The 128,921-nt window shown below is 54.3% G+C and overlaps 3 protein-coding genes across 44 annotated transcripts; 1 reads left to right on the top strand and 2 right to left on the bottom strand.

Annotated features, from left to right (window-relative positions):
• Positions 1–17,173: 17,173 nt before the first annotated feature.
• On the top strand, positions 17,174–26,089 carry TMEM200B (transmembrane protein 200B). 3 transcript variants are annotated; one of them, XM_065857451.2, is made up of 2 exons: positions 17,174–17,356; positions 24,353–26,089. In XM_065857451.2, the coding sequence occupies exon 2, from the start codon at positions 24,376–24,378 to the stop codon at positions 25,645–25,647; it is 1,272 nt and encodes a 423-aa protein (XP_065713523.1). In that variant the 5' UTR covers positions 17,174–17,356; positions 24,353–24,375; the 3' UTR covers positions 25,648–26,089. The 3 variants fall into 3 exon arrangements, with proteins under 3 accessions (XP_065713523.1, XP_071655091.1, XP_065713525.1); XM_071798990.1 differs by lacking the exon at positions 17,174–17,356 and adding an exon at positions 17,409–17,927; XM_065857453.2 differs by lacking the exon at positions 17,174–17,356 and adding an exon at positions 23,602–23,850.
• A 6,041-nt stretch (positions 26,090–32,130) lies between these two features.
• On the bottom strand, positions 32,131–102,069 carry EPB41 (erythrocyte membrane protein band 4.1). 38 transcript variants are annotated; one of them, XM_071799242.1, is made up of 24 exons: positions 101,994–102,069; positions 70,712–71,166; positions 67,879–68,103; positions 65,639–65,743; positions 64,262–64,304; positions 62,494–62,569; positions 61,819–62,037; positions 59,721–59,808; positions 59,000–59,152; positions 58,357–58,454; positions 57,868–58,040; positions 56,842–56,958; positions 55,478–55,600; positions 52,908–53,119; positions 51,385–51,441; positions 51,225–51,269; positions 50,370–50,432; positions 47,279–47,458; positions 37,562–38,005; positions 36,260–36,388; positions 34,966–35,067; positions 34,446–34,526; positions 33,606–33,713; positions 32,131–32,940 (listed from the first exon to the last, which is right to left on the bottom strand). In XM_071799242.1, the coding sequence occupies exons 3-23, from the start codon at positions 67,930–67,932 to the stop codon at positions 33,615–33,617; spliced, it is 2,661 nt and encodes an 886-aa protein (XP_071655343.1). In that variant the 5' UTR covers positions 67,933–68,103; positions 70,712–71,166; positions 101,994–102,069; the 3' UTR covers positions 32,131–32,940; positions 33,606–33,614. The 38 variants fall into 38 exon arrangements, with proteins under 38 accessions (XP_071655343.1, XP_071655330.1, XP_071655329.1 ...); XM_071799229.1 differs by lacking the exon at positions 101,994–102,069 and adding an exon at positions 94,196–94,329 and having other exon boundaries at positions 70,712–71,183; XM_071799228.1 differs by lacking the exon at positions 101,994–102,069 and adding an exon at positions 87,042–87,200 and having other exon boundaries at positions 70,712–71,183.
• A 1,288-nt stretch (positions 102,070–103,357) lies between these two features.
• On the bottom strand, positions 103,358–118,926 carry LOC136112443 (CCN family member 2-like). 3 transcript variants are annotated; one of them, XM_071799021.1, is made up of 10 exons: positions 118,787–118,926; positions 116,780–116,851; positions 116,606–116,678; positions 115,748–115,815; positions 114,375–114,538; positions 113,921–114,145; positions 109,909–110,122; positions 106,046–106,297; positions 105,066–105,274; positions 103,358–104,583 (listed from the first exon to the last, which is right to left on the bottom strand). In XM_071799021.1, exons 5-10 carry the CDS (start codon positions 114,378–114,380, stop codon positions 104,272–104,274), a joined length of 1,218 nt encoding a protein of 405 aa, XP_071655122.1. In that variant the 5' UTR covers positions 114,381–114,538; positions 115,748–115,815; positions 116,606–116,678; positions 116,780–116,851; positions 118,787–118,926; the 3' UTR covers positions 103,358–104,271. The 3 variants fall into 3 exon arrangements, with proteins under 3 accessions (XP_071655122.1, XP_065713190.2, XP_071655123.1); XM_065857118.2 differs by lacking the exon at positions 116,780–116,851 and having other exon boundaries at positions 116,606–116,751; XM_071799022.1 differs by lacking the exons at positions 113,921–114,145; positions 114,375–114,538; positions 115,748–115,815; ... (1 more) ...; positions 116,780–116,851; positions 118,787–118,926 and adding an exon at positions 110,795–113,646.
• Between the last annotated feature and the right edge of the window lie 9,995 nt (positions 118,927–128,921).

The raw sequence follows: 128,921 nt of genomic DNA, 5'->3' as shown, positions 1-128,921 counted from the left end.
AAATCTGAGCGTTTAACGAAAACTGGCAAGGACTTGTTATCAGTGTGAATCTGTGTTAAAGCTCTGCATTCAGAGCCTCTGCGTCTGTTCTGCCTTCCCCGGTGCCATGTTGGGCTTCTTCACTGTGTCAGCTGTAACAACTTTAATTAACTCACCTGGGCATTTGTTTCTGCTCTAATTGCAATCAGCTGAGAAATTGCAAACCACTCTGCAACACTCGGTTGGTTTTCCCCAGGACCAGGTGGCAGGAGCTTTTGGCCTGATTTTCACAAAGGTGTTTCTGATAAAGCCAGAGGCTGAAGCCCAGGGCGGGAGGGACCAGGGTGGCTGAGATCAGCAAACCCTTCAGAACTAAAAATACCGGAGAGCTGGCACGCAGCCACTGTTTCTAAACTGTCCCATCATCAGGGTAAACATTTGCTCTCATAGGTTTTTCCCTTCCAAGATTTTTTTACTTCTATTTAAACCTCGCCTTGTTTGCTTTTGTTACCGTGATTGGATTCCTGGTCGGGTTAACTTGGATGCTTGTTGCGTGCTCAGTAACATCAAATTTGGCTTTTCCGCGCTCTGTTCGCCCCCCGGGGTTCCGCTGGGATGCCTCCCTGTGTCCTGGCGCTTGTGAGATCTGAGTTGCACTGCAGAAGGGATGTTTTTTAACCAAGGTTTTGACGGAGAACTCTTACCAGAACAGGGTGCATTAGTCACCTGCATGTCTGATTATATTTGCAGAATATTCTGCTCAGGCAGACATGGAATGTTTTGTCCCAAGTCGCATTTCTCCTTGGGCAGGAAGAACCCGTTGTTTGTTTGTTGCCTGCTTGGATGCTCCAGTCGTTCTGTGGTCGGTCCTGTGTTCCTCAGGCCTGGTTTTCCCCTCGTGCCGAGGCCCTGGCACAATTCCTGTGGGGTTTGCACGCCCACCCAAGGGGGCTCTGGTTTAAGGTGAAGATGAAGGATGATGGCGGGGATGTGCCACCTGCATCGCTTTTTTGCATCGATGTTTGGTGATTCAGGCTGGACATGGGGAAGGAATTGTGGCCCTGGGGGTGGTGAGAGCCTGGCCCAGGTACCCAGAGAGGTGGTGGATGAACCATCCCTGAGACATCCCAGGCCAGGCTGGACGGGGCTCTGAGCTGGTGATGATGTCCCTGCTCATGACAGGGGGGCACTGGGGGGCTGGGAAGGTCCCTCAACACAAACCGTTCTACAGTTCAGTGGTCGCTGCCCTCATGTCCCTGGTTCCAGCCCTTCAGACCAGCTGAGCCACCTCTGCCCATCCCGAGTGCTCGTCAAGCCCCTGTAATTACACTGAGCGTTGGCAGCTGTGGCTCAAGGGCTGCGTTTGCTCCAGTGAAGCAGGTGAGCACACACGAGCCTGCACCTCCAGAAGAGACGTCATCCTCCTCCTCTTCCTCCTCTTCCTCCTCCCTGTGGAGGCCAGCGGTTCCCAGCTGTGCCGTGAGGTACGTGCACAAGGCTCCCCTTGTTGCCTTTCTTTGCAGGGCTGTGCTTTCCCGCCGGGGAAGGTGGGACCTGCTTTGCTCGCGGGGAGCTGTGTGATTTTTGTCGCTTGCACAGAGCTTCGAGCAGCGCCCTCGTTCCTGTTAACACTGCTGTGAAAATTTGCCGAAGGGGGGAATGTGGCCGGTGGGGTGAAGCCAACACTGGGGAAAAGGAGTCTTAGCAGCACCCCCTGCAGCGCCGGGAGTGCCCGGCCATCCTCTTCCTCTTCTTCCTCCCCCTTGGAGGATGCGGTAGAGCGGTGTCGGTGTCCCCGCGGTGTCCGTGTCCCCGCACCAGCATCCTGTGCCTTTACAGCCGGGGTGGCAGGAGGCTGCTGGCCTTTGCTTTTGGAGTTTAAGAGCTGGTATTTGCAGACATGCTGGTCCTGCCCTCAAATAATGCGCTTGCTCCGCTGTTCACGGGCTTTGCGTGTCGCTTCCCCCAGTATTTCCTTACATCCTTGCCACCAAGCTCAGCCTCAGCTTATTAATTGCCCTGCGATGCTTTGTCCTCTACATTATTCACCATCCAGACACTGTTAATGTAAGCAGGATATTTTTTCCCTTTTGGAGACGGATACATTTGCTGCTGGAACGTTTCCAGCCGTTTCTCTGAGAAATGCACGGGAAGGGTATCGGTGCCGCAGCCCCGAGGGGCTGGCGTGGGGGCTCCGGTGTCCCCTCCACAAACCCCTTCCCCACCAGCTCCCGTCCCGGGCCGCGGTACCGGCGCCTTCGGTTGTGTGGGTGCTGTGCTTCCCCCAGGGCTTGTCCTCAAACACAAGGTGATGGTTTCACCAGGGCTGCCAATCCGCCTCCGCTTCGGGCACCGTCCTGGAGCTCGGACGGAGCTTTTCCGCCGGGGCTCGGGCACCAGCGCGCGGCTCCGGGCTTTGCCGTCCCTGGCAGACGTGGGCGCCGGGGAGCTGCGGTGTGTCTGTGCGTTACGGAGCGGGACCGCACGGCTGCTCCGTGAGGCTCTAGGTGGTGTTTGCACCATCTTGAACTCGTCTGTCTTGGGAATGGAATTGAAAAGGGCCAGAGAATGGATCGAATATAAATGTCCCTTTTCCGGAGCGCGTCGCTGCTGTTGGTCACTGGCTGGGAAGGTCTTGCTCTTTGGTTTCAGTGAAGAACTTTTCGAGCGTCTTCAGAACAAACAGCGTAGTTGAAACATTGATTTTTTTTTTTTTTTTAATTTTTTTATTTCTTCTTCCCATGAAATGAGTTCTTTTCCTCCTCCTTGCGCTGCACCAGAGCACCATGGGCTGAAAGAACTAACCTGATTAGTCTTTAGAGCTCAGGAGCGCCTGCCCGGTTTTCCTTCCTGGGTTGTTTTTCCCCAGTCCTGCCTGCCCGGCTCCGCCGCCCTGTGCGGCCCCTTCCCGCCGATCAATTCTCCATGCGCTCGGTTCGTTCTGCCGCTGTCCCACGGTCGATGCTCTTCTCATCCGTGAACGCTGCACACACGTGGGTGACCCCGCGGGCTTCTCCTGCTCTTTACCCCCATGCTGGAGAACAGGAGCTGAGGGGAGACCTTCTGATCTCTGAGCTGCCTGAAAGGAGCTTGGAGCCAGGGGGGTCGGGCTCTGCTCCCCAGGAACAAGCGCCAGGAGCAGAGGAAACGGCCTCAAGTTGCGCCAGGGGAGGTTGAGGTTGGATCTGGGAACAATTTCTCCCCAAAGGGCTGTGGGGCATTGGAACATTATCAGTTTGGGTTCTGCAGAGCTTGTGGCAATAGCCAAGAGGAGTATAACATGCTAATGTCCCCCCAAAACCAGTATCGCCCAGCTGGAGACTCTTGACACGGCTCAACAAACCTTGGCTCTCGTTCCAGGTGTTGTGCTTCTTGAGCACCAAACCATCAGGGTATCGCAGCCTTACCACAGAGCTGGGAACGTGTGTTTGAGTCCTTCTGGGTGGTGGAGATCGGGAGCGCTGGCTCTGCAGAGGAAGGCGATGTAGTGAATTGAATTCTCAGGGCGCCGTTTGATGGTGCGGAGCCCTCAGCCAGAGCAGTAGCAAGTGCATCCCTTTAACAAAACATGTCTGGTTAGGATCATTTACAGCTTCCTCTGGAACAAGATTTACAATAGGAGACCTCCCCTTCAAAGCGGCGGCTTTGTTTAGCAGTAAAATTGATAAATTACTGGAAGGGATAAAGAAAACAAAGTCTTATTTTGATCCCATGGGGCAAGACCTGCTATGGCAGAGATACTTTGCAAATAATGGTAGTTTTACCTTCCGTTATCCCATCGCAGAAGCCGAACAGCTTTGGACCTTGAGGGACCTTGTGTTGGTCTTGCCCGGTTTCATAGGAAACCATCACCCAGCTGGATGGAGACCCATCTGCCGGCAGCTGCAACACGGAGCGCCCCGCGCTGCGCTGGAGGGCACGCGAGGACAAGAGCTGCAGCCCGAGCCGCTCCAGCACGCGCGAGCGCTGCCTGCTCAGCCCGCTCCGCGGCTCGGGGGGGACAGCGGGAGTGGGACGGGATCGTGTGATCCGCTCCAGAGGTACACGGGGCGATGGCCAAAGTGCGATTGGTCTCAACTGGCGTCGCTGAGTGTCTGAGGCTGCTCAGCTCCTGTGCTGGCCGAGGGAGAAGAAACCAGCGTCTGTGGCAAGGCAGGGATCCCCCTTCTCTCGCCCGGCTGTTTTGGGGTCGGACGTGTGGAAACGCCGACTTTGCGCTCGCTCTCGGGAGAGCCTGGCGGACCCGGAGGTGGTGAACCCGTCAGACGTGGTGGGTCCCGCAGGCAAGGCGCGCAGGATGCGTCCGCTAGCGTTTATTGCACGGGTCGTTACAATAACAGGCGGATTTTCTCCCGCAGGATGCGACGAACCTCGAAAGGCCCCTGGCGTTCAGCGGGGTTGGCTCCTGGTAAACCCCAGCCGGGCCGCGTCGGCAGCGGGTCGGGGATGGGGCGCCTGGCTCGAGGGGTCCCGAGGCGAGCCGGTTGAGCTCTTTCCTCGTGGGGCAGCAGGGTTAATAAATGTTAATAGATGTGCTGCTGCTCGGGCAGCTCGGCGTAAATCCATAGATGGGAAAATTCAATAGTTGCACATGAGATCATGAAATAATCCCAAAAGAATGAAAAACCCCTGCTCCAATACCCCTGTGGGAGCTCGGTTTCAGCAGGACTCATAAAATCACCACTTGAGCCCTTGGCAGAGTGTTAATTATTTTCCTGCCTATTAGAGCCACGTGTGCGATTGCTCCAGCGCCTGTTAGCAGGGTTAGCGAATTACTCTCCAAATGGCTCCTTTTTTCCCTGGTTTTCATCTGGAGGTCACATCCGAGTCTTCTGCTCAGCCTGGCGTCAAAAGTCTCTGCTCAACCCCTGATCCCTTCCCCGGAGCACTGAGTCGAACCCACCGTGGAGCCTTCAGATGCCAAAGGAGTTTGCGCTGGGAGAACTCCGAGGTTTGTGAGCCTATTTGTTCCCTCTTCTCCAGAAAATCATCCCAAATTTCGCATAATTTCTAGGAAGATTAATCAGCACGTTATGGGGGAAAGCGGCACCGACAGCTGAGTTCCCTCTCGCCGTGGGGTTGTTTCTTCCCGGGAATTGCTTCTCTCTGGACGGGAGCCGAGGCCAGGCTGTTCTGCGGTTGCTGTTTAATTAGCTCTGAGTTCTTCCAGCACAAGTGTGGATCTACATAAATTAACAATAGTGATCTCTGTAAGCACCTTTGTAAGGAGCAAAGCTTTGTAAGGCACAGGTTCCCCACCTTCCCTTCGCACCTGCGCGTTGTTTCCTCTTCACCCTGTTTCTTGCCCTTTTTTTGTTTTCAATTCCTAGTCCTTGCTTTCTGTGTCTGGGTCAGGATCCGCAGCCAAGCACCACGTAGGGATTGGGAATAAACGGCTCGGGGGTGGCTCCGCTGACCAACACGTGCCCGTGAAAAGGAAAGATGCCGCTTTTGGTTCTCGCCTTGAGCCCCAGAGATGCTCCAGCAGCTGAGCTCGACTCCCCGGCAGGTTTCAGCTGCCGCTCGCACCCGCTGTGCCTGCAAACGCCATCGGTGCCGAACGCAGGTACAGTCACGCCGGTGAGGAGAAGAGGTGCATGTAGCAGCTCAAGAAAAGCCTGCAAAGAACCAGCTTTCTTCAGACTGTCGGTCCTGGGGAGCAATCGTGCATGCAATATTCAGCGGGACACGGAAAGCAACGCGGAAAGAGCCATAAATATCTCCAGGAAAAGTATCTCTGATGGAGATGATGGAGCTGCAGAGGATCAGAGCTCTGGAGAGGCTCCTCCACGAGACCCTTACTGATTCCCCTCTTGTCCGTGCTTGTGGTGGGAGAAACCCACGGTGTTCACCCACAACGCGGTGGTGCTTCGGGCACCAGGGAGGTCTCTGAGCCCCCAAACCTTTGTGGGGAGCAGAGAGGCCGGAGGGAGCGGGGCAGCCCCTGCACGCAGCTGCGCTGCCCCCGGCACAGCCCTCATCTCATTACAGCGTCTTCCATAACATTACAACACTGACATAATTATTACAGGATTTTCCATTAGCCAGACCGTAATTGAAAACTTGCTGTGGAAAACAGTGTCAGGTTGCTGAAGTGAAAGTTACCCCTTTGGCTCCCGAAAAGCCCTCTGGTTTTTGGTTATCCCTGCTCAGTCCCTCCCGGGTCCCTTTGCTGGTGCTTGGTCCTTGGCTGGCCATGAAACGCCTTCATTCTGGAATCAGCACAGATTAATCCTCTCCAGAGGGATTATAGCCAGACTTTGTCACGGTTGCTGATGCCTTTGCACTGGTGGCCGGTCAGCTGTGACCGTCTGGGACTCGTGCTGGGCTGCAATGACCCACTGGGGTTACAAATATATATATATATATATATGTATATAGATATATATAAATATATATAGGCAGGCATGGACTGGGACGGGTTGTACGAGGTGTCTGTTGTTTTCTGGGTAAAACGTCTCAGCGAAGCGCAGTAACTGGTGTTCACCTTCACCTGAATGTCGGTGAATCCACCCCCCCAGCCCAGGCAGCCCCATCCTTTCCAGGGAGGGAAAACTCCTGGTGCCAGGAAGCTCCAGCCGGGGGCTCTGGACCTCGCCGAGGGCTGGCGGGAGGAGCCAGACCTTGCAACGGAAAGGGCCGGGCTGTTTTAATTGCAAGCAGCGCTGCTGGCTCTGCCTGGGGAAGGGCTGCGCACCGTGACCGAACCCGTCCCAGGCCAGCGGGAGCTCGCGGCGGCTGCTCCCGCCTCTGGAGAAGCAGCTTTTGGACGTTTCTCCCCAAAAGCCGAAGTTTGTGATGGAGCAGGACAAGGAGCCACCAGCGAGTTGTGCGGCCAACCCTGCGCCGGCAAACGCTGGGGCAGGCAGGCTGGCTTTGCACGCCTGCTCGTTAACATGTGGGGTTAATTACACATGTGAAGGGCAGGAGGCTGGCAGCGGAGGGAGCGTGTCTGTCTGTGTGTGTCTGTGTGTGTGTCTGTGTGTGTGTCTGTGTGCGTGTCTGTGTGCGTGTCTGTGTGCGTGTCTGTCTGTGCGTGTCTGTGTGTGTGTCTGTGTGCGTGTGTCTGTGTGCGTGTGTCTGTGTGCGTGTGTCTGTGTGCGTGTCTGTGTGCGTGTCTGTGTGCGTGTCTGTCTGTGTGTGTCTGTGTGCGTGTCTGTGTGTGCGTGTCTGTGTGCGTCTGCCTGTGCGTGTCTGTGTGCGTGTCTGTGTGCGTGTCTGTGTGCGTGTCTGTCTGTGTGTGTCTGTGTGCGTGTCTGTGTGCGTCTGCCTGTGTGTGTCTGTGTGCGTGTCTGTCTGTGTGTGTCTGTGTGCGTGTCTGTCTGTGTGTGTCTGTGTGTGTGTCTGTGTGCGTCTGCCTGTGTGTGTCTGTGTGCGTGTCTGTGTGTGCGTGTCTGTGTGTGCGTGTCTGTGTGCGTGTCTGTGTGCGTGTCTGTGTGCGTGTCTGCCTGTGTGTGTCTGTGTGCGTGTCTGTGTGTGCGTGTCTGTGTGTGCGTGTCTGTGTGCGTGTCTGTGTGCGTGTCTGCCTGTGTGTGTCTGTGTGCGTGTCTGTGTGCGTGTCTGTGTGCGTGTCTGTCTGTGTGCGTGTCTGTGTGCGTGTCTGTCTGTGTGTGTCTGTGTGCGTGTCTGTGTGCGTGTCTGTCTGTGTGTGTCCGTGTGCGTGTCTGTGTGCGTGTCTGTCTGTGTGTGTCTGTGTGCGTGTCTGCGCGTGTGCCTGTGCGTGTGTCAGCAGGGCGGTTGCCGTGTGGAGCCCGGGGTGCTGCGCTGGGAGCCGGCAGAGCCCGGTTCTCACAAAGGGTTTAGGCTGCAAAACGTGGTTTTTGTGGGCACCTTTTCCCTGGAGACCGCGAGCCTGGGCGCTGGCGGAGCAGCTCGGACAGGGATGTTCGTAGCAGCTCGGACAGGGATGTTCGTAGCAGCTCGGACAGGGATGTTCGTAGCAGCTCGGACAGGGATGTTCGTAGCAGCTCGTACAGGGATGTTCGTAGCAGCTCGGACAGGGATGTTCGTAGCAGCTCGGACAGGGATGTTCGTAGCAGCCCGGACAGGGATGTTCGTAGCAGCTCGGACAGGGATGTTCGTAGCAGCTCGGACAGGGATGTTCGTAGCAGCTCGGACAGGGATGTTCGTAGCAGCTCGGACAGGGATGTTCGTAGCAGCTCGGACAGGGATGTTCGTAGCAGCTCGTACAGGGATGTTCGTAGCAGCCCGGACAGGGATGTTCGTAGCAGCTCGTACAGGGATGTTCGTAGCAGCCCGGACAGGGATGTTCGTAGCAGCCCGGACAGGGATGTTCGTAGCAGCTCGGACAGGGATGTTCGTAGCAGCTCGGACAGGGATGTTTGTGCGCTGCCGCTGTAAGAAGTTGGAGGAGTGTGGTTCACACAGCCCGGCCCAGCAGGCAGCGCCGGCTCCTGGTGCGGCCGGTGGGGGATCCAGGAGCCACCACCTCTCCATCCTGCGCCGTGCCCAGAGCCGTAACTCCCTCTGCACACCCGCACAGGGAAAGACCTCACAGATTTGGGTCCAAAAGCGCCTTATTTACCCCCAGCCTGGTTGCCTGTCCTCAGAGCCCTCTGGTTCTGGCGGTTTCACCTGGGTAGGCTCCAGCTGGCAGTTCCGCTTATCTGGGCTGCACGAAGCGCCTGGCAGGTTGCGCTGTTCAGTGCGCGTAGCTCTTCCAACCGTCGTTTCCTCCCTGGTGCGACGCGGGGTCCCCCGGGCTGGCAGCCGCCGCCTCCTGCGGCATCCCGGGACCTTCCCAGCAGCTGCTGGTCACAGCCCAGCCTGCTGAGCTCCCACGGCTGCTTCTCCTGGGGCGTGTGGAGGAGCAGGATTGCAGATTGATCATCTGGGCTTTTTCTTGCATCCCGTCAGCTGCAGATCTGCTTATTTTTGTTTAGAAAATAGTGTATTGAAGGTATATACCTGTTGCTAATAGATACTTCAGCTGAGGTCAAAGTATGTTACGTCTTGGGGGGGGAAATGCAGTTAAAAGGTCTTCATTCTGCCAGTAATAACTTTAAAAGTGCATTTATTAGCCAGGGCAGCTCCATTTCTGATGAGCATTGGTGGGACCTGGGGGTGACGGGTGGGATGGCATTGATGGTGACGTGTCCTGCGTGGGGGTTTCTGCTCTGGAGTGAACAACGAGGCGTCCAGCGGGTGCGCAGCAGCCGGGGGGGACGGAAACTGAGGTTTTATACCCCAGGACTCCTGCTTTCCTGCAAGCGGGAGATGGCATCAAATGCATCAAGCCCTGACTCGCCCGCATCCCGCATTGGCCCCTCTCTCCCTGCCAGCTTTACATCGTGGAACACAGTGAAATGGTGCCCTTGGGCCTCGGCCCCGCAGCCGCTCGGCTCCTCCTGCGGAGGCTGTGAGCACAGGTTCCTCCTGCGGAGGCTGTGGGCACAGGTTCCTCCTGCGGAGGCTGTGAGCACAGGTTCCTCCTGCCGAGGCTGTGAGCACAGGTTCCTCCTGCGGAGGCTGTGAGCACAGGTTCCTCCTGCGGAGGCTGTGAGCACAGGTTCCTCCTGCGGAGGCTGTGAGCACAGGTTCCTCCTGCGGAGGCTGTGGGCACAGGTTCCTCCTGCGGAGGCTGTGAGCACAGGTTCCTCCTGCCGAGGCTGTGAGCACAGGTTCGTCCTGCCGAGGCTGTGAGCACAGGTTCCTCCTGCGGAGGCTGTGAGCACAGGTTCCTCCTGCGGAGGCTGTGGGCACAGGTTCCTCCTGCCGAGGCTGTGAGCACAGGTTCCTCCTGCCGAGGCTGTGAGCACAGGTTCCTCCTGCCGAGGCTGTGAGCACAGGTTCCTCCTGCGGAGGCTGTGAGCACAGGTTCCTCCTGCGGAGGCTGTGAGCACAGGTTCCTCCTGCGGAGGCTGTGGGCACAGGTTCCTCCTGCGGAGGCTGTGGGCACAGGTTCCTCCTGCCTGGGCTGTGAGCACAGGTTCCTCCTGCCGAGGCTGTGAGCACAGGTTCCTCCTGCCGAGGCTGTGAGCACAGGTTCCTCCTGCCGAGGCTGTGAGCACAGGTTCCTCCTGCCGAGGCTGTGGGCACAGGTTCCTCCTGCGGAGGCTGTGGGCACAGGTTCCTCCTGCCGAGGCTGTGAGCACAGGTTCCTCCTGCCGAGGCTGTGAGCACAGGTTCCTCCTGCGGAGGCTGTGGGCACAGGTTCCTCCTGCGGAGGCTGTGAGCACAGGTTCCTCCTGCGGAGGCTGTGAGCACAGGTTCCTCCTGCCGAGGCTGTGAGCACAGGTTCCTCCTGCCGAGGCTGTGAGCACAGGTTCCTCCTGCCGAGGCTGTGGGCACAGGTTCCTCCTGCGGAGGCTGTGAGCACAGGTTCCTCCTGCGGAGGCTGTGAGCACAGGTTCCTCCTGCGGAGGCTGTGGGCACAGGTTCCTCCTGCGGAGGCTGTGAGCACAGGTTCCTCCTGCGGAGGCTGTGAGCACAGGTTCCTCCTGCGGAGGCTGTGAGCACAGGTTCCTCCTGCGGAGGCTGTGAGCACAGGTTCCTCCTGCAGAGGCTGTGGGCACAGGTTCCCCCTGCCCGGGCTGTGGGCAGAGGTTCCTCCTTTGCCCGGGAAGGGGGAAGATTTTCCCCTCCTCCTCTGATGCTGCATCTCTTCCCCTCTGGGAATAGTTACAGCTGCTCAGGAAACGCCAAGGAACAGCAGCAAAAGAAACCGCTACCTTTTCCTTCTTCCTTCCTTCTTCTGCACCAGCCAGAACCAATTAAACCCGCGGAAGCTCCTTCCTGCTTCCCTTTTAATTTCAGACCCTCCGGTAAGAGCAGACACGATAAAATGCAAGATTAAATGCCTAATACTGAGGATCTGGGATTAGCGAGGCCAGGCTGGACGGCTGCAGGATGAATGTGCTTGAAGAGAGGGTTGAAGCAGTGGTGCCTGCCCGCACCTTCCCTCCCGTCCGCAGCGTCCGAAGGGGAGGGCGAGCGTGAAACCGGCGCAGACCAACCGGGGCCCGTTGGAAATGAGGAGCTTTGCTCACCGATGTTCAGGGCCGGACTTGAGGGGTTTGTGCATGGGGCTGGGGGCTGAGGTCCAGAATTCTGACCCATAGCAGGGTGGGGGGGCCAGGGGTCTTAAATTTGTAGGGCGTTGAATAGCCCCCGTCATCAAGCAACCGCAGGTGGTGGTGACATCCCGTCCGCTTCTCTCTCCACAGGGCAGGGTTTCAGGCTCTGATGGCTGGAAGGATGCTGCTGATTTATTCATGGCCACTTCCCGCCCATTAGCTTTAATAGCTCTCACTGCTCTCCTGTTTTGGAGCCCGTCCTGTCCCTGCCCGGCCTTTGCTGGGAAGGCCGAGCACCGGGAGGTGCTGGAGCACAAACAGTTTCTTGGAATCTCCGTTGTGCCGGGTTTGCACCCTCAGCACCCGACCTTTCCGGCGTGGAAGGGGGGGTGCCAGCAAATGTCCCCTCTCGGCTGCTGCTTCCTCTTGATCTTCTCACTCCAGAGAAGAAAACTGCGGAGATGAAACCGTGGAGAAGCTGCTCTGCCTTCCTCCCAGCTGCTCGCCGGCAGTGCCATATGGCAAATGAGCTCTGCTCTGGCTCTTCTGGGGTGGAAATGGGCCCTATGGGTGAATCCCAGCCTTGTGCAAACCCCATGGCCGTTAATCTTACTGAGACCACCCCATCCCATCTTGCTGAGCAGCCGAGGGGCCCCAGGACCTTCCCAGGGAGGGAAAAATCAAGTGTTTGGGATAAAGCTGCCGTGTCTGAGCTGGTCCGAGGGCAGCCAGAGGTGCCACTGAGTGCCTGGGTGCTGCTGCCCTTCGCCCTCTTGGCTCCCAGCCCATCGCCCCGCTCTGCCCCACCTGCCCCACGGCTCTTTGATTTCACCCCCGTGGCCTCAGAGGTGACCGGGGCAGCTCCAGCCCTGCTCCCCGAGCGTCCAGGCGTTTGGGAGAGGGACGTTCAGCACAATTCCGTGTCCTGCTTGGGGGGACGTGGCCAGATCCCATCAGTGCCACCTCTGCGAACAGGGGACAGCAAGCTGCTAATGAAGGGCTGGTGCTAACGAGGGCATGGTTTAACAAGGGAGGGTCGGGAGGCGCAGAAGAGTTGGAGATTTCTCCTGCGGGACAAGGTGCTGTGTCCCTGCCTGTCCCTGCCTGTCCCTGCCTGTCCCTGCCTGTGCCCGCAGAGCTGGAGTGGGCTGAAGGTACAGATTGCTCCCCCAAGAGCCACCTGGAGCTGGAGTTGTTATGGCTCATTTTGAAATGAAAAGGCAATCTCAGAATATTGCATTTCTGCGAAATATCCCATCCCAGCTTCAGCTGAAGCACTTCATTCCAGCTTTTATTTTTGTTACTTCAACATTAGCAAGCACTAATGCTTAGTAATTTAGAACAGAACCGAAATGACAAACCAAAATATTTTGATGCGGGAACCTCTCCGAAATCTGGGAAAGAGCTAGAAGGGTGAGTCTTTTGGTGCATTTCGGGATAATCCTTCCTAGATGGTCTCCTCTTCCCGTCAGGAGTCGGATCTTGGTCCCTCGTGTGACCAAGCAAACGAAGTTATGGGCAGATGCAGCAATTTCAGAGGAAACCCCCCTGTCCTGAATGCTTCTGGATGCTTAAAATTAGGGCGCGGACCCCCAGCCTGAGCCGTGCACCGGGGTGGTGGGGACGCACGCGACGGCAGCGAGCACCTCCAGCTCTGCTCTGTCCGCGACGCGCGTTGCGTGTTCTGCTTTAGAGAGGCACCGGGTGAAATTAAAACCACCTCCAGCACAGATGTCCCCCCAGCTCGTGCTAACGCTGCATCCTTGGAGCTGGAAATGCGATGGCCAAGTGGCTCCTGGCTGACGCGGGTCCCGGGGCTGCAGCCTCTGGTCACCGCTCCCCCTGCTGCCCCTGCTCCTCCTCCCCCCGGCTGCTGAGCATCAGGAATGTAAATGCAGCAGGCAATGTTATCTTCCCAAATATTTTCTGTCAAGCGTGGATACGTTTCTGTGGCCTTTCAGTCGCATGAAACTTGACAGAGCTGCGATTTGGCCTGAAGTTATCGGCTTGATGTTCCCTTCAACTGGAAAATGTTCCTTTTTGGTTGTTCGTACAGAAGGAATGATTCTGTACGCGGGGCTGTGTGACCCGGGAGCTGGTCAGGCGAGGAGGAATCGCTGTACATGGCGGCGGAGGAGAGATCCCATAAATCAGATCCCACCTTCCCTCCTGGACAAGAACCGCTGGGTGAAGAATGAAATACAGCAGCATCCAGTACAGCGTGACACGCGCAAGGCAGGAAGGGTTTGCAAAACAGGATTATAAATCAGTGGGAAGAGAAGAGGCATTTAGCTGAGAGCTTTGGAAATATATTAAAACTCTTTTTTTTTAATTGGGTTAACTCATATTAATCTGTGAAAATATGCAGGTTTTCTTCTACATGGAGACGGGTGACATTTCCAGAACTCAAGTCTTTAGGCTTTTCCAGGTTCTTAGTGAAAAGCTGGAGATAATTACTTTTCCAGGGACATAAAGATAATGACTCCACATTTACAGAACATGATTAATAACAAGGCTGTTTATATTTACGGTCACTTACCACTGAAACGGGGCCACGTCCGAGGCGCCCGTGGAGCCTTTTACCCCGGGTGCTGGGAATCTGGCGCTGTGGTTATTCCAGGTGTGATACCAAAGAAATCCCTCGGAAAGGGCCTGGGGGCGATGCCGGCTCGTGTCCCCGCTCCTGAGGCCCTGCTCGAGCTCCTGCCCTGGCGTCAGTGGATGCGGGGAATGGCTTTTCCCCCTTTCCTCCGCAGCGACCTCGTGAATACCGGGGGAGCTGCTGCAGCATCTCCTGCCGGCCGGATGTTGGTGGAGATCGGATGGAATCCCCCGTGCCCTGCAAGCGCCGGCTGCCCGCGGGGAGGGGGTGGATGGAGGTCGGACTCCTCAGCTGGATGGTGATTTCAGCCACACAGTTTTCTGTCTCTTCCCAGTGCCCCATGACCATGGGCCGAGGATGCGGCAGCGAGGAAAAGCCATCAGGAGGCTTTTTTTAACCTCCAGAGCTGACCTGGTTGTGCGAATACATCACGTCCCGGCGCTGTGCATCCGTTTCCCCATTAGTAGGGAAATGTTGGTTGTGTAGCTTGTGCTTTTTCACGGCCACAGCTCCAGGGCTGAGCAGAGCGGGTGACCCATCCAAGGCCTCCCTGACTCCCTGGGACAGCATCACCCATCCAACGCCACCCGACCCCCTGGGCAGCATCACCCATCCAATGCCACCCGACCCCCTGGGCAGCATCACCCATCCAACGCCTCCCCGACCCCCTGGGGCAGCATCACCCATCCAACGCCACCCAACCCCCCGGGGCAGCATCACCCACCCCACCCTGGGGGTCCCTGAGCCAGCCGGGACCCAACCAACAAGAAATGTCACTGCCAAGCCTGCTGCCCAAAATACCTCTGTGGGCGGTGACCCTGCCCTAGCGCAGGTTGGCTGATGCCTCTGCCAGATCGGGGACACCGCGGGGGTTCCTCTCCCCCCGCTATGCTGATGGGGACGGATCCGCAGCCCTGGGGAGCCGATGCCAAACCCCGCTCCAACAGCTGTATGTTCTCCAGCATGAGTCATCCCCACCCCGAGCTGCAGCCTCTCCATAATAACATTCCTCCTCTCTGATCTCAGCTCCTGGCTGGGGTTGCTCGCTCTCTAGTTCTCCTTCCTCCCTCCACACGGTTCCTCCTGCCCAGGCCCCAGCGCAGAGCAGAGGAGGCTTTGCCAGGGCTTGGAACGAGGTGGAATCAGATCCCTTTCGTCCCTCAAAATCAAGAGAATGTGCCCAATTACCATGAGATTTGTTTTTCCTCTCTCTGAAGAGCGACAGTGACATCGATTCTTTTCCATATCGTCTTTTGTTTTTCCTCCCCATCCAAGACGTGTGTGTAAGGGCAACCACTGCCCACCCTTTCCCAGAGCATCAGGGCAGAGGCTCTGAGCTTTCAGCCCTGCACATCTCTGGTCCACCCCCCTGAGCCCCTTCCTCCCCTCCCTGCTGTCACTTCTGTCCACAGCGGGTTCTTTTCTCCCCTTTCCCTCTCTGCTCCTCCAGAAGTGGTTTGTCCGCCTCTCCCTGTGTGAGCTGGCCGGAAGAGCCAACCTGAGCTTCTCCCCTGCGCCGTCCTGCTTTAACCCCCGGAGAACCGCTGGCACCTGCCCTCTCCCCTGTTCCTGCCTCTGACAATGTTTTCTCACATTAATGGCAAAGCCAGGGGAGACCGACCACCTCTGAGCATCGCTGGGTGAGCTGCAGTTGGGAAATGGCTTTGGGCAGGCTCCAGAGCGGGGATGGGCAGCGCCTGTGCCAGCTCCGCGCTGCCAGGTCCCTCCCTGCCCGCGCTGCCCTGACCCTGCTGCCGAAGCTGCCGGTGCTGGGCGCTCGCCGCCTCCCCCCCGGCTGCTTGGCCAGCTCCGCCTGGCACAGGTACAGCTTCTGAATGGAAATCAAATTTTGCTCAAAAGCATTCATTTCTTCTGGGCTGTGGAGTGCCCAGATGGTCTCCAGCAGTAACAGAGACCTTGAACGTGTCACTTGAACAGCGTGAAAAGCTGGAGTCAAATATCTGGGCAGTAGTGTTTGTTGGCTTGTCAGGATGAGATGAGGATGACTGAGGCATCGCTCCGGTCTAGCGATGCAGCTGGCACCTTGAACCCGCAGCTGTAATCCCTCATTGCTCAAGAAGCTCCAAAGTTTCCCAAATGATGCTTTAACAGAGCCTGGCAGGGGAAGGTGACACTGTGCAGCATCTCTGCAGCATAACCCAGAACTGGGGATGTTCTCTCGTCATTCACTCACCGGACGACGCTCCCCTGCCAAAGACGGGCGAGGAACCCGGTGTCCTGTGCCCCATTTCTGAGCGTTACCCCTAGAACCCTCCCCTGGGCGCTGCTCCCGGCCGCAGAGCCGGCCGGCTGGACTCTGCACCGGCCTGCGGGCCGGGGGCACTGGGGGCAAAGACATGTGGGGCGCTGCAGGGTTTTCTTGTGGCTCCCTGGGGAGAGCGGGGTCTTGTTTGGTGCTCTGAGATTTACCACAGCTATGGGGGAGAGGGGGAACGCAAGCTCGGTACATTTATAGTTAAAGGCTGATAAACAGCCTCTGTGCCTGCAGAATGTCAGTGGTTTGAGAGTGTAATGGGGCCGAAACTACTCAGCATTTACCAGAGCGTTGTGTTCCGGTGTTGGTGTGTGAATATGTTGGTGAGATCGGTTGTTTCAGTGCACTGTGATGTGCCACCAGCACTTACAGCCATGGGACACTGCTCTCTGCCCCGTGAGGACGGTGATGTGGGGATGAAGGTGGAGATTCAGGGATGAGGATGGGGATGTGGGACGGGGATATAGGGATGAGGATGGGTATGCAGGGATGAGGATACAGGGATGAGGGTGAGAATGGGGATGCGATGATTAGGATGGGGATGTGGGGATGAGGGTGCAGGCATTCAGCGCCAAAATCCTTGGGGTTGACAGAGAGATCTGTGTGTATCTTTTGGAGGAAGAAAAGCAGAGTGCTGTGCTCAGAGCCGGCTCCTTGCAGGAGCTCCCTCCCCTGTGTGCCCGCCCGGAGGAGCGAGCGCCTGAGGGGACCGCTCCGAGCGCGGCCTGGTGCGGGGGCTGCAGCAAACGCCTCGGCTGCCGAAGTTAACTTGGGGTAATGTTTTTATCCCAACTGCTGAACTCTCCTGTGCTCTCGCAGCTGGAAGGGGGAAAATTCCGCAAGCCCAGGCTGGCCTGGCTGGGATGAGTGGGGTCTGAGGGGTCTGTGCCGCGGGAGAGGGAGAAGAGACCCCGGCCCGGGGCTCTGAGCATCCCGCGGGCAGTGGGGGGTCCCGTCCTGCGCGGGGTGCCGGGCTGGGGGTCCCTGCAGGGAAAGGCGAAGAAGGGACCCGGGGGAGGCGGGGAAGGGATCCCGGCCCGGCTCCTCCCGCCGCTCCCCGGCCCGGTTTGGCTCAGCCGCGCTCGGAGCCCGGAAAATCCCCGCGAAGCGATCGCAACTTTCCCACGGCCGCGAACCGGCCCCGCCGGAGCCCGCACCCCGGAGGGGGCTGGGGGGTCCCGTCCTGTGTCCCCCCGGCCCCTCCCCGCCAGCCCCGCGCTCCGCCCCCCGCGGGGCCGCGGCCGGGGCGGGAACCCGGGGCCGGGCGGAACCCGCCGCCCCCCCGCCCGCGCACAGGCGTCCCGGCGGCGGCGAGCGGGGAGCCGGGAACCGGGAGCTGAGAACCGGCTGCCCGCTGCCTCCCGCCGCTCCATGGCCCCGGCCGCGGCGGCGGAGCCCAGCGCCCGCCGCCCCCGGGGGAGCGGCCCCGGCCCCGGCGGGAGGCGAACGGCTCGGCGGCCGCCGGTGAGTGCGGGATGGGGGGTGGTCGGGATCCCGGGGTGGGGGGACCCACGCGGATCCACGGGCACGGCACCGGCCGTACACGCGCACATGAACCCCGGCACAGCGATCCCGCGGCGGGATGCACAACGGGCACCCACGGACACGGGGCACCCGCGGACACGAACACGCTCCCACAGACACCAGAAACACGCACAGACACAGCACATGGACACGCACATGCAGCCTGCAGACGCACACTCGCGTGCACACTCTGACACAGATGTGCACGGAGACTCGTGTGGGAGCCCACGCACGGGCACACGCACCCTTGCGCGGCCAGAATCCGGCTCAGCATTTAGTGCAGTTCCCCGAGGCTCCTCGCAGGGGGTGAGGCAAGGAGCGGAGCTCTCACGCAGCCGATCCCTGTGCAGGATTTGGTGTAGACACTCGAGAGAGGAGAAGTGGGTGGAAATGATCCCGGTAGCTCTCGGAGTTGGGGATCGGGAGGGTCTTTTTGCACAAGGGCTCAGCTCTGCAGCTTGGAGGGAGGGAACAACCGCAGCCAGACCCACAGCTCCCGTCTCGCTTCCAGGTGGGTTTTAATTCTGATTCACAAAATCGGGGAGACGAGGCTTTTGCAGGGTAGAGATTAGAAGAGATGAAAGGTTTAAAACGCTGGAGGCAAGAGTAATCCCAGCTGGGAATAGAGCTGGGAACTTCATCGCTTGCAGGCAGAGTGGGATGTGGGTCCCTGGGGTGGGAGGAGATGGGCTTTATGTGTTTGACCCGCTGGAGAACTTGGGCCATGCCTGGGAGCAGGGAGGACTTGGCGGCCCCCGCCTCCCTCCCTCCACACTGGCAGGGATTCTTCAGAGGAGCAGCAGCGGAGGTGCCAAATTCAGAAGGAGTTTGGTCCTAATTCCCTGGAAATCCCAACCTACAGCTTTTTTATTTCTCTCTTTCCTTTTCTCGTGGCCGTGAGGATTTCAGGGTGCTCTGGTGCGGGCGGCATGCCTGGGGCGCCCGGGGGCAGGAGTTCTAGGAAATCCCCCCGAGCTCCCCCCTCCTCCTCCTCCTCCAAGCAAGAAAAAAGCTGCCAGTAGAAATCTACTTTCTGTTTAAATTTAGATGCCTGCATTATCTTGAATTTGGATTTATTAATTATTTGCATCTGGTTCATATCAAAAAAAGTTGAGCAATGCAGATGTCCTGATTTCAGCATCAGCTTGGAGGAGAAACATGAAATTTGTTGGCGTTTCTATTGTCTCCTTAAACAATGGCCCGTCATAGGGGCTGGGAATGACGATCCCCTTCGCGGGGGTCTGACATGAGTCGAGCATCCACCCAACTTGTGTGATCTCGCAATGGGTGACTGCGGCTCGTTTCCCAGCCATGGAGATTAGTCTAATTAGCAGAGCAAATCTGGGTAAGGCGAGCTCTTGTAATTAGTAATCGGTTGGATGTTTCCACGCACTTTCTTTGCCTGAGGGGTAGAGAGTTGTTGAGCGGTTGGCCCCGTTTTGGGAGCAGGGAGGACTTTGGAGATGTCAAGGTGAATAGGACTGGTGTTACTGGTGGCACTGGGGACTCCCTGCTCCTGGGCACTGCTGCATCCCGTTCACTGGTTGGGACCATCTCTCCTGGGGAAGCCCATCAAGCACAGGGTGGAAAGCAAAGGGACAGACCCGTCTGTGTCCCCAAACCACCCCAGCACCGTCTGTCCCCATAGCCTGCTGTCCTGGGTCATGTTCCAAGTGACAGCGGTGGCCCCGGTGGCTCCTGGCTGCTGCCTGGGGTGTGTGACCTGAAGCTGGGAAGGGGCTTCTCCGCAGCTCAACCAGGCGTGGAGGTGACATCTCCATCAGTGCGTGCTGTGGGGAGGTGGCTGTGTGTTAACATCTCCTCTGTCCTGTCCTTCGCGTGGGGAAACTGAGGTCTCGGCTGCTGCGGAGAGAGAGACGAGGGCTGTTTGAGACCTTCGGGCCACAAGCAGAGGGTACATGGTCACACCCGGGTGTCCTGTGCGGCTGCAGAGGTGAAAATGGATCACAACCTCCGTTAAACAGCCGATGCAGGACCCCCAGCCCAGGGCCAGAAGGTGGGTCCTGCTGGGGAGATTAATCCTTCCCACACCCTGATAATTAGAGTTACTGGGTTTATGTAAAAGCTTCTATGAGGTAACTTAATTAATTATGATTGATTAACGAGTGTCACCAGCCAAAGCTGAAGCTGGAGGGACAGATTTTGTCACCATGTTGGGAACACGCTTGCGCTGGGGTCACGGCAGGGAGGTTCACCCCTCAGGATGGAGCTCAGACGAGGCTTTGCCCGTGGGTGCTGGGATGGTGACAGAGCTCTCTTCTGCTGGGACAGACCCAGGAAGATGCCTGGTGGCTTTTTATCTCATTTCTTCTATCTGGTCACCTTTAATATGCAGCCAAAGGGAGAAATTTGAAGTGGACTGAGAAAAATAGAGATGGAGGAGGCACCACGTGGGCCTCAAAGCACCCCGAGCATCCGAGATGACGGGTGCTCCGCATGCCAGGACCGATGCTGCTCCCCCGCCGGCTTCACCCCTCCTGCAGCCGGGGTGGGAGGTGAGACGGGGGGGCCGGCACTGGGTGCTGCTCCGTGCGATCCCTCCCTGCCCCGTGCTGGGGTGGTGTGGAGGTTGGGCTGAAAAGGGAGTTATTTTTAAGTGTCTCCTCTCGGCACAGGCCGTTGTTGCCATTCTCTGCACTGTGCCTGGTGGGTGGGGAAGCCGGGGAGGGCTCTCGCAGCTCCCCATGTCCTCGCACCCACAGTGTCTCATCTGCCTGGGTCCCTTTCCCCGCAGAGAGGGGATCTGGGGAGCTCAGCCACCACGGGCTTTGGCATCTCAGGAGTTGAAAAGCGATCTAAACCGGATTTAATTTTTTGCTGGTGTGTGCCTGTTGGACGAGCTGCGGGGGAGGAGGGCGCTTTGGGGGAGACCTGTCCCCACCACGGCCACTCTGAGCCCTGGGAATGTCCCTGTGTGGTGACAGGGGCTCCCTGGGGTTTGGACGAGGCGGGGGCGTCTGTGCTGCACCTTGGCACTCCGGGTCTCACCCATCACCAGAGCCTTTGGACACACTGCGGGATTTGCTGACTGACCTGGCAAAGGGTTTCAAAGTCAATTTATTCCCAAAGTCAGGAGAGCAGCTTTAAAGTTGTGATGTTTTAGGAGAAGAAAAGGCAAAATGAGGGGTTTTCCGTCTGTCAGAGGTGGGACCCTGGGTACAGGATGGGATGCCTGGTATGGGACAGGACCCTGGTAATGACGGGACCATACCCTGAAGACGGGCAGCGCAGGCTGGAGCGGGCAGGACAGCAGCACTAAAATGCTCTCCCTGGGGAGATGCTGGTTTTGAGTCCCCGCTGCTGCGGTGGCATCGGTCCCTCGCCGGAGCGCTGCCCGGGTGTTATCCTGGGAACAGAATGACTCTTGGGGGATAAACCCGCCGGGAAAGCAGCGCCCTCAGCATTCCCTGCACTTGGCCCTTTTCCTTGAGGTGCCTTCCAGCTCTCCCGCCCGTCACTGAGCTGCTGGCCCTGGCTGGCACCTCCGGGGACACAGCACCGGGTGACCCTGGCTGGCACCTCCCAGGACACAGCACCGGGTGACCCTGGCTGGCACCTCCAGGGACACAGCACCGGGTGACCCTGGCTGGCACCTCCCAGGACACAGCACCGGGGTGACCCTGGCTGGCACCTCCAGGAACACAGCACCGGGTGACCCTGGCTGGCACCTCCGGGGACACAGCACCGGGTGACCCTGGCTGGCACCTCCGGGAACACAGCACCGGGTGACCCTGGCTGGCACCTCCCGGGACACAGCACCGGGTGACCCTGGCTGGCACCTCCGGGAACACAGCACCGGGTGACCCTGGCTGGCACCTCCGGGAACACAGCACCGGGTGACCCTGCCAGGCGCTGGCATCATCCCTCAGCCAGAGAGAGACTTTGTGTCCAGATCTGCTTTTCGGCAGCCTGTGGTGCGCTGCGAACTCCGGCTGACGGCACAGTCAGGGCAGGGGCAGAGCATCCCCAGGGCACCCGTGGGATGCTGGACCTGCCTGCAAGAGGGACCTGTCCCGCATTCTGCTTTACCCCCCAGCCAGCTCCACTATTGTCGGGTGCCTTGAGATTTAGTGTCAAATTTTAGGAGTGTGTGTCTGTGCGGACAGTGTGAGAGGATTGGGCTGGGAGGGTGGAGCCAGCAATACGCCTTCGTGATGGGGAGGATTAAAGAAATATTTGGGTTTATTTTGATGCCAGGCTTATTGCGGGGATTGGAAGCTTAGCTCAGAACCTGGTGGCAGAGCAGCGCTCCTCTCGCCCGATAGCGCTCACGGCATTTACATTTCTGTGCTCCCGTTCCCCCAGCCGGAATCAAACCCTCCAGACCGGAGGCGTCGGTCCCGGTGAACCGCAGCTGGAGGAGGCGGCCGGGAGCCCTGGGCCACCGCCTGTCCCCTCCAGGGCCCAGCCTGTCCCCTGCCCTCCCGCGGAGCCGCGTCCAGTTCTGCTGCTCCAGCACTGAATCAGCCCATTCGCGCGAGTGGCGGCGGCTCGGAGTTGCAGAACTGGATGGCAACGCTGGGTTTTATATATTTTTTTTATTTTTTTTAAAGAGCTTATGTAACCTTGGGGATTCTATTAATAAAAATAATGGTTTTGAACTCTGGGAACAAGCAGCCCCAGCGATGAGCAATGAAACACTGACTTCAGAAAGCAGGCAGCTATGGGGCAGTGGGGAGATAAGGGGAGAGGAGCTGGGGGCAGGAATGGCCGGGGAGGGGCCGAGGGGATTCCCGGCCTGCGGACAGATTGCCAGCCTCTGTGTCCCCGTCCCTGCGTCGGGGAAATGGGGGAGAGAGGGGAATGGAGTTGTTTTAGACCCAGCCTGGGTCTGGACCCTGTGCATATGGGATGGAGGGGCGCCCTCTGGTCCTGCTGCCCCTGGTTTTAAGCACCCCAGATCCCCCAGTTTAACTCTAGGATGTACCCAGTACAAAAATGTGGGAACAGCAGCTCGACAGGGCCCAGGTGACTGTCACCCGACCCAACGCACCGCACGGTGCGGACCCCGGCGGGGATGCGCGTGGTCCCCGCAAAGGGCTGCTCATGGTCCCCAGTGGGGAGGCAGCTCCACAGGGGCTCTAGGGGTTAAAGGAGATAGTGGAGAATTGGGATTAAAGTGACACGGCCAAGGCTCAGGACCAAAAATAGGAGGTGTCTGGTGGGTGGATGTGTGTGTGTGTGTGTGTGTGTCTGTGTGTCTGTGTGTGTGTGTCTGTGTGTCTGTGTGTCTGTGTGTGTGTGTGTGTGTGTTCAGGGTGACTTTGGGGCCGTGAGCCCTGGGTGTTCACAATTACCCCCACAGACACTATCAAAGAGCCTTTGGGGGTTTTATTTTAATCCCCAAGTAGCCAGCAAGGCTTCATGCAGAGGATTTGATACGAATTTAAGAGGTTGAACCTAAGATGGTAATGAGAGAACGATGGGGCATAACCGAAATCAGGGTATTTGGCAGCAAACCCCCCCAGTCTCTGGGATGTCTTCAAGTGCCTGGATGTTTCCCTGTAGCACTGAGATTTTTAAAACTCGTTTTTCCGTTCGGGGCGACCGTTGTGTTTGATTTATCGCGTTTCCCCTTGGGCAGTGCGGGACTCTCAGCTCGTTTTGCACCCGCTCAGCAGTGGGCTGCGTGTTTGGTTGGGTTTGTTTGGGACTTTTTTCGCTTTAAATCTCCCTTATTCAGATTGTCACAGCTTGACAGCCTTGTGCCAGGAACACACTGTCATCCTCAAAGTCATAGCTTTAATTCCTTCCCTCTGCTGCTAACAACACCTTAAGATGATTAAGGCTGGGGAAAAAAACCACTTTGTTATTCTGTTTTTTGGCTGTTGGTGGTGCTGGTTGCTGGCTCTGGGTGCTCCGCTCGGCTCGGGCAGTGAACCCTGAGCAGCCCCCTCCCTGCTGCCTGTGCCAGGGCGTTTCTCCTCGGTTCTACCTTCTGGCTTTTAACTGCTGAACATCAACGCTGCCGTGCCATCCAACGCTTTTCTTTTGCGGCGCTGGAGCCGGCGGCACAACGAGCCCCTCCGCAGCGTCCCTTGGCTGGGGGCCTCCCTGCAGCGCTCGCCGTGGCGCGTCCCCGGCTGGGGACAGCACGGGCAGCGTTCCCGCTCCGGCAGCGCCGGCGGTGCCAGGGGGGCGGGCGAGGCCGCGGACGCGCTGTCCTGCCCGCGTCACCCACCAGCGCTGGGCGCCCGGCCGGGCTGCAAGTGCACAGATTCCTGTCAGCATGAGGTTATTTATACTTTTTTAAAGATGTTTTTTGGTCTGGGACGTGTTCAGAGCGTGTTTGAGCTTCCCCGGATCACGAGGCCACGCTTACCCGTGCACGGCCCTGCCAGCCCAGCCGAGTCGGCCCTGCCCGCTGGTTTTGGCAGCAGCTTCAACACCTTTTTGCTCATCTAGGAAACAAGGTACTGGAGATAAAGTGCATCGAGTCTCATGAGGAACAGCTGAGGGAGCTGGGGGTTCAGCTGGAGAACAGGAGCTGAGGGGAGACCTTCTGATCTCTGAGCTGCCTGAAAGGAGCCTGGAGCCAGGGGGGTCGGGCTCTGCTCCCCAGGAACAAGCGCCAGGAGCAGAGGAAACGGCCTCAAGTTGCGCCAGGGGAGGTTGAGGTTGGATCTGGGAACAATTTCTCCCCCAAAGGGCTGTGGGGCAGTGGAACAGGCTGCCCAGGGCAGTGCTGGAGTCACCATCCCTGGAGGGCTGGACAGACGGACAGGAGGTTCTCAGGACACGGGGCAGGGACAGGTGTGGGTTAATGGTTGGACTCGATGATCTTGAGGGTGTTTTCCGACCAAATTGATTCTGGGATTCTGTGTCCTGGGCATCCTTGTGGTCCCCATGCTCCTGGGATCCCAGACACATGGACCCCCAGTGATGCCTCTTCACCTTTCTCCTCCCCACCTGCAGGCAGAGCGGCTGAGCCGGACACGATGACTGCCGAGAGCACCAAAACCAATGGACCCGTGCGGGTGCTGGAGACAGGGGGGACCAAACCACCAGTGCCCCCCGCCCCGCCGCGGCGCCGGGGACGCCGGCTGCGGCGCAAATCACCGCCGGAGGTCCCGGTGAAGGGGCAGCTCCGCATGCGCTCGCCGTCAGGAGCCTTTGTCATGGTGGGCATCTCAGTGGTGCTGGTGGGCATGACCATCGCCGTGGTGGGCTACTGGCCCCACCGGGGACCCAGCGGCACCGGGGCCAGCGTGGGGAACACCAGCATCGCGGGGGACATGAGGAGGGAGGTGGCTGCTGGGCGACACGTGCCCCACAGTGAGAAGCTCAAGCTGATTGGCCCCGTCATCATGGGCATTGGACTCTTCATCTTCATCTGCGCCAACACCATGCTGTACGAGAACAGGGACATGGAGACCCGCAGGCTGATGCAGAAGGGGCTCTACTCCATGGCGGTGGGTCTCCCCGAGGGGACCGGCCCCGGGGACGGTCATTGCCAGCGTGGGGACGGCCCACCCGTCCCGCAGGCCAGCACCGAGTGCGTGGAGGGTTGCTACCAGGTGGATCTCTCCTGCCAGCCCTGCCTTGGTCCTGACGGCAAGTGGTCCAACTGCTACGGCCCCAACAGGCTCCAGACCACGGCCGAGCTCCTCCGGCACCCGGCAGCGTCCCCTGCCGCCTCCCTCCTCAGCCTCCGCTCCGGCGCCTCCGCGGAGGCCAACGTCGGCCTCTCCCACCGCGCCGGGGCCGAGTCCCTCCTCTCCTCGGCTGTCGGGGCCCTGGCGTTGCCCGTCATCAAGCTCAACAACTGTTTGCTGGACGCGGCGGCGCGAGGGGCTGTCAAGAAGGCGGAGGGGGCTCCTGCTGATCCGCTCGCTGAAGCACCGCAGCTTTCCCAGGCTCCGCTCTCCAGTGGTGGCAACATCATGCCCAGTGGCCAGGACCATGGTGGTGGTGGCCATGTCATCATCAACGTGGACGGCGGCTGCCCCAGCGTGGAGCTCAGCCTGGACGTGCAGCTCCACACCCCGGGACACTCCAAGTCCCTGGACCTGGGCCGGCCGGGGGCGCTGCTGGTGGCCCCCATGAAGGACCGTAAGAACCGGAGCTGGCCCCGGCTGGACCACCTCAGCCTGGCGGGTTACGCCAAACTGGAAAGTGCTGGCGAGTCCTCAGACCGGCTGCTGGAGCCCAGCGAGCCCCGGCCCAGCTCCTGGGCCGTGGGGATGGAGCCGGGGGGCACGCGGGTCTGATGTCCCCACGGCCTTTGGGGACTGTGACATTTCTGTCCGTCATCCCGGCCCCCAGCACCCACCAGCGACCCTAGAATCCACATCCAGGAGAGGTTTGGGGGGATGTTCTTAAGCAGGTGCCAGGAGGGATGTCCCGACGCGCGGCAGCGGGGGACGGCTCACCTGGGGCGGGGTGTTCTCGATGGCTTCCCGGTGGATGCCCTCAGCCTTACAAGCCCTTTTCCATGGAGCCCTTGCTTTGGGACCCAACACAGACTGTGGGGTGGGGACATGGGGACAGGCGAAGCCCCCCTGGCTCCCGCAGCACTTTATTTCAGCAGGGTTGGGGCGGGGGGATGTTTTGAGGGGGTGGTGTCCCCTTGTCAAGCCTCAACCCACTGGGAAATTTGCTTGATCGGAGCACGTGAGCCCAACGGGGCTATTAAACATTATCTTGATGCCACACGGTCCCACCTCACCTTGTTGTCTTCCCGTGAGATGCTCGGGGTGGGCAGCGCGGTGTCCAAGGCCGTGCTGCCCGCCGGGAGGAGGGATGCTCTGTAACTGTGGAATATTTGCAGGATAAGGGGACAAGTTCAAGGTTTGGTTGCTTTTGTGCTTTTTTGCAGCGGGAGGATGCAGGAGGCGCCTGGGGAGCCGCAGGCAGGGGCGCTGCTGCCCCCGCTGCGCTGCCGCGCTAACCCGGAGGCGCTGGGGCAGAGCGGCTCCCAAAGCCCGTCTGCGGGTCGGGGTTGGTTTGTGCTCGTTTGGTGGGGTGAAGGGTGCAGGTACTGGAGGATGAAGGCAAAGGGAGGGCTGTGATGGGGCAGATGGGAGGGCTGTGGTGGGGCTGTTCTCCCTGGGCCCCCTTGGGTGCTGATGTGGTTTTTTGTGCCTTTCGGATGGAGAACAGGAGCTGTGCCAGGTGAGGCCAGAGAGCCTGGGGTGGGCGTTTAATAACAGCCCTTCGACCACCACTGCAACAGAGCTGGGGCCTGTGCAGCCCAAACAGGGATGGAGCCGATCCAAAAATATCCCCCAAAAGTGCAAAAAGCGGAGCAAGGAGAGAGAAGGGCTGGGGTGACCACACCAAAACTCAGCAGGCCCCAATTTCAGAGGTTCCAGCCCCAGCCGCTCACCAAGATCAGCTGCGGGATCATCCTCCCACCCACACCTGATGCTGCTCAGCCCATCGAGCTGGTTCGCAGTCCTTCCTTCTCCTTCCTCCTCCTCACCCACAGAGGGGACTCTGCCTGCTCGGTAAGGCCTTTCTTAACATCTAAGTCTCTGCGCAGGAAAGCACTTTGCGAGCGGCCGTGCACTTGTTGTACAGCCAGGGAATGCAAATGTTGGTGCATTATTTAGGGCGAGTGCTCTTTGCTCGTCGCTGAGGTGCTGGGAGGGTGAAGAGTCGGGGTTTTCCGTGCGGGGCTGTTGCGACGAGCGCCAAGCGATAGCGCGGTGCTTTGCACCTTGTGCTTAGAGATGAGGAGCCCTAGGTCAGCGCGATGGGGTGCGGATGTGTTTGGGGGTGCTATAAAGCTTTGTGAATTTCTGGTGAGGTATATAGGGTGTTGCTTTTGGATGCTTTATTTTTTTAAAAAAGGAAATAAGGGCAATGCCAAGTCCCTTTCTGCATTAATGAGCTGGTGTGGAGCCAGGGGTGGCTGTCTCGGTGCTTCCCGGCACCCAGGGGAGCCAGGACGGGGCTGGGGTGGCTCTGGGGTTCGCTGCTTGTTTTTTGTGTTGTGTTGGTTTGTTGTTTTCCTTTATTTTTGGCTCTCGTGGGTTTGTGGGTGCCCTGCACAGGTTGCTGATGCCGCAGGTTCCACACGTTCCTCCTGGAGACCTTGCTGCGGCCTTTCCGGAATTACAAGGGGCCAGTAAGAAAGAGGGGGGCAGACTTTTGAGCAGGGCTTGTTGTGACAGGACAAGGGGTGATGGTTTAAACTAAAGGAGGGCGATTCAGGCTGGACCGGAGGAGGGAATTGTTGCCCTGAGGGTTTTGCTTCCATGGAGGGTCAGGGATCAACCCGGTGCCACGACCCAGCTGCTGCAGCATGGGAGGTCGCTCCCTGCCTCAGTTTCCCCAGTTACGCAGCTCAGGGCTGGGCTCAGCGTGTCCCACCTGCCCTGTTGCAAGTGCGGTTCCTTCCTTTCAACCCTGTTTGCCCCAGACCCTAAAGCACCCTGGGCTCTCATGTCCAGAAGGGACGGAGTCAGCCCTGCTCCTTGCCTGGCTCCCGCAGCAATTCCCTGACCCCGGGGCACGCGGTGACCCCCCGGGGACACCGCTGGTTGCTCGAGCCCCAGAAAGAGAAGAGCGACCTAAAAATAACCTGGGCTGGAACGAGCTGGTGTTCGGATGGGAACTTTCTCCTCCGGGGTTGCACCTCTGGGTCCTGGGTCGGGGTCTGAGATGGAGACCCGAGAAGGGCCGGGGGGGGGCAACGAAGGGAAATGGCTTTGATGGGACCTCCGCGAAGGAACCACTGGTGTGGGGTCCAGGGGCTGGAGCTCGGGCTCGGTCCCTTGGGGCCTGTGGGCGGCCGCTGCCTCCGCTGGTGTTGGGACAAAGGGTTTGTTTGGGATTTTTTTACTTGTTTGCATCTCTCCAGATTGCCATGGAGTTTGTTTACCTAATATTTTCCCTTGCTTGTAGCCAGGCGAAATGCCCCAGGGCTCCGGGCTGGGCAGCCGTTGCAGGCTGATGGGGAAACTGAGGCACGGGGCTCAAGGGGCGCGATAGGGCTCAGACCCCCCAGCTCTGGGCCAGGGTCTCACCACCCTCAGTGTAACGTATTTCTTCCTTGATGGTGATGCTGTGGCTGCTGAGCGGGGGACTGACCGCCCAACGCGCAGCCGAGCAGCAGTTTACCCATTTCTTGGCAGTTTGTCCCCAAACACAGTGTCTTCGGAGCTGTGGTTTGTGCCAGGCTGGGGCTCGTCACCCTTATCTAAAGGAGCTGGGGTTAATTAAAGGGCATTTTGGCGTGACCCTAATGGGGTTGGACACGGTGATGTGCACTGGCCTGGGGAACAACGCGACGTTCGATTCCGCCTCGTCGTTTTAAGGCAATTGAGCTGCTGCGACAGGTTGGGAAAAGCAGCTCCAGTGGCGGCCGGTTCCCAGGTACCTGGGGCCAGTTGCTGTGGTTCCTTTGTAATTTTTGCTTTGAGGTCCAATACTTGGAGAGGCTTGGAAGTGAGCTGGCCCCGGGCAGGGTGGCTGGAAGATGTGGTGCCTTGTCTGGAGAAGTTCGAATTGATGTTGCTCTTACCATGTGGATACAGACACGTGCACGGGCAGCAACGGGGCTGTGCAACCCTTCCTCTCCTCTCTGTGGGGGAGACTGAGGCGCAGCGGGTGGTCCCACAGGGGTGCTCGTCCCGTCCCGTCCCCAGCCTCCAGCCGCCCCAACTGGCCCAACTGCTCTTGCTCTGTGGGGCTGGCGGCCGCAGTGCCGCGTCAGCTCCGTGCTTGGTGCTCCTGTCCCTCCAAAAGGTGCTGCAGCCAGAAAAAATGAGACAAAAACCCCCAGTTCGGACCACGTTCCTGCTCCGGCTCAGTCACATCCGCTCGGGCTGGGCGGCAGCTGCGGAGCAGAAACGCACTGAGCTCACCTCAGCCTGCAGCTCGAGGTTCGGTGCGGGAAGATGATGCTTTGAACCTGGAATCTGGGGCTCCTTCTCAGCCCTTTCTGGGGGTTCTGGTCCCGCCGGCTCTGCCGGGGACGCGGTGACAGGTCTGGCCGAACTGCCCCAAAGCCGGGCCGGGACAGACGGGAATGAAACGGGAGACGGTTTTGTTTGAAAATTTATTGAAAAATGCAATACAAGAAGCAATACTGAACACTTATGTCTAAACGCTACGGCACCTTTCCCTTTGATTTACTATGAAAGTCCAAAATAAGCGCTCCCATCACTAGGCAATCTATAAAGATCTGTGAGTTTTAAAAGTTCCTATTTTTGTAAAGGATGTAAACAGCCAGCCTAGACAACTCGCCATTGCCTTGGACAACTTTACAAAGCTCCTTCATGTTCTCAGCTAAGTGATTTTTGTCGTTTACAAGCTCAGTCGCTCAGACGCTGCCCCCCCATCAGGGCATCGCTCAACCAGGGCAGAAATCAGCACCCCTGGTTTGTGAAAAGCAGGAGTCAGTCCCGGGCCAACACCTCGCGTGGGTCAGCGGCCGCCGCCCGGCAACCGGAGCTGCCGTTCCAGTTTAATGGAGAACGTGAGCTCCTTGCCTTGCTTTCTATAAAAACATTCATTCATATATAAATAGCTTCCATATAATGTATATTATACAATCAAGACAGTCTCTGGGTGAATTTGTGGAGTGGGAAGAGCTGGGAACATTCATATAAATAGACGTGACTTAGCTGGTTTGTCTCTAGAAATGACGCAGCACGCGGAGAACCGGGGACTGGAGAACACGGGGGGGGGGGGAAGGGGCGCGGGCAGCCCCCCCCGTAGTCACGGCCCCCCCGTAGTCAGAGCCCCCCCGCAGTCACAGCCCCCCATAGTCACAGCCCCCCCGCAGTCAGAGCCCCCCCGCAGTCAGAGCCCCCCGCAGTCACAGCCCCCCCGCAGTCACAGCCCCCCCGCAGTCACAGCCCCCCATAGTCACAGCCCCCCATAGTCACAGCCCCCCCGCAGTCACAGCCCCCCGCAGTCAGAGCCCCCCGCAGTCACAGCCCCCCATAGTCACAGCCCCCCCGCAGTCACAGCCCCCCGCAGTCAGAGCCCCCCGCCCCGGCCGGGGATGGCGGCAGCTGCTGCTCACAAGTTCACCTCGTGCCGGGGGCTCCGGGCGGGTCCCGGGCCCCGTGTCGGCCGGAGGGGAGCAGGCGGTGGCCGCACCGAGCCAGGCCACGGCTCGTTTAAAAATGCTCGAGGAGAAGCAGAACTTAGAAGGGGGAAGCGTGAGAACACACAACCTGGAAACGGCCACCCAAAACCCAGGAAAAAAACAAAAATAGGGTTATTCTAGTCTGTGGGTCCTTAAGAAGGGGCGTGCACGCCACGGTGAGCACATCACTTCGGAAAGGAACCACCAGCAGGTTTCTCCATCTAGAAATCCCCTGGTCAGGCTGTTGTGTTGTGCTCGGGGCACAGGACACCCCGACTGGACACCCGGGGCCAAGTTTCAGCCTCACACCCTGTTCCTCCAAACCCTCCTGGCACCCAAGCGCCTTTAAGTGCTACGGGCAAACTTAACTGACCTGGTGCAGCTCAGCAATCCCTGAGTGCCGGCTCAGCGCGCTCGTCTGCTCCTCGGGGGGAAGGAAGGGCTGAGCAACAAGCAGCGAAGCGCCTGGAAAGGGCCCGCGATGGCGGGCGAGGCAGGGGCCGCCCGGCTGGGCTGGGGACAGCGGGGCCGCGGGCTCTGCGCTGCGGGGAGAAGGGGAAGGGAAGGGAAGGACAGGGCTGTGCAGACAGGAACAGGAAGACTTGGTCTCTGCACTGCAGCTGTGGGCCGGGGATTCCCAAAGTCCCCAGCAGAGCATCCCCGAGGTGACCGCGCACAGGGCCAGCGACACTCGCAGTGAAAAGCCCAGCGGCTCCAGTGCTTCCAGCATGGTCTCCAATCAATGCTGCAGCTTCGTTACAATTGCACCTGACTGTGAGAAGCTGCAGCAGCCCCCGTGTCTCTCAAAGGCTGTTTGCAGCCTGAGCTAAATCCAGTGCCTCCTGAAACACACGATTCAAATTTACAATAGCAGAGAGCGTTTCTTATTTGCCATTTTCCTCCCATCCTGGACTGAGGAGCAGCAGCAGACTCTCCCTGCCCTCAGCTATCAGTGTGCCACACTCTATAGATATGTATATAAAATCACAACCTCAAAGTGTACTGAAGTGTCCACAAGTGCCTGGGCAGACTCCTTACAAAAGCTTCTTGTTTTCTGGTTTTGTTCTCTTTTTAAATTTAAATGCTGGAAGGAGAAACCAGGGCACGGTTGAAACATCTCCCTGAAGCTCAGAGGCAGCTCAGCGCCGGGCGCTGTGGAGGGAGCGCATCCGGCCCCAGAAAAGACGTTTTCTGGTCACCCCCGGTAAGCTCAGCCTAAAGATGCAGACACTTAGGCCTGGTGTTTCGTTCCAGCAAGGCAGTGATGAACCAGACCCCTAAGCCAGCGTGGAAAAGGGGGCGGCAGCACCTTCCACATGGTTTGGTTCTATCATGACCAGCAACACCTGGTACACCCTAAGATTTCTTGTTCAGCCTCTCCAAACACAGCCTACAGGCCTAGGGAGGATTGTCTAAAGGGTTTTAAATTAAGTGAGAGTAGGATATAAGCCCTGGTACCATGTTCAGCTTTAAATAGCACTGAGGGGACAAAAAAAACCCAAGAACCCATGACTTACAAAAAACCCCAAACCCTAATTTAAATATCATGAACACAAACAAGTGAAAAACTATGACACCGAAAAAACTGAGTTACTGTGAACGCTGCATAGCCTACCTTAATAGCATTCAGAGTCCAAACACCTTAACACACACTTCTAGGGCTTTTTAATGTAACAGCATGGGGCTGGCAGCAGCCGGCAGGGAGCGGGGCGGGCGAGCGGCTGCCCCGGTCCTCGAAGCTCTACAGGTCACAGTATCAGATTCCTGAAGCGACTTCCAGTATTCCTTACATCTACAGTCAGCTATTAGATGTGTGCATAGGCTACACCACAAAACCCTAGTTGTGCTCACACACCGGGGCCCGAGACCCAACGGGGAGGAAATTCAGAGCGAAGGCTCAAGCTCCCTAGAGCTAAAAAAAACCAAAACAAAACAAAAAAAAAACCCCACAAACACACAAAAAATAATAATAATTAAAAAAAAAATGAAGAGGCAATTGGAAACACCACACGAAACTGAAGTCCCGGATTTCGAGCTGGCTCCCCGCGGGACCCGCGGCTGGCGGAGCCGCACGCGGAGCCTGCACGACGTGGCTTTGTCTGCGGCCCCCCCGCGGGCGGAGGAACGAGGACTCGAACCTGTGACCCTGGAGCCCCGCGGGGCTGCAGCTGAAGAGGCGGATGCGTGAGAGGGAATGCAAAGTCGAAAACCTGTAAAAAATGCTCAGTACAGTCAGAAACGTGGCAAACTTCTGTCACAACACGTATAAAAAATCCAAAACCCTATATCCGCCAGGATCCAGTGGAGTCTGGAAAATCCCAAGTCAAACGTCAAAGCGCAACTCCTAATGCGTGATATGAATGTCTCTGAGCGTCAAGTCTTGTAAATCTGAGGTCTCTGTGCTCCAGGTAGTTTCTTGGTAGTTTTGCTGGTGTCTTTCTCCTGGCAGGAGCGCGTCCTAGGGAGAGAAGCACACGGTGAGCTATGGCTGCACTGCTGGGCCACAGCGGAACCTGCTCCCTGGCCCGGAGAACGGAAATCAGGAGGTGAGAGCCACCAGCAGCACCAACACCCCCCAAGGACCGTGTCTGAAGAGCCACAAGCCCAGGAACCCTTAGGAAACGCGCCATTTGTGTTAATACTCAGGTCTGCAGAGTTAAAAAGCTCAGCTACAACGTCTGTTAAACCACAGTCTCCTCCCTCACTGATTGTCTCCAGCTCAAGGTCACCCAGCACTGACGGAGAATCATTCTGGTTGGAAAAGACCCCCAGGGTCATTGAGTCTACCCATAGCCCACCCCTGTCCTGAGAACCTCCTGTCCGTCTGTCCAGCTCCCCAGGGATGGTGACTCCAGCACTGCCCTGGGCAGCCTGTTCAATGCCCCACAGCCCTTTGGGAGAGAAACTGTTCCCAGATCCAACCTCAACCTCCCCTGGTGCAACTTGAGGCCGTTTCCTCCGAACCCAAATGGGGCTCATCAGCTAACAATAATAATAATAATAATAATAACAATAATAATGTTACTTAAAACTCTGACTGTGTTTAGGCCCTGAGACTGCGCTGAGACGGAGCCCCCGCCGTGGGGGAGCAGCACCTGCCGCCCGCCTGCCCTCCCCACTTACACAGCCCGGCTACTCCTCGGCGATCTCGGTCTCCTGGTGCACGACCACTTTGGTCACCGACATGTCCGGGTGCTGCTCCTTGGCCGCTTTTATCGCCTGCGCTAGAACCTGGGAGAGAATCACAGTTCAGAGCGCGCCGGGGGCTCCTCGGGGCCAGGGTCTCAGTGCCAAAAGGTTCTCTCATGTCCAGCCTAAATCTCCCCTCTTTTAGTTTCGTCCTGTCACAACAGGCCCTGTTCAAAAGTCTGTCCCCATCTTCTCAGACATTTTCTCTTGAAATTAATAAACTAGTTCTTGTATGAATATTCTCCAGCCCCATGATACTTGCAACTAAAATTAAATTCCAAGTATAACTCTCTGGTGACAAAGCCACCACCTCCCACCCACGCCAGAGGCCAACGGGGCCGCTCATCAGAAAGGTCCCACATAAAGCTGATGAGATTTAATGCGGGTGCTGAACGCTATGAAATGACTTCTGGCACAATACGGCAGCAATAGCGCTTCAAAGTCACCAGAAAGTTAATGCGCATCACCCAGATGTCAAGGAAAATTTTTTCCCCCCATATTTTTGTGGATTTAAAAAAAAAAAGTTGCATTTGTCCAATCAAACTTTTGCTGCCAATACCAGAGCAGAATTCAGCTTCGCTGGCCCAGCTCTGCAGCTCCGCACTGTGCAAAAGGAATCAGTGACCAAAGGCAGCTGTGAAGGTTTCCTTCTACCCCAGCACATCTCCCTGGGCTGTTTCCCTGCGACGTTATCTTGGGCAGGCAGCCTGTCTGTCTGTCTGTCTGCTTCGTGCCGGCTCTGAGCAGCCCTTCGGGTCATGCTCGAGCTCCTACCTGGTCGTGGTCCACGTCTGCATCTCCCGTGATGACAATCCTCTTCTCAATCCGCGTCTCCGAAATGCCACCTTTGACAGTCTGGTACAAAAGGAGAACCACTGTTAGTCTGGAAATGAAAAGGCACCCGAGCGCACGGGCTGCCCTCTGAGGCGGCGTGCAAACCAGCGTCACCAGATCCCGCTGCCGCAGCACCGCGTCAGAACCCCGGGGGAGCTGCTGCTGAGCAGGGAAAAGCTGTCAAACACTTATTTCCTTACGAGTGACCCAGGTGGAGTTGTGATTCCCGTGCGGCTCTCCCTGCCATCCTGCAGGGCGGTCGGAGCCTGTGCCGCAGGCTGCGCTCCATACAGAACACACAGACAAAGTTCAGCACAGGCAAACCTGGGACCCGCGGGCTTTGTTTCAGGCATTAATCACATTTCTCTGAAAAGAACTGGGGTTTAGGCTTTTTCTCCGTTATTCAACGGAATGTCTCTCTCTATCACGTTCAGTTATTTCTGTTGTCTGATCGAGTTACCTTTGTGATCTGCGTGGTGGTGGTGCTGCTGGTGGTCTCCGAAGTGATGGTCTGAGCCGTCAGCAGGATGCCGGGGTCTAAATCTCCATTGCCACCATCCGTCTGCGGGACAGAAGGACAGGCTGTCAGTCCCGGCACAAACAGGGTCTGCACAGACGAGAGCAGGATGCAAACCGGGGACAGAAACTCCACCGCGGACCATGGGACACGAGCTGATCCGCAGGTCACTCAGTTCCCATCCTGCGTGACTCGACCTTTCCAGGTTTGCCAAAAAAGCCTCAAATAAATGATCCTTTCCAACTCATCCTGGCCGTGCTGCCCGTGTCTGGAAGGGCCGGTACCTCCCTAAGGAACAGTGTCCCCAGCACGGCGCTGGGACGATATCTGCAGTCACCACAAGGTGGGACCCTTTTCCACACACCAGGCGCCAGGCGCGCAGGGCTGAGCTCTGCGCCGCAGATGCACCGTTCGCTCTCACCTTCCAGAGGCTCCAACAGCAGCAGCCACAGCAAAACCCCGTTCTGCCCCTGCTGGCCGAGGAGCAGGGCGCTGCTCACCATGCCCATGTCTGAACTGCTCCCAGGGAGATGCTGAGCAGCCACGGGACTCCTCGGGAACCCCAGATTATACAAGCGTGGGTCATGGGGTACCCGTAACCAAACTCGCACCCCGCGGGCACTGCACCCCAGCAGCAGAGCATGGGCTGCTCCTACTATTGTAATACCAACCACAGCTACAACAAATACACTAAGCCTCCAATTCTCAAATACGTAAGTAAAACCTCTTTCGAACTGAGGACTAATTTTAACCTCAGCTATGGACCCGCACCTGCATATGTTGGTATTGCTCCACTGGTATTTCTAGTCTCCCATCACCAGACCAGCACCCTGGTTGCATTTATGCTATATTTTGTTTCTCAACACCTGTCTCAGGATTGGAACCTAAAGGACAATCCAATCATCTATAAACCAAGTTCTAAAGAGGCAGAAACAGCAAAGAGAGATGGGAAAACAAGGCAGAAAAACACCAACTCAGGCTAATTCCACGCAGTCAAATCTACATCCTGAAGCCAGCAGTCGCTGAAGATGATTCTGTTTGCACACACATCTTAAAAACACAATTACTCTTCAGGGACAGCAAGACCTTGCTGCTCTAAAACCACTGGATGAGCCTGGAAGCTGTGTCCGCAGCACTGGTTGGAGTCTGTGCTGCTGCCCCATCGGGGAGATTCACGAACAAAACGCTCGCTTCAGCTTAATTCAGCCCCTGGAAAATGAATCGGAACACACCTTACCTGTGCAGCTTCGTAGGTGATGGTCTTCGTCTCCGTGTGGACGATGGGGACTTCTTTTGTGGGAATTTCGCTCTTGAGGGCGCTGGACACGTCGGACAGGGTGACCGTCTGCGTCTTCACCAGCGGCGGCTGCGGACAGGGTTCAAAACGCCCCGTGAAGAACAACGCGGCACCCGCACGGCGGGACCGCGGCGCTCTGACACTGATCTGATAAAAGCGCTGCGGGAAGCAGGCTCAGCCCGCCGGCCGCTGGCTCCAGGGCTCTGTGACACAGCGCAGGGCGAGGGGAGGGCTGAGCGGGCAGAAACGTCCGCCAGAGCTCCCCACACCGCGCCCGGGGTCACCGTCCGGCTCTAAGGGTTTGTCCGGTGTGTCACGGCACCACCGAGAAACCGTCTCCGCCCATTAGGAACTTTCTGATTACTGGGAGCTCATTGCCAGCTGCCAGTAAAAGGTGACCCTCAGCTACTGATAATGTCGAGATTAACACAAAGCCCGGTCAAATCCAGACTTGCTCACAGCTGAGCAGCTTTATCTTGACTGCACGTGAAACGCTGTTTTATTAAAATCCTCATCAGATCCTAAGTCCTTTAACTTTTATTAAATCAATGTCAGAGAAAACAGAAACACAACATCTCAAAAGAGAAATGGGGGTGGGAAAAGAGAGAAATCAGTTGTTCCACCACCTGATAATTACCCAGAAAAGAGACCAAGTTAGTCTGGACCCACGGTGTCGCCCCAGAGGCTCGATGTCTGCTCACCACCCCCAAACCTGGCAGCCGCCACCACGACTGTTAGCGGGGAAGCGCACACCCATTCGATGGCAAGCAATTAACGCCAACACTGGAGCAGGCACAACACACCTCCCGTGTGGGGAGCACGAAGGGGACACCAAAGCCCATGTTCGCCATGGACAAGTACGGTCGGCAGCGCTTCCAGTTTGCTCTGTTGCGCTAAGGCTCGGTCTCCAGAGCAGCGGGAGACGGCAGAAACCTTAAGGAACTAAAATTACGTGCCTTTGGAGCCTAAATATTTCCCTCTTTGGGGATGTAATGGGATGCTTTGAGCAAAGAAAGGCGCTGTGGCGATTATATTTAATGCAAAGATGAATTGAGAGGGGCTCATTTTAAAGCAAAAGGTAAATCGAGAGGGGCCTGTGTGCGCTGACTGCGGGACATTAACCGGCTTATCGCTCTGAGCAAACACAGCCCCTCGGTCCGTGGCATCTGCTTGCTGCAGTGTTTGGGGTCCCGCTCCAAAGCCAGCCCAGGGTTTGGAAGAGCAGGTGCTGGGGCTCACTACCTGGAAGCAGCGAATGACCACGGGCAGCCTGTCATTAACATCCGAGCCATTAACATCCCGGTCGTGCCACTCGCCATTTAGCTTCCTAAAAGCAAACTCCTCTTCGCCATCCTGCTTCCCCCGGGAGGCGGCAGCAGGGCTGGCAGGGGCCGCGGGCCCACAGAGCTCCCCGTGCTCCTCCGCGTCTGCGCAAACCCCCCTTCTGCATCGCGGGTCCTGCTCCTGGGTCGCGGGGAGGCTGGGAGTCGCCTCCTCCTCCTCCTCCTCGCCGCTCGGGGAGGAAGCAGCGCAGTCCCGGCCGGGGGGAGGCTGGGGGGCGGGCGGCACCGGGGGGTCACTAAGAGCTACCGCCTGCTCTGAGCCCCCCCGCGCAAAGGCAGAGGTGAGAGCGCTGCTCTCCGGCGCTGCCGCCACATCCTCTCGGGACAGAAAGTCACTCATGTTCTAAAAAGAAACGAATACACACACAAACAAAAAAAAGGCCAGAGAGAGAGAGAGAAAGAGCGTTAGGGAGAACAGGAGGTCATGGAGCACCAAGGCAAAGCAGCGGTATCTTACAACAATCACATCTCCCATAACGCATGCAGCAGCGGGGACGCTTGGAAACCTTTGTGCTCCGTGCTGGATCCAGTGCGCTCGCTGACACGGCCTTCCCGGTGCATTAATAACCCGCTCCCTGAGGAATTCAAACGGCTCTGCAGCCGCAGAGGAGCCGCACCAGCACCTCCTGCCCGGCCTGGACACCGCGGTCGCTCCGTGCAGCGAGGGGGGCTGTGCACGCTCACCGCGACGGTCGGCTCTGACCGCACCACAGGAAACGCGGTTTCTGACCAAAACCCCTTCTGTGTGCTCCCCAAAGCTTTATCCAGCTCCCACCCTCACTTTGCCAAATGTAAGATGTTATTCTATGGCAATATTCCACAAAACAGAACAGGAGCGGATGTTTTTAGCCTTGAACTGTCTTCATTTTGCTTTAAAACCTGGATTTATATACTGCCAATATACTCATCTCTCCTTAATTATATATGCTAAATCTTGCAAATTAACCATAAGATCTCGCGAAGATGCAGCTCATCTCCTGGAGTTCAATGGAAAACGCCTCGGGAGGAAGATTTCTTTACGTACCGGCCGGGGAAGGACTTGAACCAAGAGGAAGAATCACAGATAAAACAAAGCAGATTAAGCAGCTTCACCAACACAAATCCATGTAAGAGACAAACATTTGTATCCAGCTCCCTTCTGCAGAGAGAATGGTTTGCATTTTGGACACGTCTCGTATGGTAAAAGCACAAAGGAAGAGAAAAGCCGAAATGAAGCCTGTAGTGTAAATAAATCGCTGTGGGTAGAGCCAAGCGCAGCAATGAACATGCAAACTCTGCAGACAATGAAATCCTGATAAGATCAACTGATCACAAGCACTTTTCTCTCTTGCCTTCCTGTTCCACTGGTCAGAAAACAGACGAATGGAAAGGTGTTTGTCAGATTAACTCAAAGGTATTTGTTTCTAGATAAAATAATCTATTTACACACACTTCTTTTTTTAGATACAGCTATGTTTGTTCCTGTATTTTAAAATGCAGTTTGCATGTAGGTTAGAAAATACTACGTTATAAAAAGCGCCCTCCCTAGGAATTGGAGCACCCGTTACAAATTCCGATCTTATCAAGATTTATTTTGATTTGCAGGCGCGTTCTCGGGTTCAGGGCCCAGATCCGCAGAGCTCCAGGCCCCTGAGCCCCGACACCCGGGGCTGCAAACGCCCCATTCCAGACACAGCCCACCCCAGGGAGCCCGAGACCAGGCACCAAGCGGAGAACGCGAGAGCTCGCGCCAGCCGTGCACGGTGCGAACAGCACACAGGACAGGGTGCGGTGTCCAAGGAAAGCAATGGGCTCGACGTGGATGCAGCTGAAACGCGACCCTGCGAAATATGGATCTTTGTGCACCCGACGCTGACAAACACTGAGGATATTGCTCAATTCAAGCATTAGCGTGTACAAAATGACACAGGACAACTCAGACCGGGGATAAATTAATAACAGGCTTAATTGCACGGCTGACACCAGCGACCAAAAGGATTTGTTCTTCTTAGAAAGCGGGTTTGTGTGCGTTTGTTCTGCCCGCATCGTTCCCAGGAACGGCTGCTTGGAGCGGCTGTGTCGGACGCGCCGGGGGCCAAGCGGAGCGGTTTGTGGAGGCCGGCGTGTGCCCCCCAGCCCGCGCACACGCGCTGCTCCCCAGAAACGCTCCACCAGCCCCTCCGGACCAGACCCCCGCCCGCAGGACACCACGGAGCGCTAAAGCCACGTCAGCCTGCAAAGACCTTTTCTAAAAATTGATAGCAAGATGAAATTACAGTGCACGCCAACTCCCTACAGCCACCCTATTAAATCCTATACGTTCAGGCGGGTTAGCAGCTCCCGGTCCCTGTTGTTTGCTATGGCGCCGCGGTGCTCTGCGCTGGCGTGTTATTAGGTCATCCCCAAACAAGCACCCGCAGGAGCTGCCGGGCTCGGTGAGGCCGGCGACACGCACGAGCTGATGATGGCGATGATGCTTTGCAGTGAACCACACTCACCAGCGAGCTCCCGGCAGCTGACGCTCAATCTCACCACTGTGCAGCATTGGGGAGAAAGTATCAGAAAGCAGAAAACAAGAGATGCGGATTTTACAGTACCTGCCATGCCTTACAGAATTTCTTTACCTTAAAGAAGACTGAAGTTTAAAAGCTTAGAAGCTGTTCAACAAACACCCGGTATTTGAAAATGATGGCAAATACCCACAGATTTGCATTTCGGGGCTGATTTTTTAATTGCCATTAATCTGATAACAACAGCCCGACCAGCCAGTCAGACGGATAAGAGAATCTGACCCAAGTTAAAGTAAGGCTGGAAAATACACAGCATGCTACAAGCTTAAAAATATTAAACTTCCTGTCATGAACTAGAGTCCCAAGATATTACACGGCGCAGCAGCCGCTTCCAATCCACCACATCGACTATTGTGCACCATAAAACAACCTCCAGATCAATACTTAAGTTATTTGAATAAGGTTGCTGAGCAACATGACGCCAGAAGCGTTTCCTGCTGCATCCAGCCTGCCCCCCCGCCCCTTCCGCGGGGCAGGTGCCCTGGGACGGGCACATGGAGCTGCGCACGTCTTATTCCAAGCGTCCTCTGCAGAGGAGAAGCTGCTGGGGCACTGCGAACGCCCCTGGAGCAGCAGCAGGGGCGGACACCACTGTGCTCCCAGGGCACCAGAGAGCAGCAGCACAAACAGGTTCGCTGCCCTGCGATCGCTCGAGCGCACAGGACAAGCCAAAGAGCTTGTCCAGGAGTGAACGATCTTACAGAAGAAAGGCTAAAAGTCAAAACAAAAACGGCTCTGGATCCAGGCTCGAGACACAACCTTGGGCACCTCCAACCAGGGGCTCATGCTGCACCGCCAGGCAGAAAGCGGCGGCTAATTAGGAACGTGGCTGCGTCACTTACAACACCAGAAAGGAGCACTTCTGTCCTCAGGTGAACGCAGCGCTCAGGAGAGGCTCTCGCGGTTGTGTTGCGCAGGACCCGCGACGCTTTGGCTCTTGGGACAACCTCCTGCACATGACTTTTCCTACTGTTCAGTCTCAGAAGCGAAGCGGGAGAACGTGTTAGTGTCACATTCAGCATTCGGGACAGAGACGAACCTTTCTGACCCATCTGCAAACAAAGTCTTTCTTAAATCAAGCTGGATTTAATCTTCAACCGAATTATTCTGGCCAGGTGGGGAGCGTGCATTGGTGACAGCCGCTCCCAGCAGACCCAGCACCACGAACCCAGCAGACCCAGCACCACGAACCCAGCCTGGGATCTGCTGGCTGCTGGTTTGAGAAAGCAATACCGGGGGTTAGTCCAAGGGAGCTGTTAACGCAGGTCGAGTATAGCTTTTTTTGTTAATAAGCAGTGGAAAGAAGAATCTGATTTGCAATAACATTTATTAATGATAAATGTACATATTTACAAAGAAAAATCTGAGAAGAAATACAAAACCGAAAAAAGTGTTCCAAAAGAGAGCAGTTTGGGTAAAAAAGAAAGTGTTTTCAGTGCCCACAGACGGATCCAAGACGACCGCTGCGCCGCTGCTGGAGACCCCAAAGAGGCACAAACCCAAGCTCGTCCTTCCCTCCGCCTTCCCCCGCCATGACAGAGGCAACCAGGGACGCCAGAGGAACCCCCACCGCGTCCTCCCAGGTCACAGAGTCACGGAGGGGATGTCACCCCCCCCACGTACAGAGCAAAGAGTTTCTGAATGAATCCATAACCCCAACCTGGGCTAAATTCTTCTGGAAAGCTCCCTACATCAACCAGTCTGAAGGCTGGAAAAGGCGCCACCAACTCAAGACCAGGAAAAATGAAAGCCAATAAACCGGTGGAACAATTCTCAGAGTGACAAATCACTGACCCTCACCTGAGACGAACGACACTCTGCCCACGGCCTTCCCGAGGACCCGTGGTGCGGACACAGCGAGTCCAGCCCAACCGCGGTCCTGCAAACGCCAGCGAGCCCTCTGGAGCCATGGCAGGGAAACCACCTCTCCTCATCGTCTCAGCACAGGAGGCAAATACTGAATATCCAGTTTTCGGGGTCGTCACCAGTTAGCGCATGAACGGCAAGGGAGGACAGCTGGGCTCAGCCTAACTCCGCAGCCCACGCTGACACGTGCCTGGTCCTCAGTTCACGCTCCACTGACCCACGGGGCAAAGCGGCACCCAGCAGGAGATGTGGACCATCCCCTCATCTATCCGTTCACTTTAAATAATGGAAAAGGGATGTTATTTTACAGTAACGCAGACTCAGACACCACCGATGATCATCACGAACAGATCCGATACCAAACGCAGCCTCAGAGTTGAATCCAAGTTCCAAGCAATCGGCTCTGGCACTATTGCACTATTGTGTTTGATCTGAGGTTCAGAAGAGCTGATACTGGCGTAGGAAGAGTTAGAAAGTGAGTTTCAGGATCTGACCCCCGCCCCGTCCCCGCGGTTGGTGAGGACGCGCACCGAGCTCCACGCGCGTCCCCAGGCGGGACGCGGCTTCCGCGCTTCAGCCTCCAGAAGCGGAAGGCTGTGCACAAAGGCAGTGTATTAAAACGGGAAGAACGCTCTCCGATGAAAACTCAGCATCCTCACAAAGTAAAGACCTAAAGGCACAAACCGGTGAACTAATTGGAGCGAGTTACAAGAGTAATCGGAAGGATTCCCGTGAGACTAAAACGAAGGGTTTCACTAGCAAGTCACGCTTCTGAGACAGCATTTAGAGAGCCTCAACCGGCACACGGAGAGCAACAGGCGGCCCGAGCGGTCCGTGACACACCATGGCCCTTCGGATCAGACAGCACATGCCATACTTCTGCCTTTTTCCAGCAAGCTTATCTGCTAGCTCCCTAAATAACACCGATACAGCTCTAGAAAGGGCTATAAATACATGTATTTATATATATTCACACATTTCAGTCCCTGCAGTAAAGGTCTACCCCCTTCTCCTCCGTGCCGCCGGAGCAGCGCCGCTGGCGGCACCGGTGGCCGTCTCACCGGGCAGCGTCCGCGCCGACCCTCCCGAGCACGCAACACAAAGCAGATCCCTATCGAAAGGAGGCGCGTTTGGCTCAGTGCAGTCCCGTAATCACTATATACAGAAAAGAAACCCCTTAGACACAAAGTTCCACCTTCCTCCGGCTCGCAAACCAGCCCAGCGGGGCAGCTCCTCCTGGAGCCTACGCGGCTCAGCCAAGTAATTTGGATAAACATGAGCATCATCCAGGCGTTTACATTTGTAGCAATAAACAAGCAGCAGCATGCACAGTTCTGTTAGGGAAGTCAAGAAGATGCATGGCTTTGAGACGGGAAGCGCCTCCCGGCGCGGCGAAGCCCACACGCAAACAGGGACGCACGGGGGGGCCGGCCACTCCAGCCCTGCAACCTGCGCAAACCCGCCAGTCAGCTCCAACAAACTAAACCAAAACACACCTGAAGTGCACCAAGAGCACCGGATTCAGAAAAACCATTAATCTACGTTTACAATAAATATTTCCTCCTATAACACGATGTATTTTCTTGGAAATGAGAACATGGAAATCTGCGACGCTTTGCCAAAGGCTTCCCCCGCCGGGAAAATGAAAAGCTGCCTGTCCCTGTCCCTAAGTTAACGCTTGATAATCAACACTCTTATTTAAACGCCAATCGCAGTTTCCTGGAGGAGGAGTGGTTATGGATTGGATTCAGCAGATCGCTGTAAAGCCTCTTTTGGTTCAGTATCAAATGCTCCCCAGCTTGTGAACATCTCACATGTAAAACTAGAAGCTTCTAAGCAAGTCCTCAGCAATTGCCACATGGCACCAACAGGGGCTGAGGCAGCAAATGCTTTCTCCCACATATTTACACTCCTCTTCCAGCAATCGGTAACGCAGTTCAGAGAATTTGGTTTCTTTACGCTAGGGAACTCGCAAAGGGACCTGGGAATCCATGACCACTCCTGCCAGGTCCCGACGGCAGCGACAGCGACGTGCAGCGGGACTTCGCACGACGGCGAAACGCGGGGATCACAGACCAGGACAGGGGAGATGTGGCAGAAGCTACAGCCAAGACACTCAGGAGCTTTGGTCTGGAGGTTTCAACCCGACCTCAGAGAAACAGCAGCCACCACACAGTGAGCGCCACGACCAGCAGAAAGGACATCACAAAGGGAACGCGCGGAGAGGGAAACAGGCTAGAGTACAGCTGACAGCTTCTGAGGGCTTTCTGCTCTTCAGGAATCGGAATAGAAACCTTTGGCAGAGTTGTTTCGCTTGCCGGCCGTGGAAAGGCTGTCTCGGTAGGTATTTCCTGCTGTTTTAGCTTCTCTTCATCCTGTACTAACAGAGGACGCTCCCGTGTCTGCTTTCGTGGTAGGAGATCAAGAAAGACAGAGAGAGATGAACAAAAATGACAGATGGAAAGCGCCCAAAAGTGACACTTGGAGGTGTGCAAAGCGTTGGGACAGCTCTGTGCTCAGCGTGAGGACGAACCGCCCCGGAGAGCGGAGCCACAGGCGCAGCAGCCTCAGGGTGAGACTCTAACCCCCTGCAGAGCTCCTGGGCACCCGGCTCCCAGCGCACGCGGCTGCGCCTGCCCCGAGCAGCCTGCGCCCAAACCCCCGCGCGGTTCGGAACCGGGGTGCCTGGGGAACAGTTCCGAGGCCTTAAGAAATAGAAATGGTGTCGTACAAAATGTGGCCTCCGACAGCTTCCTATCCTACAGTGCCCTTAAAAACAGCGTGTGTCAAATACCGCCAAACACCCGGACTGCAGTGCGGATACAAAATGCTATTTTCAAAGTTCTGATAAGAGTATCAAAATTTCGAGTGTTTTGAAAATTCCACTGGAACAAGTGAAAAACTGTGAATCTTACAAACCGCAGGTGGCACGGGGGGGACGGCAACGGGAGCCCTGCAAACTTCGGAAATTTTGCTCCGCGTTTTAGCACTTTTGTTTCTGGAGTCTGAAGAATGTAAAAAAGAAGAAAAAGGCGTGAGTAGCTCAGCACGGGGATCACGCGAGGGCTGCAGCTTCTGCCGGAGAGGGAACCGACCGGGACACGCTCCTGTCCGGCCGCTCTCCGCCCCTCCAGCGCCGCTGCCCGGCGGAGCCCAGCGCACTACGAGAGGAAGAACTTGGCTCTGAGCTCCCTGAGCTGCGCCAGCCTCCTCTGGTCAGCGCGGGGCTTGGGGACCGGCTCTTTGCACACCCCGAAGTGGTGGGAACTGGGGAGAAAGCTCGGAGACTGGGCAGCAAAAGAAAACAGAAAATGCAAGAGTAACATGGTCATTAAAACAAAACAGAACAGAAAAACAGAAAGGAAGACAACATAAAAAGAACAGGGTACAGTTAAACTTTCGGCATTGCTTTTCTCGACGAATACACGGTTATATCTCTCATGCAGCTTTTTCGAACCAGCCATGCACCAAAATAAGCAAAATCGGAAGCTGCAAAAGCTGCAGCAGTGCAAAAGTCCTCTCGTGTGAGGGGTGAAACCACTTCACGCAGCCAGAGAAAAGAAAGTTACCCAGCAGCTGCTGCTGAGGTTTGCTCGGTGCCACTGCAATAGCAAAGTCTGGCTCAGAAGCAGATCAGCTTTACCTCGAGCCCACCAACCTGTCTCTCGGAAGATAGGACAGTGACTTTCTTGACCTGGACACACAAAGCGCGTTAAGGTTCAGTTGTCTTGCAATAAAACATTTTGGAAAGCAGAAAAGCAGCCCCTGGCAGAACATCCTTTGGGCACCACCAAATACACCGCCACGGACAGGGACACAGGATCGCTTTGCATCTTTAACTGATTTACCATCCTTAAACATGAAGCGATCTTTAGTAATCAATGATAAATAACAATTAAGAGATTTACCATCCTGAAAGGTGTAGGAAAACACCCTATCCGGGAGGTGCCTGGTGAAGATGCGTTTCTGCAAGTTCACAGCAGAATGTGACCACTTGGGACAGGCTAAAATTAGGAGTGAATTTCCAGAAATGCAAAGCCAGGGCTGGCACCATCGCTGCTGCAGCTGTGGGTGTGGAACACGGCACCCGGTTATCGCCAACAGCAGCCCCCAAGACCTCACGGGCAGGCTCCACGCAAGAAAGTCTTCAGAATAACCAGCAATGGCGCTTTCGAACAGCAGCTGTGGAGCTGGAGAGTCCCTGCTCCATCCCACCCACATCCACGGGCTATGACTGTCACGGCCCCTCGCGATGCTTTGAGGAGCCTGTAGCCACCTTGGCCACCAAAGCCTGTTGTCTCAATAACCCTCGTCCCCTGCAAGACGAGGTCTGAGTAGGAAGCAGCTCCCTCGCACTGGTTTGAAGATCAAACGCCGGCCCATCTGCAGCGCCGGGCCGGACGGGGAGAGCGAGGCCGAACCCAGGCGGCGCTGCGGCCTCTGCAGCCAGGACGCCAGCTTTCAGTTATAACAAATAAACACTTCTGTTGTTTAAGAGACTGATTGTAACGGGCTCTAACTACCGTTTTACTCACAGGCTTCAAGTCTGAGGTAGGTAAGGCCAATACTAAACAGAGAAGGTGTGTGTTATCCAAGAAGAAACCAGCTGGCAGACAGATCTCTGCTGCTGCAACTTGCTTTCTTTGAAAAATCACCTTTTTAAGGCAATTAGCAGAGAAAGCGAATGTGGCTACTAACACCGCTCCTAGAAGGAGGACGGTTTTCAGCACGCAGGAACAGCCCCGCTGGAGCCGCCTCCGGAGCACGGGAGCGCGGGCAGATCCACCCGATCAACCGGGTGCAAAGGGACTTGAGAACTGACACCACCGACTGCTTCTTGTTATCTACAGTATTATCTCGGAAGTAATAATTCCCCTTAATTCAGGTATTTGCAGTTTGGAGACTGCATTTCCTGGCACCAGGAAGAAGCCGGTCCCCAAAACAGCCATGGGAAATGAAGTTTAGCACCACGGATGGCGGCAGCCCTAGGAAAAGCAGCATCGGAACCAGGTGTGGAATTCCTACGTGCTTTTCTACCAAAAAGTCCAAATCACATTTTTATGATACTGCAGCTAAAGCTTCACTTCTCTCAGAGGCCACAACACATTAGAAGTCAACACTATCACAATTCACTATAACCGAAGACTGCGGGGAGCTGAGGCTGAACCCCGGTGGCGACACCGTCCCCCCGCGGCACTCACCCCATCCGCTCCCGTGGGAACCTGCCCGTTGGCGCTGAGGGCTCGGAACGGGGAGTGAGCGGACAGGCGTTTGTCCCATTCGCTCGGCCGAGGCTCCGGGACGGACTCCATGAAGTTCTTCTTCAGCTCGCTGATGTTGGCGTGGTGCTTCTTGATTTCCTCTTGTGTCTTATCCAGATCCTATCAGGCAAAAGGACAGGATAAGCAAAGGGCCGTGGAGGCGGCCCGTGCGATGGCCGAGGCTGCCGCATAGCAAAGCTGCGCTGAGCAGAGCCCTCACCGGCTGCATCGACAGCGCTCGCACGGCAAACACACAAAGGAGCGTCCCCTCTCCTGATCAATTCACTAACGGGGATGAACGGCCATCGGCACGGAGCGGGACGTGCCACCGGCTCAGCTCGAGCCACATCGGAAGCGACGACGGCTCAGCTGTCACCGCATGGCCTTGCCCCATATGGGATTTTTTTAATTGCAATAGTATATTTGTTTGGGTTATTTACTTTAATGCCTTTAAACTGGGTGGGTTTGCCTTCTTTTCACTCTGCTAGCCTCAGTATTCACGGGTACATGCACTTAGCGTTTAAGAAAATATTTTCCAAGCTTTATTTATTCTCTTCCTACCTATTCCTTCTTCACCCTACACGAGTTATCTGTGCTCCCAAACACCCCACTACACCCCCGCTTTCGCTTCATCCCTCCGGGAGCTGCCACAGGAGGTTTCAGGCTCCTGAAACGGAGCTGACAGCCCTTCAAAAGCCAGACTGAGGATTCGCTTAATGCCGGGTCCACCAAGAACCTCCTGCTAAAACGCCTCATCTGGGAAAAGCCAGATTTCTGCTCTGTGCAGCCAGTCCACAGCAAACGCACAGACCGCAGGGCACGCCGGCTCTCTTCAACGGGTTTAAAAATAGCTGTTCTCTGCAAGCAAACCATTGTTTGTGGAAAACAAAAGCTCTTGCATAAAATAGGCTGAAGCCAAACAACAGCTTTTCTGGACAGCGCCAAAAAGCAGCAAGCCTCATCCATCAGAAAGGGGGAAACTGAGGTCAGTAAAAGCATCGCTGGGAAATTGTTGCTATCTTTGTGCTTTTAGCTGGACTCGGCCCATCAAGTTCAGAAGGTGGGAGAGCAGACGCGTCCCTAAAGGGGGGTCCCCTGACACCTGCGTCCCTGCAGCTCGCCCCGGACGCCCGCCCTCCCGCGCCGGATACGGCCCCGAACGCCTCGTGTTTAGCTGGGAAATCAGGAGCAATTTCTCCCCAAAGGGCTGTGGGGCATTGAACAGGCTGCCCAGGGCAGTGCTGGAGCCACCATCCCTGAGGGCTGGACATGGAGATGAGGGTCTCAGGGCATCGGGCAGGGACAGGGGGGTTTGTGGTTGGACTCCATGACCATGAGGGGCTTTTCCAACCACAATGATTCTACGAACAACATTTGCTCTTTTTGGCACGGTTTTGGGGGAAACAAGAGGTTTGGGCTCCGTCCTGGATGAAAGCACAAGGCAAGTGCCTGCGAATCAGGGGAAAAAAAACAGCACAAACAAATCTGCTGAGGCCGCTCCTGGTTCAGAGCAGAGAGCGCGACCACCGGCACCCCGAGCGCTCCCAGGAGGGTCTGCAGAGCAGCACAAGCCACCAGGAGCCACGTGGAGCCACAGGGGTCGTGAGAGCGTCTGGAGGAACGAGCTCGCTCAGGCGTGAACACTTCTGATCTGCCCCTTTTCTGTGAGAACGCAGCGCGCGGTTATTGAGCACAGGGGCAATAAATGGCTTTCAATAAAATCAAGCAGTAACTTCAGGATCTGCTGGAAAAATACCTGATCTGCCAAATGCATGGATTTAAAAAACAGGGAAAAAAAAGGGCTAAAGGGGTGGGTGGGCTGCGGGGTCAGTGCTCTTCTAGGGGAGGGCTGCAGCACCTGCAACGGAGCCGGCGGGGAGGGAGGGAACGGGCTGGGTGCCAGAGCCAAGCGCTGCACTAACGGGAAAACCCGCGCTCCAGAAGTGATGGAAAAGCTCTGTTTGGGGCTGGGGAGATGGAGCTGCTGGAACTGGGCGAAGGAAAACAGCAGGCGCAGCCTTCGCAGCGTCCGGCGGCGCCAAACCCTGCCCGGGGAGCTGCAGAGCCAGGGCATCGCGTGGGCCTGAGCTCCATGCTGCAGCGCTTAAAAATACAATGATAACTTAAAAAACCCTGGAAAACACTCAAAAGCTGCAAAACTTTTAAAATTGGCATTTGGAGAAGGCAGTAGGGACACTTCAACTTCCAAGAGATACCAACAGGGAAACCCTCCAGCTGCTGGTGCTGCACGTTTGAGGAGAAACACGGAACACAGGAACACAGGATCAGAAGCCACAGAACACCTCCCATAACACAGTGTATTAAAAACATAAATAAAATATATGATTGGCATGGTCTGCTCGGAGCCCGTACTGGGGGAACACCAGGGGTAAGGGGCTCCCGAAGCCGAAGAGAACGGCTCTAAGTGCGGGATGAAACGGCTTCTCGCCCGCTCCCAAGCCACCCAGAGCCATGGGTCCCTGTGTCACGTCCGAGGGCACCTGGTGCCGCTGCAGGATGGGGCTGGGAGAGCGAGAAGGTGCTGCGGGACGAGAAAGCACCGGGAGAAGGATTGCGAGGCCACGAGCATCGCTGCAGTGTCCGAAGGGAGAACGCGCTCCTGCCTGAAGCAAACGGCCGGGACAGCACGGAGACTGCGATCTCAGTACAGCTTATCCTGAACTTCGTATTTTCATAACTGTTCCCCCAGAACAATCACACACTGCAAGCAAGGGGGAAGGTGCGAATGAGCCCCCGCGGGTCCCGGAGCTGACCAGAGCACGTGGCTCTGCCAATCATATATTTTGGGTAAGTATGAGAGAATGGAAGTCAGAGCAGAAGGAAGGACGCCTGCGCGTCGTCAGGGTGACCGTCACCATGCAAAAGCATATGTAAAACAAGTAATAAAATAGAGGACTTCCATGCAGCAGCATGCAGGACAAAGGCGGAGGCAAAGAGGAGGAAAAAGTTGAGCGCAGATGCAGAAGGTCTAGGCAAACGCAACTGAAAAAAGCTTCGAGTTCATACAAACCTCCAACATTAAATTGCTATGCCTGATATAAATGTTTTCACCATCTAGCCTCTTTGATCTTTTCTGTGAAAATGAAAGAAAAGGGGGAAACAAAAAGGAAAAAAAAAAAAGGCACAAAAAATTAAAATGTTGTTCTTGCGGGATTGACAAATTGGCAAATTAAGAGTGAAGTCAGGTCGGGAGCAGCGGGGAGCAACCGAGGGGCTGGCGCTGGAGAGCGGGATGCGATGGGAGTTAAAGAGACAGCGCCGGCACCGCCGACCCTCGGGGGGACCTCGGGGACCTGGCACGGAGCCTGGCACAGGCTGCGGGGACCTCGGGGACCTGGCACAGGCTGCGGGGACCTCGGGGACCTGGCACAGGCTGCGGGGACCTCGGGGACCTGGCACAGGCTGCGGCCCCTCCAGTGACATCGCCCGCACCCACGGCTCCGCTGGCGTCACCGGTGTCACTGGTGCCACCTCTACACCGCCTCACTGTGCGGTCTCTGCGCGTCACCACCCGTCCCGTCTGGATGTGTCCCCTCTTACTTCATTTAAAAAAGCGATATACTCTTCGGTTTTTTGCATTTCCTGGAATGCACACGAGAGTTTTCTTTGGTTTCCAATTAAATTTCTTACAGAGAAGCAGAGAGAGATTTTATAAACCAAACCGAGTGCGTTTCTCTCAAAAATTCACTTGCATAATTTTAGCAATCAGCTGTTCGTTTTGAACCATTCAATAGTTGTAGTTTAAAAAAACCCAAACAAAAACGCAACCCAAAGCGCACGGAGAACGCGGAGCGCTGTCTTTTTAAACGGCTACGGGTGCATGAATGAGATGGCAAATGCTCTGGTGACAGCTGAAGTGGCTGACCTTCCTCATCCTTATCAGCTCCTCCTCTTTCTCTGCAGGCGGCTGCTGCGGGGCAGTGATAAAGAAAAGAAGTTGTTGGTTCATTTAACTGTGTTGAACCTCAACATTTTAACCTTAAAAAAAGAAAAGTGAGCAACCTAACTGAATGATTAACACAAACCTGGGGCTGGTCACCATTCGCGGTGGGTACTGTGACCGCAATGTGCGTTTTCCTCACCTACATTTAAGAAATAAACGGGTAAAAACATTTCTTGTTAGTAGACCGTTCAGTTTCAAAGCGCAGCTGCGCGGAGCTGGTTTTGAAACGCCGGGCGAACATGCAGAACACCAACATGCGGCTCCCGGCGGAGTCAGCGACACCCGGCGCTCGGGGCTGTTAGTCCGGGCACACCGCAATAATCCCTCCGGCCTGAGGATTATTCGCATGTGAAACCAGAGCTCGGTGCCAGGCAGTGTTTTCAAATTCCACTCGCAGCCGGATCTCCCAGGAAATCCTTCCCCAAAGCAACATGCGCAATTAACGCCGACCTCGGAAACAGGATTACTTGTTGGTATTGCGTTCACAGGGTCAATGAGAAGAGTCCTATCTATAAAATCAAACCTAACACCATAAATTACTTGCTGTCCACAAGCAGAGAGCCAAGATAGTCTAAACACTTCACGGAAAGTGTTCTATGAAACTGGATTGCCAAGCATCCTGCAGGAGAAAGCAGCGGTGGGCATTAAATAAAGTGAAGCGGCTGCACTGCAGGATCAGTGTGAATGGGCACGTTCAAATCCACAACCTCCTCCCACAGCTTTCTTTAAAGAAGAAAACAAACGGTGTTTAAGCATTTAGGGAAAACCCTGTAACAAGTGAGATGGGCTGAATGGAATTCCCTTATTCTGGGTCTGACGCCAGGGAGGGTGCGCGGGAGCGCGGCACAGCGACCGTCACAGCGCGCTCCTCAGCGCCATCCTGACCATCTCTTCGGCTTCTTAATTTAAAATTACAGGTCACACAGGCCACACGTTTTTTAAAGCAACTCTCTTTTCTCCATCTTCATCTCCCAATCTTAATTAGTAGTGATCTACCCAGGAGCTTGTCATCCGGTACCCACTGCGTGCCATAGTGCAGCAAAACCGTGGCTCCAGTAATGCTGAGAACAGCTGAATACCGAGAGTAATGTAAAAATGGTATCTCTGGGCACAGCCCTGCTGCAACAGGGAAGGTTTCAGTCAATACATTTGCCGAATATTAAGGCCACTGTAATATGTAATTATTTTCACTGAGGAGAACAAACACACACAGATCAGCATCAGCAGAGGTCTCAGACATTTGTAGAAAGTTCAAATAATGTTTTTAAAAAATCGTTTAAACAATAACCCCCAAGATCTCAACACGTTCGCAGCTCAGGTTTTAACCCGGCGCGCAGGTCGCGCTCCTGTGCGACTCCCGCCGGGTTTCAGCCGTCCACGGGTAAGCTGCTTTAGTTTGACCGCAGCCACCAAACCCCGCTGCCCTGCACCCCCAGGGGCAAGGCTGGGATGTCCTTCGGCCCCAAATCCCCATTCCTCACCCCGATCCCATGCTTGGCCGAGGGACCAACCCCTCGCCCAGGGACAGGGCACAGAGCTGATGCTCGGGGAAGTTTCTAGAACCGGATCTCCAGCTGCCTCCAAGCAGGCTCGGGTCTGACGTACCTTCGACGCGTCAGCCGGCTCCGGTTTGGCTTTCTCCAGTGGGATTTCTTCCCGTCTCACATCGGGTTTTGCTGCTTCCTTTTCTATTTTAGAGGCAGCGACCACGTCCTTTGAGCCAGGCTTAGCTGGGCCCGGCTCTGCAGCGTGGCTCTGCGCGATGGCCGGGGCCGAGGTGGGACGGGGACTCCTCTCGGGGGTGATCACGGCCACTGCTGAGCATGGGGGACAGAGACAGGGACAAGGGTCAGAGTTGGTGACGCTTCTGAGGCACCGGGCAAAGTCCTCCCAAATTACAGCGCTGGTGTTCAAAATGAAAGGGAGGAGGAGGGGAAAAAGGGAAAAGAAAGAAAGATGTTGAGCAAAGCGGCTTGTGCGTTTAGTATGGGAAAGTTGAGGTTATTTTCCTTATGGTTTAAACAAAGTAAAATAAACCCCACAGCAGATGGGTTACAAAAGCAAGCTTGCACTCTGCAGAGAAGCCACACCAGAAAGGCAAACCTGTTTTTGGCACCATCCATCGATTCTGAGTCCTTTACACACAACAGACACAAAAGTCCTTCCCGTATGGCCACTAAAATAGAAACACTTAAAGCTGAGCTGAGTTCTTCGCTCCCTGGCATCTCCTCAACCAGACACGGATGGTTCGTGCAGCGGCACCACGGGCTTCCCAGCCACTCAGACCAGAAATGCACTAAATAACCAACACGCATTCATCTACACAACTTCACAGCATCTTCCAGGTGGGTTTCAAGGCAGGTGGGGCTGCAATGGGCATCTCCTGCTGCCAGGAGACAGCCAGCACCTCCAGCACCTCCAGCATTTCCAGCATCTCCTGCTGCCCGGAGACAGCCAGCACCTCCAGCACCTCCAGCATTTCCAGCATCTCCTGGTGCCAGGAGACAGCCAGCACCTCCAGCACCTCCAGCACCTCCAGCTGCCAGGAGACAGCCAGCACCTCCAGCACCTCCAGCATCTCCAGCATCTCCTGCTGCCAGGAGACAGCCAGCACCTCCAGCACCTCCAGCATCTCCTGCTGCCAGGAGACAGCCAGCACCTCCAGCACCTCCAGCATCTCCTGCTGCCAGGAGACAGCCAGCACCTCCAGCATCTCCAGCGCCCCCAGCGCCTCCGGCAGGGCCGCACGCGGAGCTGAGCAGCGCGCTGCTGAACCGGCCTCCCAGAGGCCGCCGGTCCTGAGCCAGCACCGGGGACACAAACATCTGCCTGCTCCTCTCCTTCGATTCCTGATTTCCCCGACAGTCCCTACCCCTGAAAAGCCCAACACCTCCCACATATTCAAGCCCAAATTAATTCACTATAGACACAATAAGCTATTTAGTTCTCCTGATGGTGGTTTTTACGGCCATTCTGCTGAAAATATACCCCGTTACCTAAAGTACTTTCTCTGACATGACCTCATATTCCTAAAGCGCTGCGTCACCCCTCCAGCCCACGCTGGGTTACTCGTGTCCATCCAACTAAGACACCAGAAAATCTGGTGTTAGAGAAAGTGTAATTTTAAGTAATTGCGGGGTGTGCAAGGCCACTGTGGTGGTGCCTGGCTCCCTCGAACCGGTTCTAGTTCTCTCTCACCACCGTTTCAACCCCTCCTCACCCTCCTCTTCGGCTGGGCTTCTCTCAGCATCGCCAGGAGCACGTCTGGCCAAAAACGCAACGCAGGTGTCAAAAAGCCACCTCAAAGGCCGAGTAGCAAAGGGAACCCTGCAGCAGTAAATCCACAGCGCCACCTCTCTCTGGGGCCTCCTGCTCCTGCCACAGCGCTTCAGAGCACCCAAACGTGCGAAAAGCGATTAATGAACACAGCTTTGTCTTCGATATTCGGCAACGAGTTCCATGCTGTCCAGAACTGAGTTACTGTAGTTATGCACCTCCAGCTACTTCGACAGATGAGGATCAAAACACAGGAAAAAGCACTGCTCCAAAATATGAGATTTAAAATAGCAATGGACTTCACCGTGGGCAGGAACACGGCCGCTGGGAACACGAGCGTCACGAGGGGGGCAGGAGATGCATGAGCAGGGGCAGCGGGGCCCGTCCCACCAACGCCCCCGGCCGCACGCCGCGCTGCTTTAGGGCTTCTCAGAATATTCAAGAGAAAAGATGAAGTTCCCAGTCACCTCCCTCTACAGCTTCAATCTCTTATTCCCCAAATGACCAAATCTGCTTTTAACTATGATCAGGGTGTACCTGTCTGCGGCAGTGAGGATGCTCTGAAAGAAAAAACCCTAATTAAGGAAGAATTTGGCTCCCTACTGAGGAAAAAAAGCGGAGCGTAGGTGCCCTCCAGCAGACACGGCCCCACTGTCCCTGCAGCTCGGGAAACACAGCTGGCAAGAAGCGACAGCGACAGCAGCGTTCGGGGGCCACGGCACACGCACGCGGGCACACGGCCAAGCCACCGCGCCTCGCCGAGCAGCGCTGTCACCGCAGCACAATTAACACCACCGCAAACGACGGCACCTCGTCCCACAGCACGGCACCACTGCAACCCGCGGGTCCGGCGCGGGCGGCCGCCGGAGCCGCGCCGATGGCAAAGGCCGTGGCTGTACCTGAGCGCGGCGGCTCCGGGAACGCAGGCTCGACAACGGGAGCCTTAACCACCTCTACCTTCTCCTCCTCCTCTTCCTCCTCTGCAATGGGTTTCATTTCAAAAGTTTTGAGAGGGTGTTCGGCTAGAAAGAGGTTTGCACGTGTTAACAGAGCGGGACACACGGCGGCTGCCGCCGCACAGAGCGAGCGCAGAGCCCCTCCGAGCGGCAGCTGAGAGCAGCGATGTGGTCTGTAAACCCGGCAGCTGAACAGGACGTTTGTACGTTTTCTGTGCAATGATACAGCAGCCTTTCTAGCGCCGCCAAGAGGGATGAGCGGGGACAAGAACCACGAAGGAGCTTCGCAGGCGCCTTGCCCGGGGGGGACGCGCAAAGGGCTCTGCCTGTGAGCCTGGGCAGGTGCGGGCGCTGGCTGGGGAAGCCCAGGAAAAACACCCCCCGGCTCCTCTAGATACAAAACTACACAACAACTGGCAGCTTTAACTACCTGGCCTGGTCTGTCAACTTCAAATCTAAAACCTAAGATGCACAGCCATCGATCCTGGTGTCTGCAACGCTAGCTCGTGTTTCTACACCCGCAGGCCCTCCCTGCCGGGCCACGCTGGCGAACGAGAGCTCAGGGCAGTGCCGGGGAGACCGTCCCTCGCTTTATGAAAGCTTGGTCTGGGTTTCAAACCAGCAAAACGGTGGTGTTGAAACCACATTGCAAAAAAACAACAAAATCAGGGTGGGAGAAGGGAAGCGGAGCAGCACACCATGCGCTTGGATACGAGTTATCTCCAGCCCTACCGCAGCACAGGCATTCACTGTGTAAGTGACAAGGACTGCAAATATTTGACACCACCCCTGCTGCGATATGCTTATCAGTGTTCAGATATGTTGTTGTACCTACACACCTCTTAAGAGTATTAATACTTATTACCAGTACCTATCGGAAGAGAAATATGAGCTCCATGTAGCAAAATGGATGGCACTTCTCAAATCACCAAAAGAACCCAGAACAGGCTTAAAAAATGGCAAGCAGGCCCCAGGATGAAGAATTTCAGAAGCTTTACAAGAAGTTTCAAGACCAAACTTTGCCCTCTTCTAATCCACATTTACAAAGCACCCACCCTGAATAAGGACACAGCTCTCAATGCCAGCGCACCCTGAACTCTGCCCCAGCAGAACCACAGCTAAGGGGGTGCCGGGGCAAAGTGGACAAGTCTCCCAGAGCCGGGCTGTCCGTCCTCTGGCTGCAAAACTCTTCTTGCAAAAGAAAAATGAAAAAGAATGCTGCCAGGTTTGGTGAAACTTTACAGAACAGGCATGTAAAGGAGAGGAAAGGCGCTGCAGAAGAGTTGTAGCCACCACCACAGCTATACCTGGCTTCTCTCGGATCTGATCCGCGGGTTTTGGTTCGGGAACCTCAACCACCACCACCTCCTCCTGCTTCTCTTCCTCTATGGCTCTGAACTCAACTTTTTGAGTCGCACGTTTAGCTGAAGAAACGGGGCACACGTTAACGACTGCCCGCACGGCAGACGGGAAACAAGGCTGCAGAAGCGGTCACATTCACAGGCTGCTCTTTTCCAGGCTCTGCTGTCCGGGTGCGTGATTGCAGCGGGTTTTTTTTTACTCATCTGGGGCCATAACGGTCTGCAGGGCACAGTCAGGGGTACCCAGCAGCGCCGGGGCCCCTGCCTCTGTGCATCGCACCCGGGCGACCTCGCACGCCAGGGCTGCGAGCGCCTGGCTCTGCTCAGTCCGGACCCTCCTGTGCAAAGGCACCCCCTGACCCACAAAAAGGGGAGCAAGCTCAGCACCCCCTCCCACGGCTCACCCTCCAGCCTGCTCCCACCTGATGGATGTGCCACAAACTCCAACGCCAGCATCGCTTTAACCGGTGCTGGAGAAGTTTCAAACAGCCGTGGCAAGAAAAAAGCTCTCTCAAGGAAAGCTACGCCACTTAAAGAGCTCTGTTAAACAAAACAAATCCTACAATAGCTTAATTCCCCATTTGCTAAAAGGAAAATGTGTTGAGACTGAATGAGGAGGTATCTTCACAACCAGGGCTTTGCCATGAGCCTTCAGCACCCACCCACGTGCTTTTTGTCAGGCACTTCTTGCTGCTATGGGTTTGCATTTTATACCCAGATCTTATAGGGAAGTGAAAACTTCAGCTTTTTTTTTTTAAAGCAGGGCATTTAGAATCACAGAATCATCTTGGTTGGCAGAGACCCTCAATAGCAGAGTTCAGCCACTAAAGTGACTCGAGCACTACACCACGTCCCCAAGGCACCTCTGTGTCTTAGATGTCTGTGGTACCTAAGGAGCCCCGAGGCCCCGCGGCCGGCGGCGCGGGCAGGGTCGGCACTCAGGGCCGGCACCCACGGCCGGCACCCACTCACCTCCGTCCAGGCTCCGCGACGCCCGCTTGCTCGCCGTCCGCTCAAACTGCGGGGCGGGCCGGTCGATGAGGGCGCTCGCCTGCCTCGTCTGCGCCTGCGTCCGGCCGCTGTACCGGAATTTGGAGCCCAGCGCCAGGAACCTGCTCTTCGGGATGGCCTCGGTGGAGCTCAGCCTGGAAACCACAGCGCCAGTGCAGGAAGGGCAGGTGAAGAGAAATTCAATACAAACCACAGGACTCGCTGCATGTGGTTAAGAAAACAACTTGCTAGCAATAAACTCCACATCTGCACAAGCTGCAAGGCTCTGTCTTATGTATCTTACGAAGCAAAATCTGCCTAGAAAATTCTTGCAACACAAACACTCGAAGTCTCTGCAACCACTTCACTCCGAATTTCCGAAACGCCAAGGAGCACTGAAGCCGTGCTCATTTTCAGCAGCTAATCCATAGCGTTAGTTACCAAGGCGAGCCTGCCGTTCAGAAAACCCACCTGAAAAACGTGTGATGCTCAACACACACTTTCCACAGCTTCTTCGCTGCCCGGTAACTTGGGAGCTTGAATCCAATGGTACTTTCATACTGTTCTTGCTGTGGAAAATGTACGTTAATTAGGTATAGCAAGAAATAAACCTGGCAGGATTGCAGCTCCCAGCCCACCAACCTGTTCTGCCGCAGCACACGCTGCTGGTTTAGGAGCCGAACTCACTCCACGATGTGCCTGCTGCAGCCCAACTGAAAAGGTCTCTCTCTCCCTCTAAATACATCTGTTTTTTTAAGTGAGACAAAAGCCTTTGTCTTGCTCAGTTTCCAATAGAGGAGCTGATCCTCTCCCAGTTCCAGCTGTGAACCTCCCAGCGCCGTCCCCTGGATGCTGGGAGTACCAGACAGTGCCAGGAGATGGCGCTGGACGACACGCTGTTCAAACCGTCACCCGCCGTTCTATCGCTTCAGCAAAGTCCGCGTTAAGCTCGGGCAGAGCCCGCTAAGCCGAGATCAGACACGTCTTTGAGTGTAAAACGCCCATCAGAGAAAAGCCCGCTCCCTACCCCCACTTTGTTCTAGCGAAGCACGTGCGTCGGTGATAATCAAAAGGCAATTAAAGAAGACGTGAGCACAAAGAAGCCAGAACATACCTCCCCTGGCCGAATCTTAATAAAGAAGCTGCTGCGTTTGTAGGAAATCTTCAGGACTTTGGGCCAAGGGAAGCGGTTGATTCTCAGTTTATCCTTGTAAACCAGAAGGCCACTGGAACAGACTCCCAGGGTGATATCCACCCCCTCCAAGTCCTGGGAAAGAGGATGAGAACTTAAGCAGCGTCAGAGCTACAAAGTGCAGGTCTGTCCTCCAAACCACGCTTTTCCCCAGAGGCTCTCCCGGATCCATCGCCCTCTCTCCCCGCAGCCTCTCCCGGATCCATCGCCCTCTCTCCCCGCAGCCTCTCCCGGATCCATCGCCCTCTCTCCCCGCAGCCTCTCCCGGATCCATCGCCCCCTTTCCCCGCAGCCTCCCCTCCGCAGACCGCCCCCGGTGCTGTTTGCTCCAGGGGCTGCTCTGGGCTCTGCCCGGTTTCTCAGAGCAGAGCGCACCCTGCAGGGTCAGGGCACGGCCCCGCCTGCACCAGCAGCTCTGTAAAGCCTCCTGCGGGATGTAAATAACACGCAACCAGGAAGAACCACTTCTCTTAGAACACTTGCAACAGCACGTGAGGCATTGCTGTCGTGTGTTCGTACAGCAGCTGCTTTACTTCCTGCAGCTTTCAAAAGGAGCCTCCTGAAACGGGTAAACCTGCTCCTGCGAGGGAAGGATAACCCAGTCACAAACTGCACAGGCAGGTGCGCACAGGTCCATTCTCACCTTGGCTTGGTGGAGGTCGACTCCATACATAGAGAGCTTCTTTGCGTTCTCAAGGAACTCCAGGTCTGCTTGGGCTGGAGTCATGGACCTGCGGAAAGAGATAAAGGGCTTGTTATTCGCATAACTGCTGCTTTTAGGTGACAGAACGGACTTCATAAAACCATCTACTCTTTAGATTTTCTTTTGCTTCCAACACAAATTCGTGCCTAGATAAAGAATTATTAAATTGCTCTGAATGCACAAATTTGTGCTTGGAGACACCCTCATAAAACAGAGGCACCTGATTTCTGTACAGCTGCACGGACCCTGACAAGAAAGCGAACCATCCAGCGAGGAACTGTGCTGTGGGGTCCAAAAACCCATTGGGTGCAAGAAAACCCCACCAGCCCAGCCGAAGGCAGCGGGTGACGGGGACTGTCCCCAGAGACCGCCTGCCCCCAAGCCCGGCCACTGTTCTCCAAAGGCAATGCAAGAACGGCTGAGACCCCGCAGCGACGGGGGCAGAGCAGACGAACGGGAGGTTTCTGGGAACAGACGGCTCTGCAGGAGGGGCAACACGACAGCTTCGCTTACAGAACCATCCTGGCAATGGAAACTCTCATCAACCTGACTGAAGGGTCCTTGCTCAGGAGCTCCTGGCGCAGGAGGAACCTCTAACAGCTCTGCTGGGAGAGCATTTCGCTGTCTGCACTTCATTTTGTTCCCTGCTTTGACATCTTCCTCACTGAGCGCTCACATACCTCTTGTGTGCAGTGTAAATAGGGTTTTAGTAGCAGGAGATCAGGCAGACAATAAAGAAAATCCTCCAGGAGACACCAGGAGCAGTCCCCATCTGACACGTGCAAATAAAGCAGCAAAAGATGGAATGTGGTTTAAGAGTTTTCCCACTGAAAACCCTCTGACAGTTGAACGTTCACAGAACAGGGACCAGAAATTAAATGGGTGCATATTGCTTCTTCCCTCCTACAGGTTAAATATAACTACAGCCTCATACCTTGGAGCTTCCTCCTAATGAAGCCATGAATAATTCAGCAGTGTGATCTGTCACTTCCAGCACCGCTGACAACCTTTGACTCCAAGTCATGAAGCTTTGTCAGTGGCCCCGTCCTTTATTTTCCCCCATTTCCTCTCCTCTGAGTGCAAATGGAGGGGAATCAATCTAAGGCACTGATTTGTGGGGCTGAGAGAGGCGTTAACTGCAGACTGGGTCACAGCCGGGGCACACGCCACCCTTCCCCGCTGAACCACGAGTTCCCGTCCGGCCTCTGCTCCGTTCCCGTTATTGGTTCACAGGTCAAGGGGCTGAAGGTTTCAGTACCGCACACCGGTTTATGGATTTTTTCCCTTTAACACTGGCCGCTCTCACACAGCTGCTCCAACCCACGCGCTCGGGAGCAGCTATGAAACGAAGCTCAAAGTAAGATGAGGAACAGGCTCAGTGGCTGTGACCCTTTAATCTGGTACCAGGGGGATGTTGAGTCCTCCAGCCCCACCTGAACAGGAGACACCTGCGTCCACGCTGGGAAACGGGAGCAGGAGAGCCCAGGTGCCGGTTCACGCCGCCTGCCTCACCCGGAACAACTCCACACCAAAGCACGGGTTACTCACGCGTTGGGGGAGCAGAAAACCCCAACCGTGCTGCGGGCTACAGCGCGCACAGAGACGGATCTGCTCCGGTCAGACCGCACCCAAGCACTACTTACATCCCAAAGCAAACACAGATCAATCACTACGAAGGGCAAGGTTAAAACAAGAAAACTTTACATTTTCACATGAAATAAAACTCACTTGCATGGCTATACTGTTGAAAAACAGCAACTGACAGATTTTGCATCTGTTTGCTAAAAATATAATATTTTCTTTCTGCAGCAAGAATTTTGGCTTTTAGAAAGATTTTGTTACAACTTTAAAGCAACAGACATTTTTTAAATAGCTGATGTTCTCAGTAGATGAACATTCACACCTCACTGCTACAGCTTCTGTTGCCAACTTAAAAACTGGTGCAGCTGGAAATAAAAAGTTTACAACAGAAGCGGGGAAATACCAGAAAGCCCCGCTATCTCCATCATTTCAGGCTGCTCCAGCCTCTGTACCTCACCTGTATGTCTTATGGAGCTCCACAACCTTCTCCTCGAGCTCCTTTGTCTGGTTTGGGGCCAGTTTAAACTCGCCGATGTAGTCGGGGCCGTGCAGGTCGGGGTCGTAGTCCCCCAGCTCGGACTGGACCGTGTAGGAGCCCAGCAGCGCCAGTGTGGCGAAGGAGCAGGGCAGGCGCCCCGCCAGGATGTCCTGACGGAGCTGGAGGCACAAGTAGTACCTGGGGAAGACCAAACACTGTTTACAGAGAGCAGAGGGAAACTCAGGGATCACGCAGAATCCGTTTCACGCCACTGATGAACCCAGCACGATGCCTGTTTCTAACTTCGACCCCTATCTTTATTTATGGGGTAACGCTCCCATGGTAAGGAGCGTGGAGGAGAGGACACAAGGTCACCTCCATTCCGTAAAGGGAGCAGAGGACACATAGGATCAGAAAAACTCGGTTTTAAATAAATTTTGCTTTCCTATGCAAACACACACATGCCAGGATCGTAACGGACACTGCCCGATGCAGCTGGACTGCGCTGCAGGGCGAGGGCATCCTGCACGTTCACTGAAACAAACCAGCCCCCAGACACCCAATCTCCGAGCCGAACGACAGAATAACACCCAAATACGAACAATTCCCGCTCACTCTCCCAGCTGCAGCGCCTTCCTCGCCCAGGCAGCTCACCTGGTTATGTCCTCCGTCAGCTGCGCGGGATCGGGCGGATAGAACTTGACATTGAAGGTGAAGTCCCAGGGGCCTCCTGCAATCACAAAGAGCAGGCTGAGGAAAACAAACGCGCCAGAAGGGCTCGGTGACATCAGTGGGCACTGAAGGCTGGGGAAACCCCGTCTGGTCTCCAGAACACGGCCACAGGGTTGTGACACTGATTTCAATAGTGCTCGTTTGAGCAGATGGTATAAAATACTATTTCACTTATGGAGTCGAGACACAAGCAGGAGAAAACAAAGCAGGGCAGGCAAACACACGAGAATAAAGCACAGCTTGTGGAAAATAATGAAATTCCTTGCTAAGAGGCTAAATTACTCACATGTTCTTTCAGTGGTTCAAATTAAAAAAAGATTCATGACGAGGGGTCAGGCGTGGGCTCTGGGTTACGGATCAGCGCCGCTCCACCGCCCGACCCCACGTCCAGACCGGTGGTGAGGAGCAGATGTGCTCATCCACCCACCCACCGCCCACACCAGCACAGCACAGGTGCCACCCATCTCTGGGAGACACCAGAAGCACTGCGATAGGAACAGCTTCACAAGTCCAGACCTAAATGCTTTAATACAGCTTGTTGCAAACCTTATACTCCCTCTCCTTATTGAAAATAATCACATTTATCTGCAGAAAACAGTCCTGGCCAACTCATTAAGTGCTCTAAGTAATTGTCATAGTCACAACTCCTCCTTTAACACCAGTTCAAAATACTATTTATTTCCGAAAGAGAAGATAACCCTGCGCTCAGCTCGCCCGGAGCTGCAACTCAATCTCAACGGGGCGGAGGGGACGTCGCGTTCCGAATTCACTTCCCACACAGCGCCACGACTGGAACCGGCAGCAAACGCAAGGCAGCTCATTCTCGTTACACACAGTTCAAAACCAGCTATTCCAAGTGAACATTTTAGGGAGCAGAGGTTACTTAAAACCAGCATACACTGGTGTACACACATTCATAGGTGCATTCAGCATATACTCCAGTAAAATCAAACAACTTGCCATTTAACCATCTCAGGGAAACAGATTCCATAGCAAGTTGTTATTAAACTTACAGGCTGGATTTTACCTGCATGCTAAAGAGAAGCTGTTGCATTTTGCCCTAATCTGTATTTAATGACACATTTTACTCCATGCTCCCCCACAAAATCAGACGTCAGACAGTGTTTTACTTTGGTAAAACAGTATTTTGGTTTCAAGGCACTCAGATCTGCTCCTGAGAGGAAAAAAAAGCCTCTAAAATGTATTTAACTTTGACGCTGACCTCGTCTTGAACTAATTCAGTGCTAGCAGAGCTTAAAACACAACTCTGGAGAACAGCTGGTGCCTGCCCTGCTGCTCCTGGAGCCGTTTTTCATTCCAGTACCACCATGTGGACCCCAAACAGCCTGGAGCCCGCACAGCCTTGCTACAACACGCAGCTCTGCTTGGGCTCTCCAAATCTCCTTTGAAGTTCAAACGTTCCCTCCTCCAAGGGGAGATTCCCATTTCAGCACGGTGGCGAGGACAGGGCGGGTTTCACAGAGCACACCCGTCAAACCATGTTTTACCCAGGAAATTGCATTTTTCCTAAACTTAGAGCACCACTAAATCCTTAAGAAGAGAAAGGATGCAGAGGTTGCTTGAGCCCTGCCAGACGCCCACCTGAACCCGGCCCTGGGCCTCCCAAAGCCAGGCTTATTTAGGGAAGCAGGGAGAAACCACACACAGCCACGTAACACATTCCACTCACCGTGAACCTGTTTCTTTATCTCTTTGGCAGGATCCAGCCACGTCTGTAAGAGGATAAAAATTCACAGTTTAGCAGACGTTCCAGAAACACCGCAGAAAAGTGCAAATCACCAAAATATGGCAAAAAGGACGACATTTGACATGAACGCGGCCACAGAAACTGGAGGGACGATGCGTTTTTCACAACTTCACTGCAGTCTGAGGTCTCGGTAGGTGCGTTTCCAACCCCTCGCCTGTCATCAGCGATGGTTTTTAATGACCCAGTCACTGAAATACAACTGCAAGCGTCCCATCGCGGAGGCTGGGATCTTTTACAGCAGAGGGACACAGACTTTGTCTCTTTTCAGGATGACTCCAGCTTTGAGTCATTATCTCGGCTACAAATCTAGAAATGCATCATTCCCCCCCCCATAATTTTGGGTGCAACATAAGCCTCAACAAACAACTCCTGCTTCTGGCCGTGTGATCTGGGCAGCTCCCGGCACATTCACACGGAGTTTCCCTGCGCAGGGACCAGGGTTCGGCGCCCAAGGGGACGTGGCGCCCGCCGCCCTCCTGGACAGGCCACAACAAACCAGCCTCTTCGTTTCGGCAGCCCCGAGCAGCACTCGGAGCCGCAGGTGCCCCGAGGTGAGGGGATTAACCCACTGCACCCCCCGAGCTCGTCCGTCTGGACCAAGGGACACGGCGATACCCGTTTAGTGCTGCCTTTCATACGCTTGCCTCTCTAACCTGTGAAACCTGCCTCGAACAGTGATGGGGTGGGTTTTGCTTGCGTATTAAAAATCCACACTTGCAATCAGTAATTATTTAATGATGTTAACTAATAGTATAATTAATTAATGATATTAATTTGATGATATTAATGTCTGCCAGTCATAGTAAGTGATTACTGGAGGTGAAGCATGGGAATAGTCGGGATGTGGACCAATGTAACTGGTTTAAGGACACAAAAGTGGGCCCGATTTCAGTTCAGCACACTTCTGGCCAGCTTCACAAAGCAGTTCGAGCAACTGCTCGTGTTAAAGTGTAACCACGGGTTTAAAAGATAAGACACTGCTTGAGTCTAACCAAACAAAGACCTTAAACTGAAGCCATGAGTAAGAGTTCTGGTACGAAGTCGCACTGCTTGTGCACAGGGCAAAGCCTCCACCCAGAACTGCTCTCACCAAAAACGACGCCGGCGCCAGCGCAGCAGCTTGTACTTTTTTTACTAAAATCCACAGTCCTGTACGCGTTTATTCACAACTGATGACCCTCACAGCCCTTTTTGGGAGGACACGAGCAGGTATTTTAAGGAGAGCTCATGCAGGACGTGCTCTGGGGAGCTGATCCCCCGGAGGCGCTGGCGGCCCCGGCACAGCGCACCGCCGCTTACCCGGGACGTCGGCGTGTCCCACACGGCCAGACCGAAGTAGTCTTCCTCCAGCAGGTTGAGGTGGTCGCAGACTTTCTTAAGCAGCTCCTGCCCCTTGGCGTGTTTCTACAAAGAGACCAAAGGAAATCCTGGAGGCCGGGCTGGCTTTGTGCTGCCCCTCTTCACAGGAGGGGGAGAACAGGAATGTCATCGAGCATTCCTATTTCCTCCGCTGTTTTCTTCCAAACCCCTCAGAAGTGAACTGGCCCTAGGAACAGACACCCTTTTAGTCCGAAAGCACAAAGGAAATCACCCGAGGCACAAAACAACGGTAACCAGAACCAGCTAATTGTGTTGGAGGTTTTGCTAAAAAGAAAGTGCAGTTCCAGTGAGGCAAAACGAGCTCCACTAACGCATCGCTTGTGCCCGCACCTCTCCTTTCAGTCCCATCGGCACAGCACCGAGCAGAGCGCAGCCCTGTTCCACCGCAGGCATCCAGCCGGAAGGGCCTTGGTGCATATGCTGTGACTCTGTAGGTAACGTGGGGCATGTGTTACAGTCTGGATATTCCCCAGGGAAATACTGGACATATAGGAATTAAAAACCTTCCATGGCCCTCAACTGGAAAAGACGCCTGGAAGCACTCATTGTTCTTGTTCAGTATTTACAGGGTGGCTGCAAGGAAGAGGGAGCGTCCCTTTTTACAAGGAATTCCGTGGAAAAGACGAGGGCTGATGGGTACAAGTTATTTGTGGGGAGATTGACTGGGCACAAGAAGGAAATTTCTCCCGATGAGAACAACCAGCCACTGGAACAACCTCTCCAGGACGGGGTGGATTCCCCCAGATGGAACAGTTCTAAGATCCAGCTGGGCAGGGTGATGACCAGCTTGTCTAGACCGGGCTTGTGCTAAGAAAGGTTGCACCAGATGATCCTTGAGGTCCCTGGGACTCTGTGACTCCTGGATAAAGGCATTTGTGCTGGTCTTTGCCTACAGCTTTGCAATTCCTTCTCAATTCAGTGTTAAGTGCTACAGTAGGATTACACCGGCGTTAAAGCCAAGGGTGCTCGTCAAGTCAAGAGGGTCCCAGAGCCACGGCAGCCCCTCCTGATCCCTCAGGATCCACACAGAGATTTCTAACATCCTGCTCCAGCCAAGGCCGACCCCCCGACCCGTGTCAGAGAATCACAGAGTCATTCTGGTTGGAAAAGACCCTCAAGATCGAGTCCAACGTCACCCCTGCCCTGGAACTGACCATGTGCCCATGAACCTCCACCGTGCCCGTGCCGTGCCGGCACCTGGAGGCGTCGCTGCAGCAAACTCGCGTGCAAAGCCATGACAACCTGCCACCGGTATTTCGGGGAACAGCTCCTCTTTGGTGGGGCTGCACACGCAGTCCCCGGCCCAGGGGAAGGCGAGGGGGCGGCGGTGTTCCCAGCAATCCCTGTGCAATTAGCAGCAGTGCCCTCGTTACACAAACACTGACCTACTTGCCCAGGGTCACCCGAGGTGACGCTGCCGCAAGGAGCCCTGTGCCACATCCCCAGCAGCGGGGCTGGGGAACAACGAGCTGACGGAAGCTTGCGCCAACGGTAAGTCCCAGATTATTAATATTCTGGACGAGTACCTCAATACTGAAATGGGGATTTCTGCTAGCTTTTTATTGCCCTGACAGCAAGAGAGCCCTGTGAGAGAATGCACAAAATAGAGCAGAGGAGAAGCTCTCAGACGAATGGGTTCGCAGGGCTGCAAGTCAACATAACAATTTTAAATTGTTTACTGCAGATGTATTCAACTGCAGGCTAAACACAGCATGTTCCTCTTTACCCCGACCTCCAGGAATTGTGTTGGCCTCATAGGTGAGGGGGTCTCAGCTGAAAAGCGCAGATCGGCTTGACAACCCATTTTATTCAAGGGAAAGGGGTGGAAGATACTTAGACGATCTCAACCTAACTCAAAAACCTAAACCCTAGTCCAGGATAAAATGAGAAAGATGAACTTTTTTTTAGACCTCTCCAACATTTATAGAGCAAGGCAGTCTGGAAATTGTAGAACAATAAAGAAAGATTCCTAGGCATCCAGAGATTTTTTATAACAAATAATCTGTTATAGCTCACAGCAAGATTGTTCTGCAGCAAAGCATGCAGTTCCCTGGCAGCAAACAAGACCCCTAGTAAATAGGGCTTGTGGTGATTTTTCAAGGGGAGGAAAAGGGAGAGGGAAAAGAGCAGACGCAGAAACAAACCCCAAAAGTACTTACATCCACGGCGCACTCAAAAATGGTGTCATCCAGCAGGACGACCTTGCAGTACATGTTCCTGTGCCTTTTTGCTGCTCTCTGGGCAGCTTTCAAATCCTTCTCTGCCTTGGTCTCTGCAGGCTCTGGTCTGGGCTCGGCGCCCTCCTCCTCGGGCTCCCCTCCGTCCTTGTCCCCGGGCGCCCTGCCCTCCGGCTCCTGCTCGTCCCTCCTCTCCTCCTGCGCGGGCTGAAACCCCAACATGCGCTTTAGATATCAAGCAAACAAAAAAAATCACATAAAACACGCATAGGAGCATTCTAGGGCTGGGATCTCACCCCACAACCAGGTATCTGACTTGTGTGCGTGACCCGGGATGCGGAGCAGTACCTTGGGTGGGTAATCACAAAATCATGCAATCATAAGGTGATGATGATAATTTTTAAAGCCCTTCAAGTCATTCTCACATCTTCATTTAATAAAGGATGGAATAAAAAAAGGAGAAAGGGTTGATTAGAGATGTCAGGGCAGATTACATCATGCAAATCTTCACGCTCTTAACAACAGCGCCTTTTGGACCAGCCAGTTTTCCCCTCTAGGCCGGGCCCCAGCGCGGTGACGGGTTTGTCCTGGCCACGGTGTGGAGCAGGGACACAAAGGGGGGTCAGCGCTGACATTTTCCAGCCGCCTGAGCTGACCAATCTGGCACCGCCAGGGGAAGGCGGCAGCCACCCCGCGCTCCCTCTGCCACCGGAGCACTTCGTGAGCCAGGTGAATTCGCTAAAATAGCAGAAAGATGCAGTTTGAGCACAGGAAGAAGGAGGAAGCTGCTGTTTTGCTGCCATTTCAGCAGGCGGAACGAGCTCCCGCCGGCGCTGGAAGGGGCCGGATGGGGCCGGATGTGGCGGGAGCATGGGGCCCAGGAGAGCAAAACCCCGTCCTTCCAGGCCACCGTGTCCCACGAGATCACGGCCAGCGCCCGCGGCGGCGTTGCTCGTCCGGACAATGCCCAGCGCTGCTGAGCTGCGCTCCGCACGGCCGGACAATGCCCAGCGCTGCTGAGCTGCGCTCCGCACGGCCGGACAATGCCCAGCGCTGCTGAGCTGCGCTCCGCACGGCCGGACAATGCCCAGCGCTGCTGAGCTCCGCTCCGCACGGCCGGACAATGCCCAGCGCTGCTGAGCTCCGCTCCGCACGGCCGGACAATGCCCAGCGCTGCTGAGCTCCGCTCCGCACGGCCGGACAATGCCCAGCGCTGCTGAGCTCCGCTCCGCACGGCCGGACAATGCCCAGCGCTGCTGAGCTCCGCTCCGCACGGCCGGACAATGCCCAGCGCTGCTGAGCTCCGCTCCGCACGGCCGGACAATGCCCAGCGCTGCTGAGCTCCGCTCCGCACGGCCGGACAATGCCCAGCGCTGCTGAGCTCCGCTCCGCACGGCCGGACAATGCCCAGCGCTGCTGAGCTCCGCTCCGCACGGCCGGGACAATCGGGAGCGCAGAACCCGCCAAAGCTCGTTAATGCCCAGCGCTCAGCATTTCTCAAACACGCAGCAAATGCTTTCACAGCAGAAATATCTGCCGAGTGTCACGGTTCAAAAAGCCACGGACACTGATCTAAAATAAGAACTAAAAAACAGCACAAATGCTTTTCTGAAACGAACGGTAGCAAGGGAAGGCTGCGGGTGCACACTCGCACTCAGAAGCAGCAAATCGAACTTAAATAGAGAAGAAATCATGCATTTCCTCTTGAAGCCACAATTTCTGGGCTGAAATTGCATGAAAACTTCCAGCTCCTTCCCATTCTGCGAATCCCAACCCTCGGAGGTCCCAAAACACGAGCAGAGATCATCCCGTGGCTTTCACGGGCTCAGAAATTTGGGAGAAAACATTTTAAAAATGCTTCTTCTCTACAGCTTTGTAGTTTCAAGGAGGTGGAATCACAACTCCTGCCTACAGCCAGCAATGCTCCAACGTACACGGTACTGCTCCGAACCCAGAGTTTGTCGATATATAACACCTCTCTGGAGCCCATTCAGAACTTAAAGCAGAGGGGTAAATAACCCGGATTTTACCAGGAATACAGAGACATTGGTTGGGCTTTAAGGAATCCCCATCTCAGGAGAAGGGGCTCCCACCTTCCTCTAACGCTGGGCAGCCGCACGAGTAACAGCAGAGTTGCAATTACACAAGGAGTAAGGAGGGCACCCAATACCCCCAAATCAGTAACAGCTGCAGGTTTCTGTCTTTGTCTTGATTTCTACTATGCTTTAAAATCTTTACAATCTGCACGACAACTGCCGCTGGCTGCAAAGAGCAGACGTCAGGCGCTGGGCTCAGCCACGCGCTGTGCAGAAATCCCCGTCTGCATGGTGCATAAGCAGAAAATGTTTGTATTTGGCAGGCTCAGCACCAGCCCGGACTGAGCAGATGACCAAGTCCCGAAATGCCATGTCTGCGCTTCCTGAAGAAACCCTTCCCCAGCCCACGTCCCCTGCGCTCCCCGCCTCAGGCCACCGAGTGCCCCCCTCTGCGCACGCCCAGGACACCGCACCGAGCAACGCTCCGCTGTGAATTACGGTGTGAACCCCGGTTCTGGCGTGACCTCCCATGCCTCGGGAGCCAGCACAGGGCACTCTAACTGGTGCTGTCGAGCGTGAGCGCGGTTTCAGGAGCAGGCACCTTGCAGGACGGCCGGGTACAGGAATGCAAGGGGGAAGCAGCTGTGCACCGCAGGGAGCTGGCCAGGGCCTTTTCAGCATCTCATCAGTTTTCCGGACTAAGCTTACCATCCTAGGATATGAAGTTTTCAAGGTTTTGGCTAAACGGGTGCATTTTCAAGAGCAAGAGGGTGTCTTACCTGCGTTTCCGCGCTGCTTAAGGAATGGAGATCCAGCGATGGATCGGTTTTGAGCTCAGGCTCAGGGGCTGCAATGGGTGCTTTCACCAGGATGTCTTCATCAGGGCTGGCTCCTAATCCCAGCTCTTTCTGGTCACCTCCCGCCTCTTTAGGAGCATCAGTGTCTTTGTCCTCTTCGGACACCTGAGACTTGGGCCGCCTGAGAAAGGACGAGAAGAGGCGGGAGAGGCCCCGGCCCTCGGACGCGCGTCGCTCCCTCCTGCTCTGCTCCTCGTGCGCGGCGGTGTCGCCGTTGGACGCCTTCTGCTTCTGCCCCGCCGCGGGCTGTCCCTCGCGCGTCTGCTCAGCCCCTTCCTCTAGAGAAGCCTCTTGCTCTTGCGCCTCGGCAGCCCCCTCCTCCTCCCTGGCTTGCTGCTGCTGCTGCGCGCTGTCGGCATCGGCCGCGGGGCCCTTCTCTGTCGTCATGGCGAGGCTGCAGGAGAGGTGCGAGAGGCCTCGGTCAAGAGCTTTCCAATAGTCAAGTCTGCATTAAGCTGTTCAAACCAAGCCACAAGCACAGACACCCCACGCTCCCCACCACACCACCCTGTCCTGCCAACACCGGCCATTAAGAGCAAACAAATCGTTCGTTCTGCTAAGGTTTGCTTTCACAGACACGTCTCTGTCGACGTTTGCCCAAGCATATTCCACCATTCGGACAGCATTGACTCCGAACCGCCACGTGTCCTGGCACCAGGTCCACGGCCTGACAAGAGCAAGCGATTAAAAACTGCGACCAAGACCAGGGAAGGGAAGGGGACGTCTTGCTCCACAGGGCTGTCCTGACATCCCCTCCTCCCCCTGCTCCTCCTGGCCGTGGGAGCAGAGCAGATGGGAGCCATTCAATCATTTAGGCTGGAAAAGACCTTTAAGGCCATCAAATCCAACTGCATGAGGGGACACAGGTGACCAGGCAACTTCTCTCCTACCACACCAAAGCCCAGACAGCCCACGACGGTTGCGTTGGCGCATCCTTCACCACGGCAACTGGAACGAGCAACCTGCTGCTTGAGGGCCAAAAATTGCACGGCCACAAGAAGTTTTAGCAGCTGCTCACTTCTGAACATCCCTGGAAGAGGTCACGGACCTCACCGTGATCTGAAAAGGGGGATATTTAAATGCGATAAACCGCATCGATGCTCTGCTCAGGATGAGACTTATTGGTGTTGATCACTGTGTCCATCTGCACAAGACGGGCCCAGTGGAGCCGAGCAGGCTTGAGGACTCGAGATCTTTGCCTTGCGCACGGGAAGAGTGTAAAATGAAAGGGTTCCCAGCACTCCCCAGGACGGAGAGCAGAGCTCAGAGTCCCTGCTGCTGAGCTGATGCAATATTCATTTCAACTTCAGCCGGGGCTGTCGACACAAAAAGATGGAAATCACATGAGAAGAATATCTATTTAAGGTATAAAGAGGACCCAAAATAATCGTGCTTTAGAGAGGATAGAACTAATCTTTGCGCGTTGCATCACGTGTATCTGCAGCAATTAAGTTGCCACTGCTTACACAGAGCAAATAGCATATAATCCAACATGCCTTTCAATCCGCCCAGCCCAAGCCTTGGCATACAAACATTTGCTCAAAATACATACTTGAAATTCAGAAACATTTCAAGATGTTACCCTCCTATGTATTATTGCATTCAACGATTTTAATTTAACTCATCCTGACCGCCAAAATAACCAGAGTGCCTGAAAGAGAAAAGCTCTCCTAGCTTTCCAAAGCACTATTCCCCTGCATTTAAGGCAAAAGCTTAATATTATTCCTAAAGCCGTGGTTCAAACACAGCAGCGTTACAGACCTTCACTGATGCTGCTCACCCAGCAATGCAGAGTTCCTGGGCTTACGTTTGTTCTCCCCAGCACCTCTGCACGGAGACAGGACAGCGAGAGCGCCCACGGGCGGCTCCCAGACGCTGAGGAGGGGCTGACGCGTCACCCCGCTCCCCAGAGGTCTCACAGCAGTTTGGGTTTGCAAGATTATCACAGAACAGGCTCCATCAGAAAGCTGTAAAACCCCAGTTAATGGGAAGGCTCCGGCAGATTCCGGCAGCACCCAGCTGGCCCCCAGCGCCCCTGCGGACGGGGCAGCTCCGCGCCCGCCGCTCCCTTTGGGGGAAAGCAGAAGAAAACCAACCCATAATGCTGAATTTCCCTCTCCCCTAAACCAGAAACATCTGCAGCTCGGCTCAGGAGAGGTTTTGAAGGGGCTGCACTCAGGGGCACGGGGCTGCGATCGGTTTGTGGATGGCAGCACACGGGTGATTTACCCCCGCAGCAGAGTCCCCCCAGCCAACCCACGCTCTCCAAGGACTCCTGGAGATGCCACAACGTGGTGCAGGGGGCAACAAGCCAGACGCACATTGCCCCACGCCCACGATGCAGGACGGACTCGCCGCGGCCACCTCCCGAAGCCCCAGCACACGCAGAGCAGGGGACACCGCAAAACCGCCCCACCGCCAACGCACGAGAACAGCGAGCTCCCCCGGCACCAGTGCCAAAGCAGCCTCCCGTGGAGATGCTTCCCGCTGCGTTTGTTTGGAACAAATGCGCGTGGAAGAATCGTTATCACAACACACAACAACGGGAGCGCTTGCTCGAGGAGCAGCTCTTATCAGCACGGCAAGAGCGGGACAGCCCACAAACAAACGTTTCCTCCAGATGCAGCTTTCTCTCTTTAACTACCAACAATTCTGGAAGAAGAAATGTTTACTTGTTTGGATTTCAAAGCCGCAGTCCTGGGCCGTTCCCCGTGCGGGAAGATGAATCTCGCTGCCGACGAGCAAACGTCTCCACGTCTTTGCTCCATCCCTGGGAGCCATCTCAGAGCGCAGCCAGGTCCCCCGGCAGGGCCGGGGCAGCAGAGATGGGCACGTACGAACCCTTCCCTTCCTTACACAAAACCAGAACCTGAAACGCAATGCAATAAACCTCTTGATAAGAAAATCAGACAACTTTACAATGCTGTACAGCACCAGAACCCGTCAAAATTTATTTAATATATTTTATTAGAGGAATAACTAGCGCAGGCACTTTATAACCGCGGTGAGCACTAACGCGCACCATCTCTTTGTGCAGATAGTTTGGGCGCTGAACAAAAGGGATGTGGTAATGGGACACTTCAGGGCCCCATCGAATGGGGGAAAAACAAACACCCCAGCGCACCACAGATGGCACGTTACAGCCACCCAGGTTTAATTCGCACCAGCACAGCCCTCGTAATCCACTGTACGCTGGCAGCACCGTGCCCTCTTTCATCTCCTGCTAGCGTACAGCTTTCCTATTTAAATGAGGGCAAAAAATAGGAGCTCACCATCTGCTGAAAGCAAATCATTTACGTTCAAATGGGAGACTGGGCTTATAAATACGACCCAACTAAATGGAGCAGTAAGTGCATTACAACTGAGGGGAACCGGGAGCTCCTCCCGTGTATCCTCAGAAATCCTCCTGGATGCTACAGAGCTCCTTATGCAGGAATTCACGGGCTTTGCTCCTTTGCTCACTGAAATTTAAACGAAAATATGTATTGTACAAGTCACTAGAGCCTTGTCTACAGCGATGGGTTTGAAAAGGCCGCTCATGCGGGACCTGTTAAATAAACCCACTTGAACTTGGAGCGGTTGGATGCAGAACAGAACCAGGGAGAAGGCACGTGCACCAAAATAACGCTGCTCATAGACTCTCCCCCCTGAGCAGAGCAGTCGCTTGCTAAAAAGACTCAGAAAGCAGCTGGTTTAACACAAGTGTTGCTGCTTGTCCTGTATGAGTGACAGAAGCGACTCAGGGGCTCCTGACCCACTCAGCAGAGCTCAGAGCAGCAACAGCATTTCACCGCAACAGCATTTCACCGCAACAGCATTTCACCGCAACAGCATTTCACCCCAACAGCATTTCACCCCAACAGCATTTCACCCCAACAGCATTTCACCCCAACAGCATTGCATTTCACCCCAACAGCATTTCCCGGCGCCTGCTGGAAATTCCCCTTGCAGCAATGCGTCTCTGAAGCACCCGGCCGCCCAAGCACCCGTGGGGGACGCGGCCCGGACGCACGGGCTCCGTCCCGCAGGTCGCTCCATCGCAGCCGCTCCCCACCTTGCACTGAGCAGCACCGGGGTGACGACGACAACGAAGCAGAGATGGTAACGCAGCATCGCACGGAACACAACGCCCCGCCACCCCGCAGCACGTGCCGCCGGCTGCAGCAGCCGCTCCACACAACCAGCGACGGTCCCGACCAGCAGAACAGGAGGATTTTGCCATGCATTATTCATAAGAGTTTTTTCCCCCTTCCTGAACACAGATGTGTTTACTCACACTGTGCCTCATTTACACTCAAGGCTTAACATAACAGGGTTCATTTTCCTTCTTTACAGTTTCTCAAGCACAGGGGTAAAGTGCTTTTTTTGCTTTTGTTGTTTTCCCTTTGGCTGTTTCCAAACCAAAGCTATAATTAGAACCCAAGAGGGACCCGCACGCTCCTTTGATACAGAGCTGCCTGCTAAATAAACACCACCCGTGCACACACACACGCAGGCGCCGGCCAGGGACGCTCCGGCGCAGCACCGGAGCCAGGAGGATGTTTGGCGCTGAAAAGCTCTTAAGAGGCTTCACCGCCTGCCGCTCCTCTGCTCCGTGCCGGGGACATCAGGCTCAGCCGCTTGGTTTGTAGCTATACGGCTGCAATACAACGTGCATTCATCCGAGTGCCTCGAGTACATCTGCCGCACCCCGGTACAACGCCCAAAATTCATTGAAAACAACCTATTGTGATATTTATTTGGTGAACAATAAATGCACAACATTTAAAATATCTACGGGAGCCACCTACACAACGGGCTGGTGTGGCCTCAGTCACACACGGCTCGCCCAGCTAAAAGGTACCCAAAAGCATCCTCAGCCTGGGCTTTAAGCTGGGCTTACTGCTTCGAGAATGCACTGAAGATTAAGGATATTGAAACAATATGAAGGATACTAAAACAAGTCAGCACTGACGCTACCCAGGGCTGATTTCTCCTGTAAATCAGCCATTGCTTCTCCTGCTCCTGACACATTCGCGCTTCTGCTTCTCCACAAAAGGATCCCACACCACGGGCCTGAACAGCCAGGAGATGGTGACAGCGCCGGGACACCGGGTGACCGGACCGGGCCCCGCCCGGGGCTGCACCCCCGCTGCCAGGGGATGAGAATCCTCCATCCCCACCAGGAACAGAAACCAAATGGGGAAGGAGTGTGAGGCAGCGATTAAACTTCTTCTTCTGCGCTTGGCAGTCAATTAGGCACAAATTACGGGTTGGTCGGTGCTGCCACCCTGCCCAGCGCTGCTCCTGTCGGCACTGAGGAGGCTGCAGAGCCCTCCTACCCAAAACCTGCCCTCCCAGCCGCTCCCGCCAGCCCGTCTGTTTGTTTTTTCCACCCTGCAGTGAAATCAGGCAGCTTTAGTTTTTAATCCCCTTAATTAGGGGTGTGCGGCAGCCTTCATTCCTTAATTACATCTATTGACACATCTGATGCAACACATTTGCAAACAACCATTTTCGGCGGGGACGGCTCGGATTCAGAACTGCTGTCGCTCCCGCGCCGGCTGCGCTGTGCCGCCGACGGGGGAAGACACGACCCGGCTTTCTGGATGCTTTAACAAGATAACACTCGCACACAGCTCGGAAATGTGACTTTCATTAAATACTCACCTGTTTCTTTGGCAGGATTTAAGCACAAAGTGACTGCGGCGCTGAGAAACCGCCGACAACCTGCTTGAAGCAGCTACTAAATATTTGCAGCAAAAAAGTTCCCATTTTGGGCAATACTCTCGGTACTGACCCAGGGACAGAGGGAAGCTACCCCAACGCCCCACCTGGCTATTTCCGCACTCCGCCTCTCCGCAGCTCGTTCAAGGTGGACAATGGCGCGCTCCATTCTCCATTCCCACCCAGCCGTCGGGAATCCCTTTGATCCCCCGGGACACCGAGCACCCCGTGAGCACTTTATCACCAAAATAGCGACGCCAACGCCTCCCCTGCCCGCGGAGCCGCTGTTGCCTCGCTCCATGCGGGCCTGTGCTCGCTCGTTTTGAATCCCATCCTCAGGCACTAATGGCTCGGCTAGGACATGGCAGCCGAGCTCCGATGTGCAGCCTGTCCTATCAGCCACAGCAAACAGCAACCAGAACATTAAATATCTTCTTCATTTAAAAAAAAGGGAAGATAGCATGATATTGTGAGTGTTTTCCACTGTTGGAGACCCAGGCGAGCACCTTCGCTGGTCCCCATGACACCTTCTGCTCATCTCCTGCACCAACCCCCCTGCTCACAAACGTTTGCGTGGAGGAAACGCACACAAATGTCGCTTTCTTCAAACTACGGAAAGGAAAAGGAGGCTGTGCTCACCCTCAGCACCTGCGGGACGGGGGACAGAAACGCTTGGCCACCACACACAGGGTTAGGGGTGCCCTCCTTTCTGCGCTGGTGGGTTTGCACGGAGGGGCCGAGTCGGGCGCGGGGTTTGACTTCACTCACCAAACACCAGCCCTGCGTGCCTGAGCGGCTCTCAAGGGGTCCGTCCCACCTCCCTGAGCCCACCTTTGCCGTCCGGCACCGGCACACGCTGGGCACCGTCCCGCTGAGGAGACAACAGCAAACGCTCACAACTTCCTGAATATCGCAATACTTTCCAAAAAAGAGCCTTGCAAGACGGTATGTTTCCTTTAGTGGGGATAAAGCGGATGCAGAAAACAGAAAGCAGGTGGTTTAAATATCTCCCTGTTAAAATAAATCACAGCTGAGGCTAAATGGCACTTTCTGGATAAGCTACTGGTCTTGTGTACACAATTCAGCATCCTACTGATACTTATTTAACAAGTTAGTTCTCAGAATAATCCTTACTCCATTCAAAGTGCGAGCAATACAAAAGCGGTATGAATAACTGCATGTTTTTTTGGAGAAGCTTTGCTTATTTTTCCCTTTTTCGTATTTAAACCCCAGTTGTGCAATTGGCCTCGGGAGCCCAGCGCCGCCTCACCCGGCTGCCAGCGCCGCAGGCCCGCGGGGGCTCAGTGCGGCCCTGGTGTTTACCAAGCACCAAAACCACCAGAAAACTAAGAATAAACCTCATTATCCTCAGTATTTTGGACTCAAAACCCACTGGTCTTGTCTGGCACCCAGTTTTGAGGACTGAATGGGGAGCCTCACCTAAAATTGTGCTGCAAAAGGGCTGTGAGCCGCGAGAGCAGACGAGCGAGCTGCTGACGGCAGCAGCCACACAACAGCACTGCTGAAACCCGCATTCGTGCGGCACAAGGGGACAAATGCCACGCAAATCCCCTTTCTGCAAGCTCTGCCAGTATCATTGTTCGAGCTAAAACTGCCATGAGAAGACCCTTCAAATGAGACCGGGTGAAAGAGCGGAGAGGGCAAAAAGCGCCGGTGAGCTCACCCAGGCCCCCGATGCCAAACCGGTGCTTTGCTCCTCCAATAAACACATCACCGCCTCCTTTGCGCTTCCTTCAGGCTCTCTTTAGACCCACGCGCTGAAGGTAAACGGTCACCCGTTCCTCCCTAAGACGAACACACTGAACGCGCCAGCAAGGTCTGACCGGGACCCAGCCCCGCGCCGCCTCCTCACCGGTGAAAGCTGCCAGCAGGGCAGCACGGAAAACGAGAGCAAAGCCACGGCAGCTGCAGAATGTAGGTTGGTTCCAGCAGCCCTCATGGTGACAAGGAGGATGGTTTAAGAGTAAAAAGCAAACGCAGAAACAGACACGACGGGCTGGTCTCCCACTGAGGACGCTGGTGCACACGGAGCAGCCTGAGCACGCTGCAGCTACACAAGCTGCAAAAACTGTTTAGAAAGTGAATTACAACTTCACATCCTATTCGTAAGTGAGAGAGATGCTTAAAAAGTATCTGCCTCACCAGGTGACGTCCCTGTTCCGCAGCTGGGGAGGAGAGGAGCCTGTCCCGGGTCCGCCTCTGCACATTTCGGGTTTGCCGGGCTGCTCTGAGCCGCGCTCGCGTCGGCACAGACGTCGCTCGCGCCATTGCCACGTGGATTTGCCATTTCCCAGGCACTTTACCCACTGACATTCCAACTGCAAGTCTGCTTGTTTTATTTAACCGTGCTCCTGCTCTTAAGCTCCCATCCAATTACTGCTCTCAATTACCCGGTGCTCAAGAGCCGACATTAATTACAGAGCTCCCTGCGCAGGAGGATGCGCCGGTTGCACAGAGTTGCAGGCACTGCTTCAAACCTGCCCGCTCTCTTCTGGGAAGAAAACAGAGTTTCCCGCTCTCGGTGGCAGATTAACCGAGCAAAAAGAGCAGTTTTGGTGAAACAGAGGATGAGCAAAAAGTCACCGTGGCCTCAGTGCCCAGATCTCAGCAGCCCTGGGGTGCCCTGCGCATCCACACCCCGAATGGCTGTTTTCTGCTTTGGAACACAAAAAGTCACGCAGCAGCAGTTCGGGACCAGGGACGTCAACCTGGACACCTCTGGGATGTGGGACACACGTCACCATCAGCAGCCGGCGCCCTATTAACTCACGTGCCTTTGGCAAAACGGATGCAAACCCCGGGCTCGCCAGACTATGTGGAAAACACCCAAAAACTACCTCCCTCCAAGCAGGGGTCGCTTTAAACCACGAACTGAGCCTGCTCAGGCGCCAACACCAGCCCTGGGAGGCAAGACCCAAACCAACTCCTTTCTGGAGCACAGCACGAACCCCCAGGAGCGGCGCGAACGACCCCGTGCCGCTCACGAGCCCTCCCCAGGGCACCAGCGCCCGCGGACCAGCCAGAGAAGCCATTCTGCAACTCACACTGCCCAGATTTAACGCGCACCCCGGCGCAGGACACCCTGCCGTCCGCTCTGAGAAAGATCCCATCAGCTTCGGCCTCCTCTCCTCTGCCTTTTTACAAACAGACGCCAATTGTGCAAAAGACTGATGCGGTGCCACTTGAAATGCTGCTTTACCACAATCATACACCATTTTTAAATTGAATATCGGATCCTTTTTAAACGTGTTTCCCTTTGCGCGGTGCAGTGCACTTCTAAACATTTCACGAGCAGCACTGCAAAACTCGTTCTCGGCAACAGGAAGGAAGGTCGGTGCTCAACCTGTTCAAGATGCAAGTTGAAAAACAGAGGGGTAACACAGTGGGGCCAACTGGGTCTCAAACGGCTTTCTCAGGGAATGTGTCTGCTGAAGTGGATCAGGATCTTCAACACAGGGGAAAAAATAAGCCAACCCTTGATGTACACAGGAAAAACACACCCATGAACTTCACTCCACATCCTCTCCACTCCCAGCTCAGTTATGATAAGGTTTAACAGAACAGGTGTTTCTAGTTTTAAAACAAGAGATCTCCACCTAGCTCACTGTTTTTCTAGTGGTAAAGCCAAAGGGTGACGGAAGTTACAACTCATCGAACTTCAGTTTCAGTATAACTAATCGCCACTTGCATTTTTGCCAGAGTCAGAAGTTTCAGAAGGTTCAACTGTTTGCAAAACGAGCACAAGTTTTTCAGTTGATTTTACTTCACGCATCAGAAGGGCGCAGTTCTCTCGTTTCCCTCAGTCCCGGTTTCGATGTAAAAGGTGCAGGCAGGGCTCGATGCAGAGCCGAGCTGGGCTTGTTGCATCTGTTCCTGCTGCCCGAGCAATTTATTCCGGTTTGCGATGACAAAACACAAGAAGTAGTTAATGTGCAATCACTTCCACCAGCAGCATCAGCCCGGCAAACAACAGCGAACCCTGCACCTCTCCAAGCCAACAATGAGCTCCGTGCAGACCCCTCCGCGCTCCCGAACCCGCGCGTGATCCGCCTCCCTGCCCGTCTCTGCCGCTCGCGCCGCCTGCGTTTGCAGCTCCTCTGATCGCTGGCAGCGACGCAGCGGCCAATCTGCCCCAAAAAAGGAGGAAAATAAAGGTTTGCATTACTAGATCACTTGGCGTTTTGCAATTAGCACTGCACAGATCAAACCCAAGCTGGACAGCCCAACAACAAAATACACAGGGACTACCCATGCTGTAGAGTTCGGTTCAGTTATAGGAAGAAATAAAGCTGCAAGAAAAGCAGTGAAATACCCAATTTCCCTGTGACTCCAAGCCTCCTTGCTTTGCTGAACCATCTCTCATGTCCATTATCTGGTCCCGCTCCTCCTCCGGAGGGAGGCACAGAGACGTAACACTAACAGATCCAGCTTCCCCGAGCTCTCCCGCTGTTCACCATGCACTGGGAACTCTTTTTTAATAAACTACATCTTTACACAAGGAATCTCGCCGTTTGTCATCATCGGGTCAGCTGAGGAGAGTCCATCATCATGTTCAAACAAGCCAAGGGCAGCAGCTGCAGAACACGGAGCCAGCAACGCTGCCCACGCCGTTTCGCACCAAGATGTCACGAGCTGGGCGCCCGCGGTGGGGACGGATCCAGAGCACCAGCATGCACCCAAAAAGAAGAATATGTTTTGCTGCCTGGATGCTATTTAAAATGACTTTTAAAATTAATTGTAACTAGGGCTTATTTTTGGAGTAGGGCTTATATTTTGAGCATCCTCAAAAATACTGAAAAATCATGCTAGGGCTTATTTTCAGGGCAGCTCTTATTTTCGGGAAAACAGGGTACAAGCCGCCTGGGAACACATTCTCTGCCTTCTGCCTGTGCCAGGGCACGACTACATTGCAAATGGCCTTTTCACTGCCCCGTACACTAAAACAGACGCAGGAGAAATGGAGATGTCGGTCAGGCAGAATTTCTTTTGACGTCACACGAAGAACGACGCCCCACGCAACTCTCAACACACGGCTTCCACCTCTGCACATCCACCACTGCCAAGCCAACAGCCACAACAACAAGCTCCTAAGGCAGAAAACTTTGGCCTAATGCTAGATTTTTAGACTTTTTCCACACAAAATGAACTGCTGTGTTGGCATTTGTATGAAGAAGAGGAGGACTCCGGCTCTTCTCCCCATCCACATCTGGTTGTAGGACCCTCTTCTCATTTATTTCAGCAACCACAAAGCAGCAAGGCCGGGCTGCAGGCGAAACAACTCCAAACTAAGGCAGCTGAAGCTGGACCTGAAAGATTTCTGCCCTCCCGTGAACCAGCCCCTGCCCGATGACAAACGGCTCTCTGAGCTCCCCAGGAATGGTCACCAGCTGCGTGTTTCTCATTCCCCAAGTGCCTGGCTCGAGGCACCGCGGGCAGCTCACGGCAGCAGAGACCAGGCCTGGAGCATGAAACCTTCCACCGTGCTTCACGTCCAAGGGACAAAACCAAACCACCCTTCCAGCTTTACACCGTTACCTTTCCCAAAGCACCCAGCCCCGTCTCACAAGCGCATTGCAAAGACCAGCTCCAGCTTTTGATGTATTTGCGCTCTGGCATCGCAGATGAACCCAGGCGGGAATTATTAATCCCGTCTTCGGAGTGGAGTTTGAATAGCGGGAAATAAACACAGCCCAGGGCCCCCAGCACAAGGGACAGGACTGTTCCCACTTGGCGGGGTGGTTTTTTCTTACATTTAGTGATATGCAAGCCCTGGGGGGCACAAAGCCCATGTGCGATCACGCACCGAGACCCGCTGGGCTGCGCTGGCACAGACGCGGAGCAGGCGCCGCGGGGACCGGCGGCACGCGCCATCTTCTACCTCCCAGTGCTCTCCTACCGAGCTGTGCGAGCGGCTTAGTTATTTATTTGACTAAAAGCTTTTAATTATCTCTCTCACACACGCGTTACGGGGAAGGGAGGGGAACAATCAGCCTGCAACCGGCCAGCGCCACGGAGCAATCGCGCCTCCAGAAACGCGCGGCAGGAGCAGGAACGCGCCCCGGAGCTGCTCCTCTGCCTGCGTCTGCCGGGCTCTGCGTCACCACCAGAGACGCAAACCCCCCGTTCCCTCCAAACGCACCCCAGTCCAAGTGCTGCGTGACTTCACAAATTATAAACGACGAACCCTGCTCCAGGTGTCTGCCCTGAGCACAGCAGCCGAAGCGGATGGCACGGGAATCTGCTCAAAAAGCCCGTACCAGAAAAGCAGCGGGGTCTGCAGGAGGGTGCCCTGGAAGACGACAAGTGCTTGAGACACACTCCAAGACCAAATCATTTTCCTCACTGTGGAACCGCTTCATTTAAAGATACATATATATATATTAGTCCGTCCACACAGATGAACTAAAAGTATTTGCTTTTAATACATATCATTAGCAACATTACACAAGCAAAAATTCACATAAACAGAACACAAGCGTAAACAACCGACTGAACGTAAAGAAACTAATAATATTAATCTGGATTAAGTACAAGCCATGAACATTCCTACCTAATCCACCCGACGGACAAAGATAAATCCCCGCTATGCCACGTCCTCCCCTTCTCTGCAACTTAAAGAACCACAGCGCTGATCAAAACAGCGTAGAAGGTGAAATCTTTATGTAGAGCCACCTGCTTAATCTGCACAAGATTACAGCATCAACCAAGCACCAAGAAAGCAGTACGACCACTGTGAAAGCTCCCCACGCCCAGAGCACAATTTCCACTCGAGACGCAAAGCTGCTCATCGGGCTTCCCCAGAGAGACGTGTGACAGCAGCACAAAGCAGCTCAGGCCTGAACAATCCCAGTTTCTGCCATTTCTTAACGCTCCAGAAAAGTTGCATGGGGGTCAAATGCGGTTGGGAAGAAGCAGATCTGCAGTGGAGTTTAAAACCAGAAGGTTAAGGTTTATAAAAGGAAAAGACTTGCACCCCTCTGGCTGCTGCAGGCCCCGCAGAGGCTGCTCTATGAAAGCAACACCTCTGATTCACCGCTGCTCCTTACCGGGGGGTAAAAGCAGCTTGGGCAAGCAGAGCGAGTCTGGACAAACCCAGCGGAGCACAGAAACGCAGCCCCCAGCGGACACCCCCCCGCCACGCTGCTCCCTGCTCCCTTTCTCTGCTCCAGAACCCCTGGCCCGGTATGTGGGAAGAGCCCAGAGATTATTCTGTGATCCACACGTCCCTGTGATCCTCAGCACCTCTGGGCTGCACCAGCTCCTTGGGCTTTTTCCAAAACCCAGACGATCTGTGGCAGTGAACTGCTGGAGAGGAACCTGCTCTGCAGCAGGACAGGTAGTGTCGCGGTCCCCCCAAATGAAGAGGCTCATCGAACACCCCTCGTTAGAGAACACACCGAGGAAAAGGTGTTTGGTGAGAAACTCCTGGCCAGGTGCTGTGGACACATCCAACACCTCCATGAACCTCCTCGAGGACAAAGAGCTGGGAACTCTGACACCAAAACCCAGGACGCCTTTGAGACACTACATAACTCCTGGTGAAAATCCAGCAACCTGCAACATCCAGTTGCCTTCCGTCAGCAGCACTTCTGTACGTCCAATTTTATTCCAGCACGTTACGTGCCACATTCCCAACATCATCATGCACCCATCAACACATCAAAGCACGCAGAGCATCCCAACATCCTGTGGCTGGAAGCCTGCAAGCTACCCCTGCACGGCAACGCTTTGATCGCTAATGAATGAATTTGCAAACGCCGTTTTCCACTAGAGAAGCAACACAGCTACCAGCCTAGCTCACATCAATTCAAATATTCTGCTCAACAAGCAGTAAATGGGGCATCGTGACAGATATGTTCGACCGCTTCCGAAAATCAAATGCTGTCAAGTGAAAACACCGTGGCCGCTCTAGCGGAGCACGCGGGCAGCTGGCAGCGCCTCACCGCAGACAGAAGCTCTAGATTTGCAGTGTAATTGTCTATAGGCATTTTCAGGCTTTGGGAACATACGGTGTGCTGGAACGGGCTGGGAAGGGTCCGTCAGCCCCTCACCCGGGTCAGGAGCGGCCGAGAAGCTGCTGCCTTCCCATCAAATGCTGCTGCCTTCCCATCAAATGCTCTGCTGATGATAAAAATTTGGTTTAAATTGCAATTGCGAGATCAGCTGAAAACACAGGTAATTCCTGTTGTTCTAATCAAAACTGACACAGGGAATAATTAATGCATTTACGTTAGGAAACAAAACATCATTCTCTCTGTTTCATAAGGCTCTAATTGAGTTTTAAACGTAAGGAGCACTATGTTTATCCTGATGTTTACCTCCTGCAGCAGATTATGTTTGTGCATGGGAATCCTAGAAAATCCTCACCTTCTTTATTAAGGCCATGTCAACAGAGATACGCAAAGCACCCTGCTGTCTTTTATATCTCATAAAATGCTCAAAATTGTCCTGGAAACGTAACCGCAGATGCCAGAGGCTGGCACCATGATGTGCAATAACAAATATCAAGTGCACTTGCAGCACTGACACCCGACACGCGCCGTGAGCGGGACATCCCGTTAACAACCACAGCCCAGGAAAACCTGCGAGGAATTCAAAATCATCATCGTGCCAGCCACTGTAAAAGAAAATAATACTACTGTACCGCCACAGAACAACCTTCCCAGGGCTCCTGCAAGGCAGCTCATTGTGAAAGCAATTGTACTCCCCAGCGATGAACCGACAGCAGCCCCTCCGCGTCCCCCCTCCACACACAGCCGTGTTCTCCTCCCCCTGAGACCTCATCAGTAACTCCATTGTGAAATAAGAACCAACTAATTAGAGGGACCGTCCCTCCAGATCCACCTAACTCGGGCAAACATAACCTAGCATGTCTGGAAAGCCTTAAAATCCTAAATATGAAGAGCAAGGTAAGTCTCAAACTGGTTTTGTGCTGTTGTTCAGAAACAGGACTTTGCTTTGCTTCTCTGTATTTTTACCAGCATCTTATTTAAACTACACCGCAAAGAACTGAATTATAACTGAACTGTAATGCCCAGCACAACACCTGCCCCAGAATTCAGACAGTTTCCGACAAATTTTCTCTTGGCGGCGGGACGCGCAGTTCTTAAATGAACATTTACGCGCCCACAGCCGGGGAGCTGCCAGCCCCTGCCCAAAACCAGCCCCAAAACCGCACAGACCCCCCTCGGCACACAAAGGGGGAGCAAGTTCTTTTTCCCCCAGAAACATTAAAGCAACACTTGCAGACGCGGCACTCACAGATGCAATCAAGGTGCAATTTTAACTCATTCCGGGCCCCTTGGAATCATTTTCATTGTAAACGCTGCCTTGCTGGAGATAAAAAAATAAAACTATGCCTTGAGAAATCCTCAGAGCCGAAGAGCGCTGCTTCCCAGCGGGGCACTGGAATTCCGAGGGAAGCGGGATGCACAGCCGGTGCTGGACCACGGCACCCACGTCCATCCCGCGGGCGCACGGGGCAGCTGCCGGAGCCCGGCGCTCTTCCCCGCCATGTCTCCTTCCTCCTCCTCCTGCACAATGGACTCCGCGCAGAGCTGCAGACCCGGCTGGGCCGCCAGCCGCCCAGGGACCCGCAGTCCCAGCAAGGAGGGGACACTGGGTGCCAGCTCCCCTGTGTTGTGGCCCCCAACCCGCTTTCCCCCCACTATTTCTCGTGCTCTACAGAACCTGCCTCTGGCTAAGCCTCAGTCTTTTGCCTTCCTTCTCCATGACACACGCACCCCCAAAGAGAGCGGGCGCACGGCGCTGTGCATTCACGGATACACTGTGCACACACATACTGTGCATGCACAGATACACCATATGCACGCACCCTGCATGCACAGACACATCGTGAACACACGCTGTGCATGCACACACGCACTGTGCACACATACACAGGCTGCACATGCACGCAAAGAGCACAGCAGACACACAGGACGCACCCCGGATACACCACACACACACACACACACACACACACACACACACACGGTGCCTGTGCAGGCGCTGTGCATGTGCAGACTGTGTGTGAACACGCACACCCCACACACACGCATCCTTTACACGCAGGGTGCACAGACCATGCACGCACGAACACTAAGACCAACCTTGCACACAGACCACGCGCACATGAACACACGCAGCGTGTGCACACAGATGCACGCGTGGTTTATGTGCAGAGTGTGTCTGTGCACACACACGCAGGCATACCGTGCAGAGACCCCGCATAAAGACATACACACACATACCGCACATGCCCAGACAGCACAGGGACACCGAGCACGCACCGATACGCCGTTTGCACACACACGCAACCCCCACACCCCGCGTGCACCAATACACGCGCACACACCGTGCAAAGACCGTGCGTGCACCGGTAACGCCGTGCGCACGGACCGCGGGGTGCGCATACACGGGGTGCACATCACAGGATGCATACATACATACATACATACATACACACACACACACACGGGGTGCGCACCACAGGGTGCACATCCGCGCTCCCGCGCGCACTTACCCGCCCGCCAGGAGGGCGCGCGCAGCCGCCCCCGCGCGCGCGCGCGCGGCGCCCGTCGCCCTCACGCCGGGCCGCGCAAAGGCCCCCGGTGCGGCACGCCGGGGCCGTTCCGTTCCGCACCGAGCCCGTTCGGCTCCGCGCCGCACCGACCCCGCTCCGCCCGGCCGCCGCCGCCCGCCCCACCGCTCTACCCCCCGCACCGCGCACCCCCGCCCCTACCCACAACAGTGTAGTAAGTTCCCATTGGCCGAGAGCGAGGGGCGGGGCGCAGGCGCCGCCTCGCTATTGGCGGAGAGGAAACCGCGGCTGGCGGGGAAGGTGGGGGAAGCGGGAGCGCGCGCCCCCTCATGGCTTCCCCTTTTCTCCCTCCCCCGTGTCGCTGCCCAGGGCCGCCCTGCGGGACCGCGGCCCTGCCCGGCTCGGCCGCCTCCCTCAGCCCGGCGCAAAAGCACCTCCGCGCTCGGGAAGGGGAGGCCGGACTGTCGGGATTACCCGCGGCCCGGCGCTAAACCGACGGGGGCGGTGGAGCAATGGAAGGGACCACGACCATTTGTCGCCGCCCGGCCCCGGTGCGGAAGGCGCAGGCAGGGCCCTGCCCACCGGGAACGCCGAGCGGCTCCCGCCTCCCTGCATGACCTACATTTTCAATACAGTTCGCCGTCTCCGGGAGAAAGTTGTGGCCCAGCTCGGAAGGGAGGACCCGGGGAGGGGGATGCTGGGGTTTCCTTTATTTTTTAAAACATAAAGCCATTGGGAACCGAACGGGAATCGGCTCAGTCGATGGCGAGCCTGTAAAGCGGCAATTGAGATGGCACCCTGGTTGGGATTCATTCCCATGCTGAAGCCCTCACCAGTACCAACCTAGTGAGGACCACTCACACTAAGGATGCTTCTGCTAAATGGGAACCAAACAAACCCAGTTTGCCAGAAAAACAAACCAAAACGTGCGTCTCACAGCTATTTACCCCTTTTCCTCTGTGCCTACAACACTTGGCTCTGCCAAAACATGCAAAACAGGGTGGGTTCCCCCTTGTCTTGGTGTTGAGACCACTTGCAAAAAGCTCCTCAAGGGGAGGGAAGAGAGGTGTTTTTCCCTTAAATCTGGAGTATCTGGTGGTTTGAGAGCTCTGAGCGTTTGATTCAAAGACAGGGGCTGGGAAAGGTCTGGCAGCTGGAATTTGCTGCTCCTACATCAGAGATGGGCGTAAAACGTGCCCTGAGGCTCTAACTTCGCTCCCCATGGCATTAAATTAACACATTTTAATAGCCCGGGCTGTGAAGGGAGGAGGCTCAGGTGTCTGGGCTGACCCGCCACAATAAAGGACGCTGCTCACCCACGGGGGCTGAAAACAGAACACAAGTCCAAAGGGCTTTAAGGAAAAAACCACTGAGCAAAGAAACCACAGTTTTGGATGCGAGGGGTTGGCAACAGCTTCTTGCAATTAAGAATAAACAAGCAAACAGAACCACGCTTCATCATAACACACACACGCTGACTGACAGCAAATTGCAGCTTATATGGAGACCACAGCCACGAAAACTTCACATCAAAATGGTGATTGAGCAGCACGCAGCACGTCATCCACCGTGCCCAGATGATCCCCGGCTCCATCTGCCAGCATCCGAGTGCAGACAGCGGCAGCTCCTGTATTTTGAGCCGTTATTCCCCAAGCGAAGCGTTTATCCACAGGGAGCGCCCGTGCAAGCTGCCACCCGCGCTGCGCACCAGGGCGAAGCCGCTGCCACCTCTTCAGACCCCAAACAAATGGCAGGAGGAAACGTCAGAGCAGTGGAGTAACCAGGCGTGAAAAGAGGCACACAGTCTGGGCTATAAGAGCACCTTGAATATGGTTATTTTGGGGCTGGGGGATTTGAACAGAGGCCAAAGCAATCCCTTTGTATGGAGCAGAAAAGAAAATAGAAGAAAAAAAGAGTGGTGGGGAAAACAGGGGGGGTGTGGGGGGGGAATAAAGAAAGAAAAAGGGAAAAGAAAAAAAAAGGAAAAAATAGAACACTTTTCTGCATATGGAAATACCACCAGCAACATCACACTTCTGCTGAAAACATCACTGGCGTAACTTCTAACCTTTTCCTTCCTACGCAGCCACAAACTGACCCCTGCAATCCCATAGGAAGCAATGGAAATTTCTTAAATTCTTCACCATAAGAACAGTTTGCCCTGTGCAAAGCCCAGATTGCAAATATTTAAAGAACTCCCCAGCTATAGCTGGTTTAAGTCGCTTTATAGGAGTCAATTAGAGACTGAGAATTATTTCAATAAGTCAGGATTTCTTGGTATTCGGCTGCTGGATATAGGAATAAGGAGAGGAACTATGTTCACGTGGAGCATGTGTTTGCGGGCTCCAAGGCAGAGGTTGCTCCTTGCAGGCTGAAAGACGACTCGGAGAGCGCTCAGATCCCAATGAACTCTGCGGAAATCAACGGGGTCACAATGGCGAGCGCTGCCAAACCCTACCCTGTGCCTCAGAAGTACACGCTCTTCAAAGCATCTCAAGATCAGATGAAATCCAGCTCAAGTAAATTCTTCATTTAAAAGAAAATAATAATAATCCTTTGTAAGGTGATCAGTGCTCTGCAGGGCAGATCCCTGGTGCGTGTTTTGTAAAATGGGCTCCCCGTTTACACCAGTGCGGGCGAACACGGCGCCTCGAGCGTTACTGGCACAAATAGCGCACAGCACAGAGCTCTCCTCACCCCGGGAGCTTCTCTACGCGAGAATTCCCAATCCAAACAAAGGAATCCTGCATTGCACTGCTACCAGTGCTCCCTCCCCCAAACAAGCAGGGTTTAAGGTGAAGAGAAATGCTCAGCATTACACCGAGCTCTAGGAAAAAAAAGAAATTAAGCTGGTCAAGGGAATAATTCATCCACTCTGGCTCCACATAAGCTGTCTGGCTGCGGTACGCGTGTGTTTGTACACACAACAATGGGCAAAGTCACTTTATGTGCCACATTCACACATTTTGCTAATGAGCGGCAGCGGCCATTTCACAGAGCAAACGAGTGGGAGGAGAGCAGGTGGCTCCGTGTTGCCAGCCACTGGCCCCCTGCCCTTGGCTCCTCTGCCCAGATCTGCTGTCACCATCGGCAGCGCTGCCTTGGCTGGGAGCAGGAGCCCAGGAGGAGGTGCAAAGGAAATCTCCCTTTGACCTCACAGGTTTCGTTTTACAGCAAAATGTTGATCTGTAACAGATATTTCAGGTAAATGATTTGCCTAGAAGGAAGGGGTGCTTCGGCTGACACTGTGTTTCTGCCGTGCTCGGTTTAGCACACAAAGTGACAGGTACAGCCAGAAAAAGTGCCAGAAAAAGCCTCCGATGGGCCAAACTGCAAATTCAATAAATTTTCACAAATTAGAACATGCCGCAGCACTTGGCTGCAACAGTATGTGCGCACTGAAGGCAACCTAGGACACCCACACTCACCCGGCCCTGTGTCAAGTGTTTAACCAAAGATTAGATCTAGTCCAGTCCATGCAGCACTGTCCAAAACCAACAACCAGTCCGCTGTTGAGCAAGTTACCAAAGGGCTAAGGAACACCCTCCATAGCTAAAGAGACCGAGTGATTTTGCTATTGTAACCCCACTCGGCATCACAGCAGTCACTCTCGAGTTTTGCCAAATGCAAACAGCTTCTCCAATCCTTTTCTGTGCGGTTTCCTACTGGAGAGTTTTCCTTTGTTGGTTGGTTGAACAGCAGGAATTGTGCCCTTTAAGGACCATTGTGGCCAAACTAAGGCAGAAGGTTCCTGCTTGTGGGCAGAAGAATCTGGTTTCTGAGCTGCTACATCTTTTTGGTACTGGGCTGGCTCATGCGGGTGCTTTTTGGGAGACAGGAAAGGCACAAGGGATGGCTGGGCAAATAAGCCAGGTTACCTAGGAATTCCCATCCCGCCCAGAATCTGGTTAATTCATGGAAAAAGCTCTCGCTGTGGGTTTCATTGGTTTGAATGAAGCTGACGTTCACTTGACCAGTGCCACAGCAGACCAGCTCCAAGAAGAAAGGAATAAAACAGACGAGGAGGAGCATCAGCTCTCTGCAGGCTGCACACCCCGGAAAGTCAGCTTCGAGACATGTAAGTCACATTTCTGACAAGATGCCCCACTGAGAGATTAGAGGAGGTCAGCTTCAGATTGCAAGATCGAGTTTGCATATGATTAATGTTTCTACAGCAAGAGAGAAATACTTTTTCCCTTAAGTATGGGTAGGAAGTATTAAACGTATGAGTGGCTGCACTTAAAGGATCTAGAAAGTGCTTTAGAAAGCCTGGAGAACAGATGACAGGTGACGGTCAGGAAAAAGGCAGAATCAGCATGGCATGAGCCTGAGCTCCAGAAACAGCCTGAAAAATGGACCGAACTGTGGAAAAAGCCGTCACAAGAGACACAGAGCAGATTGCAAGCTCCCTCTCATTTCCAGCACTTACCCATTTTTCACTCCTTAGCAGTCCTGGTAAAAAAGAGGCAGGACGGAAAATAGAGGAGCACACTCACACCGCGCTCCACTCGCTGCCCCTCGCTAATGAACCCAGAAGACGCTGCTGGAAACCTCCGTGCTCGGGCACCAGCAGGAGGACCCAGCCCTCGTGCCACCCTCCCAAACCAAACCCGGGCAGCCTGGCCAGGGACGCAGCCGTCACTGCAGCGGGGGACAGGCTCAGCTACGCAGCCTTCCTCAAAGTAAACCCCACAGTAACAGGCAGTGCCACCTGGGGACCAGCACTAAGGCGGGGAGGCAGAAGAGCTGTGCCCTGAACAAAGGACGTCAGCGGCTGATTGACTCCCTGCAGTGATGAGAAGCCAACGCGCAGCGGGGAGAGGCTCTGGCCTTTTTAAACTACACCAGGTAGGTGCACTTGGCGCTGTAGCTCCTCCACACCAGTTAGGCCAAGCTCCCACCAAAGGACGCTCAAGCGCAGAACTGACTCCATACTGTTATGCTCCCAGTCCAGCCAAAGATTATGTTCCCTTGGCCTCAAATTACTCAAAACGCAATTTGGTTCATGGAAAAAAAGTTTCAGGATTGGGGTTTATTTAGGACCAGTGTGTACCTGGCAGTAAGTTAGCCAGGTACTCTGGTCTGTCCTAACGTATCCCTTGTAACCCAAAGGCCTGGCAGCAAACTCATAGAATCACAGAATAATTTTGGCTGGAAGACACCCTCAAGATCATAGAGCCCAACCCTAACCGAACCCTGGCGCTGCCTCGTGTCCCTCAGAACCTCGTCTAAATGCCTCCGGAGCCCCTCCAGGGACGGTGACTGCAGCGCTGCCCTGGGCAGCCTGTTCAATGCCCCACAGCCCTTTCCAGGAAGATTTTTTCCTAATATCCAATCTAAACCTCCCCTGACACTGGACTGTTCATTACTGTGAGCAAGACCTACACACCACGGCCGCACTCTGCTGAGAGAGGCATTTCTGCGGGTGCGCCACCATTAATTGCTGTAGATATCACAAATTAAAAAAACAGAGACTTCTCAGCTTGGTTGAAATGCGGCACATTAACCTTTGGAACTGGCAGTCATGGATACCAGCTTCAAACAGATTAATATCAATAGGACAAAATCCCAGAGGAGAGCATCACATTGCTGCCATTTTTTCTGGAGCTTCACAAAATAAGGCATTTTGAGGCTTTATTTATCTTTCTATGCTCATTTTATAAACGTCCAAAGCGGTTCAGATTTCTAGGCCGAATCCAAGGAAAGGAGAGGGGGAAATGAGGAGCTGCAGCGGAAAGCTGTGGGTAAGGATGGACAGAAATCAGGCTTCACGTGAACTGTTGCCATTGTCAGTTAATTGCCAAGAGTTGTCCTCTCTGAAAAAGGCTTGTCACCGAAATAAAGAACGGTTAGTTCAGCGTGTCCTGCAGGTCCACAGAGCTGCGGGTTAGCGTGGCGCACACGGTGAATCTTTCGAGCAAGAGATGCAGCACCAGCTTCGAGATGCTCACTAGCGGAATCTTAGCCCCGCATTCACCACAGCCAGCATCAGAAAGAAGCCAATAATCATTAAGCTGCCATCTTTTATTTCTAATTATTTGTCTCCACAGCAGGGTTCCTCCAACCATCAAGCAAAAGGGAAGCAAAGTCTCAAAGGAGCGACGGTTTGCAGCTGCCACCGCATGAATGGCTCTCCAAGAACAGCAGCGGCGGCTCCGAACTGCCCACCGAGCAGGAGGAAAGCATCTCTGTTTAGCCTGTTTTTCAATATTGGTTTTTAGGTCAACTAAAACAGCTTTTCTTATGCAACAAGAGACGCAGAAAGCTCACTTGCTTTTGAGTCTTTTCGTTTTCATTTAATGAGATGGTAATTCAGAAGGCAGCGCTGCTATTTTAAACGCCACAATGAGAACTATTTCACTGCCTTACAAAGCGCTGAAGTGAAACTGCTGAGCTAAGCCAGCCCTAAAACTTGACCCTGTGTCAGGTTCTGGTGTCTCTGCTGAAGGGCTGCACAAGCGAAAGGGACACCCTGGCTTCCAGGAGAGGTTCAAAGCAGGAAATCTCACCGAAAGACGGAAAAGCAGGAGAACTCTGCTGGGGAACCACCAGAACCCGCCCTGCAGGACGATGTTTCCCCTGCGCAAAGCGGGATCTCTGCGAACACAAGCTGGAAGCTTCGGTGTCTGCCGCAGTTCTCCAAGCTCCACACGCGCTTCCCCTCCTCTCCTGCCAGAGGGGCCTCAGGCTCCCCGTGCTCTGCGTGTTTGTGAAGGGGAAACCAGCCCAGCGCGGGGCTCGGGCGCTCAGAGCATCCCTGACACAACCATGGCACCAATTTACCACCAACAGCTGCCGGGGGAACCTGAGGACTATTGCTTTCCATGACCAAAACCACTTTCCCTTCCATTTGCTCACTTGCTGGCCCTCAGTGTGCTTCTATTGCCTGGTCTGCGCTTCGCAGGCCAAGCTCGCAAGAAAAACACTACTGCCAGAGGCTTTTTCATGTTGTAAATTTGGCCTGGAAATCGCTGTATGAAGTGTGTTTCAATATCCAAGATCTTCACACACACACAAGATAAATCCCATCGTTTGATAACAGTCAATACTCCAGAGTTTAAGACAGAATAAACAAGTCAGTTCATCATTTAAGTTCAGCTGTTTCCCGTCACTGATCTAATGAAGCAGGTACTTACCCAGAGATGAGTCAGCCGGGCAAACCATGCAGGCAAAGCACCAAAATTCATCACGGGGCAGCATATAGAAGAGAAAGGAGAAGAGACGCTGATTAATAAGCAGTTCCAGCTAAGCATGAAAAACCCCTCGACCCACAAAAAGCCAAGTGCTCACATCTGTACTTCACACGAGCGCCACCACACGAGTTCACGTAAGCGAAGTGGGATGCCTGACCCTTCCCAGAACTGCAGGTGGGACCAGGCGCTCACGTTGAGCCGCTTCCTAGAAACGTAAACACCGAGCGGGGAAAAAACCAAACAACCCCAAAAACACTTTAAGCCAACGTTACTCAACGCTGATAACGCAGCGAGCGGTGACGCAGGCGTCCCGGGCGCAGCCGCGCTGGGGAAGCAGTGATCGCGGTGCAAACACTGCAAACTGTCCCCCCGCGCCCGTCTGTCTGTCCGTCCAGCTCCTCCAGCTTTACATAACTTCTTGTGCAAACTTGGGCGGATGGACGCAGCCCAGCTCCTCCGGCCCCAGCCGAGCCCTCTAGTGGGCTTTAGAAACTCAACAAAACACTCAGAGACTTAATTTAATTAACGCTCTGCCAGAGGCCGCTAAACCCTAATCCTCTCAACAAAAGGATCATTAACTAAATTGAGAGATTCAAGGGAGCGACTGTGCTCTCAGCTCCCACGGGGATGTGCTGGGTCCCAAAATCCTGCCAGATGCTGGGATCTGGGGAGCTGCTTGACACAATCAAGCACTCATGGCACATCGGGAAAGTCCAGCACAGTGTTGGGCTCCTCCACAGCCACACCAGAGAGAAGGACACAAGCCCATACCCATCTTTTGGGATGCCTCGCAATGATGACAGTCCCAGCTGTCCCCTCCAGTGAGACCGACACCCTGAACTGCTGAACTAGGAGAGGATCCAGCTGGAGCACTGGTTACTACCCACTGATGTCAACAGCCTGGCAAGCAGGTGAAGGACGGCTCTGCGTTCAAGAGGCAGCCTCGGTCCTTCAACCCAAGGCTGGGAAAACATCTCCATCCCACCCCACACAAACCAGCAGGGAAGGTTTTCCTCACTTAGGAGAGCAGAATGTACATTGGCAGATGAATTTACAGCACCCAGGGTGCAGGCCAGGAAGGTACAGTCAAGGTAAAGCCTTTGCAGTCAAAGCTTCCAGCCCATGAGCATCACCCTGATGGAGATGTGGGGTTGCCCTTTGCAGGTGGCTCCTGAAAAGCCACCTCCAGCTCCTGAGCCACACAGACGGCCCAGAGCACCGCGGCTGCAAGGAGCACATTCATGAGACTCATTAGTGTGGTGAACACGAGCAGAAGAGCTTAATTACAGGGCAGGGATGGTTCCCTCCGCGTCCGGGTGCCGAGCTGCCCCACGGGACAGACGTTGCTTGACACAGCCCGCAGGAAGCTCAGCCTTCGCCTGCGCCACGCGCACAGCCTGCGGTCAGCAGGATCCTGGTCAGGGCTCTGAGCAGCTGCAGAGCCCCAGCTCGCAACTGTGAGAACCCAAAACAGCAAAGACTTCAGGTGCTGCTTGCAAAAAACCTCCTCTGGGTCAGCAGCAGCCTGCACAGGTCTCTCTGGAGATGCTACTGCAGCCCATCCATAGGTGCCGGAGTCCACATTTTGGTTCTATTTGTGAGCACCCCGATCTCATCAGCAGCTTCTGAAGCTCAAATCCCATCTCCAGCTGTGGTGTTCACCAGGGCAGAGACCGCAGCAGCTGCTGGTGGGGCAGGCTCATACCCCAGAGGCTGCCACAACCTGGGGCCGAGCTTTTGGGGTGGCCAGGAGATGCTTTTAGCTCCTCAGAGGGACCTCAGCCCCCCAAGGCACCAGCCAAGCCCATGGCAGCCCTTCTGTGTTTGGGTTCCCAGACGTCCTCATTTTCAATAAGTGCCTTTGGCCCTGTCCTCTCCCTGTGGCTTTTCAGGATGGAGCTGACATTCACTGAGGCCTCCTCGCCTCAAGATACAGAACCACCGTTCCCAGAGCTGACAAGGCTGTCCTGCTTTGACCCAGGGCAGTTTTTGGCAGACACAGAACAAGCAGCTCTCTCCACATTCACCTCCCGCAATAAATCCAGAGAGCTCCCGCCTCCCCAGCCCAGGCAAGAACACAGATGGTCACGGAGATTAAAACATACAGAGAATTAACTGACTCATGCAAATGAGCTTCTCCATCCAGCCCGGCGCTGCCCCGTGGTTTGAGGCGCAGCGCTCAGATGTGACCGTCACGGTTTGCTCAGCTCTGATAACAGCCCCGTATCGACCCGAACAGGGACCCAGAAACAACAAGTTTGCAGGCAGTTTGTAAGGGAGTTTGTAGGAGGCAAACTGCCAGAGCCAGGACCGCATCTGCCTCCTGCTACAGCAGTGTGGAAGAAAACAGTGACGCTAAGAAGAGGCCTGGACAACAGCGAGGCTCCTGCAGCCGCAGGTTCGCCCAGGCCGAGCCCGACCGAACAGAAGAGATTCAGCTCCGCATCACAACATCGACACAGACGGAGAAAGTCCCGTTCCAGCCCAACGCGGCTCCAGGCCGGGCCGCATCTGCCCCCCATCGTTCCCGTGCTCAGCATTCGAGCCGTGCAGATGCAGGGAGGCGACTCCGCGTTTGATACAGACCCTTGACGCAGAGAAAGAGCTCCCCTCAAGTTCTGATGAGCCCACAAGTGGTGTACCCCACCTCCAAGGGATTTTGGAGAACAGATATAGAAATGCAAGCCCTTCAATGCTGGTGCTGTTTGGCAAGTGGCTAAACCATCACTGCAATCAGGGGAGATCAGCCAGGCAGGGATCAGCTCACAGAGATCACATACAGGACGACAAATGCTGTAATGCATCGGCTGCAGTAACACCCTGGCTATGAAGATGCTTGAAGGCACCGGTCCACCCATGCTGAGCAGAACTCAGCAACACCACACGGTTCTCCAGGCTGCACCCAAGCTCAGAGCTTCCCCACGTCTCCCACCCCATCGCCAAGATGTTTGCAACACCTCCAAGACCATTTAAATACCACTGAGGTCGGAATTTGGCTGCTCCAAAGACTCCCAGCCTCACAACCCTTGCTCAAACCCAGCTCAGGTCAAGCGTGGCCAGAGGTAATTACTGACATGAAAGGAGCTGGAAAGTGCCTCTAATAAGGGAACGGATTTGTGCTCCTCTCCAAGCTGCCAAAACCTGCCTCACATCAACGGGACCGGCCAGAACCTCGCCTCGCGACCAGACCTGCCTTCCTCAGGGATGGCAGGGTTCCCAGTCACCTGCTCATGAACTGGGGTGGGGAATATTTTAACGGGATTTACTAGTTTAATCGAACGGCACATGCGAGGCTGTCAGGAACCACCTGGCCTCTGGGCAGTGTTTTGGGGTGTAGGACCTGCCCTTGCTCTTCCATTTGCTCACCCCAAAGCCTTTTGCCAACCCAAATAAAGCCTCAGTGTCCTCCTGGGTGCATTTTCCCAGCTGCCTTCAAATCCCCAAGCCGCAGGAAGGAGCAGCAGACAACTCCAGGCAAGAGGTGCAGCAAAATAAGCCAACTGAGCTCCCTTCCAGCCTCTCCTAAAATCTACAAGCGAGAGGCAGCTTTAGAGCCTTCCTGGAGCAGCAGGTTCAGGCTCCTGCGAGGCTCAGACAACACAGAGCCATTTGGACCCAGTGTTTCTGTCCTTGGGAGCACAGATGGCGCGGTGTGAGCTGCCCCCTGTGCCTGCGCGCCTGCGTTTTCTCGGGGCGTCAGCAGGGGACCAGAGACAAACCATGCTAATGGGATAGACGAGGAGTCCTCTGCAGCCCCGCGAAGCTGCGAGCAGCTGCTCAAAACCCCTTGTGAACCACAAAAACAGTTTAATCTAAGGAGCAGGCATGGATTAAACACCACAAATGCGCTTTTCTCTCTGCGAAGTGCATTTTTCCCCCGTTGCGGTCCCAAAACAAAAACCAAACCCGCAGATCAAACCAGGAAATTCGGCAAACTTCGAGCACTAACAATAGCAGGAGGATTTTCCAGACCTTCGAGCTTGTTTTGCAAGTCCCGAATTATGTAAAGCACTGGTGTTCCATTGTCGGGGAAGCCGCGCTGGCCGCTCAGCGCTGGAGCCAGCTGGCACCGCGCTGCCTGCACCGGCACAGCTTTGGTGCCACACCGCAAATTCCTTCCCAGGCACCTTCCACTGCAGCTATTATTGTCTTTCGTCTTACACCTAATTGTTATGTGATTAATCATCTTCCCGGGGTTGGGTTTGTCTTCCAGGCTACCATCCATTGGTGACTAAACCAGCTGCCCTGGAAGAAGATTCTCCTCTGTCTGAGCGGCTGTCCCGGCTGCGCCCAGCAGAGCGTCCTGTGGCTTAACTAATTCTTGGCTTTTCTGCCCACTGAGGTGCGCCAGGGGTGAACCAGTTATCACTGCGCACACGTCCTCTGGAAAAACCATACAAGAGGCTGGTTCACTCTGCATTCAGCACCCAGCTGGAAAATCCCTGTCGGCAGCCCCGGGCAGGTGGAATGGGAGCCTGCGGCCCCTGGCAATAGCCTCGCACGTGGTCCCGGTGCATTTGCCTAATTAAGACCTAATGAAGTGTGGAGATGTATTGTGGAGCTGGCAGGGGAGCAGATGTGCCCCCTGAAACCGGATGCTGGCGGGGGGAGCCAGCAGCCTCTGTCTCCGTGGTGAATCAGCAGGAAAAGCTCAGGCTGGGATGCTCGGCCCTTTGAATTCGACATCCCAGGGAAAGAAAAATGCTCTGATCATCAGCAGCCTCTAGTGGGGAGAAGTGACTCGATGGACCTCGGGACACACAGCCCCCCGAGCCCACCCTGGCTGTCTCCAGGGACCCCGAGAGCAATGAACCAAACACCAATGGCCTCGGTGGAGCAGCCGGGGTGGGAGACGGTGCAGGGGGATTGTCACCACGCACCAGCCACGGTCCCACACCCGGGATAAGCACGGAAGCCGGTGGCAGCACCTCCTTGCAAAGCCCAAGTCGGAGCCTCGCACAAATCACTGGGTGAAGGAAAAACAAAATAAATAAGAGGGACAACCAAATCATTCAAATCCTTCCTGGGCAGCTCATTCAAAAAGAGATCTCTGGGCTGGTGCTGGGCAAGTCCATCCCCCCAGGGGAATCACACCCTGGGCAGCTCCCACACCTCCAACCCGCAGCATCCAGCGCAGCCAAGAGCCAATTCGGACCCCGAACGTCCAGCCCCTGCAGCCCTGAGCCTCTTCCCATAGCTGGGAACACACACAAAGGTAAAATGCTGCTCAGCACCGACAAGACGACATCTGCCCTCCAGGGTCCGCAGCACCATCCTCCCCAGGGAACGGCTGCAAACAGAGCTCAGAAAAAGCTTCGTTATATATTAAATCAGTGACACAGCTTCAGAGTGCGGCTGATGCTTGCCTACCCTCCGAGCGACCGTCACCCCGCGGTGGCTCCGGAAGGCGTGCGGCGCAGAGATTCGTGCGCGGGCGGTTCCAGCGGCTGCCGGGCCGCGTGCCGGGAGCACAGAGCCGCGCCAGGGCAGCGCCGCAGATGAGCAGGCACTTTCTCTCCCCGGCAGGGTTTCAAACCCTCTCCGGAAGGCCTGAAGTTCCCCCTCAGTGCGAGGCAAAGCCAAGCGAAGGGATGGGGGACAGGCCGTGCCACCCGCAAAACAGCTTGAGCGCAACCACGGGGAAGCCGTTTGATGCATGGGGGAACTTTTCGCTGCCACTGCCTCGCCGTTACCATCGCGACACGCAGAAACGGCACGTGCCCGGCTTTGGGCTGCCGGTGCCACAACGAGCTCAGGGAGAGCCACATCTACACACTCTGACACTCAGAGCTGTACACCTGGGGACACGCACACCACTTCACGCGTTCCAGCTGCCTCCTATCGGGGACAGGCACCAGCTGCATCACGTTTAGCACGAGCAGGTCAATGCTGCAAGGGAAGGGTTAAGCCGAACAAGGAACCTCAGCCCCATGTCACCCCAAGCTCTGGCACGGGTGCAAGTTACTCCCACTGATTAACCAGGTTACTTGGGCAGAAAAGATGCAGAGAGGAGTGAGTGCTACCACCAGCTCCCTCGGATCATTAAAACCTCAGGAAAGGAGCAGCATAGGGAGGGGGAGAGTTTTGGGGTGCACCTTCAAGAACCCACCCTGCTCCCACACCCCAGGGCAGCTCCTCTCTCACAGGGCAGCACAGATCCCTTGCACCATCAGCCTCCCCATCCTCACTCTGGTCACCCCCTGCCAGGTGGTGACAGAGCACAGGTGGGGGTGTCAGGGGCTGTCAGAGCACCCCACGCCGAACCACAGCCCCGCACACCTCTGCACAGCCGCCTGGCGTCAGCCCCTGCCCGCCCGAGGCAGCAGCCTTGGCAGTGACCCCACCGCAACCCCACTACGGGGCCCCTGGATGACAGGGCACCCCAACACCCACTCCCGCAGAGCAAATGTTGATTTTTCCCATGCAGTGTAAGTCAATCCTCGGGCGAGGAGGCGGCTGCTGGCAGCGCCCAGCCAAGGCACACCCCTCCGTTGCAACACAGCCCTAAAGATAGCCGCTGGCCCCTGCCACACTATCCCCTGTCACCTCGGAAAGCGGCTCAGACCCCCCCGAGCCCACCAGGAAGGGAGGAAGGCAGAAGCCCCCATGGCACGGACCAGGGAGCAGGTTCACCACCCCCTCATGAGAGGGAAATCCAGGAAGGGAAGAAGTTGCAGGAACCACCGAGGACACCGAGTCACGCCGCACGCTGCTCTGGTTGCAACATCAGCGCAAAGCACCCCCGTGTAAAAGGGGATGTGGGGAGACAAATCCCGCACAGCTGCATGGGGGGAATGGCGCAGAAAGTCGCTGGCGAGGTTTTAGTGCCGTTCGGCTGAGTGTGGCATTGATCCCCGCCGGGACAGGTACCAATGGGAGGAGGAGGCTCCCGGCCTCAGGAACCGTCTTGGGGGGGTGCAGACGGTGTCTTGGAGAGAGGGGAAAGAGCAGGGCCCGCCCCAAACCCTCCAGCTGTGCTGCGGCTCTGGCAGAACCCAGCGAGCACCAAACACCTCCAGGAAATCAGAGCCAGATGCCAATGCAGGAGGCATCACTGCCGTGACCGCAGGGTACGGGGGGGACCCCGAGCCTGCATGCACCTTTTCCCCTGCATTGCACCAGCGGGAAACACTCCATGGGGCGCCCCAGCCCCAGAGCACCCTACATCCCCCCTTCTGCCCCATACACTTCCTCACCCCACTGCAGGTACCCCCCGGTCTCTCCCATTTCTCCATAACCCCCCACCCCACTCCTGTGGGTCCCCCACACCCAGACAGACCCCCCCAAAACCCCAGAGCACCCTGCAGCACCTCACATCTCGCTTGACCTCTATGGGTCCCAGCAGACCCAGGTCACCCCACACCCAGCCTGACCCTGTGGACGCCCCCCCAGCACCCCTCATAATCCCCCCCACCCCATAACCAGCCTGACCCCCATGTGTCCCTAGAGCACCCCAAATCCTCCTATATCCCTCCAACCCACAATCAGACCGACGCCCTCCTTGGGAGCCCCAAAGCCCCCCATATCGCCCCCAACCCCATAACCTCCCTGTCCTCACTGCAGCCCCCAGGGTGCCCCAGGCGCCCCCGCACCCATCCCCATCCCACCACCAGCCTGACCCCACTGTGACCCCCCTCCCCCCGCCCAGCTTCCCTGGGACTCCCCCACCCAACAACCATTCCGGAGCCCCCTTGCAGTCCCCCCACAGCTGCCCTGAACCCCCAGTCCCCTCCGCACTCACCCGGGCCGGGGCCGCCGCTGCGCACCGCACCGCGCTGCGCTGCGCTGCCTCCACCTGCACCGCGGGCCCCGCCCCTCGCTGACGTCAGCGCGCCCCGCCCCCCGCGCCGGCCGCGCCCACTGGCTGCTGCCCCCGCCCGTCAGCGCCGCGGAGGGGGCGGGGCCGGCGGCGGCGTGGCGCTGCAGTGGGCGGGGCGAGCAAGTGACGCTATGGCGTCACGAGGGGCGAAGGGGCGGAGCCAGAAGAGCTGAGTGCCGCCGTGACGTCACCGCGCCATATAAGGAGAAAGCACGCCCGCGGGGTTCCCCTGAGCACCCCCTGGGCCGCTGGCACCCCCGGGACGGCTCTGGGTGCCCGGATGTCACCGGGGCTGCCGGCGGAGCCCCAAACCTCCCCCCAAAACCGGCAGAATTAGGTCTTTTATAGACTCTGCGTGTTCGGGACAGATAAGGGTCGCGGGGCTGAGGGGGGGTCGGAGCCGCCCCCGCTCCCCTCCGTTCCCTTTACGGCTCCGGTTGCCCCGGGACACGCCCGGGCTATCGCTGCGCGCAGGCGGCGGCCGCGGGCGATAAGGGGCAGCGGGCGGGATCCCCGGCTCAAACCTCTCCCCGGCCCAGCCCCGGGGGTGGCGCCGCGGGGGTGCCCGGGCCGGGGGAGGTGGATGCTGCCCCGGGCTGGGCTCCATATCCGGGGACCTCCCCCGGGACCCAGTTTACGGACGGAGCGTCTCCGTCGGGAGGTACCTGGTGGCCGCCGCCCTGGGGACACTGGCAAGGACTTTCCCCGTGTCCTCTCCCCGGAGCCTCTCCGGTCCCCAGAGAGCGGCAGGAGGGATCCTGCTCCGTGCTCAGCGCCTCGGCGCCCCCCGGCTTGGCCCCTCTGTCACCTGCCCCTCCCCAGAGACCCGCTAAACCTCCCCAGGGCAGGGAGGAAGGTTTGAGGGGATCCCCAGAGCCCTAAACCTTCCTCAGGGGAGGAGGAGGAAAGTTTTAGGGGGAAGAAAGAGCCTCCCACCCCCGGGGTTGCAGGGGGAGCCCCTGGCTAATGTGATAAGTCTGTAAGCTGTTAAGCCACTGCAAAGCCCCTCGTGTTCTGGCCCCATTATCGCCGATTCTGCTCACATCTGCTCCTGGGGCTATTTTTAACCGGGTATTAAGGACTTCTGGGGCCTTAAGCAGGCAGAGCTGCAGTCGTGCTGCTGTTTGGGAGGGGGAATAGGCCCCCCCAGGACCCCTTTCCCATCCACACACAGCCATCAGCTTTGGGGAGGGTCCCAGCACTGGTCCCAGTGAGCTGGTGACACTGGGGAAAGGCCAGAGGGGATGTCAGGCAGAAGCCTCGCACCGAGGGATGGCTGCCAGGGATATAAAAAATAAAGAGAGATTTATTAGCATTGAGTAAAGTGCAACCTCAGTGTAGTTTTATACGCAGGAGCTGTGTAAACAGCAGGAGAAAAGTTCAGAGCAGACCCAGAGGGCAAGGAGGGGAGAAGCCCTGAGCAAGGTTGTGCTAAAAGGGACACAAAACCACGTAAAGCCTTAAAAAAAAATCAGATAAATTATTTACAGTTCAAACTTTTACAAGTAAAAGGAGGCTGAAGGCTCACGAGCTTCCGCAGGCTGAGAGTGCAAGGAAAGAGGGGCCGAGGGGAGAACCTCGCCCCGTGCCACTGTCTCAGCGGCGTGCCGGGCTGCGGGGCAGCGGCTGCCGGCGCTGGGATCGTCCTCCGGCACCACGCTCTGCCGTGGCGCGGGAGATGTGCCGGGGCAAAGCCGCGGTGCTGCGGCACAGCCCCTGCTCCGGGCAGGAGCGGGAATTCATCATGATTTCCAGTGGTGAAAGGCCAGGAAGATTTAAGGATTTAAGGAATGAGATCAGGCTCCTACCTGGATGTTTCTGCTAAAAATCAGCAGAGACTGAACACAATGGGTGAGTTTTCAGAGATACCAAGGCACACGGAGCCACATCGCTGCCGGCTGTGCCAGCCAGGCTGGGGCTGACAGTCCCGGTGCTGGTGGCCTCACCAGAGCTACGGGCTTGTTTCTGGTTCCCTCACTGACCTTCGCAGCACCACGGGGGAAGGTCAGGAGCCTGGGGCAGAGGGGGCTGATCCCCCACACACTTCAGCTTTTTCAGAAGGCCACAGGGACCACTGGTGCTGTTCTGAAGAGCACAGCCCCTCACAGAGGGGACAGAGGCTGCGTTGTCCGGGAACACAGCCACGAAAGCGCTGCAGAGCCCTCCTGACACCTTGGCCTGTGGATCTGACACGAGAGGGCTACTGCCTCTCCATCTTGACATGGTCTCCGATCATCCTCCTGTGATACGTGGCCAGGAAGATGTCATTGTCTCGGGGGCAGTCGTAGTGGCAGGAGCACATCTTGATGAACATCATCTTCCGCTGGAAGAGGTCCCCCTCGGGGCAGCGGAACTCCACCTCCACAGTGCTGGTGACATACGGGGTGCAGCAGCGACCGTCTGTGCAGCTGCCGCAGAACTTGGGTCGGTAGGAACGGGTGCTGGTGCAGCCGGAAAACTCAAAGCGGAGGCTCCGGCGTGGCTTAGGGGTCCGCACACACTTCTTCCCCTTCTAGAGAGAGAGCAGGTAGGTCAACAAGGACACAGACTCATAGAATCATTTTGCTTGGAAGGAGCTCTCAAGCTCATCGAGTCCAACCGTTACCCCACCCCTGTCCCTGCCCCATGTCCTGAGACCCTCATCTCCATGTCCAGCCCTCCAGGGATGGTGACTCCAGCACTGCCCTGGGCAGCCTGTTCAATGCCCCACAGCCCTTTGGGGAAGAAATTGTCCCTAAATCCAACCTCAACCTCCCCTGGGCAACTTGAGGCCGTTTCCTCTGCTCCTGGCGCTTGTTCCTGGGGAGCAGAGCCCGACCCCCCTGGCTCCAAGCTCCTTTCAGGCAGCTCAGAGATCAGAAGGTCTCCCCTCAGCTCCTCTTCTCCAGCTGAACCCCCAGCTCCCTCAGCCGCTCCCATCACACTTGTGCTCCAAAACATGACAAGCTCCCCCCAGGCCTGTGCTCTGTCTCCGTCACTCCCCAAGCTCCATACCTTGGTCTTCTCCATGGGAAAGTCACAGGGCCGGACCATGCAGAGCCGGGTCTCCTTCTCCAGGCGGCACTGGGGGTTGTCGTTGGTCACTCGGGCAGAGATGCCCATGCCGCAGCTCCTGGAGCACGCGCTCCACTCAGTGGTCTGCACCAAGCAGTTCTCCTGCAGATCGTTCAGCTCCGGCTGGTGTGCAGGATCCTCCCTGAAAACTGAGACATGCAGAAGAGACACAAGGCGAGGTTCAGGGCTGAGGACACAGTGTGGCAGCTCCCGAGGCCGCTCCCAACTCCGTTTGATGTTCCAGGGGCAGTAGCAAAGGTCTCATCCATCCCATGAGCCAACGAAGACACCCCCAGGTCCCTCAGCCACTCACATCACACTTGTGCTCCAGCCCCTCACCAGCTCCGTTCCCTCCTCTGAACTCGCTCCAGCACCTTAAGGCCTTTCTTGGTGTGAGGGGTCCAAAACTTTCAAGGTTTGGCCTCCCCGGTGCCCAGCACAGGTTCGGTCACTGCCTTGGCCCCGCTGGCCACACCAGTGCTGGTCCCAGCCAGCATGCTGGTGGCCTCTTGGCCACTGGGCACACGCTGGCTCACGTTCAGCCGCTGTCACCAACACCCCCAGATCCTTTTCCAGCCGCTGTTCCCCAGCTGCAGCGTTCACGGGGTTGTTGTGACCCAAGAGCGGGACCCGGCACTTGGCCTTGTTGAACCTCAGACAATTGGGCTCAGCCCGTCGATCCAGATCCCTGTATAGAACCTTCCCACCCTCCAGCAGATCAACACCCCCACCCAGCTTGGGGTGGGCTGCAAACTTACTGGGGGTGCACTCAATCCCCTCATCCAGACCACTGATAAAGAGATTAAACAGAACTGGACCAAATACTGAGCCCTGGGACATCGCTCTTGACCGGCAGTCTGGATTCACCCCTGTCCCCCAGCAAAGCGCTCCTGGCCCTGTCACCTCTGTCCACTGCTCACCCGCCATGGCCATTTCAAAGCGGTTTTCCTCAGTGCCCTCCTCACAGACCCACTCCTCACAGCACTTATTGCGGAACCTCACGCGGCGGGGGCGGGGGCACGCGGGGGACGGCAGGCGCAGGTCGGCGGAGCAGAGCGGGATGCAGCCGATGGCCCCGTCCATGCAGATGCACTGCAGCGTGCAGGTGGGCTGGAAGCTCTCCCCGTTGTGGTAGATCTTGCCCAGCAGGTCACAAGTCGCGCCCTCGTGAGCTGGGGGAAGGAGGAAGAGGAGATGCTGAGCACATTCAACATTTGGCTCCCTGGACTCAAGGTTGTTCCTGACATCAGTTTTAGGAGGTTCACTCCAGCTGTGCCAGACCTCCCAACATTTTCTAGAAAAATCCCTTCTCCGCTTTGGAGGAGCTGCTAAGCGGGACTCCGTCCCTACAGCCTGTTCCCATCAGAGACGTCCTTCTCCAGCTCGGAGTGCCCAGTCTGCACTGGTATGCGAGACCCACGCCTGACACAACACACGGGTTAGCGGCTTTTGCTCCTCATCACTCCTGCAAGACCAAAAGGCAACATTTTCTAAGAGCAGCTGGTTCCCCACGCGTCTAAAGGTACCTACAGAAAGAAAATAGCGCTTTGGGTTTGTGACCTTTTTGGCTCCTCTGTGATGCAAGAATCTCTTCTTCCTTCCAGCCACAACTTTTTCTATTTCTCTCTGTTCTGAACCACAGGTCTCCATCCCCACCCCTGCCGCGAGTCTGCCACCGCTTCCTGATCACACCTAAACGAGGGAGAAAGGGAAACGCACCAGCGTCTGACACACGGGAGCCATCTCAGCCCTGCTCACAAGTTCTTACATCTCTATGAGCCAAATATTTTTTCCAGTGGAAATTTTCCAGCAGAAAACTCTCACTGGATTAGGAGTTTCTCAGGCACAGATCAATGCCAGGAATATTTTCACGAGAAACAACTGAAGCATTGCAATTTGCTATCAAAGATTTCCTTTATTCTCTTACAATGGTTCAACCAAAATACTTGTTGGACAGTCTCCATAGGGGGAAGCGTTTTGCTCGGGTAATAATTTTAGATACTATAAAGATCAAGATGAAACATTTTGATAGAATGGAAGTGGAACGTTTTGGCGCAGCCAAACGATTATCCTAAATAACTCCGGAGAGTTTTGAGAATTTTGTTGTTGTTGTTGTTCTTCCAGCCTGAAATGAACTGTTGAAATCTCAGATTTGTTCACAGGACAGAAATCCTGCTCTTGAGTTCCCATCAGCCGCTGTTTCTGCAATCCTGACCCCTAAAAAGTACAAACTAAAAACCCCACAACATCCATGCAAAACTCTATTGGGAAGTTACAAAAACAAAGGACTCTTGGCTGTTTGCAGGGCCTTACCAGACACTTGACCTATTTCCCCAGTCTCACTCGCCCGGGGAACGCTGCTTCAGACACGGTGTTTGGATGGAAGACGGAGCAAAGCCGCTTCCCACCCCACCTGGTCCTGAGGCGACACGGACCCTTCTGGCCGCTCATGCCTTGTTTCTAACCAGAGCTGGATCCCAACTTGCAGCTCTGCTCGGGGCCGTGGGTATAAAAATACGCCCATGCTCCTACTTAGCAGTTGGAAAATCCTCACTTTTTCCAGCAGAGCGGAGCCCGTCTGCCCTCCCTCTGCACAGCCATTCATGTTTATTTTTAAATGCTCTTTCCCTGTTCTTCAGCCTGAACTCTCTCCCTCGGAACTGGCCCTGCTGTTCTGCTCTCCTCCCCACCCAGGGCCCAGCTGGGGGCTTTTATGATGTTTTCAAAATTCAAATCGTTTTGCCATGCCCTTTGTTACCCCAAAAATGACTTTACTTTCCCCTCAACCCGATACAATTAAAGCCCCAAAACAGGTTGTGCCAGTGGAGCGAGAGGGCTCTTTATTCACCAGCCACCTCCCGCCTCCAACCACCACATCCAGCCATGGAGACTTTTGCCCTTTTCTGCAGGAAATATGGCCAAACCTGAGCAAACCGCTGCAGCTCTGCCAGCTCCTGCGCCACCCACCACCCCGGGCTCTCGCCTACTCGAGTTACTACAGGATCCTCTCGACCTTTCTGATACACCAAGGTCTCTGCAGAAGGGATTAATTCCTCTGTAATACGTGAAGTGCTACATACTGTGATAACATTAAACAAATACACAGCAATTTTCAGTCTGATGGTGCCCCTCCTGTCTCTTCCGGCTGGTACCCAACCTAGAAGCTGCTCCCGTGACACCTGAACATCTCCGCTCCATTCTGCTTCCGCCACATCTGCCTTTTTGGACACCTCTAAGTCCTCTCAATTCACAAACCTTCTTTCCCTTCATTCGACCCATCATTCCACCTCCACCTTCCTTCACTGCCTCCAAACCCCTGTGTTCCAAGAGATCAGTGTGGACATCACAAAAAGATCACCCAAGGACATTATGTCCCTAATCCTCGGTCCAGTTTAGGGAGATATCCTGGTCTGTTTCCATCTGGGATTTTTGCCACAAAAATCTTCATTTCTCACCTAAAGGCAGGAAGGACATCTGTGGTCTTTGATTTTCTACAGGCAGGGAGCTGGGACTCCCCCTCCAAACCCTCATACCAAACCCCTACAGCACGGTGGACACGGAGCACTTTCAGACAGATGTCCAGTCCTCACATGGGCTCTTCGAGATGGAGACTCCTCCGCACCCCGGAGTAAAGCGTTCCAGTGATTTAAGCGCCTTCACGCTACGAGCACACACCTCATTTCAGTTATAATCAGGCAGTTTACAGCTGACACCCACTGGATGTCATTACACCTATGTTTACCTAATTAAACTTGATTTCTCAGCTCTTAGGTGTCTCAATGCCTACAGAAAGTATGAGGAAGCCCATGTGGTGTCTAAAGATCATGCTAACTGTGGGAGGAAAATTAAACAACTGATAAAAACTTATCATAAGAAAGGAGAAAACACCTTCTACAAGTAAAATTCATTATTTAGAGTAAAAAAAAAATACTGTCTGTGATCGTGGCACAGCAAATAGTGCAGTTCCACGCAACCCGCAGCGGCCGTCTGGGGCGGGAGGGAGCGGCGCGGCCGCCGCGGCGCTTCCCGGTGCCCTGTGCAGCAGCCAAGCGCTTCCCGGTGTCCCCACAGCTTTCCAGCTCTCCTGGCTACTTTGAAAAGCTCGGATTAAAAAACCGGTCTGCTCCTGGCAGAGCCGGGGCAGGGGAGGCTTGTTTTCAAGCAAAGGTTGAGGAAATACAATACACCCAAATAATTTTTGCATGCTTTAAAAATAGCTACTAAGGAAAAAAAAAAGTCTTTTCTGGCTGAAAAGAGGCACCAAGATTAACTCGGAGCAAACAAGTCTGCATTTATATTTGCCTGGCTCGGTAATTCTCATGTTCTACACATGTTCTATTTTGCAAAGGCGTTGCTCAGCTCTTTCCACCCACGTGCGACAGCCAGAAATTCTGTTTCCCTCTCGCATGTAAGTGCTCGAGCGCAAATGCTGAGGCAGCGAGGTTTGGGCTGAGACTTCACAAGCAACTCTGCCCTCCAGCAGAAGCCCAGATTGCGGGCATCTACCCATAGACACTGCAGGGCTGGAGGACATCTCCCAAAAACATCATGGGAGCAAAGGAAGGTTTCAACCCCGGCTGGTGCCTTCGGAAACATCCTCACTGCAGGAGGAAGCACGTTGTCTCAGTATCAGTGAACCTGTTGACTCGCAGGGCTGGCACAGACCACACAATGTGGTGCTGGACAAAGGTCCAAGTGCTCCGGGAACTTCTGATGACGTTTTCTGGGAGATCTAGAAGGGCCCACAGAAACCCCGGGTGATGACAGAACGCACAGCTCTCACCTAAGCAGATCCCGCTGCCTCTGTGGGTTTTGGAGAAGTCGCAGTAGAGTCCCTTGTGGTGATCGCAGGGTTTCTGCGGGGAGCAGAGCTCGCCCAGCTGCCTGGCGCACACCTTGCAGCAGCCGCAGGCGTCCAGGACGTGGCTGGTGCCGGGGGGGCACTGCGGAGCCGGGGGGGCACAGCGGCACGGGGACGCGCAGGCCTGCGGTTCCGCCTGCAGGGAGACAAACCGTGGGGAGAATGGGCGTCCCACAGGCATGGGAACGAAACACGGGTTCAGACGCCCCGCGAGAGGAGGGAGAACGACTTGGCTCTCAAGCAGAGAGCCCTACTGCAGGGCATTAAGCAAGATTAAGCTTTTTCTCATCCCTAATTCATCTGGAGTTCAAGGAAATAAAAAAAAATAATAAACATTAAAAGCCTCTAGGAAGCAAGGCCAAAGCAAACAGGACAAGAAGTGTCTTGAGGCCCATGCTTCCCTGGAAGCACTGAAATAGTCATTATGAGCAGTAATTCCCAGCTCAGGAGAAAACACCAGAGCGCTGGTGGGAAGAGACCCTCAGGACCATCGAGTGCAACCGCTAATCCAGGGAGGGGGCACACCAGGAACACAGGCCAAAACCCATCCTTTTAGAGCTCAGTTCGCACCTGTTACATCCCATCCAGCCCTTGCTTGTGAGACAGCTTCCTCGGGTGTTGTTTGTCACTAATAACGGGAGTCAAACTTTTCCAGCTGTTCTGACTGCTGCTCAAAACAGCTTCTCTGACCTGAGCTCATGTGGGGTCAGGAGATGCCAACTGCTCTGTGTTTCGGTGAAAATCTGCGCAGTTTGGTGTATGACAGATCAGATTAAACCTTCGCTCGCGAGCCCCCCCAGAGTCTCACCCGCTCAGCAGGAACCGGCGGAATTCTCAACAGCTCCAAGCACAAAGCGTTTTGGAAACGCTTCCCCCTGGGCTGCAGCCCAGGGCGATGGCACAGCGCAGGGGGCTCTTCCCCGCTGCTGAAGTGCATTAAAAAGACGCCAAAAATACAGAAATTCTGCTTTTCATGTATGCAACTGCCACAGCTGCCAGCAGGACGTGTTGTTCAACTGCGGATGGGTGGGCAGGGGGTACATGCGATCATAAAAGAGGCGAAGCGTTCATAACACAGGACCTATGTTAAGATGCAATTCGTGCACTTAAAAAAAAAATAATGACAACAAGGATTTTCCAACGCAGTGTCAGCCACAGGCCATATAAAGAATTGCTCTCAAAATAGCTCTCCTACTGAGAAACCACCCAAAACAAGCTCTTTCAGGGTAACGGGGAGTGCGACAAAATTAAGCGTGACTGAGTTTTCTTTCTTGCCTTTGTTAATCATTGTTGGTACCGTTTATTTCCTTTAATAACTCACCCAAAGAAACCAGACCACCTGGTTTTACCTTCTGTTTACAACCAGTTCCACTTCCTCCTTATATTGCAGCTGTTTTTCAGCATGAGAACATCTGGATCTAGATCTCTGGTGTCCCAGAGAGCTGCTGGGTGACTATGCACCCCCACCTCTTCCATGCCCCGTTTTTCCCCCTCCAAGCACAAGCACGGCTGAAAAAGCCCAACTCACCCATATTTGCAGGGATTTCGGTTTTTCCCAGCGGCCAGCTCAGACCTGCCCCGTGCACCTGGGTGTGCTGGGGCTCCTGCCGCTCGTTTCATCACTGAGCAAAGCTGGCTCATGCTATTTGTAACTCCCACTCCTCTCGCAGGCCCGAGAGAGGAGAGGACGAGCTGAAATGGGTTTGGGCTCACGGACTCAGGCAGCGAGCGCTGAAGAACCGGCTGACGAGGGAGCTCCTGGAGCTGGGAACAGCTGGGAGAAGGTCAACATGGAACCAGCTTCCCGGAGTTCTCCACGAGTTAATTCGCTTTCACAGCAATTTCAAACAGGCTAAATAACGGATTATATGGCATTTGCATGGAGCATCCTGCACAATTTTCAGTGGCTGCTTCTAGGACCTGGTTCAATACAGCGTGGAAACTGCCCAAACTGTCCCCAAGAGCAGCAAGGACTCACATTCAGATCCATACGTCCCACAAACACCAGCATTTCCACATACAATGCCACCCCCGGGTGCAGGGGGATTCAGCTCAGAGAACGTTTAATGTCCTTCTCCTCTGCAGAAGGGTCTGTCCCCAGAATGACACTTTTACCTTCACTGAACAGGGTTTTCACATCAGTTTCACTATAGCTTTGACCTTGTTTCTGTTGGGGTTAGCAGCGCATTTCCGTGAACTTCAAGAGCAGCAAAACAGAGCAGGTTTAGAGATCAAGGCTGTAGATTAAAGAAAGCGCTATAACCTAGAGTGTCGGCTCCCCAGCCTTGCTGGCAGCTCTGGTATCGATCCCAAACGCCGCTTCTGAACCTGCCACTCCCACAGCCCCGAGCGGCAGCCAAACCAGCAAAAACGGGAGGATCCCCTCGCCTGCGCTCCGCACACCTCCACCACTGACTCCCAGGTCCTATCTGCTCCCTGACAAGCCAGAACAAGCTTCCTCCCAGCTGCCAGCACCAAACCTGGGGGAAAATTAGAATGTTCTTCCTGCTTCATATTCACACAAAACCTCCTCCTCGACACCCTCGGGAAGGAAGGAGTGGAGGGACACAGTTCTGTTCCATCATCAGGACTTCTCAGTCCTGATCAATGTCCACATGAGCCCAGGAATCGGCTACAAGGGCCAAGCCAAAGAGGATTTTTAAATAACCACATTCAAAGGGCCGGGACAGGAGGGTGTTGAAGCTGAGCTGGCTGTTTGGGAGCCATGGGTTAACGCTGTAAGGTAGAAATAATATAATAAACACGTACCTGGTTCTCTTTCACCCTCCAAGCCTGGCAGTAGATAAATCAGCCAAGCACCGAATTATCATGGATGATCTCTGCTCTCCCACCTTGCCTCTTACGTGAGACAAGACCCACATCGCACAGACAGAGCATGGAGACTTAGGCAGGCTGAGCCTGGCTGAGCTAAACACAGCTCCCAGCAATCCTGGCTCTGCTCAGACCTCTGAACAACACAGGAGGCAGATTCAGGTCAACAGCTCTTGTTTCCTTGCACGATCCACTAAACATCACGCTCAGAGCTCAAAGAAAGCCACAAGTCCCATTTCCCAGGCAGTCGGAAAGTTTAGGGGAAACAACACCATCTCAGAGTAATCACAAAGCATCCCTGTCATTTATATGACCCATATGATGCTGCCAAAGCTGGGTCAGTGCAAGAAACCAGACAAACATCCCAAATCACAGAATTACCCCTGGGTCTCAGCAGTGTGGGTGCACAGGGCACCTTGCCTGTGGGAAGGGGCTGGAACATGCTGGGCACTGCCAGGAACTATCAGACCTCGTCACCCAGGAGGTTATTGCATCTCTCAGCATGATAAACTCCACAAGGAACAGCAGTGATTTCTTCACCAATCCCAAAGGCACTTACCGCAATTTAGATACATTAATGACTGCAGCAATATTCCTGCTGTTGCTGGCACTGCACTTGCATACAGAAGTCCTAAGCAGAATCAGCTGCTCTGTCAAACACTTGTATTAACACAAAAACAGGCACAAATCCTGCTCTGGAGAGGCTGTCAGGCCATTTCCCCCTTGGTTTTGGATGGATTCAGTGGCAGCTGGGGAAGGACGGTGATGCTAAGGAACTGGGGTATGAGAATTTATTCTTTGCAGTGGCATAAACTCAGAGACCTCACCTCTCCCTGTTCTCTTCTGCCCCCTTGTAAACCAGGGCTGGCCTCACGCTCACGCAAGTGGAGTGAAACCAAACCTGTTTGTATTCACCACGAGCCCCGAGGCGCGCGGACCACGGGCGCCACGCGCGGCGCGGCTCCGAGCCCGAGTCAGCTCGCGTTGCTCTGCCAGCAGCCAAGCCTCTCTCAGGACCCTGGGAAGAGTTATTCAGCCCAAAGCGTCCACATGCATAGAAGCAAACGGCCAGCAAACGGAGCTGCTGCTGTGTGATACGTACCCAGGCCGGGGCGAGGAGGAGTAGGAACAGGGTCCGGGTCGCTGTCCCCAAGCTGCCAAGCATCCCGAGGAAAGGGAAGGGAGGGGATTCAGGCTGCCAAATGACTCGGTCCCACTCCTTCGGAGTTTCTCCTCTCTCTTTGGAGAAAACAGCACACCAGCTCCTCTTTAAATAGCCTCCTGGAGGGGGCGTGCCCCGGGCTTGAGTGACAATCTGGAAACCGGGCTGAAAGGGTGCAACAGAAAATGTCCAAATTCCAGGGAACACGAGCAGATTCCTGCGGCCCCGGCGGTTACAGGGCTGCCGGCACAGCCCGCACCTTGGCTACTTCCATGGGAGTAAATCAACTCCTAATATGAGCATGATTATTATTTTTTGTCATTTCCTCTCTTTAACTCCAGAAGTATGAAGCCTGAGACAGCTTTCTTGACACAACCCCCCTTTCCCCACTTACGTCCATTCCTTTTTGGCTGCAAGAAACCGAGGACTTAAATAAGCAGAGCTTTGTGGTGCTCAGTGTTTTCGCTTTGAACAGGAGGAAGGGAGGGAAAGTCCAGCGCTGCAGGTGCGGACAGGTCCCATAACCAGCCGTGCATCACCAGCACTCGCTGCTGCCAGCTTCGAGAAATGACAGTTTCATGATTATAAAAGCTGCTGTCTGAACTCCTGCAAGGAGGAGCTGCTTGTTTTATGAGGCAATGAAAAGCCCCAGGGTGAAGGTTATCGATAAAGGACAGCAGTTCCCTGCAGTGCTTTAATTGCACCTTGGGATTGATGCAGAATATATATATATTTTTATATCAGGACATAATATTTTCTATTTGTTGCTGAAATACAGAACCAGGCTTCCAGACAATCTGCATAAAAAGACCTTTAGAATGTGAAAGGGTTGTTTTGTGTATTCCCAAGTAGCAGGTGGAACGCTGCCATGGAAGGACGAGGAGCGCAGCAGAGGGCACTCTCAGCCCTTGCTGGCCCGGGTGCCGGACAGGACCCCCTGTGCTGCTCACCCAGCGGCCTTAGAAAGATGGAGCCGTGTCTCTGAGTCAGGGACTTTCCCAGGGAAGTTCTTGGCTGGGAATCAAGCCCTGCATTTTACTCAGGTCCTTTTAGGTCCCTATGCAACACCAGATCAGGCTCCACACTCCCTGTGCCACTTGTTTGTCCACCGCTGAAAACAGATAACTCTGACTCTTAACTAATTAGCACTTGAAAAGTCCCTTGGGATTTGGGGCCGGAGAGCATTAGCGCCATGCGAACCACCTCGGCTGCACCTCCTTCTCCTCCTCTTCCATATGACGAGGGATTTCACAATCATTTCCATACTGGCTACCTCTACTAATGTCACAACAAAGGATTATGTCTCTGCACAAAAGACTTTATGTACTGGAGGCGGCATAAACATCCAGTGCCCTAGAGCAGCTGGGAGCTAAAGGCAGTCTAGCTGGATACACGTTCCTTCCCTGTTTGGAAGGCTTGGCACCTTAAAATACGTTGTCACCTAAAATTAGCTGCTCACATTTTGCAAGACGTTCTCCCACTGCTTGTAAATAAGATGGGGATAAAGTGCTACACACCTCTGCTCTCATTTTCTCACACAGCAAGAAGCTGAAATCCAAGCTACATGGGGCACTTGAAGGTGTTATATTTGTGCCTTTTAAAAAGGACATTGCTTAATGTATGTCTTGATTCATATATTGCTCCTTGTCCAAGAAGCAGCAAATGCACCTTGAGCCATAATCTGCCAAATTCTGCTCTGAAAATTTCTTTCAGCTTGTTGCATGACCTCAAATGAACTGTTCAACCCAAATCATAACGCTCGCTCACCTGTCAGGAGTTTTGTGGGGAATATTCAGCACTAAACCAGCATTATGATGGCTGATTAAGTTTTCAACCTACAACACAAATAAAGAATAATTTGATTATAAAACATCATTACTGAGCTGCTCACCATCATCCACCTGAATGTTTTCACTTTCCCAGAACAGCACCATAAATAAAATGCACCAAGCTGCAACCCTGCTCATCCTCCAAGCCCCTTTGGCTCTGCCGCAGTCAGCCAGCCGTGACCCTGCCTTCACAGGACAGAAGCACCCGGATCCACTCCAGCTCCTTCACATCTTGCACCAGCACCTTCCTGGAGCACAGAGCAGCTCTGCCACAAAGGCGCCTTTTCAATAAGAAAAAAGCAGAAGAGCAGCAGAATGAATGGCAAGTGTGAGGGAGCTCCTTACAGCCCTGGGTCAAGGTTTTCTTAGGGTACTGGGACAACCAAAACCACCCCTAATGCAATCACCCGAACTGTTCACCCACTGGACGTCCCACTTGCCAAGAAGCAAGAGAAGAACGTGAAGGTTGAGTGACTCAGAATGATCAAAGGGAGGAAACACCCATGTTAACACCGACTCGTGTCTCCTCTCTTTGCCTGAGCTGCCTCAAGCAAAGGGATAAAGATGTCAACCCTGCTTAAAATCTCCCCCAAGCAAAGAATAATGGGTGTTTAATCCACCTTGTTACCTTCTGTGTTCACTCACCACCCCCAACCAGTAGCTTTCCTGAAGGAAAAGGATCCCTGGGGCTCAGCATTCAGGTCCATGTGGAAATTCAGACCTGGAGGGCACTGCAGAGAAAGCTGTGGGCAATCACGCTGTGCCCCCGGTTTGCCAAGGCGCCATGAAAAGGTACCTGTTATCTGCAGGCCAGAGCAGGTCTCCATGTGGCAGCGCAATAGCAGGCGATCTTCTGATACCCTTAACAACTGCAAAATTCGGTATGAACGTGAGTCACCATCACAGCCAGGAGGGTTTGTGCCAAGGCGGGAGGAACAGGCCCTGGAAGGAAAGAGCCAACTGCACCCACCTGTGAAATGGATGCTTCCTGGGGTTTTTCCACTTGGTAGCTTACTGCATGCTTAATTATCCTGAAGGAAAACTGCAGAGAGGGAGGGGAGGTTTAAGGTGGACTTAAGCTCAGATAAGAAAGCTGCCTGATCTGCAGACTCCTCTGGTGCTCTGATATATCCGAGTATGCTCTGTCTTTTATGGGATGTGGTCCCCGCACAGTAGAAGCACAAAATGATGTGCTCAGTAATACGGCTTGTGAAAGAGGAGGGACTAACGTGAGGGCGCTCTAATTATCGGCTGCTGCATCAACCACTGGGCTCTGCCGCTCCCTGAGTAAGCAGCCACTGATCGCCAGGAGTTTTTTCTGGCACATAGGGCAGGCACTGCTCTGTCTGTACAGCCACGTCTCGGGGGTGCAAGCAGGAATTGTCCACTGGATCCCAGCTCTCCAAAGACCTCCGGCATCACCAAAGCTCAAGGGATCTCTGCCCAAAAATCCAGGACTCAGCCCTTCACTCGAAATAACTTTCCCGAAGTCAATATCAAAATAACACTGCTGAAATCAATATCAAAACAACTCTGCTGAAACCAATCGGGCTTCCCTAATCCTGCATCTCACCCGGACTCAACAGGCAGCAACAGGTCCCTGGGCTCTGCCAGGCGGGCAGGACCTGGAGGGGTGGGTGGCCGCCCAGGACCTGTGTAGCTCTCATTAGAGATTTGGGATTCAAACAGGAGCCTGCCCACACCTTTCCCATTCAGGTTTTTGGAAAAGTTCCAGCTCATTACATGGAATCAGTGAATAATTTCGGTTGGAAGGTCGTCTGGTCTGCACACACTGCTGTAAGTTACAGACCAATGAGAAATAATGTGTTAAGTGTGAGACTTTCACTTACTTGTTCTGAATTTTTGTTACAGGCACACATTTGTGAGGTTGATCTTTCCTTCCTAATAGATTCTTTCCAAGTTTCACATCGCAAATGTTAAGAAAAGACAAGTCTCAAGCTCCATGAACAGTCCTGTTATAAGAATGGCTCTCTTCCCCAGAAACTCATGTGATGTTAGAAACCCTCTTGATAAATTTAGAGGTGACAGTTTTATTAGCCAGTAGTGGAACATTATTAGTTCTGCCTACAAACGCTGCATTTTTTCATACCGTTTTATGTACAGATACAACAGCATTACTCTTACAAACCCACTTAAACCACTTAAAGTTCAGGGCCTTCATTTTCTGCATGGCTTTTGCCACGTTGTCTTTTAAACACCCTGTTGCTGGTAAAGCAACGACTGTAACAGACCACTAGAGCTCCCACAGTGTGGGCCATTTTACCCCAGAGATACAGCAACAGATTTTTTTCAAATAAGCTTTACAAAGCCTCTGTCTCCTGTTGTTGTCACTGCTGTTTTAAGGAAGTTATTTGAACCGATAATTTTCATCTCTATAGTTTAAACCATTTCACCTTCAGAAGCGTGACATCATCTGGCAACAGATACGGGTTTGAAAGCAGAGTTTAGGTGAATAATATTCACTTGGTTTGGTTTGTTTGTTTGCTTGTTTTCCCAATCTGATCCCTGCAACACAGCCATCAATCAGGTAAAAGAAAAGCTGTAGCTGGTTCAATTTCTTTGCCAGGCAAGTAGCCCCAAATCATCTTTAATGCCTTTTTTTGCAGTCATTTCACAATGTTCTCCCTTGTGCATTAGACTGGAAGTTTATGACCTGCCTGGTAAAGACAGACAAATCTGTGAGGTCAAGAGGTTTTGTTAAAAACCAGTTATCGGAGATTCTAGAATTATTACAATTTTGAGCCCAAGGTGTTATGACCCCAAAAAAAGAAGATATGGAAAATGAAAACTATGGAGAGAGGAAAAAGGTCTCTTCCTGCCAGGGCACCTCTTGGTCACTTGGCACTCAGCACCTTCGAAAACCACCAGCGCCGTTCTTGACCCTGGTGTTAACTGTTCGAGCTCTGTGTGTCCCTGGTGCTCCAGGTGAGGAAACACCCCCGCTGCGCAGACTCACCGGTGCCATCGCCTTCCCGCTAACCCAGTGGAACCCGCGCCCTCCTGCTCTGCTCCGCTCATCGTCCTTCAGAGGAAACGGCAAGGGCCAGGACACAGCTCGAATTCCTGCAAGCCTGTTCATTCTGCCCCAAACAAGGAGGTTCCTAGAACCAAGGAAACAAACAAGATTACTTCCAGCTTCTCAAATTCTTCTCAAAGTAATATGTCAGCATAGTCTGTGCTGCTATCCTGTAAAAAGAATTTGGAGAAACAAAAGGAAAGAGACAAATTCCCACGGTCGCACTGGGGCTGCTCACTTTACCAGAATGTACATGGGAAAGAGCTTGTGATGGTATTTTAGGCTTTAGGAGGATTTCAAGGGGGTCGCAGCTGAAGAGGCCAGGTTGTGCTGAGTCAGAGGGGAATCCCACGTACCAGCCTCACCACAAGGATCTAAGACCCTTCTTCATTCTTCACACGGACTAAAACTAGAGTTGAAAGAAGGAATCTTGTGGCAGAAAAATTGCCTGCAACAAAGGGACCTCAGGAACAGAAGCATGAGGTCAATTGACACTGCACTGATAGAACTAAAGCCAGACCTTCACCCCCAGCGTTCCTGTGGCAACTGCACAGTGACTATGCCAGTCCCTGGTTCCGCCAGAGCGTGGTTTCAGCTGGCAGAGGGCTCAGGGAGGTGTTCACTGCAGGCTGAACTTCTGAGGTTACTCACACAGCGCTGCCAGTCGCTCCTTCTCCGGTCATTTTGAGCCCGACTTTACGGATTGTCATCCCCCAGCTCAAACAAAGCGTTGTGAGGTATAGAACATTCAAATCAGTGTTTGGTCGGCAAGGCCGTCACATTCCAGAAAGATTACAGAAACCTTCTGCCAGCGCATCCATGGCCGCGTGCCTTCTGAGCAGCCGCCGGCCTCCACGAGCGGACGTGAGGAGCCCTGCTGAGAGCAAAGCCACACAAACAGCAGGCAGAGCGCTCAGCTTCTGGAGAGGGGTTCCAGTAATCCCAGTCCATGGAGCCGTGTTCGCACCAGGTTTCAGTGAGCTGGACTCAGATCTGTGACCTCAAGACCAAATACATTCTCCTTTCTCAGTTTTAAGGCCCGAAATGGTGTTTCCTGCACAGACCCCCACAGGGCTTGGCAGCTGCTGGCGCAGCTTGTGCCAGGGACTGCTCAGCTCTTTCCCACACTCGGAATCTCATCTCATCTCTGCTGCTCCACAGGCTACAGCATCACCAGCCTTCAGGGGAGACGTGTCGGGACCTGCAAGCTCCATCCCACCCGCTGCCGCAGCACGGCCTCCCCGCCACAGCCAGCCCTGGGAGGTCAGTGCTCACTTCGGTTTCGAATGCCAGAAATACCCAACTCAGCAGAGATTTCTGGCTCTTCCACAGGAGCCTCCAGGGAGGGGAAGGGATAGCTCCTGCTTAATTGTTTTGTTTTTAAAGTAGCACTCACCCGTCCTAGTTTTGTCCTAGAGTGGTTTTAACTGGAGAGCTCTACAGCTCTTTGCAGCTCACTCAAAAGGAGGGAGGGAGAGCAGACCCCTTGGTTTTACCCCTTTTGCACAGTCAGCAGCATCTGCCATCATTTCACAGCAGGGTGAAGCTACAAGGGAACAACAACAGGTCTGCCCAATCTCTTCAGTGCCACTCTCACCTCAGCCTCTGCATTAGTCAGATCTCTCCTACAAGACCAGAACCAGGTCCTTTGTTTTTCCCAAAAGAGAAATGTCTGCCCTGGGGCTCCTGCGCAGACAATTCCACATGCAGCTTTCAAAGGAGCTCCTAATCCCAGAGTATCCAGGGTTGTTCTGCCCCAGGTAAGAGCTTGATGGGCAGCATGAACCTCTGGATTTTGGAGGGCATCAGAGGAGCCACGGCAGGAACAGCCAGCAACCACCAGTCCCCATGTTTCTTCTCCATCAGCTCTCTCCTCAGCTGCACCTTGAGACCCCAACGACCCTCAGCTGAGCCTGCCTCTCCATTTCTTCTGGCAGTTGGGCTGTTTGATGAAGGTTTTGGCTGCCCAGAGGGCTCAGAGCCAGCAGAGGAGCCACTGTCAGCACCCCCAGCTCAACCCCCTCCTCTGGCAGAGCATCCTGCTCCCCCACATTCCCATGGCAAACACCTGGCAGTGCCGTGACCGCAGCAGGATGAGTCACCGGCTCTGTGGCCACAGGGTCTGCCCCTGTGCAGTCCCCCTGGCATTAATCAACATGCTCCTTCTTTGTTTACAAACTAAAGAAACCCGAATTCTTGCATTACTGAGAATTTCCGCTCAGCTGTGGGTCACATTTGAAGATTCCTCTGGTTTTCTTTCCAAGTAACAAATGTTTGTTTTGCTGAAGAAAAACCGGCAGTGATCCTGTTCCACTCAAATGGGTGTAAATCAGGAGTAATTCCACTGAACCTAAGGGGCCAGGAGCAGGGAAAACCCAGCATGAGAAGCAGATCCTGCCCATTTCTATGAGCATATGAGGGCCAGATCTCTTAATTCCTTTGCCTCCCCACTGCTTCTGTTCTCTTCCCACACTTGCCCTGTCTCCCTGTTAGAAAGAAAGCCATGACTGCGATGTCGAAGAACAGTTATCACTACATGTTTGGTTGTTTTTATCATTTTTGATAAATATATCATTTTCTCCAGATGCTGAAGAACGAAGTAGGCTTCAGATGATCGCATCTGCTCTCATTTACACAGCTATAAATCCTGAGTCACTCCACTTAATGCAGCAGACTAACGACAGATGCAAGGAGGGGGACTAAGATCAGCACCCAACCCCGAGCAACTCAAAGCAAATTGACCAACTGCATTTCTTAGAGAAAGACTTTTACAATAATTAATGACAAACAGACAAACAAAAGAGGAGCCGTGGGACATCTTTATTGATGATTTAGATGAGGGGATTGAGACCACCATCAGCAAATTTGCTGATGACACCAAGTTGGGGGGCAGTGTTGACCTGCTGGAAGGCAGGAGGGCTCTGCAAAGAGATCTGGATAGACTGGAAAAATGGGCTGATTCCAATGGGATGAAGTTCAACAAGGCCAAGTGCCGGGTCCTGCACTTTGGCCACAACAACCCCCTTCAGCGCTACAGGCTGGGCACAGAGTGGCTGGAGAGCAGCCAGACAGAAAGGGACCTGGGGGTACTGATTGACAGCAAGCTCAACATGAGCCAACAGTGTGCCCAGGTGGCCAAGAAGGCCAATGGTATCCTGGCCTGTATCAAAAATAGTGTGGTCAGCAGGACAAGGGAAGTGATCCTTCCCCTGTACTCTGCATTGGTGAGGCCACACCTGGAGTATTGTGTTCAGTTCTGGGCCCCTCAGTTCAGGAAAGATATTGAGGTGCTGGAGCGGGTCCAGAGAAGAGCAACAAGACTGGTGAAGGGACTTGAGCACATGACCTATGGTGAGAGGCTGAGGGAGCTGGGGTTGTTCAGCCTGGAGAAGAGGAGGCTTAGAGGTGACCTCATCACTCTCTATAACTACCTGAAGGGAAGTTATAGTCAGGTGGGAACTGGTCTCTTCTCCCAGGCAGTTAGCAATAGGACAAGGGGACATGGGCTTAAACTCTGCCAGGGGAAGTTTAGGCTGGATATTAGGAAGAAGTTCTTTACGGAAAGAGTGATCAGGCATTGGAATGGCCTGCCTAGGGAGGTGGTGGACTCACCGTCCCTGGAGGTTTTTAAACTGAGATTGGACATGGCTCTTAGTGCCATGATCTAGTAAATGGGCTGAAGTTGGACCAAGGGTTGGACTTGATGATCTCTGAGGTCTTTTCCAACCTAGCCAATTCTGTGATTCTGTGATTCTGTGTGACACATTTCTCTAAGTCGCAGCAATTTTCACTTAAGCAACTGTCACACTTTTTTAAAGCCCAAAACAAGAAAGACAAAACAATTTACTGTGCTCAACAGACCTAGTTTATATGTTTTTCTTTCTTTTTTAAGAAGCTACAGGCTTACTGGGAACATGAATGAAAAGGTCCTGTTCGCAACTTTGCCTTGACATGGCCTGAACTAAAGGTCATTTGGGTTTAAGTCAACATGGGTCAGACATCAGGCAAAAAGACCATTCCCACAGCCCCGGAGAAGGGTCCCTTGCACGCTTTTTCTGATTAATTTAGGTTTGACATACACTTAAGTCTCCTGCTTGTGTCACTTCTGAAGTGAACTGTGGACATTTGTGTTGTGTTGACACAAATTTATGGACAAGGTTATTTGATTCTTTGAATGGTTCCCAGATCCTGTTTACAAATTCTTTTCTACTTGAGTTCAGATGTGTCAGCACGAGCCAGGACACCTTTCCATGTTCCGGTAGCACAAAGCAGCTGTAAATCCAGTTTAGTCGGCCAGTTAAAGTGGATTTGCTGGTGCTTTGGACTTCAAGCTGCCCAGACAGCCAGCGGATATCAGTGAATACCGTCTGCACACGGCACATTTCCAATGGATCCTTACAAAAAGTGCATATTTCCCTAGGAGAGATGTTTGTGACACTTTGTGCTCTCTTCCTTCCGTAAACATTAGGCACTTTACTGAAAACAGCTGGATTTGCACCAGTGTCAAAGAGATGGCAGTCTGCGCCCATATTGTTCTGACATTTACAGGTGTCGAAGATGGGCAGTAAAGCACTTTTTCCTTTGAGGGTGTAAAATGGATATGGCAAGAAAACTGCATTTTAGACACTTGTACAACCTCTTAGATCAGAGTGTCTGGGCACGTTAAAATCCTTTTCACATGGCTTAGTGTTTGCTGGTGTCAGAGGTGGAGAGAAGCTGTTCACCTCATTAGCCCGCAGACATGGAGAATGTTTGTCCTGGGAACAGTATTTATAACCTTTCTAGGCTAAAGAGAGCCAAGATATTTCAAAACACAGTTTATACCGGAGGGATATCTGTCCTCCCAAATAACCCACTACAAAAGTTTCTAACTAGTCTCTGGGATTACCAAGACAGCGAGGAAACAATGGAAAAAGTGCATTCTAGATTTTGTAGGCCAGTCCTGCTTTTGGTTAGGTTAAAGAAAGACTAACTTCTTGAATTAATGGGTCTGCAGAGTTACCTGGGCAAAGCAAGTTAGGAGAGAACGAGTTGCCATTCCTCTATTATGAGTTTGTGCAGCAGGAGAGTTAGAACAAACTGTTTGCTAATGCACTCTTATTATTAAGAGTTTACAAGAAGGCACAGGTGAGGCTTTCTGGAGTGTTCAAGTGCTGCACGAGTCTATTCACACCACTAAAGTAATTCTGATCTCATCAATAAAAACTTGTGTGACAAGACAGAGAAAAAAATGTTCTGCAGAATCAGTCATTTGCCTTCTTCGAGACTGAGGTGTGGCCCAAAGGAGAACTAATCTCAAATAAACTGATAAGTGTCTATTTGGAGATCTTCTGGCAAGTTTTACGGTACCACAGGGTTTCTTAAGAAGCTTTACCAGTGCCTGTGAGCACATATGTTCTTTCTCCACAGAAAAGCAGCAGCTGTTTGACATTCCACTCCTCAAGGTGCCTGTTTCCTGCACCGACAGCACATCTCCGAATGACGGATTTCTGTGACCAGCACTGTCCAAACAAAGGGAGCTGCCCGGCCTTCCCAGGAACATGAAACGGCCACGTTCAAGAATCTCAAAAGCAAGTAAATATCCTCCTTTTTGCAGATGAGGGATAAACAACTACTCAGCAGAAGCTGTGAAGACAAGATTTGACCCACATCCCTACACTTTCACTAGCAGCTGGTGACCCAGAGTATTTTCCAGTCTTGTGCGATATGATGTGTGCTTTGCTGTGTCACTGGGATGCCCTAACCCATAAAACATGATTTCTGAGCATGACTTTAAAATCTTATCACTTCGCAGGCTGCTATGTAGCGTTCAGGTGTAACAGGAATGATGAGGTTGGTTTGCTTAGTGCCACTTAGAACTATATCCAAGGTTTTTATAGATTTAGGCTTTGCTTAGCATTTTCTTTTTTACCACAGGACAATTAACTGGCTGTTTGTGATAAGGAGAAATCTGAAAGTGTAAACTCATAATGCAGTAAAAAGAGGAAAAAGGCTTACAAGTGAGCAAGGCCAAGCCTGCTCCAGTGTCATTTCTGATCACACCCAGCCAGCCTCTTTCTCTCTTTGCTTCAGTTCTCACTTTCACTGGTGGCAAAAAAACCCCTGTCCCATAACAATCTGACCTTCCAGCTGAACTTCTCAGCCCCTCCTCACCTTGCGAATCACATGCAAATAATGATACTAATATTGAACATTTCCCTATTCTGGACATAGCGTCGTGCAGCCACAAAGCACCTTGCAAAGTTTACAAGCTCGGCCACAAAGCCCAGAGAGGCAGCTCTGCATCCCTGCCCTCGATGCACGGGAGCCGGGCACGGGGCAGAGGGGAAACTCGCTGGAGGCCACGCAGTGCAGCGGCAGCTCTGCTCACCCCCCGCTCCGAGCTCGGACCAGTCGCTGCTTTTTCTCCAGCACTAAGACAGATATTGCAGTGATCCCAGCGAACAAAGAGGCCCCTCTCTGAGCTGCCGCATGCTGCCATGTGTCGTCCTGCTGTCAGTGATTATCCATGGAATTCCCAAAAAGGACCTGCAGTCACTGGCAACATCTGCTCTGCGGTTTCTCAAGGGGCTGAGGATGGGCTGGTTTTTGCCCTTTGTTTATTTGGACAAGTTCATGGCTTGCCAGAAGTGTTCCCCCCACTGCACACACGTGCACACCCCCATGCGCTCTTTCAAGCCGGAGAGCAGGGGACCTTCCATCCCACACAGGCCGCTTTGTAAGTCCCAGCTCTGCAGCAACGCTGCAGATCAGACAAAGGATTTCACCCTCAGTCGGGCTGGGGAACACAGAGGCTGCAGTCCTGAGTCAGACTGCTTGCCTGATCAACCAGCATCCTGCCTCTGGCAGTAACCACCCACCCCTGAGGCATTAGAGGAACGTGACCATCCCTTCCACCGGTGCATCTAGCCAGCCATGCAAGGATAAACGTTTCCTTTCTATCCAGCCAACAAAACAGGACAGATTGAGCTCCTGCTGTCCAGTTGTGTCCCCAAGCTCCCAAATACTGCTTTCAGAGAGAGCCAAGGTGATGTGCTCAGAGCTGCATGAGCTCTTGGGCTTAGACCAGAAAGGGCAAAGACCCATATTCAAGGATGTTGCATGATTTTGGAAAAGTCCCAGATGTAGGAAGCTCTCAGGAGCTGGATGTTCAATACAGGCATCACACAGAATGGTGTGGACACTGTTATCACTTCAAGGCACTTACAGGCAGGATGCTTATATACGTGCTGGACTGCCAACCCTGCTTCTCGGTTCTCCTCTCACATAGAGCAGTGCAGGACAAGGCTCAAGCAGGAATCACTGAGAGCACACGAGACTAAGCCTGTTTAAAGAAGACGGTTCACACAGAAGTGACCGTCGCCCTGCCTGTCTTTCTCCCGGATGCTTTTACTCTGATCCAAAGCTCTCTGGTGCACTTAGCTCTTTACTGCTACAGTTACCAGCAAAGGAATCAGTTAAACGGCGAAGGAGAAAGTATAGTTCTGTGAAATTTTGTTTCCTCTGACAAATCAAGAAAACTCAAAGAGTCAGTTCAGAGAACTCAAGAGCCCTGCTCCCCTCTCATATGTTTGCCAATTTGAAGCGGATCCATTCACATTCAAAACTAAACCCCTTTAATTCAGAGGTTTAGTTAATTTGCTGCTAGAACAGTCTATTTTGGAGATGCTGGGATATCTTGAGGTGCTGAAAATCAATTGCAAACATCAAATCATTGAACAAACAGGCGCAGTACCTATGCTGTAATACGTAATTAGGGAGCAATGCTTTGTCTAGCATTCAACATGAGAAGGTTGGCTGCATTTAGATATATTCCAGGAGTATTTTGCAGCTCTAAGCCTTATCACAATGGGTGGGACCTTTGCTGATGCGAACAGTTACCCCGGGCACATAACCAACAGATGGATACAAAACATGTCCTCTGAGGAACACTCACACCCTGCAGGCTTTGGTGCCGCCAGTTCATTACCAACAGACCTCCCAGTCGCTCTGCAAGGTCAGGGCACGCTCCAGGGTTGTCAAGTTGACACAGCAGTTAAGAGTGAAATGAAGGCCAGCAGAGACATCAGGAGAAAGGAAGCCTTGTTAGGGGTTGTGTCGGGTCCCAGGAGGGAGCTGCAGTCACTCTCCGAGGCATTATGAGATCAACAGAAAGAGAGATTCAGCCTGGTCATAAGAGAAGAATGTCTGTGATCCCCCCGCCTCGCCAGCAATAGGCCACCCCACGCAACAGAGAGGAAGGATGAGTAAAGCAAACACACAGCCCAGGCACCCAAAAAAGGGAATTGGTGGGTCCAGACCAAGAGAGAAGCCCCAGGTTTGTTCCCATTGTTCGGGGTGATGGGTTTGTGCTCTCTTGTATTCAGGGTGGCCACACAGAGCTCATGTTCTGCCGTGGCTGTTGTTCTGCGTGGCAAACACAAAGCCTACGGTAGGTGAAATTACAATTTTAAAAGCATTAACATTTTGAGAACACTAGGAACTCATACCATTTTGGGCTAAATCTGAACAACAGAAAATAAGTCAGAACAGGCTCCACACACATACTTTTCTATGAAGAAAGTTGTTTACAATGCGTATTACACTACAGAATAAATCTGGGATAAACAAAGCTGAACTCTTACTCCTCTCTGTTCTTTTTCCTGGGAACAAGTCTTTCCAGGTAAGAACCAGCTCACCATCTACTTACCCCATAAGCCCAGTTTTGCTTGCTGTGAACACCAGCGCAGACATTGTGGAGGACAGTCTTCTCATCCTGCACGCTACCCAGCTGTGCTGGTGTTTCCCAACGCTCCTTCCCTCGCTTTGCGAAACAAAACACACCTTTCTCCAAAGACAGCAGAACAGCTATGGATCTCTTCTGGCAGGCATCAAGCACCAGCAGCTCCAGCAGAAAGCAGGAGAAGATTAAATCATTAGTTCTCAAGAAGGGCTTAGCACAACTGAAAACTAGGACTTCTCTTCCCTGTACCTGAATGTTTGTACCCCAGGGATTGTATGACAACACCTTTGTACATTCACCAGTAACCACCAAAAACTTGTCACCTGTTGGACCATTAGTCAGATACATTGAATATTGTGTCTGTGATGATGACCAGTTCCTTTCCTACCTTGGCACACGTCGTTGTGTTATGCAAAGAGGTGCACTTCAAAGAATGAAAAGTAACACCCTAATTTTTGAACATGCAGGATTTAACTTTAAAAAGTCACGTTCCTGAAATGCAGTGAACCCAGCACTTTCCAATCTCCATACGACCTGTTTTTTCCTGAAAATCTAGAGCCAGTCTGTGAGCTTGTTGACCATGGCAGAGCTTTTATGGCCACCAAACATCAGAGCTTTCTACCTTGTGACCAAATCCTGAAGACACAAACTGTCTCCTTGGACACAAACACCCAACCACACACGTAAGTCTTGCTCACTCCTGCAGCCAAGACTCACTTTGAGGTCCCCATGACTCAAAGCAGAACAGAAGAGTTTCTCTTAGTCCGGGCTTAGCCTCTTATTGCACAAGCATTCATTCCACTAGAAGCAACTCCCACATTTCCACCTCTTGTCACCCTCTCGCTGTCTTCATGACTTATTTCTGCAGCTGAAATATGGATTAAGGAACTGACCTGCAATAAAAATAGTCTAACAGAAAGAAAACCAACAAAAGGGGAATGTTATTCTTTTTTCTTTTTGAATTAATTCCCTAGCTGGGCCATCACAGGTATGGCAGGAGAGAGGAGCAGAGCAGGCACAGGAACCCTCAGCCACAGCAAGGAGAAAATGGCTGCATTCTGGAAGTGTGCTGTTGCTGAAAAGAAATACTTGCGAAACACAATCCTGCCTTGTGTTAAGCCTGCCCCAGTTTGGAGGTATTTGTTTTGCACTGGAGACTTGAGAGCCTGTCCGTTTCTGACTGGGAGCCTTCTATAAAGCAAAATCCTTGCTTGGCTGCCCAGTGACTTGAAGGGATCATTGTGCTGCAGTACTGCCACATTCTTGGGTCCATCTCTGATTCCTTTGAATAAAAACAACCAGAAAGTTTCAATTGAAAAAATAACTTTGTTGGCAGAAGAAGAAAAAAATAAA

The sequence above is a fragment of the Patagioenas fasciata genome, chromosome 25 (assembly GCF_037038585.1).
Source record: "Patagioenas fasciata isolate bPatFas1 chromosome 25, bPatFas1.hap1, whole genome shotgun sequence".
In the NCBI taxonomy this organism is placed as follows: Eukaryota; Metazoa; Chordata; class Aves; order Columbiformes; family Columbidae; genus Patagioenas; species Patagioenas fasciata.
The sequence above is the reverse complement of the archived record's forward strand: the minus strand, read 5'-3'. Positions and strand labels throughout refer to the sequence as shown.

Bases quoted from the DNA above. Each gene is read 5' to 3' on its own strand.
- TMEM200B (XM_071798990.1), top strand. From the start codon at position 17,444: ATGAACCCCGGCACAGCGATCCCGCGGCGGGATGCACAACGGGCACCC. The intron at 17,928-24,352 runs GTGGGTTTTAAT...CCCCACCTGCAG, and splicing joins AGCTCCCGTCTCGCTTCCAG to GCAGAGCGGCTGAGCCGGAC.
- EPB41 (XM_071799229.1), bottom strand. From the start codon at position 71,176: ATGACGACAGAGAAGGGCCCCGCGGCCGATGCCGACAGCGCGCAGCAG. The intron at 64,305-65,638 runs GTAAGCGGCGGT...ATCCTCTTACAG, and splicing joins GGGACACGCCGACGTCCCGG to ACGTGGCTGGATCCTGCCAA. The intron at 34,527-34,965 runs GTAACTCGATCA...CTTTTGTACCAG, and splicing joins CCACCACGCAGATCACAAAG to ACTGTCAAAGGTGGCATTTC.
- LOC136112443 (XM_071799021.1), bottom strand. The intron at 105,275-106,045 runs GTGAGCAGTGGA...TGCATGTCTCAG, and splicing joins CTTTGAAATGGCCATGGCGG to TTTTCAGGGAGGATCCTGCA. The intron at 104,584-105,065 runs GTATGGAGCTTG...CTCTCTCTCTAG, and splicing joins TTCCCATGGAGAAGACCAAG to AAGGGGAAGAAGTGTGTGCG.